We start from the raw sequence: 122607 nt of genomic DNA, 5'->3' as shown, positions 1-122607 counted from the left end.
GTTGAAGGTACAATATATTTATTGCGTAAAAATAATCGATAATTCCTGGTTTATTTGGACAAAATGTACTTGGGAACCGCAATTAAGAAAACAACAAAACTGAGATAGAAAATGTGCAAAACCACCGTCGAGGTCAAGTCCGACAACACTTTCAACCGCTTATAATTGGTTTGCTTACATATGCACTAATTAGTCACAGTTTTTTTTCAGCTACTGCCTTCATATACGCAACGATTTCAATAATATGCTTACCTAATTGCAACCTATGGCGGTTACAAGTATCGTGTGTCACATAATTGTTGGAAACCAATAAAAAGCATATCGTTGTAAGAAGGGGGCGCGAACACAAAAATAAATATGTAAGACAAAAGCTACCTAGTACTGTTATTATTTCAAATCTTATATGGGGGAATATCTGAAATCTTGCTTAAATCTCGCAATTCTGACTTGAAATGAGAGCACTTAAATCTGCATGTGCATATCTAGCAGCTAGCGGAAGGTAGACCAAGGAACAGATTTTTTAATTGGATGCTGTCTGGCTAGAGAAACCAATGATTAGGTAATTATCGATTGAATTAGCTGTTAGTCACCACTTTATAGATATAATATTTATGAGACTATAGGTAAAAGTGTAATTCTATAATAAATTAATTAAGAAGAAATTAGTTTTCAATGCAACTATTGACATTGTAAGCGTATTTATACGTAAACGTTGTGGTTAGAACAATTTAATTTCATTCGCTCGCAAATAGAATGAACTTTGATTTGTTACTTACATCTCTTAACAATTGCCAATCACGTACACATGTGCTTACTTGTTGTATTCTCACATACATACATATGTATGTATGTATATATTTATATCTATGTATGTTAGAATGAATGTTTATACTTTTGTATTGCAGTATATCTTTAAATCCCATTAAATTATAAAAAACTGCTATAAAATTCGAGATATATGCACATACATACACAAGAAAGAAAGAATTTGTAAATGTATTAATTTATATGTACTTCTACATACTAATTTACTGATATGTTTATATATAATATATGTATAAATGTTTCTGATCCCATAGCAAATACTTTTTGCAATCAAGTATAATCTTCAGAAAAAATAAAACATGCTCATAAAAAACTTAATAAAATTTTAGTAAATTTTCCATATTTCACTTTATAATTCAATTGTTCTTTCCGGTCATGTTTCCGAGCCACAATATTCTTATCAAGTTCAACAACATCTCACAGTTGTATCGTGACGAATCATGGAACGGCTTTGCTACCAGCGGACATTAGGGATCACTGACTCAGTATCGGATTGTTTATGGGGCCTAGCAGCCCCACCTAGTTAACTTTTTTATTTAAAATTCTTGCAGTTTTTACTAAATGTTTCTATATTTCAAAATTTTAATCGAAGATTGTATAAATAGCCGGTGACACGAAGTTCCTGCCCGAGAAATCAGTTCAGTTCAAGATTTTTTGTATTATAAAGTTCAACTTCCCACAAAGCACTCTTACTGCAAATGCGTATGTATGCATGTTGCTGCTTGAATATTACAAACAATTTCAGTAAACAGTTATAAGCAAATAAAAAATATTTGCTAATGAATAGTCGTACATACGCAATACATATAAATATGAACCCAAATGGAAATAAAACAAATCATAAAATATTTAAATTAAAGTTGCCAATAAATGTCAAAATGTATGGTCCTTTACGAAGTGGAAACGACGAAGTCTATGGAACAATGAGCTATACGAGATATACGACGACATTGACATACTAGTTCAGCGAATTAAAAGACAGCGGCTACGCCTGGTCATGTCATGGCCAGGTCATGTCGTCTCAATGGATGAAAACAAGCAGTACACGCCGGGGGAAGCAGGGGAAGCGGAAGACCTCCACTTCACGCACTTCAGGCACTCCAGTGCCTATGCAAATAAAGAAGAAGAATGAATGTCAAACGACTGCCCGCCTTACTTTAGAAGTTGCACTTCCCCAATAATATGGTTTGCATACATACATACATACGTATTTATAGCGGAAACTCAAGTCAATGTGATAACATAAATATAAAAACAATAGATGAAAAATAATATACATACATAGGTACATATTTTTGTGTTTTTATGTATGTATGTATGTATTTACTTATTTATCTTGCGAAGTTATGCCATAGAGTTAGGAAATAAATCTAGTATCGCAAAAGTTTATTATATGTACTTGTGTAAATATTTGTAAAACTTTTGATGGAAATTACGAAAATTACATACATACATACTAACATAAATTTGAACCAGTTTGAAAGCGCGGAATTCAGAGCACACACATACAAACCGATGTACATATGTACATATATAAGTGAGAAAACGAGTGTCTGAATCAAACCTGGGCAAAGTTCAAATTACAAACAGTAGAAATTCTATGCGACGCATCACAGAAAAGGGAAAAGAAATAGGAAAAAGAACAGATAGAAGGAAAAGCCAAGAAATTGTTGCGAATAACTTTTGTAGCAACTGTTTTAGTTAGTGAAATTGGCACGAAAGCACATATGTACATACCATGTGTATGTATGCTTATTTATGTAACATTATACCGTTTGCTAAGTAGGGCTATTTCTCAAGCGGCGTTTTGACACTTGACAATTGCGAGATGAAAGAAACCATATAGTATTTACATTTTGTATTTCGCTTTATTGAAATAAATCAATTTCAATTACAGGTAGTAAACACTTCGTTTTATATTATTCTTACATACATATGTAGTTGCTAACAAAAGTACAAACCATCTACTTAACTATAATACACACTTAATATTTTTCGCACAATATACCTATGTATGTACAAACATATACTATAAGCATTAGAAACATGATTTGTATTTTGCATGTATTTCGATTAAATTTGTTTCACGACATTTAGTGTGTTATCGCAGCTATCCGGTTCAATACAAAATATATTTTGATTGACCTTAAATAGTTATATATGACATAGTTGCCTTGTAATTATCAATTATATTTAAAAAAAATTCGAACATATTTCAATTTAAATGTATAAAATGAGATTTTTATGTAATTTCGAACAAAGACCCTTATTAAGGCTTAATTTTATAAGTTGTAGCGTAAATAAAAACTTTAAGTCTTAAACAATTAAGAACCTAAATAAATATGTTTAAAGTGGAATGGGGGTGTTTGTGCTTCATGAGATTCCAATTTTTAATATTACACGAAGTTATATTTATAAGCATTCGGCACATTTAATTCTTGCATCAAGTAGCACAAATTTTCAAATACCCCATTTACAAACATTTTACTAGTGCACTAAATACATCCGCATTACCATTGCAATTACTATATCGTTTGGTGTAAAAAAAAAATAAAATTCTGAAAACGATTCACTTAAAGGGGTGTGCTTATAATGTATACACGAATCATAGGGGTATTTTTATACACCGTATTACTATTTGCTTGAATTAGTGTTTACGATATGTGAATGAACCAACCTACGTCTGCACACGAGATTTTATAATTTGGTACAATAAATGTGCAGCTATCAGCCAGATTACGCCCCCCGTTATTGCACTACTATTCACACCACTTGTTATTGATGCTTGTTTTGCTACGCGGGGTGCATTTTGACAGATAGTTTCGTTTTTAATAAAGCGGAACATTGATTCCATAATATTAGCTGGTGTGATTTCATTACAGGTTTCTAACTTCTGCACAATGCACTTCTCCAGCTCCTCCATTTCTCTACATTGTTTCATTCCCATTACGAATTTTGGCAAAGATTTGATATCATCGAATCCATTTTTCGGGATATAACTTGATAATGTGCTATTGATACAATTTTGAATATCATCCTTCTTTGAATCCAGACATTCTGGTCCTTTTTCTGCTATAAACAGCGCTATTTGATCACCACCCTTGTGGCATATGAAGCTGAGCAGACTTTTAATGATGCGCATGAAGACATCTTGATGTTCTTTCTCCTCTTTGTCTAGACACGCTGCTAATTTATTGTTGAAATCACTAACGCAAGTTAATGCCTCGGGCTGTTTGTTGCAATATTTATTAAAAACAACATCCAATTCACCATCCGGGCTTGCTTTTTCAATTTCCGCTTGCAGTGCAGTAAAGTTAAGTATGTTTGTAGCACATTCGGAAAGTGTTGGTACAGCATTTACAATCTCAGTATATGCGGCCTCGCCCTCTTCTTTGCCAGCTACTTCAATACATTTGTTGCGGACTAGAGTCTTAACATCGTCCAGTGTCAAATTTGTATTGGCAAACTCTGGAGGTAAGTTTTGCTTCAGGTCGTTAACATTTATTTGACTTAAGTCTATGTCGCCAGACGAAGAGCTGCTACCCAAAACACAATTAATAACGATTGTAAAAAAAGCTATTGACAGCAAAGTTTTTGCCATTGATGACAATTTCATTTTGCTCTACGCGGCAGGTATCAGTTGCTAAGGCACTAAGGTTTTCAGATTTTGAACAGCTTTTGCGTACGGAACACTTTGTTTTATATCTTGAACAATGCACAATTTAACTGAAACATCAACTATAATATTTCGCTGGCAAACAAAGACTGAATGATCTACCTCGATGGTAATGCTAATTCACGACTTGAGTTGATAATAATTATAAGTCTCTATAGACGAATGAGTGAGGGCCGCTTCGTTGATTATTAAAACAAAGCGCTAAAGAAAACGACCAAAATTACTCTCGTCGTTTTTAAGTTGTTCTCGCCTTTGGCCTTTGTTGATTACGGATTGAGATTGCAATTGTTGGTAAATAACAAATTGCAATATGTTGTCCACTCTGCGTCAATTTATTGAATCTTTGATCGATGGCGTTTATAACAAAAAATCGAATAGGAAAATTTCTCAGGTAGCGAATTTATAGTTAAAACGGAATGTAGGAATGCATCGTAAAAAATATTTCTACTTTTCTCTTTTCGCACGTCACAGAACGTAATAAACGTAAACGTAATAAACGTAAACGTAATTTAAATTAAAACGGAATGTAAGAATGCACGGTGAAAAATATATGCATTTTTTTATTCGCACGGCAGAGAACGTAATAAACGTAAACGTAGATTCGTAGAATGTAAGAATGCATGGAAAAATATATACACTTTTCGTAACGTAATTTATTATTAAAACGGATTGCACGGTAAAATATATGCACATTTCTATTCTCAAGTCAGTTCTCGGGTGTTTCTATATAATCACATAGATGTCGCACATTTCTTTAAGCTTTAATTTCAAATTGTTCTTTAACATGACATCCTATATTTTTGACAGCTGATAACCGATTAAGAAGTGAATAATTTTAATTGAAAATTGTCGTAACTTTAATTTCTAATTATTTAGTCTATTTATTTCATATATCTGTAGTTTGCTCTTAATATCACATAAACCAATAGTTTTCGTTATTTTATAAAGGCAATATATAAACATAATTATGTGCAACTGAAGTACCAGAATGTGTTAGTTGTTAACAAAGATAAAAGCAAAACAATTTGCGTTTCAACGCTGGAACCGCCAGCTACATTAGCCCATACCGAAACAGCTGTGGAGCCTTCATACACCATTTATTCCTAATAAAGTGTTATCTGCAGATGGCAGAATTAGAAAATACCACCAATCACATGCCTGCTGGAACGGATGCCGAAGATGTTTCGTCACAAAATGGTACAGCAACTGCGACAGCGCTTGTTTCATCCTCACCATCCTTAAATTCTGAGGATTCCACAAGTAATACAGCAGAACAAATAGTGACTTCACCAAAAACCAAAGCCGTGACTATAAATGCACCATCGCCCTCTCCTACACTTTCAAAACCAAGTCTTACAACATATCTGCCTTGTGTAACTGAAGGTTTGGAGCAGTTTAAACCTATCATACCTTTTGAAGATCTTTTATTTGAAGAAGTATGTGGAAAATATTTTGAAAATACTGCTGATCGTTTCAATTAGTTTTACATATATACGTGATGCTATTTGTTACAGAAAATCGGACATGGTTCCTTTGGTGTTGTTTACAAAGTTAAATGGCAGGATCGACAGGTAGCCGCAAAAGAGTTCATGGCTAATCCGGATCAAGCGGAAGCTATTGAAACAGAGGTAGTTATCGCGATTTCTTTGATTTCTTTAATATCTATATGAAAATTTATATTAAATTTTTATACCCTGAACAGGGGATATTAAGTTTTCCACAAAGTTAGTAGCCGGAGATCGATTTAGTCATGTCCAGTTTTGAGATATCGTCCAGAAATTTTGCACACATCCTTTTCTCCGAGCAGCATTAAGCTGCCATACAAATTGACTCACCAACATCAATTTTCTTTTATGCAAACTTTTTTATTTGTGAAGGCTTCGGTTGCATCCGAAGTTAACGTTTCTTCTTGTATTTATTTGATAAAAAAATGTATTTTAAGTATTTCTAAATATGTTTCATTATTGCTCTTCATATGTAAAGGTACGACAGTTATCTCGGGTAAGCCATCCCAACATTATAGAGCTTTATGCAATAACTGCAAATCAACAATCAATATACCTCATAATGGAGTTTATGGAAGGTGGCTCCTTACACACATTTCTACATGGCAAGGTGAAACCCTACTATTCGACAGCGCATGCCATGAGTTGGGCCTGTCAATGTGCAGAGGTAAGCTAACCCTTTTTTTTAACAAATTTTTGATATACTGTTTTACTAGTAAAATAATATTTATTTTAAATAGGGTGTCGCCTATTTGCATGCAATGAAACCTAAACCTCTAATTCATCGTGACTTAAAGCCCCTGAATTTGTTACTTACGAACAAGGGACGTCATTTGAAGATTTGTGATTTCGGAACTGTTGCAGATCAGGCTACAAAGATGACTAATAATCGCGGAACAGCTGTGTACATGGCACCAGAGGTAAGTTTATACATATCTCTAGATAATTTCATTAACCAAAATTTTAAAATTTTCCACTCAAATTGTAGGTTTTCTCATCGTGCATGTATGACGAAAAATGTGATGTTTTCAGTTGGGCCACAGTGCTATGGGTGGTGCTGATGCGCCAACAGCCTTTTGCCGAAATCACAAACGCCTATTCAATACAATGGCAAATTCACAAAGGTGAGCAGCTTGGGCTTGAAGTGATAAGTGTCTCATTTGTCAATATTATAGTCTTTAAGAATACAAAATCTCAAAAAATAATAAATATTGTACAGTTTTCACATTCTGAATTTTTCTCCAAATCAATTTCGATAGTTTTCTAGATAGTACTTTTTTTCCACCCCCTTATTGCAGGCCATCGTCCTCCAATGAATGCTAAAATTCCGCAACCAATACAAAATCTTATGCAAGATTGTTGGCTGAAGGAGCCAGCAAAGCGTCCACCCATGGCACAAGTGTTGGCTTTTATGAAAAGGGTAACGGCTGATTTCCCAGGAGCTGACGTGCCGTTAGAATATGAATTTAAACATCTTCAGGTTGGTTATTACTACAGAAAAGACACAAAAAACACTTCTTGATTAATTTAATTCTCTCATATTACTCACATTTTGATTTTGTATGTACTCTTAGATTGTCTGCACGGATTCCACACAATCGACTGACAGTTATCAACTTGATTTCAGCAGTATGAGGTCCACCGAAAACTCCAGCACTACTTTAGATTTAACGCCAACAAATACAGCAGATAACACAAACACAACAGATTCCTCGATAACACCTACAAACAGCACAGAGGGTTACTCCAACTTCACTGTGCCCCCAACAACACCTGTACCAACCGCACGTATAGCTGGATTAACATGTTGGGATGCTATACCCGAAGAGTCTGAATCCTCCTCAAGTCAGCAGAACACTAGTGGAGATATGTTCAATATGACACCGTCACCTTCGGCTTCAAAACGTTATGAAACTATACGCAACGGCATAACGCAAAAAGCTAATTTCAATATGAATCCGCTGTCAATCGATGTGGACCCTGTGAGTTGAGCTATACATTTATTATCGAATTTAATTATATATAACCTGTAACTTTATTTTATTTTTGTGCTTTTACAGCGTGCTTGGGATTTATTTCGGGGTGAGTGAACTTAGTTCTAAAATTACATAGAAATTTTTATTTTATTTATTTACGAATTTTAAAATCTCGCAATATTCTATATAGTTGTAGTTAGCACATAAAATTGCATTCAAAAACAGCCGTTGGGAGAGAATTTAGAAAATATCTTTCTTTGGTAACTATTATAAACCCAAAATTTTACTCAATACATAACCTCAATATAAGAAAGTGATGCATAAATAAGAACTATGAATTTATCTGAGTTGCAGAGCCGTGTTATGAGCCAAACTATAAATTAAACAGTTATTATTTTGAGTATTATAAATCAAACAATATGTGAACTGATATACATAGTTATTTGACCTTAATATCAATAATATTGTTTTATTTAATTATTTTTTTATATCATATTTTAAAATTTTTATTTTTTCAAATATTTTTTTAATTTACATTTTTTTAAATAACATACATACATATGTATGTATATTTACATTTATTTTAATGTTTATATTATTTTTTTCAAATTTTTATTTTTTTTTATTTTTTTATTTTATTTTTTTATTTTTTTTCTTTTTTTTTTTTTTTTTTAATTTTAATACTGTTTTATTTAATTAATTTTTATATTATTTTTTTCAAATTTTTATTTTTTCAAATACATATATTTTTTAATTTTTAATTTCTTCTTTTTATTTTTAAGTTAGTTTTAAAATTTCTTTTAATTTAATTCTTTAAATGTTTTTAAATTTTTTTAATTTTTAATTTATTTTTAAAAATTTTTAATTAATTTTTTTTTAATTAATTTTTTTTAATTAATTTTTTTTTAATTTTTAATTTAATTTTTTTAATTTTTTAATTAAATTTTTTTTAATTTTTAATAAATTTTTTTTTAATTTTATTTTTTATAATTTTATCTTTTAATTTTAATATTTGATTTTCATTTTTTTTTAAATCAGTCCACGCAGGACTAACCAAGCACCCTCGCCCGTCCTCCTTGGCCGACCGTTAAATAACTAGATAAGCGTTACAACAACAACCACCATAACATCCACCACCACACTGAACCCCACAGCCCATCTTAAAAAAAAACTAGTCCTTTTTAGAGTTTTTGCAGCAAGAACATGAAATTTTAGTACGATTGAAAAAATTGGGCATAACCTTAAAAAATTTTACCTAGTATTTCTAAATTTTTACCTCATTTCACGTCCTTTGGGCAAATATCGTTCTGATTAATTTCACCGCTACGATAACCGTTCGCACGACAGTCGGGTCTAAGTAGCCGGAACTGATCCAGCTTTTTTTCCAGCCAAGGTACCATTCCTTGAAATTTCTTCAGCATATTTCTCTGCCGCTACAACAACAACCGTTACGATACGATAGTTAAAAAACTTCCCACAACAAACGAGTCTACGGATTCGGGTTTTTATTTTGCAGAGTTCTTTAAAATTGTTTTGAAACATTTTCTGACGTTACAACAACAACAACTTGGTTATAATAAACTTTAGTTACATTTTTTTTGAAATATAAACAAAATTCCAAGTTAACAATTTTCCTTAAAACGAGTTCAAAAATCGCCAAGTTACCAACAAAAAAAAAAAATAACAACATTTTTTATTATTTTACACCAGCAGACTTGACTTGTGCATTCTGCAAACTACAATCACTCAAAAGCGATTTTCGAAAAACAAAAACTAATTATAGAAAACACACATACACACACACAAAATAAGCATTCTAAAAAGATTAATAACGACATATTATAAAATAATATAAAACAAAATTGTTAAGCAGCTTACGAAAATCACAACAGATGGTTGGTTACACAGGCTATTTTTAAAGATGAAGAAATGTCCTTACACACATACATACATACATATACACATTCCTACAAGAAAGAAACTCTTACATACATATAGTATGTACATTACATTTGGGTATTTATAAATGACTCATATTGTTGTTGTTTTTTTTGTCTTTTGTGGTGGCGATCTGTCTGCAGCATTTCTGCGACAGTAATTTATGTATTTGTTGTTGTGTGCTTCGGGAAGCACCATTCGTATTAACTGAAACTCATTTTTATGCTTTTTATAAATACCTACGGATAAAAGCAGGTTAATTTCTGGAAAACTTATCCATCGTGGGTACAAGATTTAATAACAGAAAAATTTTAGTCCTTTTTTTATGATTTAATCGAATTTTGATTGTGTTTAAGGGCTTACATGGGTTTTTTTGACATTTTCAAAGGATATAATTCAAAAATGAAATTGAAATGCTTTTAAATATGAAACCCTAAAATTTCATGAAAAACAAAAATGGTTCGTTATTTTTCAAAAATCTTAGTTCGGAGGATAGCCACATAATCCGGTTGAGTAGTTCTTGGCAACTTGATTACACAAAGACTTACGCCAGAAAATAGTTTACAAATCTTCCAACTTTATTACGAAAATTCTCGTTCTGTAAAGAATGTGTTTCACGCGCTTCGCTCAACTTATGGTCAACATAATCGACCTACTTAGCGTATCATTCCCAGCACCATAACCCATCTTGGGACCCAGCATTCATTATTGGATAATATTCGACCAAATCGACCACGTCCAGCATGCAGGGAAGAAAGCTGAGATTCGATTCGGCGCCGTGGAGATTCGATTCGACGCCGATCACAGCACAGTCCGACGACTTGACGCATTTTGCGTCGAAATCTTAAATTGAAAACCTACAAAATACAGCTTGTGAAAGAACAGAGGTGGCTCGACCTTCCCAAGCGACATCGCTTCGCTCAACGGGCTCTTGAAGAGGAATTATCGGTCCATATTTCTTCAAAAATGATGCCGGTAAGAACGTAACCGTCAATGGCAACCGCTATCACACCATGATAACCGCTTATTTGATTTATGAAATTGAATCTCTGCGACATTTGGTTTCAATAAGATGGCGCCATTTCTCACATATCGCATCAATCAATGGATTTATTGAGATAACACTTCTATAAGCGGATAATTTCACGTTTTGGACCGGTCGATTGGCCACCAATATCGTGTGATATCACACCGTTAGACTTTTTCCTGTAAGGATATGTAAAGTCTAAAGTCTATACGGACAATACCGCTTTGATTCAGATCTTGGAGCAAACACTCACGCGTGTCATTCGTCACTTGCCAGTTGAAATGCTCGAACGTATCATCGAAAATTGGACTTAACGGTTGGATCGTCTGAGAAGTAGCCATGGCCAACATTTGAAAAAGATAACCTTCAAAAAAATAAATGCAAAAAAATGTTCTTTCGAATGATGTACGTTCCCCATTAAATTTGAAGTTTCTTTCGGGGTTGTATCTCCAAAACCATTACTCGACGCAAGTTAAGCTTGTAGTGCAATATAATAAGACAGTAAAAAAGTCTAGTTTTGAAACCCATGTTACAGGGTTAGTAAAGCAAACGTTTCAGGGACACAGTTAAAAAAGTAGTATATACTTTTTTTTTTAATATTAAGGGTATATTTTTACATACATATGTATGTATTTTAAAAGTACACAGTGCAATTTTTCTAAAAAAAAAAATGTTTGAGTTATTCTTTAATCGAGCTGGTTGAACTGAGTGGATACACTTTGGAAACTTATAACTCATAAAATATTAGAAATGTTCATTTAAAATTTTCGAATATTTTTTTGAAAAGTATGGACTAAAGAGATATGTAAAAAATATTTTTTTTTAATTTACTTCTAATTCTTTTATTTAAATTTTATATCCTATTTTATTTTCCTTTTATATTTTTTATAAACTCGATGATTTGCTTTGTTTTTATTTTCATATATATTTTTTTTAATTTATTGCCTTTCTTTAGTTTTATTATAACATTTTATCACTTCTATACTTTATTGGATTAAATTAATTTTATTGAAATATATTTTTTTATAGATTCTCGTCTATAAACCTCACAGTCGTCATATTTGCGTTTCAGCGCGCACTCAAAATACGCTGCATTACGCGAGTGTGTTATGCCTGCCGGGGTGTGGGGCCTAGCCAAAAGAGCGCGCGAGTGCCAACACTGCGGCCGAATTAACGTAGATCATTAAAATTTTGCGATGCAATTTTCTATCGCTGCAGTAAATCTGCAACGCATGTGTGCAAAAAACATTTTCGAGATGCGTAAGCAGTCAAAGCATTTCAGCCTCGTCGCTCGCGGTCCGCCCCATAGACCAACAAGCTCAAAATACTATTAGTGCGGAGAAATTTTCATTGGTTTTGTATTTGGCGGCAGTCGTAAAATGAGCCGCGATGTTTGTCTACAAGAATTTTGCGATATGTCTTATTTTCTGTTTTCTTCTTATGTATATACGTATGTAAAGGGTGATCCATTTCGAGGTTCCCTACTTGTTTATAAAAAAAACACAGAAAATTCAAATTTAATGAGGAATGTTTTTATCGTTCGAAACAACATTCTTTGGCATTTCTTTTTTCGATGACTCGGGTGATGTTTTCCTCCAAGCCCTGAATCAAAGCGGGATTGTCCGCATAGACTTTAGATTTTACATATCCTCACAGGAAAAAGTCTAACGGTGTGACATCACACGATCTTGTTGACCAATCGACCAGCCAACCAAAACGTGAAATTATCTGCTCACCGAAGTGTTCTCTCAGTAAATCCATTGGTTGACGCGATGTGTGGGAAGTGGCGCCGTCTTGTTGAAACCAAATGTCACGGGTTACGTTCTCACTGGCATCATTTTTGAAGAAATGTGGACCGATGATTCCACCAGCTCAGAAACCACGCCAAACAATATTTGTCTTGAAAACGTCAGTTCTTCTTGGAATTGTTCAAGAACTCAATGAGGGATGCGATTCACATGAGAAGGTCGAGCGGCTTCAGTTCCTGCACAAGCTGTATTTTGCACGCTTTTAATTTAAGAGTGCCAGGTCGTTCCATACGTTCGATTCGGCGCCGATCACAGCCACTCGGACTGTGCAGAATCGAATCTCCACGGCCTTCGTTAACACTCTCAGCTTTCTTCCCTGCGTCCTGGACGTGGTCTATTTGATCGAATATTATCCAATAATGAATGCTGGGTCTCAAGATGGGTTATGGTGCTGGGAATGATATGCTAAGTAGGCCGATTATGTTGACCATAAGTTGAGCGAAGCGCGCGAAACACATTCTTTACGGAATGAGAATTTTCGTAATAAAGTTGAAAGATCTTTAAACGATTTTCAGGCGTAAGTCTTTTCATTATGAAATGTCGAACAATACTGAACAAAAATAACATGACAGCTTGACACGACTCACGCGTGATCCACAAAAGGCTATTGAAAAAGCGGCTCTACTTGGATCACCCATTATATCTATTATTTTTGAGTGTGTGTGTTTGTAGCGGTATTTTATATTGTTATTGGTAGCCGCCGAGGCTGCGAGGCTGTGCCGCGTGACGATTTTCGCGACGAGCTGAAAACAAGTTTCCCACTTTTCTCAAAATAAAAACACAAACAATCATTCACTTTTCTCTATATACATAGATACATGCATATGTATTAAATATTTTTTAAATATGTATGTATATATCGTAGATTGATTTTTTTATTAGTGTGGATTTTTTGGTCGGCTTTCTGAAGACACGCCATCACTCAGTATGCTCTCAATGAGTCACCAGCCATGTTGGCAATAGCATCTGGCATTTCGGTGGCGAACAGTTGGTCAATCGTAATCAAATTGGGAGCAAAAACATTGCTAAACTTTGTACTTTTATTTATAAACATAAAAGTGCTAATATAATATTTGGGTCACAGTTGAAGACCCAAGCCCTCTTTTACTTTATGCCTCCAAATCCATTTTCTTTCTTGGTTTATTTCTCGACAAAATTTTTATCCAGACTAGGCTAGTTTACTCATTTCTATTTTCCTTCGCCGAAACGTAATCGAGTTCATATTTACGAGTTTGGTTGGCTCATTCGATCGCTGGTAGTTGCGCCTTTTGTCTACTCATCATTCGTAGGCAAAACGACAGTCAAAATCGGAAGAAAATAGATGCAATGACAAATCATTCAATAAGCCCACGGATCTTCACGGACTTCTCCATAATTATTCCAAGACATTTTAAAGTTTCTGTTTGGAAATCTCTTGTTTACAAGTCTTTCATTTGTTCACCAAACTTTCCTCGCATTATTTTGAGTGAGTGAACTGTATTAAATGTTTCTTCCGCCTTCTCACTTTAGCTCACCTTCAAACGTATGTTTTTTGGCTACCCAGAGGTCGTGAGCAAGTAAATGGCGCTCAGCTACCCTGGGGAAATTTGACTTAATTCACTTAATTACAGTTACTTTATTTGCAAAACTTATTTTCTCGTTGTTATATTCTATATAACTAGTACATACATAAATACCCTGGATGTTTTCTTAAGATAAAACAAAAATTAAAAATACAAAAAAAAGTAATGGCCCTAGAACTACGTCCTCAAAGACTGAGACTTCACTAGGAGTGTCATAAACTTGAAATTTAGCATCCAAATCGATAAGTTTTAAGGATATTTTGAAACTAAATCTCCCTAAGTTTGCGATTACATGCGGCAACTTTAGTTGCTAATTCTCGGGCGATTCTCTTTTGCTGTCGCCCATTACCTTCACACGAGCAACTTGTGTTGCGCAACTCTGCTCGAGTTTTTTTCTCATTCTCTTTCACTTTACTTAACCCATTGTCTACTCTTTACTTTAACCCATTGTCTCTTCTTTTTCCTTATAGGTATTTGGGCCACTCTATCACATATATTAATCAGCTCTGTCAATTAAGAAATACATTTTATTTATTAAAACAAAGATATATCACCCTTTTTACTATCGTCTGAATCAATTTGTATGGCTTCCTCCACACATTTCACAATATCTTTAATTAATTTGATTTTTTCGTCATACTCCATTTTCTAAAATATTTATATTATATTATGTATATTTGTATACATATTTGCAAATTACTTACCAAAAGATGAAATTAAATTTTTTAAATATATTCAAAATATTAATTTCAAAAAAATATACGCAAATGCAACTATGTACTACGAAAGAAAGAACACGAATGCCGAAAAACGTCGCAGCGAACTGTTACGAATAAGAACACAAAGCGAGTTGCTGAACACTGGAAACTCGGCGCGATTCTCCTCTCCTCGTCGCCCCCTCGCCTATAAACTAAGAGTTGCCGCAACAAAAGTTGCCGTGTGTGATAAGGCTCTAACTCTTCGATGCGCGTTCAAAGTCGTTAAAGTTATCGTTCGTGGTTTCCGGAACGTTTGTCAATTCCGCAACAACATACATGGCAGCAAAGCTACGAATGTCAGGGCTCGATAATCTTTTCTTCGCTCTAAATACTTGACTCCGCTCTGTATTAGTTTTAGCTTGTTTTTTCGGTGGTCTGCTAGCACGTTTTCGCTCTCTGTATTCCCTCATACGTTCTGCCGATGTTTTAGTCTGTTTACTAGTTGACCAATTGCTTGTTGCCTCCTCATCAGCTGGTAGTTCGGCAACCCCGTTTATGTCAGTAATTTCGTTCGCGTTTGTTTTCAATAATTTTTTCCTCTCCCTGTATTCTTGGCTTCTCTGCTTTCCACTCTTCGCCTGCCTTCTCGGTGGTTTCATTGCACGTTTTCTTGCTCTGTACGCTTTCGCGCGTTCCGCAGCTGTTTTCGCCATTGCTGTTGACAAATTGTGTTGGTGGAAACGCGAACTATGACATTTACTATCTTCAATATACTGGAATTTAGTAACTTGTTTGAAAAACTTACCGTTGCAATTTCTATTATCACACTAAAAATTTCATTTTTTTATCACTTTTTCCCTATATGCACACGTTCGTTTGTTTTGCAGCAGCTTTCGCTACTAATGTTTACATGTTTGCTGTGGAATTTCATTAGGCAGCAAAGTAAAATCAATTGACTGCGACGATGTTGTGTAGCGCACAGCGTTGCCACACATAAACTTGACTTCGTATTCAGAATCTCCAAAGAATTTCCAAACTTAATCGGTTTTTTATATTTTTATATTCGGAAATGTGTTTTAAAATACATTTGTATATGTACATACATAAAGACATATTATATATAATATTTAGTACATTCTTTATCTGTAGGAATACGTACATACTGTAGGTTTATATTAGATAACTGTAACAATATACAAATGTTTACAGTCATAAAAACGACATAAATTATTGCAAAACGAAAATTATTTTTCAATTTAAATATTATACAACTTAATAGTTTCCTAAATTTTTTTTTTTTCATTAAAGTGAAAATTGTTAAGACCTGGCAATAAAATCGATTGCCTGCAACGAAGTTATGTGACAAACAATATGTCGTCACACTCACAGTATACAGAAGCCATCATAGTGAAAGTTAAACCGGCTTGAATATTTTTTACACTCAAAAAACAAAAAATAGAAAGTTGCCATATATTTAAAATATTTTAAACATATATGAAATATATAAATAAACATAAAAAACCGAGAACTTAAAATTGGACATTTTTTTTTGTAAAGTTGCCACCTGTTTGAATTTTTAAAATACATAAAATATTACTATATGTACTACAAACTATAATGACAATTCGGAAAAAAATTTTGAGGGGGTTTTTTAAATAAAAAATCAACTTAAAGGGTTGCCAACTCTTAAAAATTTAAAAACCAGTATTAATACACATACATACATAGATAAAAATTTCTAGCCTCCAAGTCTTTGAACAAAATAAAGGTTAAAAATATATTTTGTAAAAGGTTGCCACACGTTTTTTTTTTTCATTTTTATGTACTTAAAATTTTTAAATATTTTCATAAAATATTACAAAATCTACAGGAAACAAATTGCAGAGTTGCCAGATGTTTACAAATTTAATAATGAATAATAGCATAGATATGAAAATATTTTCAACCTATAAGTCTTTTAACAGAAGTTATGGGTAAAAATATTTTTTGAAAAAGGTTGCCACCTGTTTTTATTTAATTTTTTAATGCGATTAAATTTTTAAAATACATGAAAAATACAGTATTTACATCAAACTAAAACAGAAAGCTATCGAAAATATTTTGAAAGAGTTGCCATCTGGTTGAAAAGAAGTGAAATAGTAAGCGGGACGATTTTTTCCACAAATTCGCGTATGCGGAAAATGTTGTACGGATCATTCTGAACAACTTTGCCTAAGAGACTAGGGTCTAAAACCGATTTGAAGCGACATTTAAAAGATAATAATCTATAAAAATAAATTTAAATAAAATTATTTATTGTATGGGGAATTTGTACAAATGCGATCTGATCCGACCGATTCCGACAAATGATCAATATCAAAATGCACCTATCCACTAAATTTCATTCGGATATCTCAAAAACTGTTGAACAAATTTTTATGATCCCTAAAAAACTTCGCATTAAAAATCGTTGGCTCGAAACCGGTTTTGGACTCATAGTCTCTTGGACAAACTTGCTCAGAATATTTCCTAGAATATTTTAGGCATATGCGATTCTTCCGATTTTTGACACACTGTAAATCAACGCGATCTAATGTCCATCCTACTGTGGACAAAAAATAGTAAAACTCCATTAAATTTTGTGTACGGAATCAAACGTTCAGAATGTTGGAAAAGACCCTCGGTGATAAGTGTTTGTCGCGAGCAAGTGTTTTTGATTGGTACAAATTATACAAAGAGGATCGAAAACGCTTTAACGACGAACCACGTCCGCGACGACCATCAACATCAACTGATCATCAACTAGTCAATAAAATAAAAGAACTGATGCTTAAGAATCAACGATTAGTAGTCAGAGATCTTACGGATAGCGTTGGAATATAAAAAATTTCAGTGGAAACCATTTTGAAAGATCATGTGGGCCTAAGAAAAGTGGAAGCACGATTGGTGCCAAAATCACTAAATTTTTTCGAAAAACAGTAACGCGTTAACGCCTGTGAAACAATGCTTTCCGACTACCAGGATGTCATGAACGTTGGGTCTTGAATCTATGATTGTGGTCCGGAAGCAGACGATCAATCGGTCGAATATCGTGCAAAGGAGAGCTGAAGCCGGAAAACGTCAAGGCGGGTCAAACAGTATTGAGTCTATTGAAGACATTAAACCTGAATCCCTACACGAATTGCAGGCTATTCCGGAAATTCACTTTAACAACGTTTTCGAGTATTGGAAAAAATTTTGGCACAAGTAAATTGTTGTCAAGGGTGATTACTTTGAGGGAGACGACATAAATTTTGAAGATTAAATTAAGAATTTTAAAATTTTGAACAGTCTTACTATTTTTTGCTCATAGTGGTATGTACATACATATGTACATATGTATATCAAACTGAAGAGATTGAAAACTACTCACAGCGGAAGAAGTTATTGAGCGACCTATATAAAATATCAACTAAACGAATCCATATATTTTATTTTTGAGAACGATTGATCTCTAGTTTTAAATTGAATCAATGAAATAAATTTAATAATGCTATATCAAAGAAGATGAAGAGCTATTTACATCACGAATCGGAATTTTTATTTAAAATTTTAGGAACATATGTTTCAACACTTTTACTAATAATTTATGAAATAAGAAAATCAAGTTTTTGAACCATATAACCCGATTTCGAATTACGAATGGTATAGGAATTGTCATCCAAGAAAGGCTAATACCAAAGAAAACTCATTTTCCAAAATTGCATATCCAAAATCTTTGAAATTATGAAGAAACTAATCAAATATAATGCCAATATTTTTAAAAATATTATAAAGCTAATTTTCCCGCTAATCGTTTGATTCCATGAAAAACACACTAGTCACATTAGAAATAAAATTAACGCATAAATTAAAAATGAAATTCTTACGAGATTTATGTGAATACGCTAAATTATAGAAATCAACAAAAATACGCACAATTTCGTGCAGTCAAGTTAAAAGAGAACACATTTATGTTCATGCTCGTATTTATAATTCTATAAATTATCGAAATAAAAATGATTTTGAAACACACATAAACATATTTATGAATTTATATTATACGTTTTAATTTATATGACTTAATCGAAAGTAGAAATTCGGTTGTTGTTCTTGTTGTGGGAATGTTTTATTCCACAAATATGTATGTAGAATGCTGCCAAGTTGACACTCCTTAGCCAGACAAAAATTTGAGTCGTTTTAGCCATTTTCGTCTATCCTCTATATACATATACGAGAACTATTATCTCAGTTTTTGAGATATTGATCTGAAATTTTGCATACGTCCTTTTCTTTCGAAAAAGCTGCTCATGTTTTGGAACTGCAGTTATCGGACCACTATAGCATATAGCTGCCATACAAACTGACTGATCAAAGTCAAGTTCTTGTATGGAACACATTTTTGTTTGACGAGATATCCTCAAGAAATGTTTCAGAGATTATTGTTTAAAGCAATGGCGCAAGTTCCGAAGAAATTGTTCAGATCGGTTCACTATAGCATATAGTTGTCATACAAACTATGTGATCGGAGTCAAGTGTTTGTATGGAAAACTTTTTCACTTGACGAGATATCTTCACCAAATTTGGATTGCATTATTTCCTAAGACAATAGTGTAATTTCCGAAGAAATTTTTCAGATCGCATCACTATATCATATAGCTGCCATACAAACTGAATGATCGGAATCAAATTCTTGTATGGAAACTTTAATATTTGTGAAGGGTATTTTAGTTTCGTTGCCACCAAAGTTAACACATTACTTATTTTTCTTAACTGTTGAATATTGTTTTACTTTTAGGTACACTAAAGTGCACATGCGCCTAATTGTAGGCATCGTTATTCATTAATGAGGTTTTGAAGTAAGAAATTGAAGGAAAGTTATAAGTTTATATGTATGCAGATATAATTAAATAAGAGACCTATAGAGTTATACGTTTAAGTAGCTTAACTAATGCCTCAGCTCATGCGCCTAATAGTAGGTAACATTTTATATTTTTTAATAACTTCATTTCACCAACTGTCCAAGTAGTTGCTATATCTACTTCAAAATATATAAATTAATACATATGAACACGAAATTTTCCGACCAATTTTCCGTGCATTCGTTTGGGCCATAAACTATAGCTCTAGCGCTGAAACTGCGCTGACTCAGCGAAAAGTCGAAATGGATTCGTCAGCGACATTTACGCCGCTTCAGTAAATCATCGGTGTAGAAGTGCCTCAACCAGTCAAAATATTTTGATGTTGCTGTAGCCAACGCACTCGCCAATAAATTTAGCACATATCTACATATGTGTATACCTATGTATAAGTATATATATTGTATATGTATGGGTGTATGTTTGGTAGAACGTCTCCTTAATGTCCAAATCAAAGACTTTTCGAAATATTAAATCTGTTGGGCCAAATTAATGGCACTGCAGTAAATTTGTATACTATTGTGTTAATATGTATGTAGGTGTGTGTGTGTGTGTGGTGTCGATTTCTCTGAACCGCAAAAAGTTGCGGCAATTTTCCTCACCAAATATTTATGACTATATAAATTTTCTAAGTTTTCACACGGTGCGCGCGAAAAGTATATTTTTCATCAATTTCAATAATTTATGAAAAATTTCATCTACAACCGACCCCCTCTCGCCGCCTCCGTCTTCGTCGCGGTAGTGCATTTGTAGACTCATCACAATGATTTGCACTACATACGGACATTTATAATACATAAGTACATATGCACATATATGCATATAGATGTATGTATGTATGTGTGGTAGTGTGTGCTGGGTAGGCTTGTCTGTTCATTGTTGAGAGCCGCTGAACGAAAATTGTTTAATTGTGCAAAAATTTGCTGAGTGCGCCGCATCTGCTGCCTCGGAATGAATGTCTCATACAAAGTGATATTTTATTGAAATTACCTGTAATATAATTGTTGATTTATGCATGTCGAAATGCCATTTATGTTAATGTGCGATGCTTGTGAAATTGTAAATTATTGCATTGGCTTTGAAATATTGTCAACTTGGCGAAAGTGGAAAGAAAGTAGCAGTGTTGCACGGGCGATCTAATACGCGGGATCGGGTATGCTCGGCGGTCTAAGAATGCTAAGTATTTGGGTTTTAATTAAAATTAATTGTTATGATAAATAGTACTTGCCATTTCTATATCCATTATGCTTCACAGTTTGGTGCATTATTTATTATTACTATTTTTTATATAGTTGGGAAACGTCAAGAACACGCTAGAGTGGTTTGCCTGTATTGACCTACGAATGCAAAGCTAAATCTTGAGAAATTTTGATAAAATTTGACCTGATCAAATATGAACCGGACTGACAAAAATGTCTACAGAATAAGTTCTTGAGCGAATGCAAGCATGTCAACGCTTAATCCATTTTTCCCCTCGCCTGAGATGGCTGAGATTTGATTTGATCAAATTTGAACCGGACTGATAAAAAAATGCCTTCAAAGTAGGTTCTTAAGCTTGCATTCATGTCAACGCTTAATCCATTTTTCCACTCGCCTGAGATGGCTGGGATTTGAACAGATCAAATTTGAACCGGACCGACAGAAAATGTCTTCAAAATTGAGCGAATACAAGCATGCCTGAGATGGCCTTTTTTTTCCAAAATCGGCAAATTTTTGGGCACCATTCGTTGAATTACTGCACAGCTTCGACGTCATATTGATAAACCTAAGTCTAGCTACCAGTAATGATGCGTTTGATGAATGTAGGGTCCTCAGTTATGCTGTCAAGCATCTCTTTTGCGAGGTCTTTTTATACAAGTCTAGCATTGACACGCTTCATACCCGCAACATTAACCGAAATGTGTTTAGTCGATCCATACGATATTTTGGGATCTTCAGTTATTTATCCTGATGACGGCAAGAATCTTGTAAAAACAACAACTATATTCGTCGAATCTCATGATTTGGCCGCTTTGCTCTATTTTTATCCGAGCATTTTTGCTTCGAGGAAGCCGCTGAAAGTTATAAGACACTTCCGAGTGCTTATGTGATGCTGCGATTTGAAATGCAAGTTTTTCAATAATCTCCTTGGCGATGATTTGGATATAGGCCGCAACGACAGCTAAGACGGCATCAGAATGGGTACGTTGATTCCGTAGCAGAAAAGTATGAAACTGACAGAAAGAAAACTGGCAGCTGCGTTGAATGTGTGCGTTTGTATGGAGCGTGACAGACTGACAATGCGTACTGAACCGGAGAGGTATCCAGTACACCAACCCACAAACCTTTGCGTACAGCAACACGGCAAAAAATAAAATTGATTATAAATTAATCGAGTGACAGTCCGAAACTGTTCAGGTTACGGAAATCGATCCTATGAGCAACTCTCAACTCTGACGTCAGCGGCCAATTGAGAAATGAGTTGATATTAATGTTAGACTTATATTTTAATCAGACTTAACATAACCTCAACTAAATTGAAAACAACAAGTTTTCCAGCTGGGTATACACAACCTAAAAAAATATCGCATTTTTTTATTTCCTTTGTTTACATTTACGTGTCTATATTAAAATTTTTCGAAATTCAGCGGATAAAAATCTCGCACCGCACACACACACACACATATATTTGTCTACGGTCTGTGAAGATGAGGATGAGCAACCACCAATGGCAACTTGACGATTCCTATGACTCATTAGATGCTATATGGGCAGATAGCAATAAAATTGCGACAGATAGATGTTTACATATATTTACAGTAGGCCTTCCATGCGAGCAACTTGAGTAATTATTTTACAGTGCGAGAACTCACACTTTCAGTGATAAGTCATTTAGCGGTGGTCACTAAATTTATAAATTGAGCTTATTAATTTTTATTGCATTATTGTTAATATAATTTGATCAGCTACTTTGGAAATACCTTCGAAATGTGTAATATTAATTACGCATCCTCGTAAATTCTGTTTTTATTACTGTCTCATGTCTCAGCTGCGTTCTTTCCCACTTATTCATCGTTAATAGGTCGTGAATCACGATAGTTACACATAAGTCAATATTAGGTTTGATTTGTGATTTGCATAAATTCCATAAAAGTAGGAAGTTTACTTCGCGGGTGTGTTAATTACAAGAGTATGAACTGAAAGTGTCAAAAATGTGTCAAAATATGACAAAACAGATCGTGCATGAAGAATACACATTTCGTGTTCAGAAATGTTGCTGGATATGTTAAATATGTCGATTTAATATTCATACTCGTATATAAATGGCGAATAATTTCAAAGTTCCCTACTTAAAAAAAAAACTCAGGAACGTCAAATTTAATGAAGAATGTTTATTATCATTCGAAAGAACATTATTTAGTATTTATTTTTTGAAGATTATCTCTTTCAAATGTTGGCCGCAGCTACATCTCAGATGGTCTATCCGTTGTATCCAATTTTCGACGACTCGTTCGATCATTTCGACTGGTAACTGGCGAACGACACTGTGATGTTTTGCCCCAAAGCCTCAATCGAAGGGGGATTGTCCGCATAAACTATAAACTTTATATATTCCCACAGGAAAAGGTCTTACCGTATGATATCTTACGACATTGGTGACCAATCGACCGGTCCAAAACGTGAAATTATCTGCTCACCGAAGTGCTCTCACAATAAATCCAATGCAATCTCGGCAACATTTGGTTTCAAGCAGACGGCTCTTCTTCTCATAGATCTCATCAATATTTAGCCGTCTTCTTGAAAACAAATGTCGCCGAGATCGCGAACTTCAATTTCAGTCATCAAATAGTCGGTTATCATGGCGACCGTTAGCCATTGGCGGTTACGTTCCCACCGGCATTATTTTTGAAGTAATATGGATCGATTATTCTATTAGGTGACAAGCCCCACCAAACCGTTGTTTTTTCTGGATGAAATGGCAGTTGTTGAATATCTTCAGGTTACTCTTCGTCCCAAATGCGGCAATTTTGCTTGTTTATATACCCATTGAGCCAGAAATGGACCTCATCGCTGAACAAAATTTCCCTTGAAAACTTCTTGTATTTTTTCTAGAGCTCATAGAGCGAAGCGATGTCGCTTGGTAAGGTTGAGCGGCTTCAGTTCTTGCACAAGCTGTATTTCGTACGCTTTCAAATTAAGGTCTCGATCTAAAATGCACCGTTCGATATGTCAGTCTGAGTTAATGCGAACGTCGGCGAATCGACTCTCCGCGGTCTTAATGTACTCGTACACTCTCAGCTAAGGCTTCTATATTTTCTTCACTGTGTGCTGGACGTTATTTGTTCGGTCGAATATTATCCAATAATGAATGCTGGGTTACAAGTTAAGAATTTATCCTATTTTCTAATCGTAAAGGGATCGACATATCTCCAAAGGTTTCCTTTAGACTGCTTGTTTTAAGATAAGGATTTTGAAGTCGAAAAAGCACTGAAAAGATAGCCATGTTGCTTTAAAATCTCCAAAATGTTCAATCTATTATTATAACCTATATGTATGTTATATTTTCTAGTTTCCAAAAGACTGATACGCTACCATTTGTTGCTTATAACTCCTCGTCGGTTTGAAAAGATTTTTCTCTACACAATGTCGTGCTATATAGCTCTGTATAGCCACTTTAACCTTTATTTTACAAAGTGTAATTCCGCGAAAATTAACTAAACTCTCCAGTTTTTGGAAATACCTCGCAATCGTAAAACACTTTCCATTCTTCTAGGAAATTGGTTCGATTTTTCAAATTTGCTTTTTCGGTTTATCGCATAAACAAACACAAACAAAGGCGAAAAAGTTATAGTTTTTCTTGCTGCAAAGTAAAAGTGTGGCCGCCAGTTCAAAAGATTAACAGATTCAAAAACATTTGAATTTTCATGTATTTTCATATGTATAAGTGTATACACTTACATAAAGTATACACAATTGTACTGACATATGCATGCAATGGCTAAATCTGCTAATAAATAGTCTTTAAATAGGAAAGTTTGTGTTTTCTTTCACTTCGCACAAACATAACGAATTTCATGAGGGGTTTTCTCGGCCAATAATTGAGATTTATGTTTGTAGTGAGCCGTTCAACGCCACGAACCAATTCAATGAACGAAAATAGCACGTAGAGGAGATCGAGCGCGATTTTCACAACGCACAACGCACTATTACGCGTCGCACCGCCGAGTGAGTCATTATCGCCGCGATTAATTAGAAGGATATTGCCGAGCTGTGTTGTGCCTGCGTAGGTGATCTGCGAGCGAAATGAAATGTATTTTCATATTGGTACAAATTAATGCAAGCAGATGTGCGTTTAGTGCTTTTATTATTAATTAAAATAAAATAAAAGATTTATGGTTTTTATAAGAAAAGTTTTCCGAAAAGTTGTCGAGGCATAAAACTGATAACTTGCTCATATTTCTAAAAAAAGAAAAAAAGTAAATCATAAAAAATAAATAAAAAAATGCGGTGAATCAGAGACAATTTTAGGTATGTAAGTTACATGTTGTATTTTTAAAATATTTTTTCAAAAAAACGAAATTCTTAAACAACAACTTATATGATATTTCTTTAGATCTTGTATTTTATTTCATATATTTGACACTTACCGTTCTAGTTTTACAAAAACAAAGCGGAATTTCAATGAGTGTATCACAAATATCGAGTTTAAAATAGAAAGGTATTAACAGTGAAGAGATATCAAGATAGAGATTAAAAACCATTTTTTTCTTGTTAGAACTTCAAATACTATATTTTAGAAATCAAATTATTGACTTGACTTAAGGTTTTATATCAACGTGTTTTTTCGTGATTTTTTTGAAGATGCATTTTATTTAATAAATAAATAAAAAATATGCTAAGATCTCCAGAAATACCTCCGTGAAAGGTTTTTTTTATTTTTTTAACGTTGACAGAAAGATATAACCCCTTAACTGAAGTCGATTTCCATTGAAAATGCTTCCCAACATTGAGTTCTCAAATACCATTCATCAGGGTGGGCCAAAAAAAATTCTCGAAACTGTGAGTTTTGCAAAGCAAAAAAAAATCCTTAAAATTATCAAAACCGCTTATATCTTTTAATCGGCTAGGTTCACGAAAAAACCTAAGAAACGTAAAGGTGATCCATTTCGAAGTTTACAGAAAAAACACAAAAACTTCTAATATAACGGGAATGTTTTCTATTATTCGAAAGAACATTCTTCGGCGTTTTAAAAATGTTATTGAAAAGATTAACTCTACTTGGGTCACCCGTTATTTTGTAGAGCATTCAATTTCTAGCAAAACCAGACATTTTTCACGAAGTTGGAATCAAGCTATTTTATTTAATAATATAAAAAGCATAAAAAATGTAAAGGGGCGGACCTTCCCGTTACAAAAAAGCTCATACTTAAGATAAATAGACGAGGATTGCATCGCGACCAAAGGTCGATTGTAACCAGAGCTCATACCTGTGGAGATTTTCCTACCTGTTTTTCAGAGTACCAAACGCAAATGTATTCCTTTTTTGGACCAACCCTAAAATTCATATATTCCAATACTGTAATGCTGATTTTTTCACACATTTCTTGAGCTAATTTTTTGACCCGGCAACCAAACCCCGAAAAAAATTCCGTAATAAAACTATCTTAAATGTATTTAATTCCACATTATTGGATTTATTAATTTGTGTAAATATATTTCATTTGACAAAACTAAAAAGATGGCAACTCTGTAAAAAATAGTTCAGAGATAAAACTATCTTCAATGCATTCAATTCCACATTATTGGGTTTAAGAATTCATGTAAATTTTTTTGAATTGACAAAGTAAAAAGGTGGCAACTCTTTAAAAAAATACCAAGATAAAACTAATTTAAATGTATTCAATTCCACATTATTGGGTTTAAGAATTCATGTAAATTTTTTTGAATTGACAAAATTAAAAAGGTGGCAACTCTCTAAAAAAATTCCAGATAAAACTATCTTCAATGTATTTATTTCTACATTATTCGATTTATTAATTTATTTTAACTGAAAAAAAGTGAAAAGATGGCAACACTTGAAAAAAAATTTTCAGTTTTAAAATTTCTCACAAACTTTCCATTTGTTATCATTTATCTTATCAAATTTATTGACATATTTTTTCTAACAAGTGGCAGCACTGTTCAAATATGTATATTTCTAAGATTTCAAACTTTCAATTTATTTGAAAGCAAATAAAATTACTCACTTTGTAATTATTCTCTTTGTAGTTCGCCTTGTTAGCGTGACGCATTTTGTTGTGCAACGCAATTCCGTTGCAAGCGATCGATTCTACTTCCATATTTAAGAGGTTATATAGTTGAGTTAACAACAGCGCGCTAATCGTTTCTACTTTTCTCAATTTGGTGCCAATTCGAGATACCAAGTTCAGCCAGGTCCTTCTTCACCTGATCTCTCCAACGGAGTGAAGGTCTTCCTTACTCTGGTTAAATCGACAACCTTCAAAGCTGGAGTATTTTCTTCCATCCGGATAACATGACCTAGCCAGCACAGCCGCTGTCCTTGATTCGCTGAACTATGTCAACGTCGTCATATAACTAGCTGCATCGATTGAGGTACTCATCATTGCCAGTGCGCAAAAGACCCTAAATCTTCCGCAAAACCTTTTTCTAGAACACTTTTAATGCCGACTCATAAGATGATGTCATTGTATATGACGCCGCACCATATAGCAGGACGGGAATAATGAGTGACTTATAGAGTTTGGTTTTTGTTCGTCGAAAGAGGACTTTACTTTTCAATCGCCTACTAGGTCCAAAGTAGCACCTGTTGACAAGAGCGCTTCTGCTTTGGATTTCAAACGAATGTCTAAAGATCTAATAGAATTAAATAATATAGTAAAAATGTCTTCTTTTCTGAAGCCACCAAGCCAAAGTAACCTCTTAAAATCAATTTCGCTACATGAAATCTATTTTCCATTACGTTGGCATCTCTGTGATTATTATCGTACATATTTCCACATACCAAAGTGGTCTTACATACATATGTACTTGTAAATATTTGTACCTAGCACATATGTATCTACTTACATACAATAATATAGTATATGTATGTATGTACGTCAAATGAACGCTCCCAAGTTGTCGTTGATCACTTGTTTGCGCTGGCTCTTGTCCCAAATTTAGAAATCACTTTGACACGTCAGCATGTTTTCTAAATAAATATTTTCTAAAAAACCTACCAAATACAAAGTACAAGAACAAAATGCCTAAGCTTTAAAAGTGAAAACAATATGCGCGTCAGTGTCCGTCATGACGTTGGCCCCTAGTGGCTCTGGTGGTCGGTTGTCCGCACGTTCAATTCGTGAGCGACAGCCGGTTGATGGACATCGTGAAATCTGTGTATTGATTGGAATGCAGTAAGGTAGAAGAGAGGGCGGTACTTGAGATAAAAAAGTGATTTTGACCTTTGAACTGTTGGTTAGTTGTTAGACAAAAAACTTGAAATTATTAGTCTATCAGCCAAGCCCACAACTAAAAGCTTTATAACGAATTCTCCGTCGCGTTTTTGGGGAGTTTAACCTACTACAGTATCCAGAACGAAGTTGCGCAAGGATCACGATGCTCGGGTCTTAGTTATCGGTATGAACCGGATTTGTATCCGGCTAAGGACTGTCAACACAACAGCATTCCTCATAACTGTTTAGCGAATCATTTTCTGTCACTGTATAACACTTATATTTCGGTCATATTGACTCGTTGTGTTTATCGACGGGTTAAGAGCCAGCAAATTATAAAATTTTCCTTCATCTGCACTCATATGTTTTCAATAAGTCTTAATTTTCACAACTTTGCTTTTTGATCACACTCCTGTCGTCGCTATTACCTACATTGTAATGTATTTATTTTGTTCAACAAGCGAAATTTTGTGCACAGTATAAAAAATCGAAAAAAAACTTGTCCGTCTGCGACTCTAGATTGAGTGAGAAATTAGTGGTGAGAATTTCTCTCATTGCTCAAAAAGAAAAATTCAAATCTCCAGATCAATCTAATGACCAAGAATTAAAGTCAAACTTAGCAAAGACTTTTAGGAACCCACACAGCATGGCTAATTATCTCTTGGGGTAAATTTTAGAACATCACCCTTCGATTTCGGGTTAAAATGGGTATGAACGGATAGAGCAGGTCCTCCAGATCAAGAAAATATATGTGCATTGCTACCGCTGGTTTCTGAGATATTTATCTGGAGAGCCTCCTCTATCAGTAAAAACCAATTTTAACCCCGAAGGGGGATGCTATTCAAATCCCAGCCATCTCTTATGTGCTGATTGCTCCCAAATATTATTATTTTTATTTACAAAAAAAAAAAAAAAATTAACCACATTTTAAGCATGCTTGCCACACTGTGCGTACGACTAATTTTCATTGTGATGAGTCGTCAGCGGGCACATACCTTCACAGTATTTCTTGTATGACGTCAACGCTGTCCAAATTGAGAAGAGCCGCCTTGCATGAGCTCCTTATGGCTCTCCGTCACTCACGACTTCACGTGCTCACATACACACGTACATACATACATACAGACAAACGCCAATGTGCATAATTGTGTAATTACTTGGCTCTATGTGTGGACGTGGAGTGGAAATCTCGTTGGGGATGCTGATCCGCATCCGTTGCCACACTCATAGCTCATTGTTCTTGCTGTCGGCGACGTTGAGATTGCACGGCTAGTCTCAGTCTGTGAGCGAGCGTGATTGTGTACATTGTACGAAGAATTTTCGTCGGCGTTCGAATTGTTCGCGGCGCGGTATCCATTAAATAATTGCCCCATTTATTCACCTACGCACATACATATGTACATATGTACATACAGGTGTTAGAATCTTTGTGCCGCAAGGAAAATCGAAATATTTCTCATAACTGTTTAGTTCGAACTTTTTAGTGCAAAACTCATACTGATTTCGAATTATCGAAAAATCATTAAATAAGTTTGGCACCTGTGTGTTTGTATGTATAAAAGCAGTGCTAGAATTGCTTTACATAATTTGCGTCCAATCGATTTTTCGATTTTCCTGATCGCACCGCGCAACACGCATGTAAACAAAAACTTGTGAATGTGGAGATGTGTGCTTTTAATGATTTGTTGTGTTGAGTGCGAAATACTATAAAGCAAAAAAAAAATTAAAAATTGGATAAATTAAAAAGAAATTATATTTTAACTAATTTTATTAAATATGCTGTCGGATATAATACGGTTGTCGGCGTTTTTGTAATTTACAACTTTTTAAATGCCGAAAATGTGCCTTTACCCCTTTTTCGATTGCATTTTAATTACCTTCGAGGTCCTTAGGCTCCAAATAGCCAGTTTAGTTATTTAAGGTGTACAATTATTACTGTGAATTAGAAGCATTACTTCGAAAATGCGGACTTACTTCGGAGTTAAGTACCGAATTTGAAGTTTAAGAAGCATACTTAGTATGAGAGCCTATAAAAAGGCGGCTTTTGGGAATAAAATAGAACGACTGCATATTTTTTTTAATTTTAAGGTTATTTTTTAGGCTCTTAAAATTATTCGACTAACCTTAAAAGCGATTTTTCGAATTTGTAACCGGTTTGTAACCGTTCTATGAGTATTAACTGGTTAGTACCGGTTAGTCGTAAAGTTGGTGATCTACTGCCAGTATTTGAATAAATGAAAATTGTTTTAAATCCAAGCAACCTTTGATTTTATTGGTCGAAAACGAAGGGTAAACCGGATAGTTGAAAACGACGGTTAGTCGAAAAGTCGACAAATTACGACTAACTGGATACTGCAAACCGAATATTATTATTCCAATAATGCCCTATCCGGTTACTCGATTAGTTAAATACCAAGAGCTTTAGTTTATTTTAAAAATTCAAAGTAAAATATTTGAAAAGAAAATAAATTATTTTTCGAGTTTCAAGCGATCACTGGCTGCGCTAAAAAAAGTCCTCCACAGCTGCAGTAATACTGACCTTCCCCAACAAAGTCTAAAAAAGAAAGACCTTCAGTAGAAAACATTGTCCGTACAAAAGTCAATTTTACCAATAATTTTGGTCTTTGCCCTGCCAAAATTCGATTTTTGATCAGATCACAAAACTGCTAGGATATTGTATGGAGAACTGTATACAGAACATTCAGAAACAAATTTGATAGTGATCAGATTATTTGTCTCAGCAAATGAAAAAAAGAATGTTGCTTCGAGATAAACACGTTTAAAGAAAAACTGATCATAGCTGATTGACTCAGGGATTAAAAGGCTTCAACTCAAAAACCACGTTATTGTGTTATTTTTGAAGTTATAACCAATCAAAAAATGGAAAAGATCTTGGTGTGCCTTTCAATCTTACTCGCATAATCGTAAAAACTTTTCAAATCCTATCATTCTGGCGGTTAGCTCAAGGAAGAGTACTCATCTTCAAATATAGCTCGAAATACTTTTTATTGTTGTAGTTGTCTAAAATATATATTTGTTGAACGATGTCCTTATTGGAATGTTAATTTCAGTCTATTTTTGTATCTCTTTTGGTAACTTAAAAAACTGAAAATTTGATTTAAAAAAAAATTTAAATTTCAGTAAAAAATTCGCGACATTTTTTTTTTTCAAATAATTGTAATCGAAAAAAATTCTTTCGTTCAAGTCTTTAAGAATTGTATCTCAAAGACCTGTGTAAAATTTCATGAAGATCGGTTGAGTAGTTCTCGAGAAACCTTTTCAACCGACTTCAAAAACACAGTTTCGAGAAAAAACGCGTTTAAGGACGGCGCAGTTAGCCTAGCTAGCTGCAAGCGCACAAGTTCTCAAAGGTTGTATCTCCGAAACGATTAGTCGGATAAATTTGAGAACTTAGGGCAATATTCTAGAAGTGCTGCAGAATTTATTAATAATAATTCGATTTTTTGAAACACGTTTATCCATGTAACCCCTTAAAGCCCTTCCATGCATCTCCTTGCCAACTCTATTCGCATTCGTGCAGAAGTAAACGAGTAGTTGGGAGACATGGCCTTCCAATCAGCACAGATTATTGTTCAGTTTACTCTATGTATGTATGTATGTCACTATGAAAGATCTATTGTTTTCATTTCGAATTTGAGCTGATACTTGTGATATTTGTTCATAGATTATATTCCAGTCCTGCGAGTGTCGAAAAGTTCACAATGACTGCTGCTGCAATACTAGATACAACAGCACCGTCTATAATAATTTTGGCAGAGTTTCTAATTTATTACTTTATGGTACTATTCTCAAAACCCCTTTCAAGCTTTGGCGAATATCAAACCTTACTTATTGTTTCTCAAAATTTCTTTTGTATTTTAACAGTAGATCATTCTACACATGGTTTTGTACTACGAAAGCTATTTGCATTAACTCCATGATATATATTTCGCTTTGTGTTTAAAATATCCCATCACTTCCGCAATAAAATTGTTGAACCATTACTGCAGTAAGAAATTATGAAATTGAATTATCTTTATTGAACTGAGTCACCAGAGAAATATTCACATTTCAAACCTGTGATTATTAGATTGTTTTTTAACTCCAAATCAAAGACTTAAGCAAAAATAGTAAACAAACTATTAAAAAATTTTAAAAAGTATTAAATAAAGTAGTAAAAAATTGTGAAAAAAAGATGTGCTAATATGGAGAAATAATTTTTATAAAGAAACTCAACGCAAATCAAAACAAACAAACAAAAATAGTGTACAAAAACAAAAGAAAATAATGTGTGATGCTACAACAATAATGACGACAGCAAATCAAACAGATCTACACAGTTGTTGGATTATCTATAGTATGTATTAATAATAATCTTTTTTTTTACACTTAATAGTAAGGTTATAGTAGATAGATAGATAGATCTACACAGGGCACTGCCAGCTCAGGAAGCACTTGTCCAAAATGGGCATAGTCTCCTGTGCTAACTGCCGGTTCTGCGATCTGGAACAGGAAACACCATCACACCTAATTCTGGATTGTACAGCAATCTGTAGAAGAAGGGTTCCATATACATTAGCACGGATCACATCACCTCAATAGCGCCCGGCAAACTCCTGGAACTATTCGGGCTGCTGGAACTTTGGGAAGTCATGTGATATAGGAGAGGGCACAATAGACCCTAGGTCGCGGTGCATTACCTCGTTAATAATCTATTCCATCTATTCTATTCTAAGGTTATAGCTCTGAAAATAATAATAATCCGCATTTTTATTGAGTTAGCTATAATTTTTATATTTTCACAAAAAAGTACCCGGAAATTGTAAATAAAACGTAAAATATTTAATTAATCATCATTGTCAAAGCAATCGCCACCAGATGTAATAAGCTTATGCCAACGATTGTTCCAATCTTCGAAATATTTTCATAATCACTTTTTGGAATGGCCTTCAGCTCGTTTAACGAATTTTGTTTTATCTCTTCAAACTACTGAAAACGGGTGCCATTTCGATGATTGTTGACTTGCTTGCATGTCTAAGACATTCATCTATGTCTTATCGTCAGTTATGATTCTCTCCATGAATGTGGGATCGGAATTCGCATGGTCAAGCATGTCCTGTTTACGATAATGTTTTTGAAAAAAACAAAAAATTCAGCTTTATCGGACCGAGTCGAGCAAGAAGGCGTTTCATACCCAAAATATCCACCAAAATCATTCGAACGAACTCGCGAGAGATGTCGAGATCTTTTGCCATCTCTTTAAGACTAAGCTGATGATTTTCAAGCACCATATCTTTCACTTTTTAAATATTTTCATTAGTTGAACTTCAACGAACTCTCGTTGTCGCTACAGAAGCAAGTAATTGTCTAAAGGTGCCAAGTTTGGTGAATATGGTGGATGGGGTAGCACATACCATTCAAGCGCCAAAAGCTTTTGCCGAGTCATCCAAATTTGTATGAGGTATTGCATTATCCAGATGGGACACTACACCTTTTCAATCGTTCAATTCTGATAACTTCTGTTTGAGTGCATCACTCAATTTGTCCAGCGGATCGGAGTATATTTCAGAATTAATCGTGGTTTTGCCGGGCAAAAGCTCGAAACAAACTATACCTTTGAAATCACATCAGAGAGACAACATAACTTTTTTTTGTTGACTGTCGGCATTTGCAGTGACTAGAGCTGGTTCATTCTTTTTAGACCATGATCTCTTGCGCCTTTACATTTTTTTTAAACAACTCATTTGACGTTTGGTAAGCAAATCACGGCCGTTAAGCGACGAAGCGAATTTCGTTCTAACAGAATATGAGGAACCTAAATGTCAAGCTTCGAGATTAATCCTAGACATTTCATGCGAACGGTCGGGTTAGACAAATTTAATCTTTAAGCAATCTCTTGAGTTGTTATTCGACGACGACAAGATCGAAATTTTGCAAACCAATTTTGGCGTTCAGGCAACGCATCTTCTCTGTACACATTACACAATTTCATCTTTCTTGAACTGTATTTTTACCCTTTTGATAGTAAAACAGAAAAATATGCCGAAAGTGCTCTTTCTAATTTCCATCTTCGATAAGGCACCAAACATAAACTATTCCAAAAAGTTTAAGAATTTTTTCCGCAAAGAAGCCTTTCGATATCAGCTGTTGAAATATTGTATATCGGTAAAGCGGTTATGTGTGAAGTTGTGAAAAAATTCAATAAGATCAGCTGTTGTCATCAAACGAAATTACCTACTGAACGACGAAATAAAAGTGATAGAAATACACACTACAATATTGTCCCAACGTTACTTTTTCAAAGTGCGCGAGACGGAAAAATACATCAGCTCGTGACGACATGAACAAAGAAATGGAAGGCCTTGTTTGCGATTGCTATGAAAGCTTGGCAGTTTCTTTCGTTTATGACGTGTAGAATTTTATCTTTGGAATTATTAGAATTATCTGACCATTCTTTACTCCTTTCGTAACAAAATCTCTGTTGTAATGATCTTCCAGAGACGCAACTTACCTTTTCTTGTATATAAAGACACACACGACTTTAAGTCTAGTGATCACTAAACTCATGCTCCTAATTATATCTAGATATATTCTATTTTGGGCGATCAAAAAGAACGATCACTATGTGCTTTCATATAATCATTTTTTGTCTTTTTGATTTAAGTGAATATTTTTGGTCTGAGGTTTAAGAATTATGTGAAAGGATTTTCTATATCTTCTGTGCAAAGATCCATCTCAATTATCTTTTAAATTTACGTGACCGCTCCACTCCACAGTTGATTCAGAGCAAAAGTATATCCTCGCTTAATTATGAAGGATACTGTCTAGTTGACTGGATAAAAATTCTCCCAGGGTCTGATGTCAGAACTTATGGCTCATAACCATATGTATATGTATAAGCTTGAAATATCCATTTAACTGCTTATAAAGTTATAAAGAAAATTGTTTTATATGTTTTATATAAGATTTTATTATCGTACAGCATATAAATTGTAAAACGTTGCCTACATTTAGGGTGATATTAGTAGTGATCGGTAGTTTAAACAAGTCGGGAGAGATAGAATTATATTCAAAGTTTTTGAGATTAACAAATAAAGCATTTGGGTTTTTGTTGCGAATGGTCTTGTCTTGTTTTGACACCTTAGTCTTGGCTGTCCGGTATATATAGTGGGAAAGGACATATTTTTTTCCAGTCGGGTTAATACGCCACCAAATATAACTAAGTCTCATTTAATCCAATAAAATTGATTATATACTTGTTTACTTGTATATATTTAGTAATAATAATCAAATGTTTAACTTTTGTAATTTTTTATTTTATAGCAAAGAACGATGGCAAAGAGGGACTCACCGTTACCGAAACCAAGCCGATGATGACAAGTACTTCCATGGCTGACAGCGACTTCAATGCGGCCGCACACGAAGATGTGGATGATAACGATGACAGCGACGATCCGCCGCTTGCGGAAATGCTAGATCCCGAACTACAACCCGAACAGCCGATACCCGACAACGAAGAGTCACAAGCCATCTACAGAGAACACCGACGTTTGGCCAAAGAATATTTGCGGGTGGACACGAGACTCTACTATGCGCAGGACTTCAAGGAGAAAATCATCTTAGGCTTGGATCCAGAAGAGCGACAGAAGAAGCAAGAGATGCTGAGGAAAATTAAGGAGAAGGTGAGCACACATGCCAACCTATTATGCACTGATTTAAAATAACATATTTTTGTTCTGCAGCAAGAGCTGTTGGAGCTCTACAACAATCTGAAGCAACAACGCGAAAACCTGCTTGCCGAGCAGGCACGTTCGGCGGTGCGACCGAGTGGCGCTAACGTCACGCAGCAACAAATGGAGTTGCTCGCTGGAAATGCGAGAATGCCGCCGTCGAGCGGTGGTGTGAGCGCACAACAACAGCAGCAGCCGCCCGAAGCGCTCGCCGACGACGGCTGGGTGGTCATACAGCCCAATCAGAATGCGTAGTTGGAGGCACGAAACCCATTTTATTTAGGTTATATAATTTTATTTACACAATTTTAAGTGTTAGTTAATAATTTGTGACGCGCTCACCAAAGTGAGTCGATTCTGTGAGCTTTCAAAGAAGATAAAACCAAAAAAAGAGTAGACTACTTGTAGCACCGTTAGTGTTTATCATGAAAATATTCGCCTTAGCCATGTCATTAAAGCAAAACTAAGTTTTTAGTATTACATAAGTATGTGTGAATGCATTTAATGTGTGTGTGTGTGTGTGTGAATGTGTTAGGACAATTGTCGTCTTGTGTACTGTATTCGCGCGACAAGCCCTGTGTGATTCCGTACTCGTATAATGTAAAGTGTATATTATATACATATATGTAAATATGTCAATAATTCCACAATATTTCAATAAATATTACTTTTAAATAAATCACATGGAAACGGTTTATACGCGGATTTGCAAAAGAGACCAATATTGGCCGATGTTTCGATGCTTGTTTTTGGAAGGGAAATCGCGCAGTTAAATGAAAAAGCGTTTCTTCTTTGAGGGCGTTCGTCAAAAATTGGTTTAATGAAGTCGCATGTTGATCTGCGATGAATCACGTCGAGTTGTGCAGTAAGATATAAGATGACGTGACAAAAGTTCACGATCTCCATTGGCAAACCGCCGGTTCTGAGCGAGATAGCGGAAGACATCAGCATCCTGCATGAAATATTGGACATGAGAAAGCTGGCGGCGCGATGGATTACCCGTTTTCTGACTCTAGATAACAAGCTAAACTGAAAGACCACTTCACAGCAATGCGCGACGCTGTTTAAACGCCTTCCGAAGGAATTTATTTGTCTTGTCGTTACCGCCGATGAAACGGGGTACCACTGGTACATACTAGAGAGTAAGACCATTTCCTGCGTCCGTTTGGTTTACGTAATCGGAACAGACCCGGATTTTTAGCCGGCCAAAGACTGTCAAACCGGCAGCATTCCTCCAAATTACTTCTGGAAAGTTTTCGGCCGCTACAACAACAATAATAGACCAAGGAACAGGCGAGACAGTGGACTTCTTCGGCAAACTTGCTCCAAAAGAAGGCGAAGGCAGTCCTATCGGACGGAAAGGTAATGGTCACCATCCTCTATGTTTCACAAGGTGTCATCTACGACGTCTCCATGAGGAAGGACAAAACGGTCATAGGGCTCTACTATGCCATTTACACTAGTTTACAGTCATTTTGCGACTGTGATGTTAAAGGCTGTTTCTTACTTATTTTGGAGTGCTAAACCCTAATATGTTAGTAAAAATTTCCTAGCACTTTGGATTTTTGATGCTGTAGACAAGAAGTTTTGATTTCAAACCATCACCATTTACTAAAATAAAAAAAAATAGTCGTACGTGATGGAAAAGTTTTGAGCTAAAATTCGTAACTAGGACACCTCACAGACCTCTTAGAACATCAATCGCAAATTTTTCCTTCAGATTTGTTGAGTAATGTTAATAGTGCGAAGAGAATTTTCTTCCACCTTGATAACGCATAGGTTTACACCTCCGTCGTCGCCACAGAAAAATCGGCGACTTCGTGCGAGTTCTTTATGTTTCCGAACTTGATCGACGAACAGACATTAATGTTGCTTGAGTACGTTATCGCCGTCAAGGAGGCCTACTTTGCAGAAAAAGTATTTTCCAGCTGAGCTAATGAAGTTGGAACACTGATGGGTCAAGAGTATCGAGCTAATAGGAGCTGATTTGAATTCTAAATTTCTGAAGGTTAAACAAAGTAATTTTACAAAGAAAGTTTTTTCTGCATAGTTTTGGGGACACAGACTAATCAGCGATGATATTCCGCATCAATAATATTACCAATACAAAAATGAAATTCCACTCATTCAGCTGCCTCTTTTTGACTGTTATTTGAGGTGACCAATAAGGAAGTAGTTTTTGGTAAAAACGAAGTCACCATGGGTCTAATCATCCGCATATATTATAAGCAAAACGCAAATTTCGGTTACACCGAAGCTATGATACCCTTAACAAATACAAAAAATTCCTCACAAGAATTTTGATCGGCCAGTTTGTGTTGTAGCTATATGCTATAGTGATCCGATCTGAACAATTTCTTCAAATATTACGGTACTGCCTTAGACAGTAATCCATGTTAAATATCGAGAAAATATCTCATCAATTAGAACTTTTTCATAGAAGCACTTGATTTCGATTGTTATATACTATAATGATCCACAATTGACAGATCCAACAAACGAACCACTTTTTAAAAATAAAATTTCACATCGATATCTCAAGAATTGAGGTACTAGTTAGCGCATATTCAGACCGACGGACGGACGGATGTGCAGACATACTGAAATCTACTCAGCTCGTGATGCTGATCATTTATATATATTTTATTGGATCGCTGGCGTATCCTTCTGGGCGTTACAAACTTCGTGGCTAACTTAATATTACCTTCTTCAGGTATAAAAATAACCAAAATAACCAAAATCACAAGTAGTCACATATGTAAGTTTCAATTTTTAAAGCTTGCTTTAAATTTTTTTTCAATACAACTATTTTTTACTTACAAATATACTAACAATGATTTATAAATGCACTCACTGGTTAAAAAAATAAACACAATTTTCAACAAATATTATAGTAGTATTAAATATATGTGTACAACTAACAACACTTTTCTTGTACAAGTATATACAAACATATATACACACACTGCAGAAAATATCACATTCTACAAAATTTCAACCACTTTCGACTTACACTAATATTTGCTAAAGAAACATGTTTATAGAAATTTTCTATAGTAATTTATCACAACAATGAGGATGTGAAGATTTGCTTCAGAATTTGTGGCAACTTCGTCAAGTCCATGCAGACATAACTGTGACCTGCCGGCATTTGTGCATTTATTCTGTAAAGAAATAGTATATACATAGAGTTTAATATTCATAATTAAAATTAAGTGCACTTACTCATCGGCCTCCTCTGCCAAACTGCCAATGAATAGCATATGAGCTTTCACCTTGGGCTCACCATTCATAAGCGCCTTTGCCAGTTCGCGGGGTTGTATGCCGTAACGTGACAAATTCGCATCGCTAAGCACGACCACGATTGAATTGTCGTACTCCTCGTTCGACAATGTGTTGACGGCTTCTTTAATAGCCTTGACTGTGCTATCACCGGACCAACAGAACTGCGAATGCGCATGCATCATGCGTATGGTCTCGAAACGTTCCTTATCCGTTTTCGGCGGACTGCCAGCACAAACGAAGGGTATTTCCCAGCCCTCGCCGCTGTGACCAACAATGTCGTAGACGATTTTCTTCTCGAAACCCTCGAACGCTTCCATAACCATGACAACGGCTTCGAGTTCACGATCCAAACGACCGTCGTAACCATTGAATCTACAGCACGAAAATATAACTTTATAAAAAGTAAAGTGCATCGAAGCTGGCGCTGTTACCTATACATGGAACCGGATACATCGACCACCAATTTCAAACGATTCGGTTTCTCCTGCACATGATCGGCCCATGGGTTGGCCTCGGCGCGTCGTCTGTAGATGTTCTTCTCGCCCGTAATGCCCTCAATTAAACGGGTGTCGTCTAGTTCGCCGTGTGTTTGGTATTTCTGCCATTGTCGTTCCTTACTCTTCGTCTGCATGGCCTCCAAAACGGCTTTCAGCTGTTGTACTTGCTTTCGGTTGGGTTCGCTGAATTGTGCATATAATTGGTGATCATGCGCTGACATGCGTATCTCCTTCAACTTATCCTCGAACGCCTTACGGTTCATTTCGCGTGCTGCACGCTTCACTTCCTCGGGTATATCAGCTTTTTCCTCGTCGGAGAGTTGATGCACTTTGTGCCCAGCGTCTAGACGAAACGGACCACCTTTGCCGCCGAGACCAGCTGTGTCCCGACCACCAGTACCGCCGGCCCAAGTATTGCCACCCACATGCGGCTCATTTTTCGGATCCACTTTACCGTATTTAGGTCCGGAGACACCCAGACCACTCTTGCGCTCCACCGTCAATTGGATTTCCTTCTTGCGACGCAATGCAAACAGCTCGTTACGAGCATAGGCTTCGATAGGCAGCCCATGTTTGGACAAAACCGTGGTCACCTGTTCCAGTGCCTCGGGTTGGTATTTGTCAAAGTCCAATACATTGCCTACCAATTCGGACATGGATTCATTTGGGTATTTTTCCAAATGCTTAACGATATTTACCACCTCTCTGGTGGAGTAGGGGTAGTTTAAGAGACCCTCATCGGCCATAGTGCGCAGCTCGCCGAAGGCATTCACCAACATAGCGAGCGTTTTCATGGGTACTGAGGGGCCATACTTCTGCAGGAGATATATTTCCGAATCAGGTGAGGGGTTATCAATGGCGTGACAGCTGAAGACGTCACCCAAGGACGCGAAGAAGTCATTGCCGAGGAAGGGAAAGCCCGGTCGGTTGGCCAGCACTATGACACGGAAGTTCGAATGCATTTCAATGACTTCCCCCGTGTGACCAGCATCTCTAGCAGCTGCCGCCTCGCCGGCTGGCACAATCTTACGGCCGTCCGACAAGAACATTTCACCATTCTCAACAAGCGTGCGCAATATGCATGTCACATTCACCGGCGCCTTATCGGCCTCATCGATGACCAATATATGCCCGCTCTTGACAGCTTTCACAAGCGGACTATCCTCGTAGATGACCTGGCCATCGCGTAGTGTCGACTGCACCGTCAAGCTATGCACTGTGGTATCGCGATGCAGTTGCAGGTACTCACGTGGCTTATTCATCAACTGCAGCAGCTTATCAATAAGCTTATTTTTGCCCACACCCTGGTTGCCCACCAGCAGTAGATGGTCGCCAATTATGAAGTCTTGTAATAAGCGCTCCAAGAGCTCCAAATGTTGTGGCATCTCATAGAACAGTGTGCTTGGCACCTTCGACTCGGCATCGGTGGCGACCAGCGGCATGCTGGTGTTGCCTATGGTCAACACATTGTTCTCAATGTTGATTTTGCGACGCACACCGGCGCGTGTGCTGCTCTTCTCGATGCCTGCGCGTGCTATGGCATCTTCAAGTGCGGCGCGCGGCAAGGCGGGCATGAATTTGGCGAGAAAAGTATTCTGCAGTATATCATAGGCGGAGGTTAGAGGGCCTGCTTGCTGGCTGCTGCCAGGGAAGGCGGACATGCGTCGCGCGATTTTCAAAAGTTGACGTGTCGACAAGGTACCAGCGAGGTTCGAAAGTGTGGCGTCTTGGGATTCGCGCAAACTGTGAGACAGATTAATGATTTTTTGCATATCGTCATCAACATCTCCATAAAGTTTGCGTATAATTTCGTATTCTTCACTCTGCTGAAGTGGACGGACTTCAAGGAAGAGGAAGAGGCTTAACATTTCCGATGTAAGCCAATTTTGGGTCGGTTGACTAGGAATGGGCGGCTCACCCAGCGCAATTATGCGAAATGAATCGTGTATTTTCATTATATTCTTTTCGGCCAATTCCAGTTTAGTGTGTCCTTGCTGTAGGAGTGCGTTGTAACGATCCGGGTGTAGCAGTATAGTGCCGTCACAGAGTTGCAATTCGCGATCTTGTATTAAACTGCGATTATAGAAGATGTTGTCAATTTTCGGGGGTTAGCAATAAATTTCAACAATATACGTACCGTTGCAGTGCAGTAACGGTACTCTTATGCAAACGATGTACGCCATTCAGCACGGCGATGGACCCATATTTTGCAGCACGTACTAGTGGCGAGTCACGCCACACTGTATCACCCTCCGGCGAGGTAATGCGTTGTTGTATTAAATCACGTGATGTCATATCCTCATAGAGTATCATTGTCTCCACCGACTGATTCAGCAAGTGTACCAAATGATTTGTGAGTGTCATCTTTCCAACACCCTTTTGACCTGAGCAAAAAAAAGATAGTCAACACATGAATTTAATTTTGTTGCAATGCTTTCTACCAATCAAACAAATATCGCCCACGGCTATAGATTGTATCATTGCTGCTAAGGCATTGCGTTGGTGGTCGAGATCCACGAATTGCTTCAGCTTTTGCGATGCAGCTACGCGATGACTGCCGGGTGTTGAAATGGACACATCGTCGATTTTGAATTCCAAAACATCTGGCGTCTGCTCGTTCGGTTTTGCTACAGAGATACTTTTCACAGGTTTGCTTTCTAATGGATTGATTTTTAAGGATTTTAATAACGTCTTGACGCGTTCAATGTGATCTTTCTTCATGCATGTTTGGTATGGATAGATGCGTGTAATGGCGTCATGCACACTTATGTGTGGGTTGCATTGCTAGATTTTAATAAAAAATTAGATTAGTAGTACAAAAAATCAAAAGTTGGAAGGGTGAGCAAATACCATCATTTTAGCCACCAGATGAAGATTGTCAAGTGCAAAATCTGGCAGATTATCGGCCTGTTCAGCAGCTTGAATTGCCATACCAAAGCTTATTAAACTCTTCAACTGGTCCACAGGTACATTTGGAGCAACATGCTGCAGATCGATTAGCATCTCCTGAAAATATAGCCATTTAATAAATAGATAACAGCTGATAAAATCACTGGTACATAAATAATTTTTACTTACATCAAATGCAAGATGCGACACATTGCGCGATTGAAAACGTGAACGCAAGGGTGGATCCAATGGTGTGCCTTTATACTTGTGCGTAGGCAGCCCAAGCGCGACCACACGAAAATCTTCAGAGACTCGTAGCACACCTAATTTGTCCAATTGCTCCTTTGCGTATGTCTATAAAAAATATAAAAAAAAAAAATGAAAATCATATTACAAAAATAAAAAAAACTTGGGTATAGCGATCCGATCTAAAAAATAACTTTTCAACTGAAAAAGTCCGTTCTTTCTGCTTGTGCGTCACTAACCTCCAATAATTTATCGTAGCGTTCTGGTGCCATTAAAAATTTGCCGTTTTCTAAATGCATTTCACGATTTTCCAGCAAATTATTTAATATGGGCAACACATTGCGCTCGGCATGCTCCACACCATCAAGCACCAAGACACGACCATTCACGGCAGCACGCACAGCACACTGCATAATGAAAATAAATTAAAATTACATATATTTATTATTTACATTTGCAAACCGACCTGATCATAGTAAATCGCTGCTTTATCTTTAATTTCCCGTCGTTGTTTCAGATCACTTTCTGTGGTGTCTCTGCTCAAGGCAATGTATTCCAATTCACGCTGTGTCAACTCCAAATACTGCATAGCTAATTGTCGTCGCAGTGAACCAGGCTGACCAATAAGAAACATATCCTGTTTTAAGATATCCTTCTGCAGCATCCAACGCAAATGATGCAAGGCTGATTGAGTTAGCTGTAGTGTGCCATCCTCGTTGTATTGCACTGCTCCGAAAAAAGAAGAATTTACACTATTTTTTTGACACTTTCACATAAATATATTTATAATGAAATAGTGAAAATAACATATTCCTTTCTCCTACAAACTGTAAAATAAAACTCGTCCGCAAACTATGATCACTTGGTCATAGGACCAGAGCACGTCGTTGCTTGTACATACGCTGATTGGACTTTGGACCCGTACACAGATTATAAAACACTTCACAACTTTTCGCGCCGCTTACCATATTTTTGTGGCACCAGCTCTGGATTTTTTGGAGGCTTCAAGTCTTTGATTACATCACCGATTTTAATTCGTTCACTGGTAACTTTGGTTTTATCGTTGACAGCCATTGCTTCCTCTGACGTTGTGGTATAGAACTTCGTAAAAACGGGTGCAAATGGTTTTGCGTTTACCATTATATTTTGCCATAGCAATGTACTTGTCGCTTTTGGTATTCGATTTAATGATAAGAACATTTTACTTATTTAGAAAATTTGAAAATTGTTGTAATTTTGATAAGGAAACACCAAACCGAAAACACACTAAACGCCGCACGTTTATTAGCAGCAAAAAATTAATTAAGGAATGTGAAACGTAAACAGCAACAGCTGATTGCAAATTTTATTCGTTAGAAGTGAGTGCAGTAAATCGATATTGATTACTATCGATAAAAATTGTTTGTCGATGTTAATTTTTGTATAGCATAAACAGGTTATATCGTTGGTTTAACGTGTAATATGGTAGATAACTATTATCAATATATCAAAAAGCGGTTTAACATTTTTAGTTTCTCATTTGTTTTGAGTTATTGAATATAAATTATTAAAAGCATTAATAATTTGGTATTCAAGTTTAATTTTGAACGCATTTAAACATATTTACATGTATTAAATTATTCTTATTATTTTTTGTTATCAAATTAGCATTTTAAAAAGTATATGAATCTTTTCAATTTTTGCCTAGTACAAATATACTGTGGGAATGTACAAAAAATTAATTCTCATAAGCAGAGCCGTATATGTACATACATATGTATGTATGTATGTATGTACATATACACATTGTATGTGCTTTATTAAATCGGAGCTTATAATTAGACTTCGCTTAAGGTTTGATCAAAACGTACTTAGTTGATAATACTAAACAAGCGAAATACCCTCTAGGAAAATGCAATCGTTCACGAAGCAGCATTAAGCACACCTAGTGAAATTCATCAAAAAAAAATTGAAAGTCGCTGTCAGATGTAATGTCCAATATATAACCAATTTATAGCCAAAACTCTTTTTTTTTTATTTTTTCAATATAAGTGGTTGCTATTTGTATATCGCTTTCCTTCACCTGTAAACTTATGTATTATCCTTCATATATTTATGCGAAATTACAATTACTTCATAAAATGTGTATTTGGTTTGAATGTTTTCAGTTAGAAAGCAATATTGTCTGGTATATTTCACTGTTGGGCAAGAAAGTAGTAATGCCATTGGATAAGGGTACAATATCCATATAGCATATGCCTATTTGAATTATTAATGAGTTTCGCACAATTTAATTATCAATTGTTTTATAAACAATTAATGCCTCACTAGGCTGCCCTACTTTCCTGCTCATCTACACATCCACAGTTTCTCTCATGCCGACTAGTGAAATATACATACATAGTACTTCGCCATACATATATGGTAATATATAGACATGGTATACATATATGTATGTATAGATATAGAGTTCTCAGTGCGGATATTTGTAGTAACTTGTAAGCTTCGGTATTGTTGTTTGTAGTGTCACATACCTTTTCCGGTTGAATTCGAGTAATTTTTATCAACCAATTTATTTTCCCACAGAACTAAATCACAAATTAAATTTAAAAATATTAAATATTAAATAATACTAAACGCAGAAGCAGATATGAAAAATATACATACATATGTATATGTATGTGGTATATGGTACTCGCATCATGCTTTAAGAACTTACATTCTTTTAGGAAGTTAGATGAAATACAACTGAACAACGTAAGACAGATATATTATAAAACAAATAAGGAAGGGCTAAGTTCGGCTGCAACCGAACATTTTATATTCTTGCAACTCGCAAAGCCAGGGATATACCTCAGGATGTAAAACGTTAACCAGAGGATCGGAAATCAAGCATTTTTTTGAAAGCTTATACTTACTCAAATAACTCATACATTGACCCACATATTCATTATAAGATTTCACTATAATCACCGATCATATGGAGCTAAGCCAGCCGAATGTTCGAAAATCCTGATATTAGTTATGTATATGGGGGGGCCTGTCAAGTTTTGATCAATTTTATTTATTTTAGAAAGAAACACTGTTGTGAGTAAAACTTTGCAGTCTTCATTGAGTTAACTCAAATATTGGCCGTTATATGCAGCACAAAGTCACCCGTTCGAAAATCTTTATATTAGGTATGTGGGGCTCAGGGAAAATTGGATTATAAGAGGAATTCCGCATACCAAATCGGTCGGGCGGGAGGTGAGATATGTGATATCACCAAAAAGTGGATGGGGCCACGCTCATCGTCGCCGACTCCCATAAAGCGTGCTCATAGCATTTCGGTAGTAAATTTTAACGTCCCCGAATAGAAGATATGTATATTATTAGAGGGCGGGGCCACGCCTACTTTTTCAAAACTTTTACACAGAGGTGCCTCTTGCTCCTACGTTTCCTTACAATTCTATACCTTAATTTAGGGCTTAGTTATGGCACTTTATAGGGTTTCGGTTAATGGCGTTCCGATTAGGCTCATCTACGAACTCGAAATTTTATTTGCACTAAGGAGCGTGCATATCAATCAAGATATCTCAATTTTTACTCAAGTTCGCTGGAGCGCCGCAATAACCAGTCTGTCTATATGTGCAGTTGCTCCACGTTGCTGGAGCCAAACGCTATTGAGAGAGATACTCTTCGGCGGAATTCTGTGTGAAAACACTAATTCAACATTTTTAAATAACGATGCACATGGACAGTTTTCATTACACCGTTTTCTTCAAAGAAGTATGACCCGACAATACAACTTGATGAAACTACGCGAAACACAGTGAGTAATTTTGGGAGAAGTTGAGTTTCGTGGATTATTTCTACATTTGATAGACTCCATATAAGGAAATTTTGCTAGGTTACATATCCGTTTAGATGGAAATATTTCAATTTTTTTGGCAAAGTTCCAGACGAATAGGCAAATCTAGCGCAGTTTACCGGCTTTTTATTTAAACTTTGTACGGAAACTGGTTTAAGACATCATGAATTATCCGTTGTAATGATCATCCACAAACTTCAAGCTGCGCCAATAAATTGCGAGTCGAAACTCTTACATTTGCCTGAATTGACAATGCAACTTCCGCGATTGTTTCTTGAACACGAACATACGGATCTTGATGGTACGGCCTTCTTGCAATACTTCCAGACTCGGAAAGCATGTTTAGCGATCTCATAATGATCCATCTATGATATATACATATATAAATCCCGTTTGATTTCCCTTTGGACGGAAATGACGGACTGCTAAGTGTTGTGCATCATCCGAACCCTCTGTGTCGAAACCGCCGATATCGGACCACTATAGCATATAGCTGTCATTCAAACAGAACGAAATACTTCTATGGAAATTTTTTTCATTCGACGAGGCATCTTCACGAAATTCGTTATGGCTTTTATCTAAGGCAATAATGCATTATCCGAAGAAATTGTTCGGATTGGATCACTATAGGATATTTCTGTCATACTAATGACCTCATAAAATGTAAACAAAAGGGTTATTGACCTATGTAAATGTAAGGTAAAAGCGTTATTCATCCCGCAAAATGTAAAAAAAAGATATAATTAACCCATTAAAGTCTAAACAAAGTTGCACACGTTATTTCTTTTCCAAGAAACTGCTCAATATTTGAAACCAGCGATATCGGAGCACTTATGATATACATATGTATGTAACTATCATACATATTGATCGGTCACAATCAAGTTCTTGTATGTACTTTTTCGATTTCCGAATTTTGTATTTTTTAGAAAACTCCGCTTAATTAGCTGTAAAATTTGACATGTTCGAATAAAAATCACAACAATTCACTTTCAGAAACATATTTACGGTCTTGCTGCTTGCTGACTGTACATGATCAAATACATAGTACGGACCCAGAAGTAAAAAAATACCATAAACAAAACAGCTTTGTTAAAAAGTTTAATATTTTCTCCTGAAATCTTGAGTCTTTCATACCTTCTGCGCATTGTAGTATTTGCATATTCTCGTCTACTATTGCACAAAAGCTGAAATGACAGTAAAGATTGTTACTTACCATACTTTGTCCCATTCAATAGTAAAAACGTTAATTAACCGCAAAAGTCTGTGCGAGTAATGAAAATTAATCCATCCTTTGAAAAATGGGCGCACCGAACGCGTATATATATGTACATATTTGTACACACTCGTAAGTATTTATGTGCGTATGAGCGTATACACAATATGTACTATTTACCGAAAGTTAAAAGAGAGTGGAACTGAAATTTGGTAATAAACGGCAGGAGTGAGAAAATGCTCTTCAATGGTGAAGCTGAGAAGTGAATTTTTGCTGTAAGCCACATACATACATACATACATACATAAGATACATACATATGGACATGTGTATATACATACATACATAAGTATTAAACTTTTTAAGGTTATGTTGAAAGTTAAAGCTTAAAATACTGTATATAAATAATATACATGTATGTACATACATATGTATGTATATTAGTACTTATGTACATAACATGGAATTAATATTTTAAGAACATTTAGTATTTCTGAACTAAAATACACATACATATGTACTACATATACACACGTACATATGTAGTACATATGTATGTACATACATACATATGTATGTACATATGCATATTTTTCAGTATAAAAATTAGGGGTGTGCGAATATTCGAAATTTCGAATTATTCGACGCGAATCGAACCGAACTATTCGATCCGAGATTCGACCCGAATATTCGCATTATTCGAATAGTTCGAATAATTCGAATTATTCGACCCGAATCGAACCGAATTATTTGATCCGAGATTCGACCCGAATATTCGTATTAATTCGAATAGTTCGAATAATTCGAATAGTTCGAATAATTTTAATATTTGACTATTTGCATGATTTTTTAATAAGCGCCAGTAGTATCTATCTGAATCTCGTTCATGCAACTGACGTACATATGTACATCTGTCATTCTCGTTTCAAATATTCAAAATATCAAACATTGGTTATTGTTTTTTTTTAAATGTCTTCCCATAATTCTGAAGAGGAAAGTGTGATTGTGGATGTGGAACCTGAAGTTGGTGTGGGAGATAATAATGAGGTTGTGTCTTCAACATATCGGAGTCCTGCTTGGAATTTTTTTAAGCTCTGTACTGAAGGATACCGAAAAGCAATATGCAATACTTGCTCGAAAGTATTGAAATTACCAACATATATGATGCTATTTATTTTGCATTTTTTATTATTTTCTGACTTATATACCTATATGTATATCTATATTAGTTAATCATTATGTTTTTCTAGCTACTACGTCACCTATGTTAAAGCATTTATGTACATTCGAAACATCCTATTTTATATCAGAAATGTGTTGAAATGGGAAAAAAGAGTATAGTTGCAGAAGAAAGTAAAAATACTGAGGAATCGGCAAATCGTCAGAAACTCGGGCCACCTACTAAAGCAGAGCTAGATCAACTATGTATGGAGATGATAGCAATTGATATGAAACCTTTTTCTTGTGTAGAAGATAAAGGTTTTCGAAGATTATTAAAAAGACTCGATTATACATATGATCCGCCATCAAGTACTACTTGCTCCCGTAGTCTCTGTTCTAACTTATACGAACAAATCAAACGAAAATTGATGGACGAATTGCAAAATGATATAGCATCAGGCTTAATGAGTTTATCTTTCACTACTGATGGCTGGAAGTCAAGATCTGGGCACTATTACTTATCATTAACTGTACATTACATGACAAGTAATTTCCAATTAAAAAATTTAATGATTGGCCTAACGCAACTTGAAGATCGTCACACAGGAAATTATATTAAATTCAAACTTGAAGAAATGATGTTGGAATGGAATTTATTAGATGTTAATAATGTTCCAATTTCCTTTACTACTGACAATGGTGCTAATATCTGTAATGCTATCCGTCAAAGTAGTTGGAATCACATCTATTGTTCTGCGCATACACTTCAACTTTTTATAAAAGATTGCCAAAAACACACCAAAGGGTTTTGTAAGATCGAACAAGACACGTTATATCGTAAATGGACATTTCTTGATCCTCGTTATCGGGATTACTTTTTAACTGATGATAAGATGAAGGATGATATAAAAAAGAAATTAAAGATGAGATTATCGCTTATAAATTTTCGAACAATGTTTTTGAAAATGAACATGAAACTATTGCTGAGCCTCCTGTAATCAAACCCACCAAGTTTTGGGACTTCATGAAACAGCGACAAACTCATAGAGAAGAAACAGTAACTTTGCGCCTTGAGAAAGACATTGATCAAGAACTTATTCAACACTTGTATTCGGAAAATATTGATTCTTGGGATGATCCTATTCAGTGGTGGAAAAAAGAATCAATTAAATATCCTTTGTTATCTCTAATGGCTCGACGTTATTTGCCAATCCCATCTACGTCTGTTGAGAGTGAGCGGCTCTTTTCGACTGCTGGAGACATCGTGACTGAAAAACGAAATTCATTATCACCTTATAATGTTGCTCGGTTGTTATTTTTGAATAAAAATTTAATTCGTTATGTTTAATTGAATATTATGTTTGTATGTGTGTAAACAAATTTTCTAAAATTCGTTTATTCTCAATTTTAACTGCAAACTTTTTAATACAAAGAGATTTACTCCTTTCTTGATTGAATTAAATAAAATTATTATTTTTATTAATATGTACATATCGTCACCTGAAATGCAAAATAACGTAACAGCATTTTTGGAAATTTACAGTGGCACGAATGAAACACGAAATAAAATGGAACATGAGTGAAAAAAAATTTTAATATTGGTTACAGTTGGTTTATATCTGATCGCAGAACCCGAAAATGTTGGACATATGTATTTAATATTATGTATGTAATTTGAAGTAGTGAATCGTAATCAATAAGACACTCAATTTCGAATTTTTTGATGATACGTTATTTTGCATTTCAGGTGACGATATGTATAACCTAAACTAGCATGGAAATGTCAAAGTTTTGAAAAATATCATTCAATCGTTCAATCATTCAATTACACTGTACGACAAAATCGACTTTTTCAAAAATAAAATTTTCAAAAAATCCTGCATAGTTTTTAAAATACAAAATTGTTTTTTTTTCGAAGACTCAAATTCGAACACTTATAGCATCGGTCATATATGTAAGCTTGGCCGAAAAATTATATACACAGTTGAAATAAGAAGAAAATGATACCCGTATTTTTACTTTGTTTAGTATCCGAAGCGACGGAAAATTATAAGTTCTGAATAAGATGGCTGAGTTTCAACGTTTCAACTGGCACCCAATACATACATATAGTATCATAGTCGAATAAATTTTGATAATAAAGTTGTTTTTCAATGAGATATCTCAATATCTTGCCAAAAATTTTGAACGGTTTTAATGCGGATCTCTACCATAACCGGACAATACAAAACCAATTACATTAACTGGACATGAGAACGTAATAAGCTGAGATTTCATAAAAAGTGTAAAAAATTGTGTAAAATCTATTGTTCCCGATTTTTTAAATTCTTATTAAGTTTTGGTGTTTCGAGATAGGTTTTTTAAGAACAACACAAAAAGGGATCACAGTAAACCAATTGTCTTGAGCTTGCGCCGTCTGCTTGTCGGTGGCTCAACCGAAATTTATGGGATAATTGTCATTCATTCTCTTCCGGCTGACATTCGCTCGCATTTATTAGTTCAGTATAAATAGAGTTCTGAGTTGCATCTTCTGACGCTAAGAATATATTTAAAACCAACTTTTTTGCCACGCCCCATATGTAGACAGCTCTTATAGCCGGACAAAAACACTGTGTAAGCGACGGTGGGTGTACGAGTAGAAGGAATTTCGCTGTATTTAGTATCTATTAGTATCAATATTAAAAAATGCCAGCAAGAAACTGGCTAATAACGAAGTTGAAAGATATAATAATAATTTTTGCGCAATAAATTTGTGCATATGTACATATGTAGGTACATAAATATTTGAAGCAAATTTCTAATAAAAATGACTAAGAAATTATTGAAAACGTGATGAAAAACATTCTATTTTTAACTATACCATTTTAAGTTAAAACTCTTAAATTGTGTGTGAATATCATTTTTTTAAGTATTATAACCAAAAAAACAATTAAGAAACATCTTTTAGAACAAATTTACAAGGCATACATATGTCTACTTGTTAATTATATTAATTTTCCAGGGACCTTACGCCTTATGTCAGAATGCCAAGTGAACAATAAAGAAATTAATATAAAATTACAAAAACACAAGTCTTTACTTATAGACATATCGACGAATGTGCAAAAACTGGTTTATTCTTCAATCAACAATCTGCGCGCAAGAGACGCAGCAACAAAAATCACATAAAAAGTAATGAGCGGGTACAAAGCCAACTTATTTATGTACAAACATGCATACATACAAAAGTACACTTTGAGCGCCCCATATAAATTTCCACACTTATGCTCACAGCCAGTTGTTGTTATACCTGTATGCGCTGCTTTTTGAGTGTGCAGGCGAGTGTGTGTACTGCAGGCCCAACCTTTTTCATTTATTCATTGGCACAAGCACAGCCTGGAAAGCAACAAACCACAATATAATAAAAACTCACACTCCACATCATGTACGAACATAACTATGCATGAACACAGCAACATTACAACAAACAAGGCACTGCGCTTTCAAACATTTGGAGTGGTGTTACTCTTATATACATGAGGACAACCAATCAGCGTGCGCGAGAACTTTAAATGCCAACTACACACAATGTTGCGGTAATTGAAGCGAACAGCAAAAAACACACCAAGACTACACTCTGTAATACTTCGCATGCACTCTCACCGAATAACAACAAGCAGAAGTCGATGCGATAAGAGAAGCGTGCCGCTGATTGGCGAATACGCTGATAGGCCATACGGTAAAGTGAATACAAAGAGCAAACAAAAGAAAGTTATGTGTGTACGACGGTGCATGAAGCAAACGGCAATTTGTGTGTTTGGAGAGCATGCAATACACTGAGCATAAAGCCGGTTGGAGGCAGTGTATGCGCTGGCTTATTGAGCAGCTCCAAATACTTAGTATATCAAATAGCTGAATTCGCTCAAAATACAAAAGGCGCGCACCTTGTGCTCTCAAGCGGGTAAAGCATTGTTTCGCACGCAAACTTCTTAAAATAAAAAATAAAATTTACAATTTATGCATTTTAGAAAAAAATAAATAAATAAAAGAAGAAAATTTTTCTTATCAAATAGAAAAATAAATGAAAATTTGCAAGCCTCAATCATGTTTGCAATAAAAAGTGGTCTTCCGATTGCTTGCTTGTTGTTGCTGCTACTGCGCGTTCTGGACTTCCCACTCGGTGCGTGTGCGCTTGTGTGAGTGCGTTCGTTTTTTACTTGTGCAGGTTAGTTGCTTTTGCCTTTGCCACGCTGCCGCTAGCTCACTGTAGCTGCTGGGTTAGCCCACTGCTGGTGGTCACGGCAAGTGCCAGTATCAATTTTGTTCGGTTCATAAAAGCATCGCAGTAGCAACGGTTTTATAGTATGACGCAGATCAGTGGTCGCTGAGAGCAAAATTCAAATAAAGTTTTACTATAAACGCGCGTAGATGAGTAAGCCGCAGTAGTAAATTCAAACAAAAGAAAAAAAAAACAAAAATCGCGCGCTGAAAAATCAATAATATTATAAATAAATAAAAACAAATAAATTCAAAACAAAAAAAAAAAAAATACAAAATAAGAGTTAGTGATCTGAAGAGATAGTAAATTGTGAGAAATAAAGTTTAAAAACAAATAAAAAATAAATTAAATTAAAAACAAATATTTTTATTGCGCCAATGTGACGTATGAAACTCAAAGTGAAACTTTTATTGAAACTTAGAAGCGCAAGCATACTTTAAACGCGAAAAAGAAAATGCACTTAAATAAATATTGGTGAAAATCATCAAAATTTCGCGCTAAAACGGTTTGTGAAAATTAAAGAGTAAAAAAAAGTAAAGACTGCAGTTTTATTGTTGTTGCTGTTGTGTTGTTACTTAAAAGCGTTTGATAAGCTACATTTAGAATAACATATGTATGTATGCCATATGTCCATATGTACATACATACATGTATATGTATGTGTGTGTATACATGTATCTTAATATCAACAGCAAAGCGGGAATAAGGTGCTATTTCTAATTAATAAATTAAGTCAATAATTAAATATATGTAATTACAACTAACCATTTACACACGTTTTATAAGTAAACGTCTACGCGGAAACTTATGAAATGTTACTCTGTGCTTATCCACTTCAGTAAACGTCGTTGTGAAATGTGAATAATATTTGGTTGGTCGTTTTCCGATTAAAAAAATTCCAACTTCTTTTGTAAAAATAAACAGCGAATTTGTGGAAAAGTTCACTGATTGATTTGCATCAATGTTTTTGATTTTGGCGAAATGCTCAAATTTAATTAGCGCTAATTAACGTCAACTCCAAATGACTTGGCGCCAAGCGAATGCTGTGATTTTGTGTTTTTTTTTTTTCAATAATGACACATTACGTATGTAAATATGTATGTGAATGTATTTATTACACATACATATATATGTATGTATGTATGTACATACATATATAAATGGTGGTTATGAAAAACGTTTGTATTCTAAAAATAACTCAGGATTGTTTTGTAAAATGAAATAATGTACATTAAGGTTTTGAATTAATGGAAATCGTCGGTCGGAAGAAACAAACCTTTCGTTTTATGCAATATTAGATTACTAAGCGTCGTTTTCTCAATGTCTGGTTAGTTTCAGTAGTTGGTTCCATCTATTCGTTAAGTTCTGGTTATTTACCGAATGAGGGCGTCTTTGTTAAGTTAACCAGAATTCAACTGAAAGATGACTGCTAACCATTGGCATTGAGAAAACAGCCCTAAATGATTTCCAAATTCCTCGATTTCTTATTCTTTTCGGCATTTTCTAAGATATCGGCGCAAATTTGCAGTTATAGTACATATCGTGTCCTAAATTGTAAAATTACTTAACATCGCTTTTAAAAAGTATTTACAAGAGAAGGATAAACGGTATAAATAGCAAATTGTAATTTTGGTTATAACTTGGATACATCTGATAGCTAACGCTTAAAATTTTGAAAATACATATGTTTTTATGTATAATATGACATAGTGAATCGTAATCCATAAAAAAACTGAATTAAAAATAATTTGATGATACGTGGTTTTGTATTTTAGGCCACGATATTTTAGTCCTTACATGCACAAGGTTGCGTTTTATTGAATAATTTTGGCTTTCGTAAAAAATTTTAAGCAATTTGATATTAAGGGATTTTTAAACAATTTGCTACTACGGAAATTGGGAGGTTGGGACTTTCAAAAAATCAACAATATTTGCGCTTTATACCCTAAGACGTCTAGAAATAGATACGATAAATTGAAAATACATTTTCTTTCGCCCACTCTACAGTAGGTTCGAAGCCTTTTTCTCAGAAAAATTTTTCAAACACGGTCACCGATGGTTCTCGAAGACTATTCCATGAATCCGTTTTAAAATTTAATTCACTATCCACTTCTTTTATAACAATTTCTAATATACAAAAATTACTGGTTACTATATAATTTTGCACTCGCAACTCAAAGTGTTTTTCTTCGCGAAGCGTTTCTTATCTCTTCGCAGTTCTCCTAACTTGTGGATCCACACCTGTTACGCGATCTAGTTTAAATTATATGAAAATTATTGATCCAGTTAATCGACTATATTTTTTCGCACAAAGAAACAATATATTTCAAAAGACGAAGTATTCTACGTTATCAATCTTCAGATTTCGGTCAGATGTGTAAAGAAGAGAAGTAGAAGTGGTAGTTTGGAGGGAATTTGTATCATTATCATTTCTATATCATGAACAGGGTATAGGTATTAAGGTTGTTGTTTGTGGAATCAAAAAGGAAACTTCGAAGACCCTGTAAGGTATACATACTACATATACATAGTACTATCTTTTAATTAAAAAAAAAAAAGAAATGTGAATTTGAATTAAATTCAACCAATATATATTTTTATTATTCACTTCATGGCATGTGTTATCGGTAGCTGTAAAAAAAGATAACAATTCAAAAATATTGCAAAAATAAAGACAAAATACAAATTTCAAAAACTCGGAGGACAAAAATATTAGAATCTTAATATCTTACATAAAAAATAGGTGTTTTAAGAGATTATTGTCTAATACATTAGAACTCTGTAGATCAGGATACCCGACCTTTTGAACCTTTCCCAGAGTTTCACATGTGCACATACGTAAGTACATATGTATATGTGGCGGTCCATATTTTCTTTTATCCAAAAAATAGGTCCGACAGGTTAGAAACAGTCCCAAACCATTATAAAACCGCCACCGCGTTTAAAGGATTTAGACGCACATTTCTTTATTTTTTGGACGTCCCGCCGACGTCCAACCATCATTTTCTTTCATAAAAATTTTGCATTCAAGAGACCATAGGATGTCGAATAATTTTTTAATTTCCGCCCTAATTAATGGGTCGTTTTGCAAACTGAAAACGATTGCATTTAGTGGTTTGCTCAGCATTGGCACTTTTCGCGTCAATCTGCCAAAGAGATTTTTCTCCACAAGTCGTCTTCTTATCGCTTTTGAAGATATTTGTGTATTTGTTTCTTATTGAATGGCTGCAGCGGGCTTAAGGGATTACGGATTTCAAAAAAGTATATTTTTTATTGTCTTATTAAATTTTACAACACCCCTATAATATTGTCCAAAATTTTCAAGTTGATCCGAGTAATAGTTTTGGAGATACAGCCTTGAGAACTTGTGCGCTTAGCCCTGAGAACTTGAGCCTAGCTAGCTGAGTGCGCCGTCTTTAAAGGCGTTTTTCTCGAAAGTGTGTTTTTGAAGCCGGTTGGCAAGATTTCCCGAGAAATACTCAACCGATCTTCATGCTATTTTACACAGGTCTTTGAGACACAATTCTTAAAGACTTCGACGAAAGACTTTTTTCAATTACAACTACTTGAAAAAAATTTCCCGAAATTTTGAGTTTTTTGAAAAAATATCTGCCAAAAGTCCAATTCTCCGCTTTTTTTTCTTCGTCCAAGTTCTAAGTTAAGGTTTTAACTAAAACATGACGAGGGGTCACCGGAAATGATGTCACAATTGGCAAGTTTGAAATAATTTTTCTCAAAAATTTCAGATTTTTCTTGTTAATTGTGGCTGTTTTTGACCGAGGAAACCTATGTAACCCCAATCTTGCAAAATTTTCATCGGCTTCCGCAGTCTTAATGGACGGCCTCCACATATTTTCGGAGATTTTAAGGGACTAAACACAAATTTTTGAGACTTATTCAATATGTTGATATCTTCAGGTTATTTTTTTCGAAAAAATTTTTTTAGATCGAACCACTATAGCATTTAATCCCATATAAACTGAGTTCACGTTCTCGTTATACCCTTTTATCTTATAAGAAATGCATCTGTGAAGAACATGGTTGCAGCCGTTGTTAACGGTTTTTTCTTGTTTAAATATTATTTTTTATTTACAGATCGAAAATGCCATTCATATTCGTCATACAGCGCCGTGACTTCTCAAAATCATATGAAATTCATTCGTTTTCTTTTTTTTTTGATTTTTGCTTACCACTATCAGTTGAGAGTCGTATCTACATACATACATATACATATGTAACTAGATTTATAAGCGTACTTTAGTTTAAAAGCGAATAACTATGACGGGTACACTAAATAGAGAATTCAGACGAAGAGAGCTTCTCTCTTTAACTCAACTGCCTTGGCCAAAAATCAGTGAACATCAATATTTACTAATCGAGTTCACAATAAAAAAAATCAAGCTTAAAATCAAAACACACATTCACACCTTCGTTTCAGCAAGCTTTTTAGTTCGTTGTCTTTTTCTGAGAACTCGTTAAAGCCCGCGCATCAGCGCAAGAAATAAAGTCATACACGTCGGCGCAGCTGTTTCGGCGCGCTGCCGCCTTCACCGGAGCGGGTGACTCACCTACAATGCGTGCTGAAGCATTCCGTAAGCTGCGGCGCAACGAAGCAATAGCGAGACAAGTGTACGTCACACTGACGGCGTAAGCCTGCGGAGCGCCGCTGTCTTGTTTCAAAATTAAAAATTGAGTGAAGAGATTGAATTGTATTAATTTATGTTAATTTGTCGACGCTTTTTGCTTAATCATTTATTAACTAAGCTGCTAATTTGTCATATGCACAGGCAAGTGCTGATGCTTACGTATAACTGTATGTATATACATAAGTATAAATGAATGAATGTGTGTGTGTGTATGCAAATCAGTCGGAGTAATTAAAAATCAGTGATCAACTCAAAATTTCCGGTAGAGTATGGGATTTTCCAATTTTTTCGGAAGCTACGATGATACATTTGCGCGTCACAATCACGCTACGCTATAATATAACAACAACAACAATGAAACTGTAACGATTTGTGTTAAATTTCCCAATGCTCATATAAACCGGATTATAAATTTCAGTGTTTGGATAAAAAAAAGTCTATTTAAATGACAAAAGCAGAATTTGTGTTGCCAGACGGTTTTGGTCCAAAGTTTACAAAACGCTACAACTTCGAAGCAAACGCAATTCAAAGTGAAACAAAAAACCGTTAGAAAACGCATGTGAAAACACACGCTGAATGCGTGCACCCCGTGAGGTACAATTTCTTGACTTATTTGGTTCTAAAAATCCGCAAAGCTGAAGATAAAAACTACGCCCAGTAATCCCTCCGCCGCCGCCGCAGCCGCCCTCGCTTCGAATAATATTGCGCCATTACAACCACATACGGGAAGAGTTCATAACGGTGCAGATAGCTACCACCTACCGACGCAGACGCAGCCACCGTCGCTGGCTGTACCCAACAACACCAACGTGGCTGCCGTTGGTTGTCTTCGGTCCATTTCTTCCGCCACCGTTTATCCGAACGCCGCCAAAATTGCTCCTTACCAAAGACGCATGCATTTGCCGAGCGCATCGGCTGCGGTCTACAGCGGCGGCTCAACGTCTGGCGGACTCGTCGGCCTCGGCAGTGGCGGTGGCGCTGGCGGCGGCGTTGCAGGTGTCGGTATTGGCATTGGTGTTGGTATCGACGATGCCGTCGGCCATAATGTTTGCAGTCTGATTGGCAATGGTGCCGCCGCTATGGCCACATCGTGTACCTCGCCAATGCGTTGGTGTGAAGGCGCCTCAGTGCCGCAACCGTTACCACCCAGTAATGCGAGCATTGGCAGTAGTTCACCCATTGGTGGCGCCAGCAATGGCACGGTGCATAGTAGTAATAGTAATACGAATAGTAGCAGTAATAATAATAATAATGCTAACAACAATAACAACCACAGTAGTGGTGGCAACAATGCCGGCTGTCAGGATCTATGGTGGACGGAGCGCATGGTGGAGATGGCACACGAGAAGTTTCCCAACGAATTAGGTGAGTAGTGGAATTAGTTTAAAGTTATTAAATTTGTGTATATATGTATGTATGTACATATGTACATTATGTATATAAGATGTAGCTACGAGGGTATTAGTAATTTCTTCAAAAGTCTTGGACCAAGTTCCAAATTGTATGGTATATACCATCTGATCAAGTTTGACCCAGACTAAAAAAGAAAAACAAGATTTTCACATATTTTAATACAAAGCTCTCGGCTTGGATGACTTTCGGTGCCTTTAGCGAAGTAATTTTAATGACTTCCATGAATTCTTGGAGTATTTCTCGTAGCGCATAAGCAAAAATCTGGCGAATACAGTGGCTAAGCGACGACTCTGGTTTCATGTTTGACCAAAAAATTAGTCACAATCAGGCTACAAGGTGTCAGCCCATTATCGTAGAGAAAAATCCATTAATTTTCTGTCGCATACACCATTCAAAATGGCCAAGTTGTATTCCGTTTGATTCTCAGCTACTTTGTCAATCATCTCTTTTGCAATCTCTACTCGACATCGTTTCAGCAAACTGCTTGTAAAAACTTGCTAGACAAACTTTTCGCGTCGTAAGCAAAGAGCTTCCAAAACAGACATGTGACTGAACACTCAGAAATCCTCACACACTTTGGCTTCATACCGAATCACTTGTAACATGGATTCGCCAAACGGAACTATTGCGACTCCTTCTCTGCCCATATACCGGCGAAAGAGTTGTGGGTGGGAAGAAGCCGTTGGAGGTGAGGGGCAGTGAGCTTCTTTACGGATGGGTCAAAGTTTAGCGGAAGATTGGTGGAAGGGTTTACTGTTAGGAACTCTCCATCAACTGCAGCTTCAGACTTCCTGAATGTAACAGTATTTTCTAAGCCCAGATTGCAGCCATTAACTTAGCAGTAGATTTACTGCTCGGAAGTGCAGTCTCCTTCAGAGGAGCGACCATCCACTCAGATAGCAGAGCGGCGATACTAGTCTTGAACTCTTTAACAGGAGTGTCTAATCGCGCTATCAATAGCATCAAATTTCTTCGTAATAAGACTGGTACGGGCGTCAGGCTACAGCGGAATCGCAGGAAATTGTAAAGCTGATGAGCCAGCAAAAATCGCTATCTTTATAATAGGTGCGGGCTGTTGCTCCTATATCCTCTTGTGTTCTACTACGAGATACACTGGGACACCATCGGCATATGCGCTGTCGCAAAATTCTTTTGGCCCAAGATCGATCGCAAGAGATTTAGTGATCACTTTGCCCTCAGTAAAGCTAGCCTTTTCTGTGGGTCCTAACAGGGTATTGCTTGCAGTAAGGTTGAGAATCTTACCAAACGCCATTTGCAGAAACTGTGTGGAAAAAGACGAGGTGGAAACAACTCAACTCTTCCTTGCCTGTCCCGCGTTTGATAAGTCAAGGCTTAAACACTTGGGAGCGCATACCTTCAGACATCCCACCGAACTGGCGGGAATGGAACGATTATGCAGATTTGCATTAGCTACGAAGCGTTTTGCTAATTTATAAGTTCGAACACAGTAGTTCTTCTTTTCTATGGCTTCGCAAAGGACTACATATAGCCACGTCCACGTGCGATCTCTCTAGATCAGCCATCTAACCTAACCTAGCTTAACTTGCTATATTCTTCATTATTATGATGTCCACACTATTTTCAGATTATTTTGGTTCAAAATAAACTCGGAATTTAATATTGCCAAAATCAAAAGTCGTCGCAATTATATATCATAAATTCAAACAACTTCGAATAGATCTTATAGAAATTACATTTGTAACTAAATATTGTTCAAAATGACGAACAAGAGCTAGTGAACTGCCAAATTCTTTCATATTTTTGCACGCGCTTCGAATTATTTTAAAAAATAACGGTTTTCATACCTTTCACTCAATAAAAAAAATATATTTCTATGCTTAGAAGCCTTGTGTCAAAAGGCATGCCACAAAAATCAGTGCTCATGTTTATAATTAATATGCCGATACAGTGTAAAAGATGGACCCACAGGCACTTACGTACATACAAGTGTATAAACTTGGTACATAAGGCTTCATTGCGCCTGTAATTCAATTCGCCTGATATTGATATGTCCTTCGAGTAAATGCTATGTACCTAAGTGTGTGCTAAAAAAATTAATGATTTCGCATTTTTTGTTTGGCATGAGAGTTTGTTTTTTGCGTTTGTAAGTTTCAGAATACTCACTCCCTTTTCATTCATGAGATGCTTGATACTTGAGATATTGGGTATAAAATATAGCTTTATTGATGTCAAAGTAATGGATATGAGATGAACGCGTGTTGTATTAAAAAATGTAAAAAATCGCGACACATACATACATGCTGCGTTATGTTTACAGACATTTAAATTCGAACAACGTAAATATATTCAGACTCAGATATAAAAGTGTCAAAAACTTGTTAGTTTTGAAATTGGTTAGTTGGAATTTCGACAACTGTTGAGTCACTGCTTTGACCAATTTCTGGTAGTCTAGTTAAATCTACGTCACCCAAAACAAGTTGCTTGTATCACATGCCATTTTTTCAGCGTTTTCTTTGTATTGTAAATTTTTAAAAAATCCAAATTAAAATAAAAAAACTTTACTGGCGCTTTTCCTCTATATTATTATTACATCAATCCGTTTAAAAAAACTTAACGTAAAAACTTAAATCATTGGTATAGTATTTTGATTGGAATATTAGCCCATTGACGTTTCTTTTCTAAGAAAAATTATTGCAAGTATTATTGTACGCCTTTTTTTGGTATTTTGGAATTCAAAATTGACCACAAATGCTCAGTTGGCTTAAATCTGGTGACTGAGCTGACCAGTTCAGTTTTTCAATTATGCTCTCTTCAAAAAAGCGAGTAGCCAAGCGAGTTGTGTGTTTGGGATCGCTTTCTTGTTGGAAGGTAAATGACCAAAATTAATTTATTACGCATTTATTGGCAAATTTTTACTAAGAATAGCATTCATATGCATGCATTTATTATAAATAGCACCCGTTATTCGTTTGAAAATAATCGCGAACCATGTTAGAACCTCCTCCATGCCTCACTAATGATTGTATGCACTGTGGTTTTAGCCGATCAAAAGGTTAAAACCACACTCGCATATATTTTTTTGAACTCCTTAGTCCGAATTTGGAGTCATCGAACCAAATTACTTTATTCGAAAATGTGGTTGGCATATTTAAATATTGTTTTGCAAACTCTGTTCTTTTTCCTATTCGCAATAGAAATCCTAGGCCTTTTTTTGCGACACAGCTTTTCAGACCAAATGTCTGTAGTTTCTTTTGCACTAGTGAAAATGAAGTTATTAACTCGGCTGTAATTGTGTAAACGGTGTCTACACCAGTAAAGAAGAGAAGAAGAAGAATGGAAACATCCAAACCAAAACTTTCGATCAACTCCAATTTAGTTTCAGGATTTTCTGCAACTTTTCTTCGTGTAAGTCGCTAAGCGTGTATGGAAATTTTGAGCTTTAGAACTCCACCGTATGTCTTTCTTTTCTTGAAGTTTTCAAAAATTCTTTTTGACCCTCCGATCGAAATGGAATATTTTTCAAATATTTTTTGATACGTTTTACCCTTCCTCCCATCTTCTACAATTAAGTTCCGAATTTCTTCAGTTTTGCGCATATTTCACTAAGAACAGAACCAAAAAATATTCATCATAACAGTAATTCACTTAATAAATGAAAATTTATTAGATCCTAAAGAAATAAACCAAAACTAAAATTATGTACATATACTTTCATTTGACGCGCACTCATGGGTTCGCCAGCTTGGAGGGCTTTATTTTTTGGGAGAAATTAAAAAAATGAACATGAACTTTAATTTCGTGCAAGACTTGTACTGATATTTTCGATGTCTGATTCCGTAAATTAGCTATTGGCCATCTCTATAACAACAACTGACCACATCAGCATTGCAATTTGACAATTTGACCGTTACGGTAATTTAGACGTCAAATTGTCGAAAATATCGATAAAATAATTGAAAATTGTCGAGTCCGACCGTCATGTAAGCCTTGCCTAAAACATTGGTTAAACGTTGCAAAAAAAAATCTTTTCAGCGTCAAGCGAAAATGTTGAGCTCAAATTGCGGTGAAGCGTCCAAGCCAGGAAGGTTGTGCTATGTGTTTGGTGCGATTTGCGGGGAAACATCTACTTTGAGCTGCTCCTCTCCGGCCAAGCTCTTAATTCGAAAATCTATTGTCAACCATTCAATCGCATGATCGTAGCAATCGGACACACATATCGATAGTAGCTGGCCAGAAACTCCGTGGGTTGGGAGGTTCTATACATCCAACTATAGTCCGGATCTGGCATTGTTATTACTACTTACTCCTATCTATGGTAAATGAATTCGCTGGTGAAACATTAGTCTGAAGAGAAGCTTGTGAAAACCGACTGTCCGTGTTTTTTTCCCCAAAGGGGCGATGTTGGCATTATGAAATTAACTCGAGAATGTCAACAAACTCGTCATAATTTCAAATTTTCTAATTCGGGAAAAACGTGTTTAAATTATGCACGTATTCCTCACTTTTTAACTGGGCAAAAAATAGTAAGATTTTTTTAATTTAAATTTTGTCCGGAAACCCATTCGACGAAATATTTTTTTTTAGGTTGCTATGACTGTCATATCGAAATAATCATTAGTATTTCGTATACGCTTGTCTTTCTGAAGTACATAAAGTGCACTCGGCGATTTTTACGACGAGTGAAATTATTTAATAAAGTTCCATTAAATTTAGTTTGCAGAATCAAATTTTTGTTGCCGGAACATTCATGTTAGAAAAGGAATTTGAATAACGTTGCAAAGGTTGTAGCCAAAAAAATCACGGCAAAGCAGGTTAAAAATTAAGGTTATGATGACCGTTTTCATCGATTATCAATATGTAGTGCACACCGAATTTCTTCCGAACAGCCAAACTGTCAACAACCTAACTGAGGGTTATACAAGGTGTGTTCCAAAGTAAACAGGACTTGATAACAAACAGAACAAATGGTTTTTTCGGCATAATCAATTTATATTATTCAAAATAGTCTCCTTCTGCTTTAATACAGGTTTTTGCACGGTCCAAAAGCATGTCGCACGAGTGGTTTAGCTCGTTGGTCGGTATGGCCGCCAGTATGCCGGTGCAAACTTTTCGAATGGTCTCTACGTCTGCATAACGCTTTCCTTTCATTGGCAAATGCATTTTTCCGAAAAGGAAGAAGTCGCATGGTGCCATATCAGGTGAATACGGGGAGTGGTTAATGGTTAAAATGTGATTTTTGGTCAAATAATCGTCCTTCGAATGTTGGATTCTGAGCAATTTTTGGTCGTCAGTCAATTTGTGCGGAACAAACCCTGCACACATCTTTCGTAAGCCCAAATGTTCGGGCAAAATGCGATAAATCGATGTTACTTTGGAACGCACCTTGAATGTCATTTGAACGAAGCTATTCGTTAAAAGAAGTCGGAAATTCGCATACTGCATGGATTCTTTGTGAGTTTTTGAAAGCTATGAAGGCTTGAAATTGACTTTAACAACTATTTCGCCTATTGGAAAATCGTTGGTATAGGCGTACAGGGGTCAAGGGTGTTTACTTTGAGGGGCACGACATAGATTTTGAAGAATCAATTAAGAATTATAAAATTATGAACAAAGTCTTACTATTTTTTGCTTAAAGTAGTACATTCCTCACTGTGAAACCTTTACGAATATAAAGCTTAATTCCATACAAAGCTTCATTCCTGCATAATTAACTCAAAACTCACATTTCTCGAGTTATGACGGTCTTGCAGTAAGCAAACGATATTATCACCACCAACAACATGCCAAGCACCCGCACTATAATTAAATCATATTAATGGAAATTGCGCATAATTAATTAATCAAGCATTTTAATTAATAACTAACAACAACAAAATATCGTTTAATCTTTCAGTACGCACCAGCAATCCATATTTCTTATGCTCCAAGCTGCCACCACACTGGCGTGCCAACAAAACGCTGCCCAACTCCTTCAAAGTGGTAGCACTCGTGGAGGTCGGCGACGGCACGACGGTGACGATACGGGCCGGCAACGATGAGAACTGCAGTGCGGAGCTGAAGAACTGCCAGGCGACGATGAAGGAGCATGTGGCCAAGTTTAATGATCTGCGCTTTGTGGGACGCAGCGGCCGAGGTGAGTGATTGACAGCCAATAAAGAATGAATATACATACATATTTAAAAGAATAAGATTGAAAAAAAAAAACATAAAACAAAAAAGTTGTGAAAATCAGAAGCAGCGGCAGGAGCAACTTCAGCAGTCAATAATGAGCCACTGTGGCAGCGTTTAACTTCCGTCAAAGCGTTTTCGGCTTTGTGGGCGCACAAGTGTTTACAGCAACTTTAGCTCGGCTTCTCTCACATGCAAGAACGCATTTGGCGTCACCTTAAGTGAGACAAATAAATAGCCACGAATGAAACGAATGCTAACTGAACGAACGGGCGTGCACCGGGAAGCGCTTGCTGATATTACATACATATACTTATGTACATGTATGTGCATACGTTGAGCTGCACAAACTCAATGAGGTTCACTCACAGAAGTCGTCACATTATGTCGATACGCCCCAGGGGGTCAGGCACTTATTGAACACATTATATATATTTATATACATATACATATGTAGGTTCCCCACTAGCGCTGCTCCTTGCAAGCCTGTTAGTCCCGCTCGCAACCCTTATAAATATTTCCAATTTCGTTTCGTTCAAATTGCATGCGAGCGTCGAGGTGTAATTCTGCAGCAGCGAAGGAGAGCGTGTCGCAGTCCAAAAACTGCAACAACTGTCATCTTCCATCCATCACGTGTCCATGCGTTTAGCTGCAACCAGTCATTCACGCAGTCAGCCTATGACATCATGTTGCCGCACTTGGCGTTCGTGCGATCGTTCGGGCTGTGCACCGTCGTTCTGCATACAGAAATTGCTGAATAGCTGTACATTTTGCAACTTCTGACACGCAACACAAATTTTTGCCATCAATAATCGATTTTAAAGTGTGCACGTTGGCATTGTTGTTGCGCTGCGATTGCAGCATGTCATCTTCATTCCATTCAACGGCTGTGCCAGCGAGCCGGTAGCATGTTGCAAATGCTGCAAGTGCATGCCGGGTGAGTGCTGCAACGCGATCGCTCGCTAATTCTCGGCCGAAGCTGGCAATTAATGCACTAGAAAATTCACGCAACGGCCAGAAGGCATGCGCAACAGCTGACCGAAAGTGTTGTTGTTAGTGGTGCTAATTAGGCGGAGGACTATGAAAGCTGACTGCATTTTTTGAAATACTTCTCAAGGAGGAAACTAATATTTAAAACAAATTTCTATTTGCAAATTCGATTAAACCCTCATATCGAAAATGGGCGGAGAATCACTTTCACTGAACTCTTTTAGAGGCGTATTTATTTTGTGCAAACCGTATACTTAAATTTTCTGTGCATGAATGACTTCAAAATTGCATTTTAATAACTTAATTTAACTCGCAACAGACTTTATATTTTATGTAAATGAGCATGATCATCTGATCAAAATTGACCCGGACTGACAAACAACTACATTTTCACGTATTTGAAAAGAAATCTTTATTCTCGCCTTTGAAATAGGCTTTTGAGTCGGTAAAAGTATGACAACAATTACTCAGATTTTCCGCACACTTGTTACGAGTATTAGCCTTAGCTGTGACGACTTTCAGTGCCTTCAGCGAATTTTTGGTTTTTTCGGCGCATTTTTCGAGCGCTATTCGCTAGATTGTTGAACAGTTGCGATGCCATCGTCATATACTCATATCTGGTCAGCTATAATATTGCTTTTGACGAATGTAGAATCCTCAGCTACGCTTTCAAGCTTCTTTTTTGCGACCTTTACTCGACCTCGTTTTTGCAAACACAAGGATTTTCATGCTGTGTAATGCTGTTTCGTCGATTCGTCGATATACACTATTTAAGAAAGCATTCGCTTAAATGTGGAAACCACTAAAACACTAGTGAGCGATTTTTCGCAAATCTTTCATATTGCAATGTCATCTCTAAAAATGTGGGTTCAACTGTTCAAAATACTTCGAGTTAAGTGCGTCTACTTGTTTCTTCCAACGTTACTTCATATTACTACAAAAGGTATATAAATGGTCCACCAACAAGAACGTTATGATGGTAAAGTGAAACAAAACAACAAAATTTAGTCAAAATAGGTACTGTAATGGGCCTTATTTCAGAATATCGTTTTTTGCGCGAACAACTCTATTAGTAGCCACCTGAAAATGTGAATTTGCGTAATAATCTTAGATAATTTCAAAGCGAAAGGTGACATGATGAGCTCATTGAATATACTGACAAAATTTTGACACAAATTTGTAAACAAACATGGCCGCCAGGAGCTGTCAAAAATCACGTCATTCCTATTGGAAGACGCTGTTGTTTAATTTACTTGTCATTGAGCGTTAAACCACAGTTCTCATAACTTAAAATGCTTCTTTTTCGTGAAGAAGACCATAAGTGTTTTACAACCTTATTATCATGCCCTCACAACTCATTATTGTGAGTTTTTTGAATTTTGTGAGGTTTACCTTGAGCTGGCGTAAATTCAGAAGTTCAATTGCTCCCAATTTCCTTATAATTCTGTAATGTCTGACAGCAAACCTCACAAATTTTTCCTCACAAATCACTTATGAAGTTTTCTCAGCATAGGGCTGTTAGATTCTATATTTAAATTTTTGATTGATCTTAAGCTCCACTCATACTTCTCAACTTCTTACCAGATCCATGCTTTTTGATAGATTTTTCTCACAGATATCATAGCTTATCAGCAAAACTAGAAGTTCGCTTACAATTAGCCTTCACAATTTAAACTCCTACTTGTTGACAGCCCTTCCTTATTTCATATAGAAAAGAACTTAAGCGGTTACATGGGTTTCCTCGGGTAAAAAATAGCACTTTTTCAAACATTTTTTCTCATATAAAAAATTAAATATTTTATTCGAATTTTTTATTGTTACAAACATACACTATTATCAAAGAAATTCTGAAAAAAATCTTGTTTTAGTTAAAATCTTAACTTAGAACTTGGACGAAAGAAAACACTGAAACTTGCATTTTTGGCAGACATTTTTACAAAAAAATTAAAAATTCAGTGAAAAATTCGCGACATTTTTTTTCTAGCAGTGGTAATCGAAAAAGACTATCCTTTGTCCAAGTCTTTAATAACTGTATATCAAAGATCTGTGTAAAATTTCATGAAGATCGGTTGAGTAGTTCTCGAGAAATCTCGCCAACCGGTTTCAAAAACACAATTTTGAGAAAAACGCCTTTAAAGACGGCGCACTTAGTCTAGCTAGCCTCAAGCGCACAAGTTCTCAAGGCTGTATCTCCGAAATTATGATTCGTATCAACTTGAAAATTTAGGACAATATTCTAGAGGTGTTGTAGAATTTAATAAGATAATGAAAAATAATCGATTTTTGAAACCCGTAAACCCATGTAACCCCCGAAATAGGTTATAGATACAGTGTACGATGCAGGAAATTCTTAATTAATTAATGTAGAGAATTGGTAAAAAGTTATAATTACCCACTTTAGCCTATAAGAATGGTTCCAACCGATATATCCGTTCCGTTAAGTAAAAAATTAATCCACAAAAAAATGGGAGTAAGAAAAATAATAGGAAAAGAAACCTTACTTTTTTTAAATTGTAATATGTATATATGTACATATATACACCCTTAAACATATGTACATATATAGTACCTACATAAGTATGTATACGCTTCGTTTTATGAGCACAACTAACCTAAACGAAATAAAAAAATTTTAAATTCTAGAACGATTTTTTTTTTGCAATTCGAACTTTGAGAGCTTAAGAGATTCCTTGAAAGTACAAACTTCGTTGACTTAAAAATTTCCTCTGCTGTATGTACATATGTACGTACTTTTTATGACCTTGTGGCAGTTGAGAGCATGCCGCTTTTTAACTAAATGGAGTCAAGAGCCTTAGCACAGTTTTTAAGAATTCCTTTAGTGTTAAACATTTTATTTTGTCAAATTTTGAATTTTGGGAATTGTGTTATTTGTGGTTAGCGGCTTAACATTTCTTGGATTGAGATAACGAATAGAAACGCTCGAAAGTATATATATATGTTTAGTACGATAACAATCCATAAAAACTGGATAAAAAAATGGTGTAGTTAACTTAATCACATCGATAATGAAATGAAAAAATCATAATTCACTTGAATTAAAAAAAAAAAATTATAACTAAAATTGTATTGTTGTGATTGGCATAACTAAAAATTTCAGTATATAAGAGCCAAATGTTAATTTGTACAACAAAATACAGTTAAATACATATATAAATATGTATATATGCAAAGTTCAAACTTACAAAATATTTACACTGAAATTTACTGATTTTAAACTTTTTTTTACTGATTTCTAAAAAAAAAAATTAGTTAAAATAAATTTTAGTTTTTTTTAATTGTTATTTTTTTAGTTTATTTAAATCTTTTTCGAAAAATTTCGCTTGAAAGAATGAATTTAATAATACGAAAAATATTATTAGGTATATGCATATGTACATAAGTAAAAGTACTACTATATCGCATTGAATTAATTTATAATTGAAGCATTTAAGAGCCACGTCGAGTGTGAGAGCCTAAAAATATACAGCTTTTTTTAAAGAAATTTTTTTTAATATTTTTAAAGTTATACGGAATCTCCAACGGCACTAAAAAGGGCCATCCTCTAGTACAGTGGGTCCGGCCTTCTACCTTTCTTTCTAAAAAACAATTCAATGCTAGAAGATCTTGTCTGTACTTGTGCTCTAAGTACATACATATGTATGTATATTAGAAGCTTGGAACCGGAAAGAATATGGACATAGCACCATTACGAACCAGTGAAGTACATAAAACAGACTATATACTTCCAATGTTAGATTTCAGTAGTCACTTTCGATTGAGGATACCGTCTAAACCGTGAGGAGCAGGGAGTGCTGTATTAGGTCCTATGATGGTACATCAGCGCCGAAGAGCCCGTGAGGGTTACCTACCTTAATGTGGTCGAAAATATAAAAATTTACAAAATGGCGGCATTTAAAAAGAAATCTAAATTCTGGTCATTTAAGCTTGTCAAATTACGATTTTTCATCGGATTAAGAAACTGGTAGCTATTGTATGGAGAACTATGTAAGTAAAGGGTGATTCATTTCGATTACTTTTTAAAAAGGAAAACACAGAAACTTCAAATCTAATGATACTGTTTATTATCATTCGAAAGATCATTCATTGGCATTTTTTTAAGTTTATCACTTGTTGGCCGCAGCTCCCTCTCAGATGGTGCATCCGTTGAGTCCAATTTCCGATGACTCGTTCGAGCATTTCGATAGGTAATTAGCGATTGACACGCGTGATGTTTTCTTTAAGGCCTGAATCGAAGCGAGATTGTCCGGATAGACTTTAAACTTTACATATTCCCACGAGGAAAAAGTCTAACGGTGTGATATTACACGACCTTGGTGGCCAATCGATCTGCACAAAACGAAATGGCCTGTCAATTGGTCGCCATGGCCGTGCGATTTGACGCCGTTAGACTATCTCCTTTGGGCCTACGTTAAGTCTATGGTCTATGCTTATTTGCTTACCGAAGTGTTCTCTCCATACATCCAATGATAGATGCGATGTATGGGAAGTGTCGCCGTCTTGTTGAAACCAAATGTCGCCGAGATCGTAAGCTTCAATTTCAGGCATCAAATACTTGTAGTCTGTTATCATGGCACGATAATGCTCGCCATTGACGATTAGGTTTTCACCGGCATCATTTTTAAAGAAATATGGACCGATGGTTCCACAAACCGTTGTATTTTCTGGATGAAATGGCAAACCTTCAATCTCTTCAGATTGCTCTTCGTTCCAAATGCGAAAATTTTCCTTGTTTACATACCCATTGAGTCAGAAATGGGTCTCAGCGCTGAAAAAAAATTTGGCTCGAAAATGTCGGATCTTCTTGGAACTTTTGAAGAGCCAGGCGTGTCCCATCATCAAATATTGTTTCCATAACTCCACTTTTAATTTCAGACTTCACGCCTTTGTACCTTTTGTATTATTTACCCAAGTGCAGTCAAGTAAATACTTAACTACATTTGTTTGGTAAATACACTCGACAGTTGACGCTGAAAAGAGCAGCAAAGCAATTGCCGCATATACATATACACACTTACTATTATATATACATACGTACACACACACAAATGTAACTACGCAGTAAGCAAAGTAATCTTATTGCTGTCTGTTGGTGACGATTTAAATGTCGGTTGTGACGGTCGCCGCTGCCCTTGATTGGGCTGACATTTAATCATGCGCGACAGCGAAAACAATAATTACAAGCATAATAATGGCGCTGCAAGGACTGTGAGCGACTAAATAAGATTTTTTAATTTACTCAAATTTTTTTTTTGTACGAACTACCAGTGCTGGGGGAAAGTGTGTGAATGCGCGCAACAAATTACCATTTTGTCATTGGTCACTTGTTACAGAATCCGCCGCTGGTCAGCTGGTGTTTCTGACAGCCGCTTGAGCACCAGCACAAGTCACATCAAATGTCATTTTGTTTATTGCGAGAAATTTAGCGTTTAAACTGCAATGAAAAAAGCTTATTCAAAACCACCACTAACGATGCCAATCTGAATACTCAGCTGGGTAATTTATAGGGTTTGTAATAATATTGTCTGAAAGGTAGGCGTCGAAAGCAAAGGGTTACAGTTTCGAAGTCCTGACGATTAGAAAATAATAAAAGAAAAAATGTTAACTTCGCCGCATCAAAGCTATAATACCCTGCGCAGGTGCATTTTTATAGCGTAAAAGGGTATTAACAGTAATTTATCTCAATTTTAATCGGTTTTGTTTTTCATAGCAGAACCTGATTCCGATCGTACAGCCTGTATGACAGCTATCGGGCTTTTCAAGAAGAGCGCTACAAAAGTTTTTTTAAATGAAACAAAAACAGTGTAGGATATCAATGAAATTCTTTATTCCTGTGAAAGAATATTCGATGCCACTATGTATGGAACTCGATTTCTTTTGCATGGTCACATGGGCACGCTAGCAGAAGTTCAGACGCTGATTCCAATTTATAAATTGGCCGACCTATACTGCTGCAATATCACGCTCGATATTCGTACGAAGTTCATCAGTTGTCGCTGGCTTGTTGGCATAGACCATAGACTTAACGTAGTCCCAAAGGAGATAGTCTAACGGCGTCAAATCGCACGGCCATGGCGACCAATTGACAGGCCATTTCGTGAGGTAACACGTTCACCAAACTTAGTTTTCAATAAATCGATTCGCTAAGTCGCTTGTGGCGCCATCCTGTTGGAACCACATATTGTCCAAGTCCATATGATTCAATTCGGGTCAAAAATATTCGGTTATCATTGAGCGGTAGCGCCCCATTCACAGTAACGTGTCGGTCTTGATCATCACGGAAGAAGTACGGCCCAATGATGCCTCCGGCCCATAAACCGAATCAAACCGTAATTTTTTTGGAATGCAATGGTAACTCGTGGAGTACGTGGGGATTGCTGCCTGATCAATAACGCATATTTTGCTTTTTAATCGCCATTTAGCCAGAAATGAGCCTCATCGCTGAAGATGATTTTTCTATGAAAATCCGTATCATTTTTAAGTTGTTGTTCAGCTCAATTCACGAACTTACGACGATTCTGGCGGTCAAGCCGCTTTATTTCTTGTGTCAACTTGATCTTGTAATGTTGTAGGCCAATATCTTTTCTCAAAATTCGCCCTAACGACGTCACAGAGATGCCCAACGCTTGAGAACGACATGTGAGAGACTCATTTGGGTCTTCCTCAAGTGATGCGCTGGCGGAAGCAATATTCTCGACACTACGGGCACTTCTTTGTCTCACTGGCACGGGAACATTTTGTACTGTGCCTGTGGATTCAAATATTTCCACTAGACGCTCAATTGTTGATCTGACAGGGCGATTATTACTACCATAAATTGGACGTTGTGCTCTTAAAGTTGAGGCCATCGACTCCGAATTTCAGTAGTAAATTTTAATAATATCGACTCGTTGATGGATCGTATATCTTCCTATGATGAAATGGCAAACATTACTGAGGAGAAATGTCAAAGGAGCGGGAAAATATACGGTGTCGTTTGCTGTCCCTATCGGTCTACTTTTGTAGCGTCACTGTTGAAAAATCCGTTATAAACTAGGAATTAACACTTTTCATTTATTTTTCAATCCGGGATGAGGGAGGGAGAAGTTTTAATTCCTAATTTTCAAATTGAATCAAAAAATTGTTTTTAATTTTTTAATACGGCTTTTGGTATCCGAAATTTTAAAACTATTCTAAGTCAAGATTTGCGAGTTTATGAAAAAAAAATATTTTAAAGTTTTTACTTTTTGTATAATTATTTGCAACGCTGGCTCTGACCTTGCTCATTCCAATAATCTTCTTTCAATGACAATTTTATTAAGTAAAACAATTTTCGAATTTCAGTAAATTTCACTGCCAGTTCATAAAGAAAATATGTTTTGCTTTCGCAATTTGTTTGCAAATCTCAATCCTGTTGCTGATAAAATCTCATTTGGTGAAATATTTGACTAATATGCTCAAAGTCCTCATTAGCGGCTGCATACTTTCACCAACTCGTCACCAAGCAAAGCAGCGAGTTAACATATGTATGTATGTACACTGTACACCCGCTCTAGTACATACAATACAAATATATTTATATGTATGGCAGTAGCTGTGTGAATGAGTTTTTGAGCGATGCTTCAAATACCGAAAACTTAACAAGATTAATGAATTCAATTTGTTTGCACACAACGCAGTTTGACTTGTGTAGAGAATGCAGAAACTCTTTTTTCACGCAGAAGAAAGCTAAGTTGCGGTGAGTGTGCGTATCATTAGTCTTTTCACGAAGAGTTCACGAAGAGTCTTGTTTTTTGATAGCCGGTACTTACACATATAATGAGCGCTTGAGAGCCTGCTGACACGCGTCATCAATAAGCGGCTTTGAGCTGCGACAACTAAATAAAACCCAAAAGGCAAACACCCCACCAAAAAGCCAAAACTGGAAAGCGATAATCAACCTTGCCCTATGACATGAAACAATATGTGCAACAACAACAAGGTAAAGTGGTGCCAACGCACTGATTTATCTGCTGAACTGATTTTCAACTCCACTTTTGATGGACATACGAGTATACTATACTTATGTATATGTAGTTAAACACATACATACATACATATGATCTATATAAGTGCTTCACCCCTTTTGTTTTATTCTCTGCTCGCACGCTCCTTTGTTATTAGGCTCTGAGAGCGCTGAATTGCTTCACTGATCCAATGTACCATTGCTGATGGTTGGTGGCGTCGGCGCTGAATGACTAATTTGGATTATTAACTTTCTGGAGTGATTTTTTGTTGTCTCTATTCCAAAGTCTTCGTAAGCATTGATCTTCGCTTTTGTTCTGCTTTGCTTTTTTTTTGTTTTGATGAATATCGCAAGTAAATAGCTATCAGACACACGCAATTTGGAGCATATGTATACTATACTTACATATAGGTAAGTATATGCGATCTATATATGTACATATCTATGTATATAAGTTTGTAAGTTCATCATAATATTATTTTCATTGTTAGGACAATGACACGATTTTTAAAAATAATTCTTTTCGCTTTTCCACAATTTTTCTCAAATTCGGGACATTGTTTCATCGCTTCGCTTGCCTCCGTGCGCCTACTACATCTTGTATTATTATACCTGTGTCTGCATGTAGTCTTGTATGTATTATACATACTTACATATGTACATAAGTATGCCTGTATGTGGTGAGCTTGATTTATTTACCAATAATTTTTATTAATTGCACTTTCAAACGCGATTCGGCGTTATTTGCTTTACAACTTCATCGATTGACTTTGCTTTTTCACCGCCTCGTCCACACACACGCTTTCAAATGTTACCGTTTATAGCTTCGAAAATCTTTGGTCTATTAGCATGGACCCGTGCCAGTTGCAAATGTGCGTGGTTAATAACTTTATTGTACTCGTTAAGAAGCTTCGTTGTTTCGCTGGTAATTTGGCTTGCTCCGTGCAATTAGTTGCTTTGCTCTCTGCCTTTGATCTGATTGAAGCCCTTTTTCTGCTTTTATTCTCTCGCTTGTGTATTAATAGCGGGAGTTTTAATTTGAAAACGCCTTCAAATTGTAAAATATTTTTATTAGAAACTTTTCTGTTGTAATCACCTAGTTATTTAGACTGTTTGTCTTCTTGTAGACATTAATCATTGATTATGTGTAATTATTTGAAAACTTTAATTTATCTCGTTTTTTAACAGAGCTGAAACGTGAAGAAATTTTATTAAGATTGACTTAACTACTGGTTTTGTGTAGTTTTGAAAATATTTTCAGAGAAAGAAAAATCAATTGATTTTTTTCTTTCAGTTTCTTTTAAGGGGTTGCATTGCGAAATAGTAAAGAAAAATACTCGGAAATCGTAAATAAAACGCAAAACGATTAATTATTCATCAATATTTGTTCTGTCGCCTTCAAAGTAATCCCCGCCATATGTAATATACTAATGCCAACGATTTTTCCAGTCCTCAAGACACTCTTCATAAGCAGCTTATGGGAGAGCTTTCAGCTCCTTCAGCGATTTAGTTTTATCTATTCGATCGACTAAAAAGGGGTTCGACGAAGCGGCAATTTCAGTTTGGGTAACAAGAAAAAATCACACGGAGCCAAATCGGGTGAATGCAGTGGTTGATCGATGGTATTCAATGCGTTTTTGGCTTTAAATTCGCTCTCACTCATGGCTCGATGCGATGGTACATTATCATCGTGTAAAATCCTTGAATTATTCTTCCAGAATTCCGGCCGATTTCGACGGATATTTTCACGCAAACGTCTCAATATGGCCAACTAGAACTCCTTATTGATCGTCTCTTGCTCCGGAGCAAATTCATGATGCACCAAACCACGAATATCGAAAAAATCATGAGCTTCACCTCGATTTTTGAGCGGCTTTGGCGTAATTTTTTTGGTCTTGACTCGTTTTTTTCCCTCCAATCCGATGATTGTTGACTTGTTGCGTATCAAATACATAAATCCATGTCTCATCGGCAGTTATAATGCTCTCCATGAATTTGAATCGGTGTACTTACGGTACTCTTTTTGAAAAAAAATCAGCTTTATCGGGACGAATGAACAAGAACGCTTTTCATACCCAAAATATCCACCAAAATCATTCGAACGGACTCGCGATAGAGGTCTCTTGGCTCTCTTGCCTTCTGTCTAATGTCGATTTTCAAGCAAAAATTGCAAAATAACAAAAAATCGTATGTATATGTCGAGAGAATAATGTTTTTATGTTTTTATGATTGTAAAATGTACATATTTCAAATAAATTTAAAATAAGATCATTAAAATGAGAAGCACTAAATTCAATATTGCCACTGTAATCTGGCCAAGTTGAATTTGAAGCCGAAAATAGTTGGAATTTTCGGAAATACCATCTCACCCTTGTTGGTTTTCCATCCAATCGGGTCGACAGCCATTTATTTCAAACTGAAAATAAAATTGAATTCGAAGTTCGTAAAAATTTGTGTTTAAAACTTATTCAAGAATGTTCTAAAACAATAAAATGCATTATTATCACCGTTAACACATACATTAGAGACATTTCAACATTTTTTAATGTGAACCATGCCACTGACGCTTGTTGACCCAGTAACGTTGAACTTTGTATGCACAATTTTCTCACCCATAATTCATCACTTTCCCATTTAGTTGCTGTCAAAAACATTGGTAATCACGCTAAAGAGTCCTTAAAATCATTTCACACCCGCGGCGGGCTTCTTTTCGGCAATTAAATGCTCCACTTTGCCGCTTCAAGCAGTGCCGCCAGCTGTTATGGCGCGTGTAATGATCACTTTAAATTAATTTACCCATCACAGAAGTGCGAGGCGGGGCGGGACGGCGCGCAATTCCTTCAGGATGTTGGTGCTGCTCAACAAAGGCACCGACTGCCGATTGGCGGTCGTCAAAGCCAGTAGAATCGCCATGTACTCGTGTATGCGGCAGCCAGTTGTAGCCTTCTGCAGTCTTAACACCGCCGCTCAGCTGCTAAATCCATTTGCATGTCACACGATTGACATATTGCCACATTGTCGAAGATTTACGTTCGCACTTTGCTTTTGGAGCGCGGCAGCGTCGGGTATTTTAACATTGTATGCTGTTGTTGTTGTTTTGCTTCCAAGCCACTTTAAGCCACTTTAATTGAATAAGCCTAAACTTTATTTCGACACTAATTTATATATGTTTGTTGTTTTTGTTTTTGTATATTTTCAGGCAAAAGCTTTACGCTTACCATCACCGTACATACGAGTCCAATACAGGTGGCCACCTATGCCAAAGCTATTAAAGTCACCGTTGATGGTCCGCGTGAACCGCGCTCCAAGACAAGTAAGTTCGATGTTGCTGGCCGTGGCGGGCGTTTGGTGGCGAGTAGAAAGGCACAAATGACACGTAGATATTCTTCTTTCTCTATCACTACTGCTACCACTACTACTACCACTACCAAAACTACTACTACTACTACTACTACACATAGTTCCAAAAACGCTTTAAACAAGTTGCAAGTACTGGACTCACAATCATCGGCCGTAAAATACCCACGAACAACCGCAACGCCCGAGCAGAGTGATTGTGATGATCCCTTAATGAATAATGGTGAGAGTTTCATCAGATCAACAACAATCCATCCATATCAAATCAGCTCAGATCGGACAAGTTAAAACACTCATTGAGGGTATAATAAAAGCTTAGGAGAAGCATTTAAGAAGTCAATACAAAGAACGGTTCGAGTGTGTGACTAAAAGCATACCAGTTTTGGGTTTAACTTCTAGGAATGTTAAGAAAAACTGCGCATACATATCAATTTCATAGAAGCAAGTTCGCATACATATATAGACGAATTGCCCAACTTTTCAGAGGAGCGTTAAACGTTCAGTTCTTCTAAACTCGAACTCGCTGAGCATCAGTTTCCAAAAATTAATTTCTTATTCCTAACCTCTATATTGAGGTTGAAGACTTATCCTACAGACACTCAATTCATTTTTCCAAATTATAAGACAGCTTTATTGGAAAGGGAGATTATCGATAGATGTAATCAGCCATTGAAGGCAAATATAGAAGGCCTATTGGAAGCATAGGTTATTGTTCCAATTATATGTATCCAATTGGCCGAATAGAAGCGGCTTAGCTGCCAATCCTAGTATAACAGAAATGATTTTATTTACTATGAGGTATAAGATCTCAAACGTGCCTTCCCTCTTTCAGGGATTCACGTCTTCAATCTGTTGATATAGTGAAATAGCTAGGGCTTACCTTGATAGAAAGCTTTCATGGAGGCCAAATTTTGAAAAGAGAGTTAAGTTAGGAAAGCAACCATTGCCTTACATTGAACTAGAAGAGCTATAGGTAAAAGGTCCCCACAAAGGAGGGTTTTTAGTTCTATGAAAGCGTAGCCATGGTGTATTCGTCTACTGGAGAGCGTTCGGAAAAGATACACTTGCTAAAAAGCTTGAGCGTCTTCAAAGAGCGCCTATCTCCGCACTACGGACAACACAAGAGGAGCACTTATGTATTCGCCATTTTTAATATTTCACCCATGGACATTGCCCGCAGGTGTATGGTTGCTAAGTGTTATTTGAGGCTTAGGGAAGGACACGCCGAAATTCTCTCCTCCTTCAACTGCATCCCTGAAAACTTGGATCACTGCGTCACAAAGGCGAATTTTTCTCTGCTCACTTAACGACCAAGGATATATGGATGAGGAGAAATATGTGTAGAAGGGGCGTAGTGAGCTCACAGTTGAGAAGTCGCTAGAAGAGAATGTTTGAGGGGGATTGTTTTGTAAGGAGCTCTTCGTCAATCTTAGCTTAAGTCTACTAAGCCACTGTAGTGTTTTTCAGACAGAAGTGACTGCTGTTAAGGTGGCGGTAGACGTTCTGCTAGGAAGTGTAGCTTCTTTCAGTGAGGTGAGAATTCACTTCGCTCAAAGGTAGTCAAATAGTGTCTATTCTCACTAGAAATAGAGTCAAGCTACTTCGTCATCACACTCTTTTGAGCGCTTGCTCACAGGGTATATGCTGGCAACTGCAAAGCCGATGAGCTAGGCATAGGGGACTTGCTCTGCTTACATCGGAATGTGACCGAGTTGGAACTCCATTGACGTCTTGGGTTCTATTACCGACCTAATGAACCTCGTGTGCGCTTAGGAGGCGCCTGTCAAAGACCAGCTCCCGTGCGACTATAAAATCCTTTTTGGCCTAGAGTAGAACGCGGAAGATGTACTGAACTACTTTTATTATTTCGTTTTGCCGCAATCGTAGGAGTTCTTACTGGACACTGTCTAATAGACATTCAAGCGGTAAAGTTAAAAATCTTATTGGACGCTAGTAGTCAAAGTTACCTTCGGAAGATCAGAAAAGATAGGCCATTTCCACAAATTTGTGATAGACTCAAGGTGCTTTTCCTATTTTTAAGGGTTTTATTATCCATCCTAGATCATTCCTAGGTAACACAACGGACCGGCGCTCAAAGCAGTTCAAGTAAAAATCTTGTAAGGATCGACCTCTTAAGCTAACCTAACCTAAAGTATTCCATAGTCTTTTTACGCACCTCAGTACAGAGTCCGTTGTGATTTACGTTAGTACCTGCCTGCGAATGCCTAACCTCACGAATCTTTCTATTTTTAGAAGCACGTAGATCAATACAATGCGTTGATCAGCGCCCCAAAGCAAAAATGCATTCAGCACTCATACCTTGGAGAACCAAAGTATGAATGCATTCTGCACTTATACCTTGGTTCCAATTGGTTCGGGTGGATAGGGACACCCTAGCCGCCATGGTCGGGTACGAGGCCGACCTAAAACCTCTGCCTATTTTGGGTCCGGCACGCGGCCGCAGTGCGACTCACCCCTGCCACTCATCCATATTTAAGGCACATATTGATATCCTCTTATGACTTATACTACGTATATTTATACACAAAGTCATTATAAAAAAAATACACGAAACCTTCACAATTCGCAAAGGACACAAATATCAAAAGGAAAAAGTGTGCGGCAAAAGCCACAAAAAATCTCACTTTTTGCCACTTGAGCGCATCAAGTCACGTATATTTACGGTAAACAATTATTATCTACTCAAGGAACAACGTCGTTGCGTATCCAGCTGAGTCCAGGCGCTGGCACCTTATTATTGATTGTTTGGAAAACATTTGGCATGCCAGCCATGTGGTCACACAAACTGTTTTTTCTTTGCACCTACAAATTGCCCACACGCACACACATACACACGCACACTAATGCACACACACACTCTGGCACTTGGAGAAAATGGTAATGCAGGAAAAGTAAAAATGCGGAAAACCGCATAAAACAAGGGCATAATTAGCATTTACGCAAGCAGGAATTACAAAGCAACAACAACAACAACAACAACAATGTCGGAAAAAACTTACCCAACAAAGGATCGTTTTCGCTTTGCCATTTTCAATGCAATTTCCATGCACACTTTTTATAATCCCTTAAATGAGCTATGAATATAAGTGCATAAACAGCTATTACATTGTATTATGTACGTATGTATGTGTGTATGCGTGTAGTAGTGACGTATATGTCAAAATATTTCAATATTAGATCGGTTAAATGAAGGGGCTTAAGGCGCACGCACACACAGCATGACCATATGCATGATTTTTATCAAATTTTTAAGCACAAAAGTATATAAGGCATGCAATCTATATACCAAATACATACTATATATACTCACACATACATATATGTATGTATGTATGTAGATATACATATGTATAGGTATAAGCGGCGTCGATTACTAACCCTTGCTTAACTTAAGACTACTAAACACTAATATATATATTTCAAGTAACGGATATGCACCGAAGTATATAGTACATACATACTCATACATATATGTATGCAAAAACTATATATTATATATAAATGCACCTGTGGAAATATGAGCGTTTCACGGCGTTATGTTGGGTCAGTGTGTCATCAAAAAAATTTCACTTTAGACTTTGGCATTCTTTGCAGAAATCGAAGAGCAGCCAACAGAAGTGAAGTTTTTCTTAAACAGCAAAGCAAAAAAAGTAAATAATAAAACTTGCGGTTTTGCACTGAATTCATTTTTTATTGTTCGGCGTTTAAATTAAGTTCTGCTCGAAAGTGTTTGTGTAATTTAGTAGAGCATTTGTAAGTCTTCACTGACTATGTACATACATACATACATATGTATGTACTCTCGTTGCTCGTGTTTGGCTATCGTGTTTTTAAATGCGCCATTTTATCGTTTCTTATTGGTGTGATTACCTTGAAAGTATGTTAATTGCCGTATTGTGTTTATTATTCATATAGGTTACAAGTTGCTATTGTTGTAGTAGAGTATAACAGTGTAATATTTTATTGTAATTAGTAGGATAACGTAGGGTGAACGATTTAAGGGGTCCCGGTGGTCTTGAACCCTCAAATTAAGGGTGTTTTCTGGATTTTTGTTTTTAAGGTTTAAAAAAGAGCAATCAATTTAAAATTTTTACATTTATGAAAAGTACAATATTAAAAATTGCGTCCAAAAAAAGCTATTTTAAAAGATGACTTACGGTGCCGTTGTTGATTTTGACTCTTCTGAACATCTGGCACATAAAAACCAAATAAATTATTAATCAGTAGGAGTGCAGCTATCGCTGGGACTACAAACAAAAAAAAATATTGAAAATTAAAAAAATTTCGCGCTTTTGAAGTTCAGATTTTGAAAACAGCTATTTTTGGAGCAATTTTAGATCGAAAAAAAATCGAAGTTCTAAAAATTAAAATTCGGTCGTAGTCCCAGCGATAGATATTGATCTTATGAACACCATATTAAAATTTCAAGTGATTCGGATGGATAGTTTTTTTTTTCATCAACGGCACGCCGAAAAAAGTAGTTTTGAAATAAATGACGTACAAAGCATCCATTCTTCAAGCCCCTCGACCGCGCGCTACCTGTTAAAACGGCTGTAGAAGCTAAAATAATGTGAATATCCTTCCAAAAATTTTACAGTATATTCTTAAAGAACTGTACTTTCTAACTATCAAAAAAAAAATCGATTTTTTGAAAATTCTAGACCATCGGGACTCCTTAAGGGCCATTTTTAACCGATTTCTTCCGGCTAATTGCCAGTTTTGGCGCTAGTTTTTTAAAGTTCTAAAAAAAATCATAATCTATGAAAATCATAATATAACTGCTCAAGCCCCCACACACCAGATATGTTTGACCCGAGCGCTTACGACTGACTTTTTATCGAAAATATCATTCAATCTGTGAGATCAATTAATGAAATTCGTTGATGATAACAGCATGTCCTTATCTCAAGTGTGGCGAAAATCGGGTCAAAACTTCCCTTAGCCCCCATATACCTAATAAACAAATTTTCGAGCTGCCGGTTGTTTTTATACAGCATATAACGGCTAAAATGAGAGCTGTCTTAATCAAATTTAGAGCACATATTTTTTAAATAACACCTACCTAAAGTGCCTTTGTACCTTAAATAAGTAAATAAATTCGGGTGAAAACTTCCTCTGATTGGATTGACTTTGCTCGTTATACCATATATTGATGATGGCATGTGAGTCACTTTATAAAACCTTAAAGTCTTCTTCTTTACTGGCTATTTGGCGCCAATTCGAGATACTAAGTGCAGCCAGGTCCTTCTCCATCTGATCTCTCCAACGGAGGGCAGATCTTCCTCTTCCAACGTCGTGTACTGAATCGAAAAATTTTAAAAGCTGGAGTGTTCTATTCGAGCTGCTTCGTACAGCTCATCGTTCTATCTACTGGGACTATAAATCTGCCGCAAAACTTTTCTCTCGAACACTCCTAAGGCCGACGCATCAGATGATGCCATTGTCCATTCCTCAACAGAGCAGGACGGAAATGATGTGCCGTTCCCACGACAGTTCTGTCTACCTAACCGGAACGGACTTGATGAGGAACTTGAAGAGTTTGGTCTTTGTTCGTCGACAAAGGTCTTTACTTTGCAATTGCCTGCTCAGCCCAAAGTGGCACCTGTTGGCAAGAGTGTGCTGAATTTTAAGGCAAGGTATGTAATGGAGTATAGTTATGCTTCTGGTTAAGCAGTTACAGTTGTAGGCTGTACCCAATTCCTACTCTTGCGTCTTTGCCGCGAACCCTGAAAAAGAGTAAAATGTAACGCTTGTGTAGGTTGCAATAGCCAACCCGTTTGGAGCCTGGAGTCGTCACGGTTAAAGAGAAAAGAGAGGAGGCTTCAGCAGTGCCTCTCCAACATATTCGGTTTAAGGGTTCGCTGAAGTCTAATTGCAGCGTCTGTTCACCAGAGGTGCGGCTGCGAGCGGGCGTCGGTCTTGAAACAAGCTACTCGCTATATAAATGTCTATGAAACTTTATACTACTCGCCTAGCGAGTTTGTGGGATTGGGAGCTGCCACGTAGATACCATTGCCAATGAAAAGGAAACAACGGCCTCGATCTTGAAAATCAGAGAGCAGCATTTTGCTTCGACAATATATGGTAATGCCAAAAATGGATAAAAAAAGAGGCAATACTATGTGTTCCATTGACATACCTTCTATAGAATTTTCAAACTTCCGATTGGTAAAGCCACTGTGTATATCAATCAATATATGAAACTTACTACTGTCTGTACTTGTAGCACAATCCATCTAGACCCTGTTAGCTATGAACCGGTCGAATTTCATATCTCTTCGTTTCAAAACACACAAAACTTACACTTTATTAATATGTAAATATGTATGTTAAGAATCACAAAAATTGGTGACCAATAAGTTGCAGAAACGTACATTTTTTATATCTACATACTCATCATTCCCACACAAACACACTTATTTTATCTATTATACAAAGAAAACTTTAATTCACAAACACATTAATTTTTCCTTCCAGGTCCCACCGGCGGTCTTCCATTTCGCCCAGTAGGCATCTTCGATTCACCCTACCCGACGCCTTTGCGTGACTTCGAACCGCGTCGCCCCATGCGCCAACCGCCGGCTGTGTCTTCCAGTACCAATGCGCTGCAGCAAATAGCCAATCACTCATCGCCCAATAGCAGCCGGACAATAAATAACGAAATATATAAACCAAATGCGGCAGAGATATCAGGTAATTTGAATTAAGACAAGCTTATTAAAACGAGAACTGTTACGCAAGCTACTGCATTAGGCATTTCTGTGTGTACTTGTCATTTATCATTCCGTCATAGGTTCTTCTTAGCTTTGAAGCTTACAAGCGCTTTGTAGTTCACTTGCTTCATTGTTTGCTTGCTTTCTTATTGAAGTTGATTGCCCGACAGTAGCAATCTCGAATCGAATAGAGTTATTTTTACCCTTTCGAAATTGTAATATGAGTTTTATGTGCTTCACATTAACCGTTATAATTGCGATTTTCTAGAAAATGTGTCTGTCGTTCCTTCGAAATCTGTGGTTTAATTTCATCATTATTCCTTGTAAGTTTCTTTAGCATTGTATTTGTTATTTTATGTACTTTCTTCGTTGTAATTTACTGTTATTATTCATCGCTTATTTTAGGCCGTTAAGAAATGATCGAATTATTATGTTTTCAAATTGTATATGTATGTATGTTTTTATATATTGAGTTCATTTCAGTAAATCTTTTGAATCACCTTTGAATCACTGATTTTTTCGAATGTTCTGCGAAGACCCAGAATACTTAGTTCCGAATAATCTTTGTATGGTTGTGTGGTTATAAAATTAAAACTTTTAGCAAAATCAGACTTGTTTCATGATCTTTAATGGAGAACGACTCTGTACGAGACATATCTATATATGTGACCTGGTCTACGAAAAGGGAGCTAACGTGCGAAAACTAGTTTTCTGGGAAAAGCTGTTAAAAATAATCGTCATTTTCTCGTTATCTCATTAATTGTTCTCCTTTTTTTGACACCTAAGCCACCTTTCCGTAGACCAGGTCACATATTATAAAAGGTGATCCATTTCGAGGTTCCCTACTTTTTTTTAAGAAAAAACACAGAAACTTCAAATATAAAGAGGAATGCTTATTATCATTCAAAAGAGCTTTCTTTGGCATTTATTTTTTGAAGATTATCTCTTTCAAAAGTTGTTCGCGTCTACGTCTCAGATGGTCCATCCGTTGAGTCCAATTTTCGATGACTCGTTCGAGTATTTCACCTGATAACTGGCGAATGTCACGCGTGATGTTTTGCTCACATGCCTGAATCGCGAGATTGTCCGCATAAACCTTAGACTATATTCGCATAGGAAAAAGTCTAAAGGTATGATATTACACGATCTTGGTGGCCAATCGACCGGCTCAAGGTTGCTCTTTGTCCCAAAAGCGGAAATTTTGTTTGTTTACTTACCCATTAGCCAGAAATGGGCCTGAAGAAAATTTGGTTCGAAAACATCGGATCTTCTTGGCATTTTTCAAAACTCCATAGATCGAGGTGATGTCGCTATGGCAGGTCGAGCGACTTCTTCGTTTTCATCAAAGGAATTATGTAAGTAGTGGACTACAAGCAATATCAATAAATCATTTGACTCCGTCAGCAGCTGCAGGTAATTTAAATGGCGGCTTCTGCTTTATTCAGGATAACGAGCCTAAACGTTCTGCTTTACTTATTGAGGAATTGTTGTTATCAACGTGAAAAAAGTGCTGCCACAACCTCACCTGAGTTCAGAGCTCAATCCCATAAAACACGTATATGGCCTAAATGGAGACAAAGTTATGAAAGCGGAAAGGAAATAGTTAAAATGAGATTAAAACTCTTCTTTAAGAAATATAGGCAAATATGCCTCATGAACCTACACAAAATTGCTGCATTCTATGAATGAAATACTTCAAATCATGATAGGAGGCAAATGTGGACATACAAAGATTAATTTTATTTAAAAAGTGTTAAGATGTCAATTTATTCAAGTGTACAAGGTTTTTTTTGGCCTTCGAAAATGGAGTTATTATGCAATCATTAGTTTTTTGGAGAAATCTGTATTTTTTAAAATAAATTTCAATTATATTATGATGATTTATAAAACAATATTTTTCGCACCTTTGGATGAAATCCAAAGTTTTAATAGCTGGGAGAAAAGTCACTTCAAAGTCAACCCATCCGTCAGTACAATTTTTTTTTTTTTGGTTCACTGTTATACTGTGGGCAAAAAATAGTAAGACTTTTTAATTTAAATAATGCGTGAAAATCCTTTGATCGAAATATGTTTTTTCTGAGTTGATATAACTATAAATGACACCTGGTTCAACTGATAATCAATACATCAATAAAATGAAGGAATTGGTGCTTGAGAATCGACGCTTAACAGTCAGAGATCTTACTAGCATCGTTGGAATATCGGAATTATGCACAAAATTTACTATTTTTTGCTCATAACAGTAAATGTAGATATCTTCGAAACTATTTGCTGGATTAACATAAAATTTTCGGAGAACATTCTCAAATATCTATGTATGTATATGTAAAAGTTTGATTTGAAATTCACAAGTGGCTTTGAGGCATAATTTACTTGTTCTGGCGGTGAAGTTAAGAAATTGAACGTTCTTAGTCACAATTCTTCGGTTTTCTAAGTTTCAATCTGCATATAGCCAAAGTTGTCTACTTCCAAGCCATAAATTTTGTAATTAATTCAACAAATGGTAAATTCATGGCTCACTTATGGTATGTATGTATGTATGTATGTATGTATGTATGCAAGTTTGTGTATAGATTTGACACACCTACGCAAGAGTCACGGTAATCGAAGTGTGAATCGATTAAATGATTTTGGATATTTTCTAAGTTTAAGAGAAATCAACAACAACAGTGTCATCAAAACGGCGTTTATCTGCTTCTGTTTATGTTTCCATATGACCTGTATTTATAATGGGACAGAAGCAAGCATCATTTTAATATAAACGCATGATTTTTTTTCACAAAATGCTAATGACACATATGACACATCGGTGCGAATTTACAAAAAAAGTTTCTTCGTTTCACAGTCCGGAAATGCCTACCACGATAGTAGAGCGTAAATTCATAACCATACAAGTATGTACCTACTATACCAAAAGCATTGAACCAGTACACGGCGGTAGGCCAAAAGCAACAAAGTGGCGCTTAAGCTGTTATTTATTGAAAATGTAAAACAAATATGAGTGGAACATCGGTAATTGGGAGGAAGAGATTAAACCTTCGAGAAATCAGACACACACATATACACTCTTTTCCATCATATGAGTGAGCCAAAAACTTGCCTACAATTCTGAGAAATCACTTTAAAAGGTCGTAGGAAGATTGTGCCGTTATATCACATACATACCATATGGTTAATTAAATATATATATACTTATGTATATGCTTGTATATTAAACATTTTATAGTGATTGTATGAAGTGTGAGGACTTTTGCTTTGTGAGTGGACGAAATGCGTAGACTTTCTGTATCTAAATATATACACACTCAGTACGCGTATATCGTACATGTGTATGAAATTTGTTTTGAAGTGCGTAAAGCCACAAATCAATCCAAATGCGGTTGCGCAGATGTTGGATGAAGAAAACTCCGATTAAAAAATCTACATATGCACATATTTATATTGAGTTAACACAGTTCTTATCACCAAGAAACCACTTTTTTACATTACTTACGTAAAAGTAATTGTGATTACATTTGTAATTTAGGATGGAAAATGTTTTCAATTTTGTTATAAAATATACAAACAAGTAAAGCAGGGCCTAATTCGGTCGCAACCGAACATTTTATACTCTTGCAGCTTGCAGGAATCAAAGACATGGCCTTAAGATGAAAACCGCCAATTAGAGGATCGGAATTCAAGCAATTATATATACAGTTGAACTTCGCTAAATCGAATCACCTTAATCTCCAAACAAACTTCGAGTTAGAGAGAATTCAAGTTATGGAAGAAAATTTGTATGAAATTTAATCTCATGTTCCTGGGTTTCATTAAGGTACCACACATACAATCATCAATTATATGGAGTAAAATCAGCCGGATGTTCGAAAATCCTGATATTATTAGCTACGACAAGTTTTTGCCCACTTTTATCCATTTTAGACATAAAACAAGAAAAAACGTTAACTTCGGCTGCACCGAAGCTAATATACGGACAGACGGACATGGCTAAATCGGCTCAGCTCAACATACTGATCATTTATGTATATATGTATATACTTTATAGGGTCACCGACGCTTCCTTCTGGCTGTTACAGACTTCGTGACAAACTTAATATACCCTGTTTAGGGTATAAATATGTGTTCTGAGTAAGACACGTTCTCTCATTTTCATAAAGACAACTCATATTTTGGGCGATATATGCGGCATGAAGTCACCTGGAAGTTCAAAAATCCTTATATTAGGTACATGGGGGCACAGGGAAGTATCGACCCGATTCCACCCATTTTTGATTACAGAGTTACCATTGTCAGGAAAAGGTTATCTTTGAATTTCAATTATATATCCCAAATCTTGACCGATATTTTTGGTCAAAAGTCAACTATAGGTACCGGGTCCACATATTCGGTACATACAGGCTTGAAAAGTTTTGGTTGAATTTGGGCAATTTTTAGTCATAAAGTATCATACACTAAAGGCATTATTCTTGCAAAGTTTTATCATCTTGATTTGTGTACTGCAAGGAGAAATTTAAAATTGTGCTATATGAGAAGTAGGCGTGGTTGGAGTCCGATTTCGCCCATTTTCACACTGTGAGATAGTAATGTAAGAGGAATGCCAAGTTAGTCGAAATCGGTAGATCGGGTGCCGAGTTAAGTGATTTCATCAAAAATGGGCCCATCGTCCAACTTTTACACTGGCTCCAATAAAACCCTCCCATACCATCTCGGATGTAAAATTTAATTTCAATTCAAAAATAATATCAATTTTCTTTTACTTTTGACTCCTATAGGTTATATAGTATATAACTCATATGTGGTAAAAATAGAGAATTTTACAAAGCGTTGCTGAAAGATGGGTGTGGGAGTTTTCTAACGGAAGTTCTCCATCAATAGTAACTTCAAGCTACCAGAACACTACAATGTCCTTAAACTGGAGGTAACAGCAAATGAACTGTCTCGAAGCGCAACTTTCTTCAGAGAGTTGGCCTTGAGCTCGCTGACAGTACAAGTCAAAGAGAGTTTGAACTCTTTTTCAGTAGCACCAAGCTACTTTGTTATCCGGATTGTTGGAGTGTTTGGTCATAGCGGAAGCTGGATACTAAAACCTTTGAGTTTGCTAGGGAGGGAATCCTTTCCGCAGTTTCATCAGATTGGGAACTCCTCCTCTTGCGCTGTGGCTTTGGTTGTATGAACTTTCCGTAAACTTAACAAAAACTGGTTAATAACCAAGTAGGGAGATCTTTTTGGCCCAGCGTGAAATGCAAGAGCTTCTTGGCACTACTCGCCCTTAGCTAGGCTAATCTCTCAGGTAGGTATTCTGACTGTACAAATCTTTTTGCATACAGATTGCTATGGCTATTTGGAAGAAGGCGATGTGGAAGAATCTAAAGAGTTTCTTCTCAACTTCTCAGCTTATGCCAGGAAACAACTCGTTAGACATACCTTCGGCGAACCTGACGATGTGACCTTAATAAATTTTTTGTAAGTGCAAACCGCATCTTCGATCGGACCTAGTGATCCATATCTGGAAGTTTTGGGAATCATAAAGAACTAGCGTTCACAGCTGTCCAAATGGGATCCTGTATTAACTTTGATACGAGAATCAGCGCCATAACCTAACTTATCTTAACCTAACTATAAAAATCCTTAGTAGTTATGTGAGAGTCCCCAAGGTTATTCTTGTAATCATTTGAACTTTTACTCAGCTCTATCCTTGGAAAAAATGATACATATGTACAGCATATTCAATAATATATATGTACTTACATACACATATGTATGTATGTATATAGTACAACAAATTATTACTGTTAACTTTTTCTTTTCTTCATTTCCTCCCCGCCTCTTACCACTCCACTTGTCCAAATTGACCAACTGCCAACGCTCGCACTTCTCTTTCTCATCTCACCGCAGACTTCTTAATCAAACGGAAGCGTTTTAAATTTGTATTTTTGGCAGCCTTTCAATTCAATTGCGACAGCAAATATCCCACAATCTTGCATATAATTTGCCTACTCCATTAAACGGTAAACGCATGAGTGTGTGTGCGTGTCGGCAAGTAGGCAGCATAATAGCCGAATGCAATTTCTGCACAGGAAGAGGCGATCAAAGGGAACGCTGCGAAATGAAATCTTTTGGCCCACAAAACGCAATGAGCCAGCCAAATGAGCTACAGTCGGGGAGCGCGGTCGGCCAAGAAGGCAGTAAATAAAGAGCTGTAAACACAGCGGCATTAAAGGCCGAACGTATGAGTCGATGAATCGACGAATTTTTGCGGTAAGCCATTGTTGGTAACCGCAGATCTGACCGCCGTCACCGTCACCGCCACCGCTGCTACCGGCCCACTGCTATTGTGCTGCACATGAGTGTAGGTACGTATGCCTGTACGGTGGAACCGCAAGCGTTGTGGCAACTTCCGTTCCATTCGCAGCCATTTTCCAATGCCGTTGGCCAAATCTACCATTGTTGGCCCAGAATGTCAAGTCAAAGTGCTCATATGCTTCTTAGTTGCGATTTAATATTGGCCGGGTGAATTGGCATTCTTCCGCCGCTGGGTTGGGTGCAAAGGTGCAGAATGCAACATTGTGTGCTGCCATTGTCTGCTAATGCGATGTGCGGCCATGGGAAGTGCCAACGACAATGCGAGAAAAAGAAAGAGAGAAAGTGCGACTGAGAGAAGTAAAAAGCATTTCGATGAATGAGTTTGCAAGTAGAAGTCGGCGAGTGCCTAAAATCCAAGACATTTCCGTCAAGATGCGCTCTCACCAATGGTGGGCCTTATTTACATACACATATCTAACAGTACATACGCTTTGGTGAACCGATCGCCGATCATTTGTGGAGTGTGAGAACTTTACTTGGTTTTTGCAGTGATCACTTGCATTTCGCACTTCATTCATTCATCTTCTGTGCTCTTCTCAGTGTTGTTTGATGGACAAAGACTTGATTACTACGCCTATCCGTGGTGTGTACGTGTAGTAGCGGCTAATTTGCGGTACAAATTACAAATGATCGATTTCCGGTTTAATTCTTAATCCATACAATTGTACATGAAGAATAACTGTATTATTCACATTCTTTGCGCTGCTACCAAAAAAGAGAATAATGGTGCGAGTAAAGTGGTTTGAGTATGCAAATTCTTTTGTTGCAAGCTTGAACATTTGATATACATACTGAGATGTGGTTTTATCCGTCTACTCAGCGTTCGTCTTTTTCGATTTGAATATTTAAATATCTTAATAGGAGTTGCTAAGATCATAAAATTTTCTCACGAACACACCAAAAATAATTTTTAAATGATCATACCTATCTACAAGCCACGGAGTAATACTACATCAGGTGGTTCCGTGGGAGAGTCTGGAGTGGGGAGTAGGTTTAGCGGATTGAAGTTCCGACTTTTGATGCTTCCCCTTACATAAAAAAAAAAAACCTACAAGCCCTTATAAGCCTATAAGGAGTAATTTTGTCATAAGTATTAGGCCTCTGCTATATTTTCGTCTACAAGTGGAAATTCCTTTCGAAAATAAAAACGGATTTTATGAGAAGTTTTTTTATATCAGAAATACACACAAAAGCTTAACATAACATAATGTCTGTCGTAAGGCGTTCGCTTCGACTAGAATATGAAGCCAAGAACATCACGTATAGTCATAGTTACAATCGGCTAATTCTACTTTCTCACATTTCTTAAGGTGGGATCTTGGAGGTAGATGCCATGTGATGATCCCTACAATATAATAGTTTCCTCATACCGAAATCAAAAAGTTGTTTGACTGACCGCCACCAAACCCTGTGTTGCTAGTGCTCCAAGGTCTGCGGTGTTCACTTGTTGTTGTTGTTGTACCGGCAGAATTCTACCGAGTTGACAGTCTTTGGCCGGATAAAAGATCCGGGTCGTGCCGGTTACCTAGACCCGACTGTCGTCGCAACGGGAAGTGTCCCTTTAGAGTCCAGCAACTCTTGAAGAAGATGAAAAGTGAAGCGCAGCTTAAAGGATACCCTGCATACCCTGCTGTCTCTGAGTGGGTCAACTCTTCTGCCTGTTCATTTCCTTCTATAACTGGCTATCCAGACGATGTTTATTGAGTTTTCACTGAAAAACTAAATACGCAGGTCCACAAAAAAATCTTTGAGGACTTACTTTCACCAAATCTGGTGTATTATAAGTTTTTGGGTTCGCTGAGCTTGAATCCGAAGTCCGACCGAACATGATCTGTTTCTAACCTCAAAAGTCACTTTGAGTGGCGAACTCAACTGTTGCCTGCGGTGTTCACTTGTTGTTGTGTTGTACCGGCAGAATTCTCCCGAGTTGACAGTCTTTGGCCGGATAAAAGATCCGGGTCGTGCCGGTTACCCAGACCCTTTAGAGTCCAGCAACTCTTGAAGAAGATGAAAAGTGAAGCGCAGTTTAAAGGATACCCTGCATACCCTGCTGTCTCTGAGTGGGTCAACTCTTCTGGCTGTTCATTTCCTTTTATTACTGGCTATCCAGACGATGTTTATTGAGTTTTCACTGAAAAACTAAATACACAGGTCCACAAAAAAATCTTTGAGGACTTACTTTCACCAAATCTGGTGTATTATAAGTTTTTGGGTTCGCTGAGCTTGAATCCGAAGTCCGACCGAACATGATCTTTTTCTAACCTCAAAATTCACTTTGAGTGGCGAACTCAACTTTTTAGATAGATTTTGAAAACTTATCGGTTTGGCTTGAAACGTGTTACTCGAGAATTTTAGGGAATCCTGATTAAAATATCTCCTGTCATCAAACCAACAATCATCGCCCTCGCGACTTGGCTCGCACGTCACTGTTGACAGTCATAACTTTGAAGTTGTAGATAATTTCGTCTATTTAGGAACCAGTATTAACACCACGAACAATGTCAGCCTGGAAATCCAACGCAGGATTGCTCTTGCCAACAGGTGCTACTTCGGACTGAGTAGGCAATTGAAAAGTAAAGTCCTCTCTCGACGAACAAAAACTAAACTCTATAAGTCTCTCATAATTCCCGTCCTGCTATATGGTGCAGCGGCATGGACGATGACAACTTCTGATGAGTCGACAATACGGGTTTTCGAGAGAAAGGTTCAGCGGAAGATTTATGGTCTTTTTCGCATTGGCCACAGCGAATATCGCATTCGGTAGAGCGATGACCTGTATGAGTAATACGACGACATTGACATAGTTCAGCGAATTAAAAGACAGCGCCTACTCTGGCTAGGTCATATTATCCGAATGGTCGAAAACATTCCAGCTCTAAAAGTATTCGTCGTAGTACCCGCCGGGGGAAGGAGAGGGAGAGGAAGACCTCCACTCCATTGGAAGGACTATGTGGAAAAGGACCTGGCTTCGCTTGGAATATCCAATTGGCATTTGGCGAAAAGAAGAAACGACTGGCGCGCTGTTGTTAACTCGGCTATAATCGCGTAAGCGGTGTCTACGCCAATTAAGAAGAAGAAGAAGATTACAAATTCGATATCAGATTCCCTAATTTTATATTGAATATGTGGTCAAGACATTCACAAACGATTCCGCAAACGAAATTTCGACAAGCATATGGAAGTGTGCTATGTTTCCAATAAAAAGTGAAATTTACAAAGTAGTAAATAGAAAAATATATACACAATGAGAAATAGCGAATGTGAGTGCATATCCACACACACATACACATGCAGAAATTTATTTCCAACAAGTCCTTTGCAATTATCAAACGTCAATTGAAGGGTAAATTAATGACAAAACTGAACCCACACTCACGTACTAACACATGCAAGCGAGGGCTCACACACACACAGGCGGCATGCACCGGTCGGTTGACCATTATTAGCCACTTTTGGCTGGTAAGCGCGCCGAAGGAATGGAAAGGACAGTGACGACGACGGCGAGCAGCAGACAATCAGCCTTCGCCAACAATTTAGCGGCATTCACGATGACGTGGAGTACACTGGGCAGCGGCCGACAGTATTTTGTTTGATTTGCAGCGTGTAATTCTCGTTGCGTTCGCTTTGTTCCTGCGCGCACCCGCTAAAGACCGCCAGCAGCAAGGTAAAAAGCAACAAAAAATGTGAAGAAAATCCTACGCGATTGCAAGCCTTTGAGTTGTGGGGCCCGCGCGCTGCCACTGCTGCCTCGTAAATTATATGTTCGGTGTTTGTTTGAAGGCAACAGTAGCGTAGCAATGGCAATTTGCTTTTGTTGCCGGTGTTGCAACGTTGTAATGCAGCATTATAATTTATTTAGTTGTTGTGCTGTTGGCAGCGGTTGGCTACTGGCTACGCACTCTGTGTGGAACCCACAGCAGGACGGCAGGTCGGCGATGGTACGAGAGAGAGAGGGCAAGGCGAGTGAGGGAAGGTTAAGTGTAATATTGCAACTTGGCTAAATTACTGTAAATAACATAGTTGTTGTTGTGTTATGACTATTGTAATTTTCGCTTAATTGAAACATTAAAATGTGATAAGTGCAGAGAAGACGGCGGCAATACGATTTCACTGCCATATTTAATGTATTTATAAGCACATGTCACGGGTGGTAATTTAGTTGTAAGTGAGGTTAAGTCTATTTTTAAGCCGTTTATGATATATGATGTTAGATCTAACTTCTTTTTAAATATATATACTTGTATATAGTTTTGGAAATAAAGTAAATAATATATTGTCAAACATAGACCCTTTTCAATTATGCAGGACTGAATCATCTAAGCCAATAAACAGCAAGAAGGAGAATAATCATCTGATCCAATTTGACCCAAACTGCCAAAAAAAACCACTACAGTTTCATATATTTTAATATAAATCTTTATAACCATCGCTGAATCCATTTTTCCATACTTCTTCTTGATTGGCGTAGACACCAGGTCCATCTCCACCTGGTCTTATCAACGGAATGGACGTCCCTCTCTGCTTCCCCCGGCGGGTATTGCGTCGAATACTCTCAGAGCTGGAGTGTTTTCTTCCATTCGGACCACATGACCTAATCAGCGTAGCTGCTATCTCTTAATTCGCTGAACTATGTCAATGTCGTCGTACAGCTCACCATTCCATCGTTAGCGGTATTCGCCGTTGACAATGCGCAAAGGACCATAAATCTTCCGCAGAACCTTTTTCTCGAAAACTCGTAATGTCGATTCATCAGCTGTTGTCATCGTCCATGCCTCTGCACCATATAGCAGTACGGGAATGATGAGTGACTTATAGAGTTTGGCCTTCGTTCATCGAGAGAGGACTTTATTTCTCAAATTTCCTAAACAATTCGAAGTAGCATCAGTTGACAAGAGTTATTATGCGTTAGATTTCGAAGCTGACGTTGTTGATGGACGTTGTTGTTCCAAGATAGATGAAATTATGTACGACTTCGAAGTTATGATTGCCAATAGTGACGTGGCGGCTAAATCCCGAATGCAGACGACTGTTTGTTTGATGTTAGGAGATATTTCGTCTTGCCCTCGTTCACTACCAGACCCATTTGCTTCACTTCTTTATCCAGTCTGGATATAGCAGAACTAACGGCGCGGTTGTTAACGCCAATGATATCAATATCATCGGCATACGCTAGCAGCTGTATACTCTTATCGAAGATTTGACCTTCACTATTCCGCAGCTCGAATTATTTTCACCAGAAGTAGATTGAAGAACTCGCACGATAAAGAGTCGCCTTGTCTGAAATCTCCTTTGGTATTGAACAGTTCGGAGAGGTCCTCACCGATCTTGACGGAGCTGTTGGTATTGCTCAACGTTTTTTTCCATACACTTGTTATAAATCTCGGCTGAGTTGGTCTTTATCAATCCAGCATCGTACACAAAGTGCTGTCAAACACATATTAATTGGCATATTGATATCAAATTCCACACGAACATAAAAAGCTTGTATCAATCTAGAAAAAAAATTACCGACTAGTCCGGGTCAAATGTGATCAGATTGTATATAAATAAATTTCTTAGAATTTAAGCGAAAAAAGTAGCCAGTATAGGTCCACTTATCTTTTTTATACAGATTGGTTACTTTATTTGTCTATTTGTGTGTTTTAGTACTAAATTCAGGACAGAAGTGTTTACTGAGAACAAAGTGCTGCTTCCTGGTGAGATCATAGAATCATATGGTAGAAATTTTGGTTTATATTTTCGACATTTTATTAATCACTGAGTGAGCTGAGAGAGCTCTCGCGATTCCGTTCGAATGATTTTGTTGGATATTATGGGTATGAAACGCGTTTTTGTTTGACTAATTCCTATAAAACGGAATATTTTTCAACAATGGTACCGTAAAGAAGTCTCTTTGGACATGTTTGATCGTACGAATTCGGATTCCACATTCATGGAGAGCTTTATAACTGCCGATGGGAAATGGGTTTATGAGTTTGACATGCAAACAAGTAAAGAATTATCGAAATGGAACACATTGTCAGCCGATCGAAGAGATAAAACAAAATTCGCTGCAGGAGCTGAAGGCCATCTCCAAAAGTGCTTATGAAAAATGTTTCGAGGACTGGAAAACTTTAAAAACTTTAGTCAAAAATATGCTTGATGTTGTCACTGATTTTGAGATTTGTTGAAATTAGGACTCGAACACAAGGCACTCCGAATACCAGTAGCTCTTTCGTATCACAAAAATATTGTTAAGTAACGGTTTGGGTTACTGATTAACTTGTATGGGATTTCCTATTATTTTATTCGAAACGGTAACAGTCGGCTACTGCCCGCGTATTCTCATTTCTTCTACTGTATTATCTGGCAGCCGTAGAGTTTTCTCATTACGTTGGCGACAATATAGTAATTTCCATAAGCTAAATTTGTTGAATAAATGGTAGATATACATAATTGTGCACACACCAGCTTCTATGCCTCTAATATGACGGAAGAGCCTCCTAAGAATCCGCCTGTCAAAATTCAAGATCTTCCAACTCAACGCCAAACTCCAGCCATTCTGTCTAATTACGGTAAATTTAATTTATTAACTTCAGAGGAAATTATCACCAACATTCCCGAGGAGCGTCACTCGTAAGTGGCAGCTTCCGCTTCTGCTTTTATGCCACACACATAACCTCACTTATACAAGTAATTATAGGTCTAGCTACCTTTGCGCAAACACCTGCTCAATCTGCGCAAATTTTCTAAATAATTAATCAAAGTATTTATTTATTTACTTAACGTTGGCTGCCTTTGACGGATTTTCTCAAGCTCACGTACAAATACTTGTCAAAATACTTGGAGAGGAATTTTCCTTGCATTGTTTTTTACTCCTTTCAGGATGTCTTCACTCTTGTTATAAATTGTATGTACACAAATTTGTTGTTATGCTGCCGTTGTAGCTGGCGCTCTGTGTAACGCGCGTTCGTTTCGCTGGCAACCCTTCTTCCGTGAGTGTTGCCTCGACATTTTGTTCTGCGTTGATTTGATGTCTCTGCATACGTTTTATTGATGGCGCTCAGCGGGGTTCCATATATTGCAATTTTCCATGATTGACATATAATGTGTGTAGTCTCTAACGGTACTCTTGCTGAAAGTGTGCATATGTACAATATATGCATGTGGCGGTTGCATATGAGGGGTTTCTGTGACTGTTCGTTTCGCGGCTTGTAACATGAAATTATTTTTCAATTAGCGCTCTTTATGATATTTCATGTTTATGACATGTTTTGATATGTCAATTGTACATGAATTTCATTTAAGAACCCTGGCACTACATAAAAATTCTTTAAATTTAATAGAATCAAGGTTATTCGAAAAATCTTAGATTTTTTAAACATAATACATACTAAAGGGTGATTTATTTCGAGGTTCCCTACTTTGAAAACAAAGTGCAGAAACTTCAAATTTAATGGGAAATATTTATTATCGTTCCAAAAAATATTCTTTGGCATTTATTTTAGAGGAAGATTATCCTTTTCAAATGTTGAACGTGGCTACATCTCAGTTTGTCCATCCTTTGAGTCCAACTTTCGATGACTTGTTCGAGAATTTCGACTTGTAACTGGCGAATGACTCGCGTGATGTCTTGCCCCCAACGCCTGAATCGAAGGAAAAGGTCTAACGGCTAATCGACTGGCCCAAAACGTGAAATTATCTGCTCACCGAAATGTTCTCTCAATAAATCCAATGATTGATGCGATGTGTGGGAAGAGTCACCGTCTTGTTGACACCAAATGTCGCCGATATCACGAACTTCAATTTTAGGCACACTTTAGTCGGTTATCATGGCGCAATAACGGTCACCATTGACGGTTTCGTACTCACCGGCATCATTTTTGACGAAATACGGACTGATGATTCCTGCTTAAAAACCACAGCAAACCGTTTTTTTTCTGAACGAACTGGCAGCTCTTGATTCTCTTGAGATTACTCTTCGTCCGAAATGCGAAATTTTTGCTTTTTTAAACACCCATTCAGCCAGAAATGGGCTTCATTGCTGAACAAAAGTTTGCTCGAAAACATCGGATCTTATTGGAACTTTGCAAGAGCCCATGGATCGAAGCAATGCCGTTTGTGAAGAGCCAGCGGCTTCAGTTCGTACACAAGCTGTATTTTGTACGCTTTAAATTTAAGATCTCGAAGTAAAATGCGTCAAGTCGTTCCATAGTTCGAGTTGCTGCGAACGGCGCCGAATCGACTCTCCACGGTCTTCGTGTACACTCTCAGCCATGGCTGTTATATGTTTTTCACTCCTTGCTGGATGTGGTCTATTCGGTCGGAAATTGATCTGTGAACATGTAAGCTTGAGATAGGCGAGTAAAAAACCATGACCAAGATCGGTCAGTATTATAAATATATTTATATGAAATATTAGGTTTCGGTATCAAGCGAACTTCACTTCAACAGTTGAAAATGCGGTATTTTCGTAATACCAAAATTCCTAGGTATAAATTAAGAGACTCTCATGTGAAGCACTTTGAGCCCTTCAGAAATCCGTTGAGGCGACTAACAAACAGTTTTTTGATGTACGTTTGGTTCGGTATTAAATGACAACACTTGAAGAGAAGAAAACACGGCCCCTGTGATGTCAAAAACTTCTAGGTTTGATTTAAGAGACTCTCATAGAGAGAAGAGAATTAAATATTTCAGATTTTATATACGGTTATAATAAGATAATGGATTTCCATTGAAAGACAAACTAAAAACATAAACCGTTTCATATATTTATACAAGTATATCATACATTATGGCTTTCTCAAAAAATTAATGAGTATCATTTCTTCTCTTTTATTTTTCTTAGAAGCCAATGCACTGATGGGCGCCGCAGATTGGACAACCGGTTATCCGTCGTACAATACAAGTGCCTATACGCCCTATCGAACCCACAACCCCTACCAATATCCGCATCACACACCGACCGCTGCCGCGCCCACCAATCTGCCGCACTGTGGCTACGATCCCAGCGTACCGACGACATTAACCACCGATCATAGTCTTGCGGTACCCGGCATGCTAACGGACATGTCCTCTTTATGTGATTATCCACATAGCGGCATGGCAGCACCCACTGGCACCTACATGCCGCATGCGCAAGCACCCATTTGCAGTCCCAATCACTACGACGCCAGCAAAGGGGAGCTGGAAACTCTGAACAACACCTACCCCACATACAATAATTTTGCCAACGGCTACAACAATTACAATTATAGCAGTTGTGCCGCTCAAGGTGGCGGTTACCCGGGGCAAGCAGCACCCACCATGGTGCTGTGTCCGAAATTCTACTCACACACCGTCAATCAGAATGAGATTCATGTGCATGTGCACGACAACTCGTTGATCAGCTCGCTTACAGGCTACCGATCGAGCATAGAGATCGGCATTGGTACATCGGATCACGAAGCTTTGAGTGCACAAGGATCGGCGCAGGCATTACATGACGCCCAAATGGGTGGTGGCAGTGGCGGGGGTGACGGCGGTGTGGTCACAGCGACGGACGTTAACAGCGCAGCGGCGATCACGAGCAGCGAACACAACCTGCAACAGCAACAACAACAGCAGCAACATCATGACGCACAGTCGCAGGTGCAGCAGCAGCAACAACAAACACACTTGGATGTGCCACAGGGTGATGCGTCCGTAACGGGTGAGCCACACAGCGGCGCTCGCAACGTGGATGTGGGCGATTTGGGCAACGTCTGGCGTCCGTATTGACCGGGCGGTGGTGGTGCAACCACGAAGTCTTACGTACTTGCACATTGAACTGACTTGAAAACTGAAACTTGGAAACAAAAACCCAAGGATACAATATTTTTTTTAATTGTAGATAAGCGTAACTGTAATTTTTTTGAATTTTTGTTTTTAAATAGTATTTTTGAAACATGATTTTTATTTCATTTTTTATTTTTTTTAATGTTTTTTGAAACATTTTTTGTTAAATAAATTTTTTAAAAAATAATTAAAAAAAAAAAAAATTTTGAAAAATAATTTTCTTGAAAAAATTTAAAAAAATACATAATTTCCTTGAAAAATATTTTTTTTGAAAAATGATTTCTTTAAAATCATTATTTTTGTTATTTAATTATATTTTTTTTTTTTATTATTTGAAAATTAAAATTTTTTTGAAAAATTTTGTTTGAAAAAATAAAATGAAAATTAAATTTTTTTTGAAAAATTATGTTTTTGAAAAATAATTTTCTTAAAACACATTTTTTTGTTATTTAATTATAATTTTTTTATTATTATTTGAAAAAAAATTTTGAAAAACTATTTTTGAAAAAAAAAAAAATTTTTTGAAAAGTCGATTTCAAATTTTGAAAAATAAAATTTTTTAAAATAAATATTTTTTTGGAAAAATAATTTTCTAGAAAAATATTTGTTTTGGACTTATATTTTTTGCTATTATTAGACTATATAGAGTAAGCATAGGTTATTTGTTTATCCACTTTTAAATGTTAATGTAAATACGTGTTAGTGTACTATAATAGAGAATATTTGAAATACACAATGCTCATATGCATGTACATATGTACATACATGCATATATGTATGTATGTATAGATGATGCACATACATACATATGTACATATGTAAGTAATTTAATATGTATTGATATTTAACAATTTTTAATTGTAATGCAATCGTCCATAAAGAGCTGATGTACAATATCGTATTTAAATAAGTACTTTTACCATACACACACACATAAATACATACACACAGATAATACAAATTTTCAATAATTTTGTTATTTACTTTAAAATCGATAATAAGTGTTTACTCATAAATATTAGTACAACTTGCATTACATTTACTTAACTGAATGTACTTACATATATACCATATTACATGTATACTCATGTGTGTATTATATAGCGTGTAAGTAAATGAAATTAAAATGTTTAATTAAAAATTAAATACAAAGTAATGATTATTAAATAAAAGTAATTTTTAAACAAATTAAATTTGAATTTTTTTACAATCGAGCGGTGTGAATACAGACTGGCAATGCAGCAAATTAATAGCAATATACATACATTAGGGTAATTGAATAAAAAAAACATTTCATGGGTTAAGATGAATAATATTTTTTCCCGATTTTCGCAAGAAAATTTTTAGGGTTATAAGAAGTCGCTTATTTACGAAGAAAAGCCTGAGACGATTACGTCTTGGAAGATAATATTCGGAGCGGCGAGAAGTCCTCGGTCAGACACATAGATGGCACCACTAGAATCAAAGATTTAAATTAATATGATTTTTAGTTAGCCCGAAACTTAGTTAAAATTATGGAGGAAACACTTCTCCTGTCTCCTGAATGGCAGTGCAGTCATAACACCACGAGATGGTGAACACAATTCCCCAACCGATAACGATGGAGCAGACGTTCCATTGCCTTACCATGAAGACGTTCGAATAGCAATTACCCGTCTAAAGAACAACAAAGCGGTGGGGGCCGATTGATTGCGGGCCGAGCTATTCAAACATGACGGCGAAGCACTGGTAAGGGCCAGGTATCAGCTTCTTTGTAATATATGGTCGGACGAAAGCATACCCAACGATTGGAATTTAAGTGCGCTATGCCCAATCCATAAAAAAGGAGACCCCACAATCTGCGCCAACTACCGTGGGATTAGCCTCCTCAACATCGCATATAAGGTTCTATCGAGCGTATTGTGTGAAAGATTAAAGCCCACCGTCAACAAACTGATTGGACCTTACCTTAGTGTGGCTTTAAGCTTGGAAAATCAACAACTGACCTGATATTCACCTTGCACCAAATCTCGGTAAATACACTTGATAAGAGGATCGACCCACACCACCTCTTCGTAGATTTTAAAGCTGCTTTTGACAGCACAAAAAAGAGCTGCCTTTATACCGCGATATCTGAATTTGGTATCCCCGCACAACTAATGCAACTGTGTAAACTGACTCTGGGAAATACCAAAAGTTCCGTCAGGATCAGGAAGGATCGGAAAGGACCTCTACTAGCCGTTCGATATCAAACGAGATTTCAGACAAGGCGACATCCTACCGTGCGATTACTTAAATCTATTACTGGAGAAAATAATTCGAGCTGCCGAGCTTACAGCTGCTGGCGTACATTGATATCATTGACCTCAGCTATACATATCTTCGAAGTTGTTATAGCCAAAAAGTGCTACTTCACACTAAGTAGGCAACTGAGAAGTAAAGTTTTTTTTGGACGAACAAAGACCAAACTCTATAAGTCACTCATTATTCCCGTCCTGCTGATGAGTCAACGTTACGAGTTTTCGAGAGAAAGATTTTGCGAAAGATTTATGGTGCTTTGTGCATTAGCAACGACGAATATGGTACTCGATGGAACGATGACCTCTACGAGTTATACGACGACATCACGGATTGGTCTGCTAAATTTAGATGTGGCGAAATGAGCACCGAAGACGGTGAAAGCAGTGGACGTCCAAAAGGGATTGTAACCGAAGAAAACATCAATTGAGTCTAGAAAATAATTTTGGATGACTTTCACAGTCAGTGAAGTTGTTTGAGATAGCAGGCACTGCAAAGAAATCAACTGAACGAGTAAATCATTCACGAATGACGGCTGTCAAAGTTATGGCGTTTGTAGATACTATGTGGGAAGCGTTTGAAGGAAAAAAAGTTGCTGTTTCACCAAAACAATGCATTGTCGAAGGAAGGATTCCCGAAACTGGGGCCTATTTTGAAACAAAGAACGAATCGTGCTACAAAATTGGTATCAGAAAGTTGCAGGGACGCTACAAGTATAATCACTGCAACACATTTGAATGAAACTATGGTAGGCCGGGGACTTTCCTACCACATTCCGAAATAAAAAATATTACAATAATTTACTGTAAAATTCAGTCTTTATAAAAATATATAGATAAATATAGATGTCGCTCATATCTTTTGAATTTTGAAGCAACTTTCTTTTAAGAAATGTTAACTTCAACTCAACGATTGATTAAAGATGTTCTAACACGTCATAAACTTATCCTCGGTACATTCACTTTCAGCATACGAGTACGCAACATCGAGCGCTGCAAAGATAACCTCGCTACAACGCTATTACAGTAGCTTGTCAATGCGCAGATAAGTCGGACCTCCCAGTTGCAATGCATGTCGACTCAAACACTTTAGGCTTAACGCTTTTGACATAAGCACATGCACATGAGCAGGCCCCAGACGCACACAGCACTACATACATACACACATACATACATAAAGCGCTAACAGAGAAGCTGTGAAGAATGTGAAAAAGTTTGACTGAAGTCTGCAATAACTCTCCACAAATTCCAGCTATGAAACTCAACCTGCGCAAATTCTTTTCTTCCCTCACGAGGCACACCGAGGCACTCCAGCTTAAAATGTTCGACAAGTATTTAAGGCTGAAAAAAGCTTAGCTCCAGCCATGGATATAATTGTTAGAAAGTTGGCTTTGCACACACACATAACTCCATGTGGTGGTATGTGTGTGTACGCGTCCCTCACCAACGCTCTCATGTACACCGCAAGGTGATCGCAGACTCACACAACACTCACACATCGAGCCAGCAGCTTCTACCAACCGTACGCTCGCTCAGGCGGGGAATTGTTCACCTTCGGCCGTGGAAGCCCACAGTTTTTGCACGCGTGCGCTTCGCACTCGACGCTCCACGCTCGTCGTCGTTCGACTCTTGCTGTTGCACATGCGCGCTGGCTATGCGCTGCTTGCAGCTTGGGGCTTCGCACTGCCAACATGTCGGTACGTGGCAGCTAATTACGAGCGAGAATTTGATATTGTCCTATATTTTGCATAATTTCTTTACATTTTTTTGCATTCTACTTTTGTATGATTATTTCTTATTTTTTTCTTTGCTCATGTGCTTCTGTTAAGTTGAGACTTTTCATGTCTTTTCAATTTTACACTTGAGCGCTGATGCACACGCCGCTGCAGCGTTGCCTTTTAGTAGGGGGAATATCTTGGCATTGCACACAGCTATAAATACACAGCAAATACTCATAATGAGGCGCATGCGTGGCCCTTGCACACGAGCACACAGAAACCGACATACAAACAAGCATAGAGTGTACGCAAGTAATGTGGATCCGTCCGTCAATCAATGCGCCAGTCAGTCAGCCGATACGTTTGCGCATCGAATGCTGTTGACATCGCCGCTAAGGAATAAGGCAATCGAAGACGCTTCGAAAAATAATATGCAATTGAAGACGAGCCCTTTGGAAAGTACGCGTACGCGTTTGCTTGCTGCTGGCATCGATACCCTGCCAACTTGTTTGGCTTCATGCTTCGGTGCAATATTCGGTTGCAGCAGCATTTGAGCAGTGTATCTACAAGTTCGCAAGAATCTTATTCGTAAGTCTAGATATCAAGATGTAGTGAAAAGTAGACAAGCTCATACCAATTTGATATCCGTAAGAAGAAGTCTTAAAAATAAAAATTGTAACTGCAAATATTTCAAAAACTCTTGGCTAAAGTTGGTTTATTAAATTCGCGGCCAAAGATATTCTTGGGATATTTAGAATAGTGAAAAGAAACTAAACTCGTAAATAAAGAACAAAAGTAACGTTAAACGTAATTTTTTTTTGGATGAAAAAACTGAATTTAGAAACCATCGCAAATCGAACTTTTCAGTGAAATCATCAATATTTGTGCAGAAATGTTCAATTCACCAAATTCTTCCTGCAATAACGGCGTTCTGATGTAAATTAAAGGTTAAGTTAGGTTAGTCTGGTAAGCCATACCAGTTGCAGTTCAGTTACTAGGTCCATGAGAAGTAGTCATCCTTTAGGTTGCCTGCGCTTGACGCGAATTTAAATAGACTCTTTAGCCTCCAAACCATATCATACCGTGGGGACCCCTGATGCTTACAGCGTAGTCTTTCCAATGCGGGACAAGTACGTAAGAGATGCACTAGGTCCATGAGAAGTAGTCATCCTTTAGGTTGCCTGCGCTTGACGCGAATTTAAATAGACTTTTTAGCCTCCAAACCATATCATACCGTGGGGACCCCTGATGCTTACAGCGTAGTCTTTCCAATGCGGGACAAGTACGTAAGAGATGCACCATTGTTTCCCTAGTGCCTTGCTCTAGACATTTCCTGCAGTATTCTCGATTTGTTAGCCCCATTCTGTGGGCGAGTGTCGCCAACAGTTAGTACTCCGATCATGTTCCTACCGTCTCTTTTATCGAATGTCAGTAGGAAATTTGTTGTACTTCCAATCTACCGTTTTACATATGTATGACTTTTTCAGTTTTGCACTCGTTCCATCGTGTTTTGATTTTCTTAACCATGCTTCTGTCGAGAGCGTCGTATAGACAATGCATGTTCATCACGTTTTCAGATGTTAGCCGCACACTATTCTTGACAATCATTTAGATAGCACATAATACCGTTCTGATTCAACCAAATACAGAGCACTTCTTGGCTTTGTCGTTGATTTGGCTTGCTGGTGTTTTTGTAGTTAAAGTAGTCATAATGAATCCATTTTTCATGACGAATATAAATTCAATGCGAAAATGACTTTCTTTTGTAGCGTTGAGCAGCGCTTCTGATATGTGAAATCTTCTTTCAACGCCTCTTGGCGTCTGTTCAAAAATCGCCAATTTCCTTGCTTTTGAATGTATTCGGCTGCTTTTAAACGCCTCGAAAAGGCTGCTTGAGTGAATCCCAAAGTTTCTGCGTTCTCTTCTTGTATTTGACAACCATCTTCACCGAGTAACGCTTCCAGTTCCTCAACCACAAGCATTTTTCACCGCCCTGAACGCTCCTTGTCTTCCAAAAAAAAGCATCACTTTTAAATCGTTCTTTCACGTTCGGCCTGCTAGAGCAAGTTCACCATAATTATGCACCAAAATATTGACTTTCCCAAGATGACTTTCGGCTGACGTTTTCCGGATATTAAAGCAAAACACATTTTCAGGCACAAAGTTCGATATATAATAAATATAATATTCCTACGAGAAATATGTGTGAAGTGAAGCCATTGGAGAAGAGCTGAGCTTTTCACGAATAGATCGAATCATAGGGGTTGGAGCGGCAGCCTTTTGTCGGGAGCTCGCATTCAACTCTTGTTTCAGACTGCTCACTAACAGTGAGCTCAAAGCCGCTTAAGGAGTACATGACTCACTGGCTGTAGCATCAAATTACTTCCATATTAAACTTATCTGGGGCTTGGCCACAGCGGAATCGGAGGAAACTGTAAAGCCTATGAACTCGCTAGAGAGAGCAGTCTTACCTAAATCCCAATAGGATGGACATGAGAAGATGTTCGTGCACTCGATCGCTGGATCTATGGGCTTAGTGTGAGCTAGTAAGCGCTTGTCAACAACCAGCAGCTGTGGGATTTCGAAGCCTTCTCGCGCCAAAGCTCTAGCAAGGTTCACATGGCCCAATTATACATAGGTGTTTCAATTGGACACTGTCCTATTGGCACTCACGCGGTGAGGATAAAGGTGTTGGAGGACGCAACTTGTCAAAGTTGCAGGGAAGAAGATGAAGTGAAAACATCTGGACACTTTCTCCTTATCTGAAAAGCTTTCTCCAGACTAAGGTTGAAGCAACTTGGTTGTCATATGTTCTACGAATTGGCCGGCTTTAGGCGCTTTGTCGATATACGAGAGTTGTTTTTATCCGTACTTAGGATTTCTAGGTTTTACAAAAAGTTATGTTAAGTTTGCCTCGAAGTTTATAACACATCGAACGAAAACTCCCTATAAAATATGCAGGCGATATAGTGTTGTTGGTATCAGGCATGTTTCCTTCAACATATAGCTAGATTATGGAAAGAGGACTACGAAGGTTAAACCTATGGGCTAAGAGCAATGAAGTAGGTGATAACCCTAACAAAACAGAATTGATGCTATTCATAAGCAGAACCAAAATACCTCAGTTTCAACTTCCGGTACTAAATGGTACAACACTCTCTCTATCCTCCACAGGAGGATATTGACACCAAACTGTCCTGGAAAATAAATATAGATAAAAGAATAAATAAGGCAAATATGGTATACTATACTTGCAAGGGAATCGTCAGCAAGAGTTGGGGTCTTAAACCAAGTATAATCATGTGGATGCATACGGCTGTCATAAGAGCTATACTTACATAAGGAATATTAGAAAATTGAATGGAATACAAAGATCAGCAGGTGCAGGTGTTACTGGTGCAATCAAGTCATGTCCGACTGACGCGCTCAATGTGGTTATGCATCAATTACCCATAGACATCTTTATTCACAAGACAGCAGCATGTTCTGCTATAAGAATAAAAGAAATGGTTGGTTGGAATCAGCAGAACTATGGACATAGTGGAATCCTAAACAAGTCCAACGTTAATAAATCAGACTACATTCTCACTTCCAGATGAGGATACTCTCTAGACAAGAATGGAGAAGAGGCACAATAGCGGAGGAAGATACCATCTCAGTCTATAGCGACGGGTCCAAAATGGACTGCGGAGTAGGCACGGGGGTTTTTTCCGTTGATGTAGACATTTCTCTCTCGATCCGTCTACCGAACTCTACTAGCACCTTCCAAGCCGAAGTACTGGTCATAGAAAAGCCCTGCGAAGCTCTGTTGGAAAAACACGACAGGATGCGTAAAGCTGCAATATTTACAGATAGCCAGGCGGCGCTCATGGTCTTGTTTTCACCTATGACAAATTCCAGTACAGTCCACAATTGCAAGAAACCTCCACCTAGACTTGATGTGGGTTTCCGGCCACAGGAACATTTTCGGCAACGAAAAAGAAGACGAGTTGACAAAGGCAGGAGCTTTCCTTAACGAATCCGAGGCGGAGCTAATACCAAGCACGCTAGGAACGATCAAAGGAGAGATCTATAGACAATTTCAACAAGCTGGAAATAAAAGATGGAAAAACATATCAAAATGTATTATAACTAAACAATTATGGTCAACATACGACAAGAAAAGAACTGTCGACTTATTAAATAGGTCTAGGAAAAGTATCTACAGAGTAACAGCTGCCATGACAGGGTACTCGCCATTTGGAGAACATGCGTCCAAAATGGGTATGCCCTACAGCAACATCTGTCGAGGCTGCGGAATAGCAGGAAACAAGGAAACAATTTTCCACTTTCTCTGTAAATGCCCAGCCCTATCACAGATCCGACACAGAACACTTGGAATCCATCAAGCACCAAACCTAGGATGGATTTCTACCAAAAGCATATCGGACTTAAGTAGCTGCATCGAAACCTCAAAATGGTTTGAAAGAGAAGGTGAAACGTGATAGCAGATATAAAAGGTCTGCACAGCCAGTGCTAATTGAGCCCGAAAGACAACAGGGCTGCATTCCTACCTACCTACCTACCCTATAAAATTTATATATATACATATGTATGTATTTAAAATATTGCATGATAATGTGGTCGATTTTGTCATATTCTTCTGTCTATATGTAGATGAAATACTATCTTAGTTTATAAGATATTGATCTAGACGAAATTTTGCACATGTTCTTTTCTCTTCAGGAAGCTGCCAATAACGGACCACTATGAAATATTAATTTAGATTAGATGTAACTGTATATAATGATTTAACAGTGTATCTGATCGTAACCAAGTGCACCTTATCTGGTTGCCCGGTCACAAAAGTATAGCCGGGAATGAACTGGGTGACGCCCGCTTCGCAGCATCCACCAACATGGTAGGACCCGAACCTTTCATTGTGGTTGGTCTTCATACCGTAAAGAAGCTACTCGGCAAGTATGAACGAGTGGGCAAGTCCACGCCATGTTGCTAATGGGTGGTTACATCCTTTAAAGGTTTAAATACATAATCAACCTCCCAAAGTAGAAGCTCAGGCTACTTGTCGCTTTTCACACTGGTCATTGTAAGCTCAAGAAGCACTTATACAACATGCGTCTAGCTTCTTGTGCAAATTACCAGTTCTACGATATGGAGTCTGAAGCTCCATAACATCTGCTAGTTGACTACACATCAGTCTGTAGGCACAGGACACATGCCCTTAAATCCGTGTTTCCAAAAAGGGATTACATCGCGTCATTAGCAGCTACTTATCAATAAGCTAGGGCTAGGTGAGTCGTTGTGACTTAGGAGAGCGTAAAATAGATCTTAGGTCCGTGGTGCAATCATCATTTATTTATCTAATCTAATCTATGGCATATAGCTACCATACAGACTGAACGATCGGGATCAAGTGCTAGTATGGCAAACTTTTTCATTTGACCAGATATCTTCAAGAAATTTGGCATTGATTATTGTCTAAGGCAATCGTACAATTTTTGAAGAAATTGTGCTGATCGGACCACTATAGCATATATCTTTCATACAAACCGACCGATCTAAAGTAAGATGAAGATCTTGTTATACCCATTTTTCTTATTCATTCATGCTTCAGTGCAGCCGAAGTTAATGTTTTTTTCTTATTGTAAAAAGCCTTTAGCGACATGAGAAGACATCTTTTTCTGCAACATCCTGCATCCTTACATTTAAATATCCCGAAAATTAGTGTAACGCTCGCATGCATATTATATTTACTCGCATATATGTATACCACACATACATACATATGTATATGTATATTATATGAGTACATACAAGTTAACAGCGTTGTATTCAATGAGTTTTGCAGCAGCAGTATTTGTTGTTGTTTTTATTGTAAACGCCTGTAGTGTGTGAGCTTGCGGTGTCCAATTCAATCTATACCGACAAATAACCGCAAAGCTTGCACGATCATCTCGATCGTCTGCTCTTGCCCTGTTGTTCATATGTAGTAAGTGCTGTTGTTGCCATTGTAGTTGCTGTTGCTATTGCTGTACATTTTGCGGTCTGCCGTTGGTGGCAATGCTAATAGAGGCGATGGTGGCGCAGGAGCTGTTGGTGCTAGCGGTTAATTGTAACTACAACTACCATATAGTTGGAGATTTTACATGCAAACGCTACTTGTGCTAAACATATGGCATACATATATGTATGTATGTGTGTGTGTATGTGTGTATATATCGCTGACGTTGTTTGAAGGCGCGTTTTTAAGGTTTCATTCAAAATTTAGCATTTTGCAATCAAATATTGTATGTAGCAACCAATCACGCCTGGCTGAGCATATGCTCGTATTAGTGTTACGCACACACACAAGCACACATGTGTGCGTGTGTGGTGTTTTATGCAAATTTATTGTAATAATTGCACGGGCGGTTGGCTTACACTGGTGCATGCTCACCTCAATGCAACATCTACATACATATGTACATATATTTATGCATATACATACATACATACATACATAATAGTACATTAAACATATTTAGCAAGTAAATTTTAGCACATTAATTAAGCATTATTCTGATGCTGTAACTTTTTGGGTAAACCATTGTTTGCGGTGTTGTTGTTGCGGTCACATTTACATCCACAAACAAACATACATTCGTCACTTGTACATTGGCTGATTTATGCTCATAACTTAACACTAATTTTATATAATAAATGCATAAATAAATGTATTTGTTTAGCTTTTCGCCCCCATTTGAGTGAGAATTTTGAAATCCATATTTCGTAATGCCCATTTTGCGGTGAATGCTAATGATGTATAATTAAATAATTTGCAGAATTACTATATTTGACTATTAGCAAATGCGATTTCAATAGAAAATGTGTTGATTTGTGTTAAGTATATGTTATTAATTTTACAGTTACTGCCAATATATTAAAATATTTGCTACTGGAGCTGCAATATTATGGTGATTAATGTTGTTTTTGTTTTATATGGTTGTATTTTGTTGTGAAATGTACTTGTTGTGACTTTAGCTGTAAATATGAATATTTTAAAATAGTTTCAGCATGATGAATTTGTGAAGCGTGTCCGAGTGATTTAGTTTAAAAAAGCAAACGAAGGCTGAGAAGAGCTTTTAAAAAATGTGATATTTTTTGTTGCTGAATATATGACTTATTATAGAAAAATTTGTAATATTTAAAAAAAAATCGACAAAATTAAAAAAATTGTAAAAAAATCGACTTAATTTCGGAGTAGCCACCATTTTATGAAAAAATATTTTTTTTTTAGTTTTACAGCTTCTTAAAATACCTACAATAGAATACCAGACCGGATCTTGCTAGTCAGAAAAAAAACGTATTTTATGATTTTTTAAGAGACATTTAACTAAAATTTCTGCATAAAATTATTTTACATCAACAGATGAATATAACTATTGATCGAAGAACTAGAATCTTTTCGTAGAGTTTTCAAGCATTACACCTGTCGTTCGTCGTCTGTTGTGACAGCAGTTTCTCGAACCCGAACCTTCTTTGTGTTTATTGACGAGCGTTTATTGCTGCGCAGAGGCGTCTGCGAATCTTGGCTGCATCAAGATAGTGGTCCGAGTCGATGTTAGGACTTTGGAGCGTACGCATATCGAAAACACTTGAGACGTGTCTTCCGTCTATCATAAGATAATCGATCCGGTTGGTGGCTTTTTAATCCGGATACCGCCAGGTGGCTTGCTGTATTTTTCTGTACTGGAATCTAGTACTACAGACAATTTCGGGCGCCGGCGCAGGAAATCAGCCTCAACCCATTTGGGGATGTTTCACCATTTAGCCTAAATTTCTCGATTGTTATGCCAAAGAAACCTACTTTGCACACCCTGGCGTTAAGGACGCCAAGCATGATTTTGACATAGTAGCGGGAGCAGCTCTCATAGATGCGCTCCAAACGCTCATAAAATACTTCTTTGGTCACACCGTCCTTCTCCTTCGTCGAAGCGTGGGCGCAAGTTAGCGATATGTTGAAGAACCCCGGGCGCAACGTCTTGGGGGCGGCAAAACGATCTTCGCTGTTTTTTAATATTCAGAAAAATACGTCAACAAATTTTTTTTACCAAATTTATTATAAAAGTTAAGAGTTGTACACTTACAATGTAATAATCTGAATAACAATGAAAAATATTAATTTTTACTCGAATACTCTTCAGTCTTTGAATTTGTTTTATCTCTTTTGGCTTGTATCTTTCTTAAAAATAGTGATAGAACTTAAAGATGCACTTTTCTAGCTTTGTCTAGCGACGTGTCACTCTCACAGTTACCCTATGCTTTGAATGTAACAAATACTTTTATTTCTCCAAATTTTCAAAAATGGTATTTAAAAACTCCAATTGGGGCAAAAATTCCTGCAAATTGTGTCAAAAATGTACAAGATATATGGCGAAAATGGAATTTTTCTATGGCTTTTAATAAGATGTCTAGTAAATTTACTATCAATTTCCTCAAAAACCGTATTGTGAGAATTTTGGAACTTCACAATTTGCGTGGCTTCTAGTTCCTAAATTTTATATACTTAATATCGAAGATATTTTGTAAAAATTCACTTTTGTTCGAACCACCTCATGAAAGTTGTAGGTAGGTAAATAAAAGAGGGCGGCAGAACATCCTTGTCCCGGGCGCCCGAAGTTGTAGCTACGCCACTGCCTGTGAAGATTTCAACTCGATTGGTCCAGCAAATTAGAAAATTTTTTTTCACCGTCTCTGAAAAGAACATTTCGAGAAAAACATTTTTCAATTTTGGGGGCCGATTTCAGTAGGTTAAAAAACCTTTAAAATTACGCTGGTATTTCCGAAACTATTTGCCAGATCAACTTCAAATTTTTAGGGAATATTTAATATTTATGTACATATATTCACATTCGATATGTATTTAAGTAAAATTATTTTTTTTTTTTTGTAATTCAAAATAACCCATTAAAATAACAATAATATCCTGCAAGTGTAAAAAACGAAAATACTTCATTGGTGCATAGAGACCAAGGAATTGTGTTCAAAAAGCCGAAGATTAAAGTAATAGTACTTTTAATAGTAACAATTTTATTTTATTCTTACAAAAAATAAGGCTAAATATTTTCATTAAATGTAATTCTTTTAAACCTACATAGCTTATACAATATGTATGTACATATGTGTATACCATACCTGAACCATTAAACATACAATAATCACACAAAATATCTGCCTGAATATACAAGAACTGGATTTACATTGCTATAGCGTACATTAAATAGCATACCATTTGCTCAGAAGTAACGCTTCATTTAAATCAAAGGCAGAATTCAACAATAGACTCACTTAATCTCTCAAACAATGACGCCGCATAAATCAATCCTCACTAGCAATCGCAATTAAACTGGTTGCTTTCATTATACTTTGGGAAAAACAACAACAAAACGAAAGTAAAAAAAGTTACTGACGAAAAGCTAACTAACTGCACATAACTCTATGTACATATGTACATACATGTCATTTATATAAGAAAGTAAATACGTGAGAATACCGTTACCGTGTAAAATAAATGCACCAAGGCAATTAGCACACACGAACACAGAATCGATTCCACGAATAATTGGTCACCACCCACAATTTACGATGCGCACGCGTCGCTCTCGCGCACCGTTGCAGCTCCAGCGCTGCTCAGCAAGCGCCAGCAACACGCAATTGCTGCTCTCCCGCGCTGAGCTACATTCAAATCGCAGGCTCCCGCTCTCAATTCAGCTGAATGGCCCAAGTTGACTCAGCGGCCGAGCTTGTCACCGGTGCTGGTCCAGTTGTGTTAGATGCGGCCGCACGACGCACACAAACGCTATGATTCATCAGCGCTGACCAGTTCGACGACGATAGCACGTTTTATTGTTTAAGCACAGCTGCGCGGCCACTTGTTGTTGCTGTTGGTGTTGCTGTTGCTTAGCCGACACTTGTAGACGTAGGTTAGTTATGTGAACAGCTGATTGGTATGCGCCAACGAAGGCGTCGCGCGACTTACATACGCTCGGCTTTTGTGGGTGTTGGTGCTGTTTGTTGTTAGTGTTTTTGTAGTTGCAGTTGACAATGTTTCGATTGTGCTCAAGTGCAAAGTATGCAGGTTTTTTTCACTTTAATTGCAATTTGTGCAATTTTTTAATAAAATCTCCATAACATAGTATATAACTGTAAAGCTCAGCTATTCCAGCGAAAGTGTGATCAGCCGAGACGAAGAAAAATCGGTGGCGTTATACCGGGAATATCACGGTAAATATTAATTTAAATGATTTTGCAGTAATTATTTGCCCCGCGTCAGGGCTCGGTTCTGGGGAGTTTTTCAAATGTTTACATTGAAAAAAAAAACACTGCAAAAATGCACTGAAACTTTTAATAGAAATGCTGATTGATTATACAAATATTATGCATTTGCATACGGGTGCTAATTGTGCATACATATGTATATCTTAGGTGGGGTAAATGCTTAAGGTTTGCACTTGCAATGCTTGGGTTTTCTACAGGCGCCTGCTTACCTACCCAGATGTATGTATGTATGTATGTATGTATGTATGTATGTATGTATGTGAGATGTATGTATTTGAAGTATTTAATATTTAAACTAGCATTGTTAGGGCGATGACATCGGAATTTCAAATCCGGTGCGCTGTTCCAACAGTTTGTAGTGTTTAGGCGGTAAATCCTCTGCCACTACTTCAGACATTTTCTTGCGAACACTTTAGGGAATTACAAAGATGCGTGTTATAAATTATATTCTTTGATAATTTTTTTCTTGTAGTAATTACTTTAGTATACTATTTTATTCCACTTATAAGTTTTATTGATTGTTAAGCTATGACGTATTGACATCTCTAAGTCAAAATTCGGATTTTGTAAATTACCCAGCGCTTATAAACATTTATTTTTTTATTTTGTTATAATAAAATAATATATTTGTAAGAACAATTAAATTGCTGCTGACATTATAGTTAAAAAGTTAGTTGCTTCCATGACAAATGGTATCTTAATTTCCACTCACGAACCTTCTATTTCCAAAAAGTATCACTTCTCTTTTGAAAAACAATAAACGGTAATCTAATTGAAATATTTTTATTATTTGAAACTATGTTCTTATATAATACATACATATGTACATGCATATGTTACAGGTATGTGCGAAAAAAAATAGCATAGAAATCCATAAATAAAATTTTTGCTCAAGTATTTTACTTAATCCTTTCTTCGACTAAATTGTATACATGGTTAGAGTAAAAATGGTAAAATTTAGTACTTATCATATTATTATATAGTACTTATTATATACACGTTTAGTTCTATGCGTTTTTGTGCTTTAACACCTTATATGTCAGCATGTTGTATGTAGTAAGGCATTTGAACCGAGTTTGCTGCTTAAGTCTTTTGTTTCTTTTTACTACTTAAAATATAGCTCTGCTGTATATACACAAGTACATATGTACTACCGCGATCAAATTGAAAGGTAAATTTTGTTCGTTTATTATCCTTCAAAGTAATCCCCTCCCGCTGCAATACACTTATGCCAACGAATTTTCCAGTCATCATAGCCCTTGGAAAAATCATCCGTCGTGATGATAGCCTTCTTCGATTCAGCTTTTATATCCTCAATTGAGTCAAAACGGTGTCCTCCGAGTGGTCATGTGAATTTTCTGAATAGCCAGAAGATACACGAAGGTAAATCAGGCAAACGCGGTGGTTGCGGCACGATATTAGTTGAAAATTTGGCGAAATGATCACGAATAACCAACGCACTTCTTTGTTCAATAAATTCAGACATAGTAAAATTCGAAGAATTCACTTTTAGAGCCTCACAAAATGACGCATATCTCAAATATTAATGAATATTTTGACGTGAAATTCGGCATGGATGTAACTAACAGTACTACACACTTACATTTACCGATTCGAAAAACACGCGAAATATAAATTAAAAATCTTTCAATTTGATCACAATACATACTATTATACTGCAAAAGCTGAGCTAGAGAAAGGAAATTGATCACCTGCAGACATAGCATTGAAGTTTCCAGGATGGTTGACATTTGTATCTCAAGACCAACTCGTTCAGTATTATGATTCACAGAACTTTGTCTAACCACTTACTAAGAGTGTACAACTGCTGGCGTACACCGATGATATCGATATCATTGGCCTCAATCCCCGCTCCGTTAGATCTGCTTTCTCCAGATTGGATAAGGAAGATAAGGTCTGGTAATGAACGAGGGCAATCCTGTCATCAAATAAACAGTCGTTACACTCACGACTTGGCTCCGACTTCACTGTTGATAAACATAACTTCGTCGTCGTCGTAGTTAATTTCGTCTATCTTGGAACTAGCATTAACACCAACAACAATATCATCCTCGAAATCGAAAACAGAGTAGTTAATTGAGAAGTAAATTCCTCTCTCGACGAACAAAGACTAAATTCTACAAGTCACTCATCATCCCCGTACTGCTTTTTGGTGCAGAGGCATGTACGATGACAACAGCTGATGTGTCGGCGGTAGAAGTTGTCGAGAGAAAGTTTTGCAGAAAATTTATTGTTCTTTGTGTATTGGCAAAGGCCGCAGTCGTTGGAATGATGAACGTATGGATGAAAATACTCCAGCTTTGATAGTATTCCACGCAGTACCCGCCGGGGAAAGCAGAGGAAGAGGAATACCTCAACTCCGTTGGAGAGTTCAGATGTAGAAGGATCTGGTTGCACCTGGTATTTCGAATGGGCGACAAATTGCGAATAGAAGACACGACTGGCGCGAGCTCAGAGTTTTCTATGCGCTCTGTACATGTCGGACAGTACGGACTAAGACCGTGATGGAATCGGAACAAATAGCTTCTGAAACATCCATGTCCATGCCCAGGTGTTAGGTGGAAGTCTAACTCCCCATGTTGTCTATCCATCCACGAATGGATGCCCGGGCTTAGTCTGTGGGTATATCGTCCTTTCGTGGATGTTTGTCAGCGTTGCTGCCACATTGTGATTCTTCGTTTTTTAAATCTACAGGCGGCTCGCCTCCTTGGATGTCAATGAGCGACATACTAGCTAGAACTTCAGCAGCCTCGCTTAATATCGTTCGGAAAGCACTTGTTACTCGTATAGGAATGAGACCATTGCACAGCGTTTATTTGTTTTGCATATGCTTTTATATCTAGTGCCTGGCTCGCTGGCTGGAACGCGCGCAGCTCTTATTGGCCATCATTCTTGATATTGCATTATATATTTTGTTTGCTTTACCCGAAGTATACGCCAGGTGTTCCCTAAATTTTAATTTGGAATCTAATATTACTCCCAGTTACTTCCGCTGCGGCTGTGAAATAATGTCGCATTGGATTTGTTGTCAGTCTAGTAATTATTATTTACAACGATACCAGCCAAGAACTGCTGCAGCATATCACCCACAAATTTCAAGGACTGAGCTGGTTTCTTATATGATAGTCACATGTAAATCATACAAAAGCAACCTTTTGGTTATTAATTTCAAATTATTTTGCAGCGAAAATTTCACATAAATTCTTCACTAATTAGCTTTTCAATTATCCATTATTTTATACCTTTATATACATATATGTATATGTGTATGTATATATGTATGTGAATATTTATAATATGAAAATTTTACATACTTATTTATGCTGAAAAAGCCAACTCTTCCATTTGTTGGTCAACCAATTTTCAATTAAGTACTACATTTTCAATATTTAATAAGCGGTTTACAACAACAGCAACAACGGAGAACATAAATAATGCTGTAATGGATCATATCCGCTCAATTTGGCTGTTTTTGTACAGCGCAACACACAAATAAAAGCAAATACTCAATACAATACACACACACACACACACGCAAACTGACGCACAACGTAAAACCCGTTAAATTGCGCTACACAAAGTGACATCGGCGCTTGGTGGCGCGAAGGAGCTGTGTTAATTTTCGTTTTTTCTTTGCTTTTGTTGTTGCAACAACTTAATTTGCGAATTAGCCAGAGTGAAAAATGGCACACAGCGCGCTAAATCACCGCCAACAAAGCGGAAAATGCACCAACACACACACGCACACATGCGCAACTATGTACGTGTGCATAAGTGACATAAACAGCGGGAATGCCAGCGGTGTTAAACCGGAAGCGTCACTAGGGGCGGAGAGGAGAGCGGAGGTGCAGCGAAACTGCAGTGGCAGCAGCATGTGCAGCTTCAGCGGCAGCGCCGGGAAATATGTCAAAAACGTTAGCCGAAAACCGCTAATCAAGTTCACAGGTCACATACCCGAAATGCCGCAGGCCACAACCAACACACACACACACACCTCAACAAGCATAAATAAGCAAAGTACACAACACAAACACACACACACTGCTGATTGGCCTTGTGTGGTAATTGAAATTTATCCATCTACACGCCTGCACGTGTGTGTGTATGTTTTGGTATGTTATTTAAAAGTTTCCCGTTAAAACGGCGGAAGCGACGCCACCATTTTGTCGTATGTTTGTTGTATTTTATATTTTTAGTTGTTATTCATTTAGCATTTGTTTAGACGTGTAATATTTAGTATAAGTAATGTGCTGTTATGGCTGTTGTTGTTGTATTTATAGACTTTTTATTGGTATTTAGCATGCCAACACGCGCCCAGTAGAAACCACTTCCCGTGTGTGCATCCAATCAATTTTTATTTTAACTAAATAATTTAGTTGAAAAAGTGCAAAATTGGTAGTTGAAATTAAATTACATCCTTTTGAGTCTTGCTAAGCGGTAACTACTCGCCATCAGTTATATTATATTTATCAATAACGGTCATCGCTCTTACGAATATGTTTACTCAAAATTAATTTTTACGAAACTCTAAGAAGCTTAGCTCAGATCTTTTGCTTATTTGCAAATCTAAATCAAGAAATTTATGTTGAGTTGTTGAAATTCTCAATAAAATTTTCCCTTTACATTCGCCGAAACTCTTCTTGCAACATGTTGCTATAGAGTATATTAGTTTTGTTCACCTAACGGTTGTTCTTACAAGTATCACATAAAACTAAGCGAGATAGACATAAGGATATACATATACATACATATATAGAAAAGATGAGGGTGACGAGAAAAGTTGAAATCCGGGTGACTGTCTGTCTGTTCGTCCGTCCGTCTGTCCGTGCAAGCTGTAACTTGAAAAAAATTGAGATATCTTGATGAAACTTGGTATGCAGGTTTCTTAGTCCAAAAAGAGTTCGAGTTCGTAGATGGGCGTAAACGAACCACTGCCACGCCCACAAATTGCCCGAAAACCTATGAAACCTCTCGCAGTAGTGCATTATCTTTGGGCAAAAAAATTAAAAAAATGGTGGCCCCTATTGAGTTTAATGAACACATCTCCTAAACTACTAAATCTACAACAACCAAATTTGATAGGCTCAAATTTTATGAGATCTTCTACCGATAGTGTGAAAATGGATGGGATCGGAAGATCGCTTACTTCCCATATAACGGTACTGTTCAAAACTACTAAAAATCCGATAAATCTATAACTAAATGTGCCAGAAACGTAAACATTTTCCACCGGGATACTATGACAAGGCTTTAAGTTTGACAATGGGCCTGGCACCGCCCACTTTTTGGTGAAATTTCATATCTCGGGACCCGACTGACCGATTTCGACAAAATTTGGTACGCGGCATTCCTTTCATATTCCTATGTCATGTTGTGAGAAATAAGCGAAATCGGACAATAAACACGCCTACTTTACCTATAGTCCAATTTTAAATTTTACTTGATTCTTTCACTTTCCAGTACACCAATCAAGAAGCAATTAATAAAACGGGATTAAACTTTGCGCGAATAATGCCTTTAGTGTATGCCACCTTTTGATCGAAAATTGTTGAATTGAAACTCTTCAAGCTCCTCGGTACCGAATATTTGGACCCCAGTGCCTATAGTTGACTTTGGATCGAAAATATATTCAGGAATAGTACTTCTTTGACAATGCTATGTCTGTATGTCAAAAATGGATTGAATCGGACCAATACTTCTCTTAGCCCCTATATTCCTAATATAAAGATAATGGAACTTCCGGTTGACTTTGTACCGCATATATCGGCCAATATGTGAGTTATCTCAATGAAAATGAGAGAGCGGGTTTTACTCATAACAGTGCCTGAATACATGGTCTGCCTCCAATGGAAGGATGAATAACGTGACATTTTTAATATTTAATAAGTGATGACACAGCTTTTGTTCTCCTTTTTGAAAAGAACCCACTGTTCAATCTAAGATAACATAAAAAGACTGTGTTTAAAAGGGATTAGGTACATCTTTAAATACAATACAGAATAGATTTCAGATATCTACTTTGCTATACTTTCGAAAACACACACTGAAAAAAGATTACATTGGACGCAGGAAAGCATCAATAATATTCACAGTTGTGTCAACTTTAGCCTTGTTCAACCGCTTGAGATGTGTTGATGACTAAATGACTATTTCGCTAAGAAAATGACAAATATTTTTTCAAAGAGGTGCACGTTTATGAATGCTTCTCTGCTCATGGATTTGGAACTTTGAGGCGCTTAACAGAAAACCTGAATGCTGTTTGAATAAATTTGTGTAAACAGTGTTGACTGAAGTCAGCTGAAATGCGCTATGGCAAAATAACAATGATTGGATACTGCAAGAATTCAATGATCCGAAACCTAGGAGCAGACTCTGTATTCTATGGAAGCAAGAAAACCATATGGTTACCTTAGAATGTATATCACAATCGTCAGACGCCAATCCAATAGAGAATGTTCTCTAGCTTTAATGAAAAGCAAATTATCATGAAAACAGTTAACGTCAACAGACAATATCATTCGGTCACTCCAAAAAAAATGGAAGCAGCTTTTTGTGGAATATGAGGAAAACTTAGTTGCGAATTGTTACTAAAGCTATCGGGCTATAACACCTTTGATGAATTTACGCACAGTTTCGATGTAACTTCTGACGATCACGGATTTTGATTGGTCCACATGTTGATCGTCATTTATGTCCTCACGACCATTTTGCACACGTTGAAACCACTCGTGCATTCTGCTACGGGATGGGCAATCATCGCCATAAATTTGTTTCATCAATTGAAACGTTTCGGTAATAGTTTTGCCAATTTTAAAACAAAATTTAATGTTGACTCTTTGTTCGAAGCTTTCGAGCCGATAACACAAACATACTGACACTTAAAACGCAATAACTTCACTTCCAATCAATGAAATGTTATGAAATTCTCACTGAACAATCGATGAAGTTAGCAGATTCTAACGCACTAGTCGACATATAGAAGCCGCCACCAGGGGGCGCTAGATCCAAAAAGTCCGGTTTACTTTGGAACGCACCTTGTATATCCGAATAAATTGTTCAGATCGGACAACTAGAGCACATATCATTCATACCGACCAATTAAAATCAAGCTAAGGATCTTCATAGAATATCTCTTTTCTTGTTAAGTGACCGTAATTCAGACTGATGGTTGTTTATGTCAAATAACGTTCCATTTTCATTATTTAAAAACAAAGGAATGTTCTTTAATATACCTGATGGTTTTTTAAAACCCTCCAACACTTAAGCAAGAAATAAGCTTTCAATAAAAAGTTTGAATAATCCTCGTGCCAAGTAGCCGCTCCATAAACCACATTTTCTGTGTAGAAAA

General features: G+C 36.8%; 4 protein-coding genes across 5 annotated transcripts; 2 read left to right on the top strand and 2 right to left on the bottom strand.

The window, feature by feature from the left end:
* Window positions 1-2673: 2673 nt before the first annotated feature.
* On the bottom strand, window positions 2674-4887 carry LOC120775782 (27 kDa hemolymph protein-like). Its single transcript, XM_040106119.1, has one exon. The coding sequence runs from the start codon at window positions 4439-4441 to the stop codon at window positions 3503-3505; it is 939 nt and encodes a 312-aa protein (XP_039962053.1). The 5' UTR covers window positions 4442-4887; the 3' UTR covers window positions 2674-3502.
* Window positions 4888-5350: 463 nt separating this feature from the next.
* Window positions 5351-36775, top strand: LOC120774311 (mitogen-activated protein kinase kinase kinase 7-like). Its single transcript, XM_040103843.1, has 10 exons — window positions 5351-5937; window positions 6016-6129; window positions 6485-6673; window positions 6747-6926; window positions 6995-7130; window positions 7305-7486; window positions 7581-7988; window positions 8067-8088; window positions 35690-36048; window positions 36109-36775. The coding sequence occupies exons 1-10, from the start codon at window positions 5626-5628 to the stop codon at window positions 36349-36351; spliced, it is 2145 nt and encodes a 714-aa protein (XP_039959777.1). The 5' UTR covers window positions 5351-5625; the 3' UTR covers window positions 36352-36775.
* A 2080-nt stretch (window positions 36776-38855) lies between these two features.
* On the bottom strand, window positions 38856-44310 carry LOC120774519 (von Willebrand factor A domain-containing protein 8). The gene is made up of 10 exons (XM_040104213.1): window positions 43979-44310; window positions 43480-43739; window positions 43253-43420; window positions 42957-43121; window positions 42729-42884; window positions 42320-42662; window positions 42016-42262; window positions 39813-41951; window positions 39322-39753; window positions 38856-39260 (listed from the first exon to the last, which is right to left on the bottom strand). Exons 1-10 carry the CDS (start codon window positions 44211-44213, stop codon window positions 39161-39163), a joined length of 4245 nt encoding a protein of 1414 aa, XP_039960147.1. The 5' UTR covers window positions 44214-44310; the 3' UTR covers window positions 38856-39160.
* Window positions 44311-53780: 9470 nt separating this feature from the next.
* LOC120774819 (protein lozenge) lies at window positions 53781-100983 on the top strand. 2 transcript variants are annotated; one of them, XM_040104625.1, is made up of 6 exons: window positions 53781-53982; window positions 58542-59488; window positions 65412-65651; window positions 77878-77991; window positions 84534-84749; window positions 99960-100983. In XM_040104625.1, exons 2-6 carry the CDS (start codon window positions 59017-59019, stop codon window positions 100868-100870), a joined length of 1953 nt encoding a protein of 650 aa, XP_039960559.1. In that variant the 5' UTR covers window positions 53781-53982; window positions 58542-59016; the 3' UTR covers window positions 100871-100983. The 2 variants fall into 2 exon arrangements, with proteins under 2 accessions (XP_039960559.1, XP_039960560.1); XM_040104626.1 differs by lacking the exon at window positions 53781-53982 and adding an exon at window positions 54156-54184.
* Window positions 100984-122607: the final 21624 nt, after the last annotated feature.

The sequence above is a fragment of the Bactrocera tryoni genome, chromosome 4 (assembly GCF_016617805.1).
Source record: "Bactrocera tryoni isolate S06 chromosome 4, CSIRO_BtryS06_freeze2, whole genome shotgun sequence".
NCBI classification, from domain to species: domain Eukaryota; kingdom Metazoa; phylum Arthropoda; class Insecta; order Diptera; family Tephritidae; genus Bactrocera; species Bactrocera tryoni.
This window is presented reverse-complemented; position numbering and strand designations above follow the sequence as displayed.

Coding starts and splice junctions, on each gene's coding strand:
- LOC120775782 (XM_040106119.1), bottom strand. CDS start 4,441: ATGAAATTGTCATCAATGGCAAAAACTTTGCTGTCAATAGCTTTTTTT.
- LOC120774819 (XM_040104625.1), top strand. CDS start 59,017: ATGCATTTGCCGAGCGCATCGGCTGCGGTCTACAGCGGCGGCTCAACG. Junction 59,489..65,411: donor GAAGTTTCCCAACGAATTAG/GTGAGTAGTGGA, acceptor TTAATCTTTCAG/TACGCACCAGCAATCCATAT. Junction 77,992..84,533: donor TGAACCGCGCTCCAAGACAA/GTAAGTTCGATG, acceptor TTTTCCTTCCAG/GTCCCACCGGCGGTCTTCCA.
- LOC120774519 (XM_040104213.1), bottom strand. CDS start 44,213: ATGTTCTTATCATTAAATCGAATACCAAAAGCGACAAGTACATTGCTA. Junction 41,952..42,015: donor ACCGTTACTGCACTGCAACG/GTACGTATATTG, acceptor CTATAATCGCAG/TTTAATACAAGATCGCGAAT. Junction 39,754..39,812: donor GTATCCGGTTCCATGTATAG/GTAACAGCGCCA, acceptor TTCGTGCTGTAG/ATTCAATGGTTACGACGGTC.
- LOC120774311 (XM_040103843.1), top strand. CDS start 5,626: ATGGCAGAATTAGAAAATACCACCAATCACATGCCTGCTGGAACGGAT. Junction 7,131..7,304: donor ACAATGGCAAATTCACAAAG/GTGAGCAGCTTG, acceptor CCCTTATTGCAG/GCCATCGTCCTCCAATGAAT. Junction 8,089..35,689: donor TGCTTGGGATTTATTTCGGG/GTGAGTGAACTT, acceptor TTTATTTTATAG/CAAAGAACGATGGCAAAGAG.